At 43.6% G+C, this 144179-nt stretch overlaps 1 protein-coding gene across 1 annotated transcript; it reads right to left on the bottom strand.

Moving 5' to 3' along the window:
* Window positions 1-1946: 1946 nt before the first annotated feature.
* On the bottom strand, window positions 1947-107878 carry COL4A4 (collagen type IV alpha 4 chain). Its single transcript, XM_090284782.1, has 48 exons — window positions 107680-107878; window positions 97771-97940; window positions 94672-94714; window positions 86158-86235; window positions 73430-73564; window positions 72466-72510; window positions 71714-71830; window positions 68459-68527; window positions 65903-65938; window positions 64404-64466; window positions 64123-64158; window positions 63869-63910; window positions 61957-62037; window positions 61089-61142; window positions 60776-60835; window positions 59884-59928; window positions 59504-59557; window positions 58649-58718; window positions 57984-58088; window positions 55487-55651; window positions 52925-53014; window positions 51789-51952; window positions 50516-50588; window positions 49414-49520; window positions 47231-47414; window positions 45773-45841; window positions 43936-44043; window positions 43266-43484; window positions 40977-41138; window positions 39709-39879; window positions 39017-39160; window positions 36962-37069; window positions 35934-36115; window positions 35037-35100; window positions 32408-32482; window positions 28893-29000; window positions 28207-28314; window positions 22200-22271; window positions 20989-21117; window positions 20781-20894; window positions 19437-19592; window positions 17277-17384; window positions 16202-16210; window positions 14565-14690; window positions 8099-8215; window positions 5802-5990; window positions 4087-4373; window positions 1947-3664 (listed from the first exon to the last, which is right to left on the bottom strand). The coding sequence occupies exons 2-48, from the start codon at window positions 97824-97826 to the stop codon at window positions 3401-3403; spliced, it is 5061 nt and encodes a 1686-aa protein (XP_090140908.1). The 5' UTR covers window positions 97827-97940; window positions 107680-107878; the 3' UTR covers window positions 1947-3400.
* Window positions 107879-144179: the final 36301 nt, after the last annotated feature.

Below are 144179 nucleotides of genomic sequence, written 5' to 3' on the forward strand. Positions count from 1 at the left end.
TTTATTGGACCCGTTTCACATTTTTCCTATAAATGGTTACATATTTAAGCACCATAAAATTCAAGCATCTTGCAAGGCCGTGGCACCCAGCCTTGGTGGTTTCGGATGCATTATGCAGAGTCTCTGGCAGATAATAACAGTGACAATTGCAGAGTGCTGATTTTTAATGTCAATTGTTTTGTTCCCTGCAGAACCTCCTGATAATGTCCCTGCAGGAAACTATGACTTTTTGGGGGTTTTTTTGGTATAGTAATTTTGAGAATTGAAATAAAATAGCATTTTCAGACAGTAAGAATCAGCCAGGTTTAAATAATTCTAATTAGTAATTTATATGCCTGTGAGAATCATAATTCTATGAAAAAAAAGTATTTTTCATATTAAATGGTTTGTTTTAAATAGACCATGTGACCCTAGTCAATGTACAATACAACGACTGCTAGGTATTAGCCATATAATCAAACTTAATTTCCAATACATGAGTAGGTGTGACATCCCATTTTATACATGAGAAAAATGGGGCTCAGGGAATTGGTGTAACTCACCCAAGGTGATGGCAAAAAGTGCCAGAGTCAGATTCAAACCTGGGTCCAACCAGTTATTCAAAGGTCTGCATTTTTCCACTGTCCTTGCAGCCATACCAAATAAAAGTAACAATGATCAAATCAGTGTGGTGAGCTAACAGAAACCAATCAAATATACTTTCCTAGACCATGCAGAACGATTTGTTTTATTATAACCTATAAGAGGCTCATAATAAAATCTCCGATAAGGTCCAATTTTAGTGCACCATCCCGCTGACTGTTTTCCTAAGCACCAATAAATAACATGTATACCATTTTTTTTAGAGGTGATCTTGTATGGGAAGCTCTTATCCCATGAGGAATACAGATTTCGGCCTGAGACCAGTCACGTCACATTTCAATAAAAAGTCTTCTCTCAGCCAAATCTCTCAAACCTTATCCCTGAAATTTCAGTTTCTGGAAAAGTAGCTCTTCTCCAGGAGGGGGGTGGGGTGGGGAATGGTTCAAGTTTATCAATTGGCTTCTTGTAAATAATTGTAAGAAGAGCTCGTGCTTGGCCACGTAGGTTGTCACATTCAAATATCTTGAAGTAAGAAATGGTTAATGCTGGTTACCATTTTGCCAATGACAAGTCCATGTGCAGAGCAAAACCTCTAAAGCCTAACAGGGCCTGTTGAGCGGTCAGTGAACAAAAGAGCTGTGTCACTGACCTGCTCAGCTCAGGGTGGGCACTGGGCTTCCAAAGGGCAGTGGAGCCTGGTCCTGCCCTGGCTGGTAATGACAGTAAGGGGCTTACATTCTAGCAAGAGAGACGAGGGAGCTTGATGAGACATGACAGGAGCCGTGGAGGGACGTGAGAGAGTGGGCAGGTCCACGTCTCTGGGGGGAATTCACATGCGCTCCTCCCCTCAACTCAATCCGTCTTTGAAAAGAAGGAGTTGGCTGGCAGGTCACCTTCGGGGCAGGTAGGGGGGTGGTGGCATGCATCACTGGTAGGAAGAGCAGGAGCTTAAATTTCAGGTGCTCAAAAATAGGTAACATGCCAGGGCATAGTTTTAAAAATCAATAAATGGGTCACATGAAGTAGGTACATCAAGAAAGTGTTTCCTCTAAAACTGTACATTTTCATTTTTACCAGAAAGTATTCTTAAAATAAATTGTCATCCAGGGACACCCCATAATAAGACTCATTTGAAGTGTGTTCTGCATTTAAGGGCACATTCCTCATCAATGTTTGGCTAGGAAAATATTTCTTATAAACAAACTTTAAATTGAGTTTTTCTCTCAATTATTTTTTAAGTGCATTGAAACTAAATACAAAAATGTGTCACTCTCTCATGAGAAATAGATTTCCTTTGCTCTAAAATGACTTTTTTTTTTTTTAATGAGAAAGGCAAGTTTCCTAAACATCTTTTTCAACAAGCCTTTTGATGTTTAGGATAAGATCACTGAGACCGTAGCAACACAAAACATATTCTTTGCTATTCAGAAAACTATTCGTTATCAATTGACATAACTTCTAAACTTTTATAGAAAATATTAATGCCAAGTGTCACACGGCTTCCTTGGTATAATACTGATAGAAAATAGAAGGATTTTTTAAAATTGGAAAAACAGGATGTTCTTGTGAAAATCAATAACGGGAATATAAAATTCAAATTGTAGGTTGTCTTTGTTTTATTTAAAGGTAGTGCCATGTCTTTCTGATAGTGTGACCGTGACTTAAATAAATCTTCTTACCTAAGTCTAATTAAGTTGGCCCTTAATTTTCTCCCAAGTGCATAATGATAGCTCTGTCACCTCCACATATGAGATGCTATTATTATGCATAGGAGACAGCGTGTCCACTGTGGGCTATGAGCCAGCTCCACAGGGGCTGCTGGGGAGGGCGAGGTGCTTTGTATGAGCTGCGTGCCACCTGAGGGAGCCCCATGTGGCTCCAGTCCCATTAGCACGCACACATGGAGGACAAGCTGGACCCTGACTGGGGAAAAGCTGTCTGTTTGGAAGTTCACTGCAATGGGAAGTCAATTTTAGTGAATCACTGCCTTAATATTCATTAATAGCTTCTAGGCTCTTAGTCCCACATTGAATATATTTTTTCCATAATTGCTACTTTTCAAAAGGGTTGCCAGAGTAGGCGTTTCTAGTCTCTGAAAGACGCAGAAGAAAACATAATGTTTTACGTTCATCCGTAATGTGTTTATGCTAATGTCGCATCTCTGGATACAGCAACCGTGGTCCTTTCTGGCACAATGATTCATTCTGCTTTGAAATGAACTGTTAACGCTGGCTGTGAGGATTTCTTTTTTTTTTTTTTTTTTTAATTCTCCTTGGGTCATGGTTTTACAATTATTTAAAGTGCATGGAGAAATAGATTACAGAGGAAATCATTTTGAAATGTTGGAAATCTCTACTTTCCAGTTTCATTTGTTGGCCTATATATATTTTTTTTTCCTGTAAAATCCATCTGGAAGCCCCCCTGCGTTTCAGAGTAATTGACTTCAATTGTTTGACGTGCTATTAACCAATGAGTGGAGTTTCCAGTAATGTAATTTGTAATCTGGCCTTTATCATCTATTTGCCTTCCTGTGCATTAGCATTTTTTATATAAAGCCAGCTCTTCTACCCTACTCCATAAAATAAGTATATCTGGGTCTGATCTAGGTGGGTGGGTCCCACCATATCCATATTTGTAGCATTTGCTTAATCTGTCCAGAACAGAGGAGGGAAGTACAGTACTGCAGGGAATGACAACGGGCCAGCACAGACCACTAACGCGGAGTCCAAAATGAGCACCATTACATCTCCCAGCACAGCCTGGGACGACGGAGTCCCCTGGGAAGTTTCTCGTGGCGTCACGGCGAGTCCCAGGTTCTCTAGCTAACCTTCACGCAGACCTGGCACCTGCTGATCTTCTGGCGCTGGGCCTGACTTTCTTTCAAGGTGTCTGGTGACGGTGCCTCGGAAAATTGCAAGTGTGGTTTGACCGTCGTCAGCCAGAAGCTGTACTTGTTTGCAAAAAAGTGGCACGTTCCCTGCCGGCCTTGGCATTCCAGGAATGGAGCTGCTCTGAAGTCTTCCAGGCAGCTGCCAGGCGACATGAGAGACTGCCCTCCTCCTTGGTCCCCAGCTCCCGTGTGCTACCAGGACAACAAGACAGAATGAGGGCTCAGACACACGCAGGCCACCCCACACCCAATCAGTGACAAGCCGAGGTCTGGACCTGACTCTATGGTTCTTCCTGAAATTATTCCAGGAAGACCAAACTAGATCTGCTGAGGAAAGGAGAACTAGAGACAAGTTGGCTGTGCACACAAAATTACACCGATCTCACCAGATGGCTCAGTCAATCCCATTTTCTAAACTCTACACCAGTAGAATAAAAACACTCATTGACAATGAGAAAAAAGAATGGTTCTGCATGTCAACGGACTAGGGTTCACGTTGGCCTTTATGGCTTCATGTCCTACTGCGGTCCACGGGCACGGAGTCCACAGAATTACTGTCCAGACAGAAAGGACAACAGAGGGGTTGACCAGGCGGCAGGAGCATGGGGACTCACCATCAGGAAGGAGTACCCGATCCAGAGGCTCCGCCAGGCCCGCGGACACGGTGGGATGGACTGGTCCTGACTGTGTAGTGCCACCGCCTGAGCAGGGGCCTCGCACACGGCACAGCGGCTGATGTAGGGGCGGATGTCCTCCTCTGACAGCGGCATCATGGGCAGGGGCGCGGCGCTGGCCAACCAGTAGGACCTGTCGTTTCTCCGGGCGTAGTGGCACACCTGGTGTATGTTGCAGTATGCAAAGGGCAGTGTGCTAAATATGGGAAGGCAAGACCCTGCCAGGCCTTGGGAAGGAAGAAGAGACAATGTGGTGTCTGAGCAGCTTGCCCTGGTGTGCCCGGCGACCTTCCCACGTGTGCCATTGGCAGACACACGGTCTGGCCAAAGTCGACTTCTGCGATAGTGAAAGTGGGGGATGGGCCTGACCATTTCTGTCACTTCCCGGGCCAGCCCTCATGTCCTCATCTGCTCATCACTGAGGAGGCGGAGCAGTGAGCACACCTCCCCCTCTTCCCAGAGCTCCTGGCCTGGCCTGATCGGGAAGCTGGAGGAGCAAACAGGCAATGAAAATACGCATGTCAAGTGCTGGGAAGGAGAAGTGCGGGGCCCCGGGACCCAGGGGAACGACAACCAGAAGAAGTGGTTGGAAGCTAGGACCTGAAATACAAAAAACATTGACCAGGTCTGGAGATGGTGAAAACTTCAAAGAAGATGCAGAGTAAAGAGGGTCAGGGGTAATAAGGGAGAACGGAGCTCAAGGAACTCAGAGATGTCCCGTGGCGAAGGTCTGTGCGTCTGTCTCAAGGGTGTCCAAAGGTCAGTCAGACAGAGGATGCGGACTTTGTCTGCTTTGTGAAGGGGCTTGGTTTTATCCCAAGAGCTCCGCAGAGCTTCATGATGTGCAAACTGCGGCCAGAACAGGGCAGAGACATGAGGTTGCTGGTACCGAGGCCCAGCGGGAAAGAGATTGATGGCAGAATGGAAAGAAGAGGAGGAGACACCATCAAATGTGACCTGTTAGTTCCTCTCCCCAGGCTCCTCTGATGGGAAGGCCATGGAGAGCCCAAGGGAGAAGTGGAGGACATGTCAGGAGCTGCCACCTGCAGGCCTGGACCCTTTGACCAGTGAGGGGTCATGGCCCAGTGAAAGCAGTGACCGAACTCACCCCACTGTCAACCATCCCTGCTGGCATCTCCCTCCTGGGCCCGCCTCCCAGCCTTCATCATCTGGGAAAGGCAGTGTTTGCCAGCACCCAGGACCTTGAACTCTTGGCTTGAAATCAGTCTCACAAATCTGCTCTTGAAAACTGACAAGCAGGACCCAGGATGACTCTCAAAATCAAGATCTATCCTTTAAAATCAAATTGGAGTAGGGTAGGGGGTTGGTGCTGGTGAATGCCACCTTCAGGGAGCTGTCAACACACCATTTACACAGAAGCAATTCACATTTGTAAGATTGCATTTCATATCAGACTTACATCTCACTCACTGACAAGCATTTTTTAAAAACTAGTAAGTGGCCAGATAATAATAACGGCAGCCAGACTGAGCCTCTTGGCACCTCGCAGATCACAGTTTTAATGGAATTCAATGAGAATTAGCATGGTGTAAAAAGGAAAAGCTATAGAAGAGGAAGGATCATTTAAGAGGGTATGAGTACATGAAATTAACCCATAGGCAGTGGACTCAGGCAACCACGTGCTCTCTACGTACCAAGATCTTGATTGTGAGCTCTCTCCTGTCCTTCCAGGTATAGCAGACTGTAGCCCGTCCAGAGCCTGGGCATGCCCGCCGGGCAGGTGGGCTCTCCATCTGTCTGACTGTGGAGAACCAGGAGGAAGCCGCTGAGGTATCCAGGGCCGAACCCCTTGGGCCCAGGATCCCCAGTGGGCCCAGGAGGGCCTGGAGGAATAAAGGAAAAACATGAAGGCTGCTTAGGGGGTTCAGTTTCACAAACATTTCTGATCACCCCCGTTCCGGTGCCCTGCTAGGCGCTCAGGAACAGAGAGAGGCGTACCGGCACGGCCCACTGCAGCAACGCAGCTGTGGCCCCCCCAGCTGTGGGCCACACCGACCGCTCACTCAGCAAGCGTTTGTTTGTTCCAAGCCACATCCAGGCGGTTGGCCGATATCAGCATAAAAACAAAACGCCCCCGTCCTCCTGGAGCTTATATTCTCCTTGAAGAAATGACTCACGATAAGCATAGAAAAAAGGTAGAGTGTGAAATGTGTTAGGAAGTGATAAGTGATGAGAAGGAAGAACTAGAACAGGGTAATGGCACACGCCACGTGTGCTCTTCCAGCCAGCTCGGACTGTGTCTGTCTGTCTGTCTCAAAAGGTGATGCTCAGAGTTGGCCTTTCTGGTTCCCTCCCCTCCACTCCCCGCTACTCCCCCCCCCACCAACTCCATCCACACCCTCTTCCTTTAGGGTGTCTCTTTGCTTTCTTTCTCCTAAGCTCCAAGGGCCCTTCTTTTGCCCTGTATCTTGTTTCCTGGCTCACTTCCTCCACTGCTCTCTTCTTCTACCTCTGATTTCCTAAATAAACTTTCGCTTGTATTTGGAAAAAAGAAACAACGGGTCTTTCTTGCAGCCACGAACCTGTCCCACGGTTCTTGCATATTCCTTGTCAGTTCCATTCTAAGAAGGGCAAGAGCTGGGGATCTCTTCTTTTAAAAGTGGGGGAGGTGGCCCTGGCCTGGTGGCTCAGGTGGTTGGAGTATGGTCTTGTATACCAAAAGGTTACAGGTTCGATTCCCAGTCAAGGTACATAACTAGGTTGTGGGTTTGATTCCCATTTGGGGCACATACAGGAGGCAACAGATCAGTGTTTTTCGCATTGATGTTTCTCTCTCTCTCTCAAATCAATAAATCTATCCTCAAGCGAGGATTAAAAGAAAAAGAAAAACAAAAGAGGGAGGAGGCAGAGAAAAGCCCTAGTTCTAGAATTCGTGTTGGCAGGCAGGAGATATTCAGGTCTGCAGAATGAGAGCGGGGCCTGTCTCATTTGCCCACTCCACCCCCCACTCAGCGACTGACCCACTGAAGAAGCCTACGGTGGTTTCTAACTGCCAAGAGCAAAGGGTGACATTTGACTTTAAAACGAAAAGTTATGTGTGTGTTCTTTTTAACTTGTTTCTGCAAGACCAGCAGTCTTTCCCCGTCTGTACTGCACACCAGCGGTTACAAAGTAGTAGCAGGTGGTCTAAATCCGGCCTGCTCTTGGATTACATCGGGCCTGTCAGGATTTCACAGGTCGAGATCTTGGACTTGAAAAGCAGAGTGTAGGGAGCACAGGACGCACGTTTCTTCATGGCCAGCGCACGCAGAGGCTGAGCAGCGGCATCACACTGGACTCCTTGTGGTTGCTGACCGTGCCCAGCCCCCCCACCCCTTCTCATTACTAGCCTGGCATTGCCAGGCAGTCTTGCAACATGAGACTTGGCCTGGGGTATTTAGGGCCCTGGTGCCTACCATACATTCTGGCACATTACATGTCAGATTTCTGTTCTGAAAGGTCTTATCTCTCCCCTCACACAATGCCCACTCCCAAACGGTTTTCTTAAGAAAGAGCCTTGCATGCTGTGTAACTTTATTTATGGCTGCCCAATAAGATGAAGTGAATTCCAAAAACCCGAGGCCAAAGGAATCGGCCGGTTGTAGAGGGTGCTACCCGCTCCACCATCCCCAAGATTGTCCACAGAGCCTCGCAGCCGCGATCACACAGCAGATGCCAGGCTTACCTTGGAAAGGCGGACAGCTGAGATGGCTGCGCCTCTCGTGATAATGTATAGAGGTTTGGGGAAATGCCAAACTGGACACAGGGCGAGTATCAGAGCGTGGGCAATACTGCCTGTTTTGTTCCCGCCTCCATCCCCCTAACACCTGGCGCGTTGGTATCTAAGGCAAATGCTTTGAACAGGATCAGCGTGGAAAGCCGCCTGAGCGGCCGGAGACCTTGTACACAGATCTGCTTGTCAGAGAAAAGGGGAGACACTGGAATTCTTTACCTGGTGCTCCAGGGCAGCCGGCATCTCCCACATCACCTTTGTGTCCCGGGGGCCCAGGGAGTCCTGGGAGGCCATCCTCGCCCCTCCTGCCATCCAGCCCAGGCTCTCCTTTGCACCCTGCACAGAAGTCCGTGATGACAATGGTGAGGACGACATGACCCCACTGGCCGATAGCATTCGCTGGGTGTGCCCCGTGTTCCACCTGAGCTTCCCAGCTGGTTTTACCTCCCAGGTACGTGACATTGGGATCATACTGTCTCCACTTGTCCCCAGGGTAATGGATGCTCTGAGAGGCTCAGCAACTTGCTAGTTAAGGCCAACGAGCCAATGCGGGGCAGAACCAGCATTGGAAGCCAGACCAAGGAGGTGTTGGGAGGTTTTCACGTGGTCTTGATATTCCTGTATATCTGACCTTTTTTTTTTTTTTTTACATTGAACGTGTATGGCTTTTATCATAAAATATTATCCTTAATAATGATTTTTGGAAGCCTAAATGAATGAACGAAATTTAATAGGATTCAGTTAGGGGTCACGTTAAATTTGGAGCAAGATAAAAGAAGCAATTTTTTAAAATAGTTTTGTTTTTGTTTTCAGTGTTTATAAGTCCCATGACAATCCCTTCACGTGGATGCTCTAGGCCAGTCTTCACAACAGCCTTATGACTAGGTACTCTCATATGCCAGACCACCAGTGGGGAGATGCAGGCTCAGAAAGGCCATGGAGCCACTCACGGGTGGACAGGAAATGGGCGCAGGTAGGCTGAGTCCAGAGGCTATGCCATCAGCCACCTGCCATTCTTGGCAACAAGGCTCGGAGCTCAGGTGCACTCCTTGGAGAACATAGCTGGGGGACCTGGCAGGAGCCACAAAGGTACCTAAGGGGTTCTTTGAAGTGTTTGCTTACTTTTGGCCTGGACGCCCGTTCACTGCCACAATCTCCTTTGGTCAGAGTAGCAGATTTGGTCCTTGCCTGTGAAGGCGTTTACTGCCAACTGCCCTAATTACCTGAATCACTAACCCTCTCGAGGGTTAGTTATTAATCTCTCTTCTTTCCCTCTCCCTTTTCCTCCCCCTCTCTCCTTCTCTGCCACAAATTAGCCTAAATCGACCTCATCAACTCAAAGAGAGCTCACTTAAGCAACTTTCACTATTGCACCCTTGGACTTGACTTTCAAGGGCCTTAGGAGCCCCCGGAAAGTGGAGAGCAGGGGACTGCGCTACTCCGGTGACCACGTGGGCATGTCACTTGCCTTTCCTCTTACAGCCCTCCGAAATGCACGCCCCCCCCAAACCTTGCTGCTTTTAAAGTGTGTTTCCATAGCGCTGCCCTAAAGCATCCCACACAAACCTCTTACTTCTGCCCCCACAGTAGCCGGTCCCTGCGCGCCACCCCCTCTGCTGGTGACCTACATTCCGAGTGGCGCCCGCAGCGTTCCTGGCCTTTGGGGAAGCTCTCATCATGCTTTCTCACTCCTGAGTTACAAACGGACTTTCTGGGAATGAGATGCAGTGCCTGCTCTGCGTTCCGTACGGTACGCGGCTGTCATCAGTGAGCAAGGAAGGAAGCCTCCCCTCCCCCCCACCTGGGTGAGGGATGCCTGCTCCGTTCCAGGGACCTCCTCTCTCTGGATGGCGCTGCTGTACGTGAGCTGGCATAGCTCCTTGCACCGGCCCCAAAGAGCATCCCTGACATTTGGGGGACTCCCACACTCCACAGTGAGCGCAGAGCATTCTTTTCTCTCTCCCACCCGACGAGATGATTCCAACAGTGGCCACGGTGCATTTCCGGAAAGGGCTGCCTGCGGGCTAACAAGCCAGTGACCGGGCTCATCGGGGGAGAGACAGCAGATGTGCCTCCAATGGTGGTGACAGGAGCTGAGGTCACTGTCGATCTGGGAAAGGAGTTCTCTCCCAGATGTCACAGTGTAGGCTTTGTTCCCTTTAGGGAAGACGGAAAAACGGCTGCGGGTGACATTCCCAGAGACAGGGAGGAAGGCTTTTGCTAACCGGAATTGTATGCCCAGAGCTTTCCACGACACGGACTGGCTCTCTCCCTGGAACTTCTTTTAAAGAATAAAACGATACATCTGAGAGCCCTCCAATGTTCGATGGATTACCTCTGCTGAGAGAGTCACGTGTGGACTTGAAGTTAAACACGCCTCAGCGGGATGTGAGTACAGGTACAGACTAATTAACATTCAAACCAAAATGGAAACCGCCTTTGGGTTCATTGCTGGGAGCCTCACCCTTTGAGGGCCACCCGAGAAGAAGTCGTAGATCAAAGAGACATGTGAAGAGAAAAGTGTTCAACTTTCCATGGCGGGGGCCTCCTAACAGACACAGGAGATACTTGGTGTGGCTGTTACCACGCCTGCTGGGGGCAGGAAAGAGCCAGAAGATTTTTCTCTGTGGCTCTCAGCTGCGGCATGTGGTCATGTGCCGGCTTTCATCAGCTTAGCAATCAGAAAGGTTCTGCAGGGGAAACGGGAGGAAACCACAGTGTCATTTTAAGTGGAGGTGGGACTTCCTAGTGGCAGCTGATCCTTCACAACCAACCTTGGGGGTGGTATATGCTACCTCTCACCCTGGCAGATGACCCAGGTCAGTCAGGGCTGGGCCATTTAGGCCCTCAGAATAGACTGGTCAGTTTTGAGCAGCTGGACAGTGTGACCGATGTCTCCAGGGTGGCCAGTGGGAAGAGACAGGAAGAAGGGACCAAAGAAAAGAGGGGTCCCTTCTAACAGGAGCCAGGGGACACATATCAGAAAAGAGAGGGCCCAGAAGAAAGCGTGGTTTGTGAGTGGTACACAGTCGGGCAGAGGCGCTCCAGGGGAGAGGCCCGCAGAGCAGGGCGGCCCTCGCCGTCACCCGCGCTTCCCAGGACGTGCTGCACACCTTTTCTAACATAACAGTCCCACTCGGTGGCACAACTGTGGCCTTGAGGTGTTCCCACTGCCCTGCCCGCAGGCAGGGTCTGTGGCATCAATAGGAGAAGCCACAGGAAGCCAGAGGAGGCCCTTCTGTGGCCACCTGCAGCTGGATGAGCCCATCCGAGCCAGGTCGGGAGCAATCAGAGGTGACATGTGATCACACCTGGGCCCACAGAGACTTCCGGCCCTCTTTCAGAGTTCACTATGAAAAGAGACTCTCACTGTGCCCAAAATAACTACTGAGTTAGTGTATAGCATGTGCCCTTTGACGTTTCTCAGTTACTTTCTTTGGTTCTTTTCCAAAGCCACCTCAACAGGTGAACCCACCCACCTCTCTGGTCCCAACTGATGTTGGCGTGAAGCAATGGGTCTTGACCTTGGCTGCCAGCTACAGCCATTTGGGGACACTTCTTAAAACACTGGTACTTGGGCTCTGCTTCTGTAACAGGGTGTAGAGCGGGGGTGTCCCCAAGAATATTCCCCACAAATCTTGGTTGGGGGAAGGGGGGTAAATGATACCACTTTAAGATACTTTTCATAACAATGGCAAGTTGATAGCCCTGTCCTTCCTGAAGGGAAGCAGACTGCTGCCCCTGGGAAAGGGTGTATAGTGACTCAGGACCTAGCCAGGGGAGGCAGAGGGCCCTGCGTCACTGAGAGCCCTTGCCCTGACTAAAGACGGTGGCCGAAAGAAGGTGAAAGATACGGGAGAACTGGGAAAAGGAGCTCATTGCAGGAGGGGCCGGATATGAGGCCACTTGGGAGCTGTGGGTCAGCACTTAAAATAAGGGAGCACAGCCTTGAGGAGGGCCATGGGGAAGGAGCGATGGAGCAGGGGGATGCGGCCATGAGGACTGAGAGGGAGCAGCAGGCAGCTGTGCCATCTGGAGTCAGGATCCCGCCATACGGCCTGCTGCAGTAAAGTTCAAGGGGACCGTGCCACGCGGTCCGTAGTGAGGACGGCAGCCCTTTGGGCTGAGGGAAGGGAGTGAGGAGAGAGCGGATGGAGCCATGCGGGGACCTGGCGAAGCTGATGCAGCCGCGGGGACCCGACGAAGTTGATGGAGCTCCGGGGACCCGGCGAAGCTGTTGGAGCCACGCGGGGACCTGCCGAACCCAGCACAGATGCGTGGGAGATGCCTGGAATGCTGACTTCTGCTTCTCAGAAGCCACTCCCCTGGGACCTGGGCCTCCCGTGACTCCACCATGACCCAGTGCAGCACGCACACGTTTCCCTGAACCACTGCATGGAGGCTGAGATCAACGCGCCCCAGACCCCGAAGGAGAGCGCCGCCGCCGGAGGCTGGAGACTCCGAAAGCCACAGGCGGGCCTTCCAGAGGGACTGGAGGACTATTTGCGCGGCTGGCTTAGGGACAGATAAGGGTACAGGGAATTTCTGGGCGTGTTTCTGGCTTATGGCCTGGTGGAGAGCAGGGGAAGTGCTGGGTCTCCTGGGAGAACGGGGCTCCGGGCGGCAGTGCTCCCAGCGCCCCCACCCTGAGGTTAGAACCCTGTTGAGAAACCCGTTTCCTTCAACACTAATTGTTGGGTCAGGCATCGAGGCGCCACGTGGACAGACCCCAGTGTGCTCAGTTACACCTCTCACCACATCGTACTGGTCTGGGATGAGGCCCGAGCACCAGCAGTTTTCCAAGCCCCTCTAGGTGACCTTAACCCACGGCTAGGATTCAGCCACGAGGGAAGTCGTCACTCTCAGCTGACTTGACAACATCCCTATAATGGAGCTAGCATTCCTCAACCTCGAGTGTACAGTGTATACCGAAGTCTGGGGATCTTGTTCAAATGCGGGTTCCGACTCGGTAGATCTGGGGCGTGACCTTGTCTTGAGCACCGAGGACGGAGCTGGCTCTTTGTCCCCAGGTCATTAGGCTGTCCTGCCCCCATCTGTGCTCCTGCGGCTTCCTGTTGGGCAGTCCTGGCTCCTCTAAGCCCAATCGTCCCTTAAGGCTCTGCTCTGCTGCCAGCTCCTGCTGGGGTCTCAGTGGTCCCTGCGGTCCCTGCTCCTGTCTCATTCTCCTTAATGCCCTTTACTTGAAACTCCTTTAACACCCAAATTGTCATCTGCCGTTGCTTAGCACCCCTCTGTCCTGCTGGCCATTTCTGCCATGAGGCTGGAGACCCCGGAGGGGAAACAAAAAACACCCACATTGGTAGGGCCCACACCTAGTTCATACTTTATGACGAAGAGAGGGAATCTGGAAGTATTTACTGAACTGAATTTGCAGAACCCCATTGCAGGCTTACAGCTTCTGCTTCCAAGTTATCTTTTTAACAGTGTAGGGAGGCAGCTCTCAATACTGCAAATATCTACACTACAAGGCAGCTGGGTTTTAAAACCAGGTTGAGTGATGAGTCAGTCACCCTGCCTCACTGGGAGCCAAAGCAAAGAGGAGTTAGGCCAATTCCCTGGGCTCGTGGGCTGTAACAGAAAGTTGCCGCAATGGACACCCCATTAACTTGGTGCATGAACAGAGGCAGTGCAGCTAGTACCGACGGCAGCCCCCACACTGCTCTGAGGAGGGCCCCGGAGCTGTCTGGACGCCACCCACGAACTACTCACACTCCAGCCAAGCGGACATCTCTGGGGCCCTTCGCTACGCAGGTTCGCGGAAACATGGGAACAGCAGGCAGTGCAGAATTCCTACTTCCAATTCCTTTCTCCCTAAACCGAAAGGAGCTACAACCACAGGTGGGGCGGTGGTAAAATGAGAATGGGAATGGCCTGGTGCCTCTTAGGAAAGTTTGCACACTGGTTACTTAGAATCAGGGGCACTGCTAACTGGTATGAAAAGATCAGCGACCACCGGACGACCAGCCTGGGACCCATCAATCACTTTGTGAATCACCCAATGCAGCAGGGATCGGAGGACAGAAAATAAACAACTTGGGGGACACTTTTTAAAGGAAATGATCCTTCTTAAAGTATTTTTAAAGGAAAGGATCCTTTAAACAAGGATCCCTTTTTAAGTATTTAAACTTAAATAAGGATGCTGCTACCCTGACCAGGATTGAGCAGTGCTCAAATTGATTAGGTGAACAGTGCAGTTATTGCCATAACAGAGTGACCTGCCCTTGACCCCCCTTGCCCTCCTCCAAGGATTCACCCCGTTCTCCCTTCCCATAGCCTGTGTCTGCTCCAGAGAGCCCCAGTTCCGTTGTTTTTCATTCAGCATCAAGTCGACGGCTGTTAATGACTATGAATAAAGCATCTACTTGGTTGTGCTAAAAGGTTTCAAGACCTCATGTCTGAAAGCTGCCCAAGTATAAAAGATTTCAGTAGAATTTCAACATAAAAGTGGCAGGGACAAGTAGAGTAGATCCAATTAACACTGGATTAAACCTGTGGATAAGTGTAAAACAAAGGTACAAGGGGAAGAACATTTTTATAACCGCATCCACACTAGTTATTTAGGCTCAAAAAAAAAAAAAAAACCCTACATAGCAAAAGACTGAGGTTTTCATGTCAGCAATATGTATAGGACACAAATAATGAGCAATCAGTGTCAGGCTCGTACCTGGTCCTGGAGGGCCTCTCGTTCCGGGGAGCCCCATGGGTCCTTCTGGTCCTCGTGGGCCTGGTACCCCAGGAAGGCCCGGGATTCGGGGGCAGGCTTCCAAATCTGCAGGTGGCCCTGGTTCCCCTAAAATCGGAATCATCATTGGTGTCATGGATTCAAATGCTTACAAACAAGTTCCTTCCCCCATCTCAAGTTGGACGGGCTTCTGGCCCTACACTTAAATGTTGTCAAGAATGGTCCACAGCCCCATATAAGGCGCGGGAAGGTGGGGGACTGCTCATGTCAGTGCATGGAAACCTTCCAGAGAGCATTTTGTTGAATAAATGACTGAGCGAGTGAGTGAATGGGATCTCAAAGAAAGCAAAAGAGAAGTATGAAATAGCTTCGAAGGTTGGTAGGGTCAGCAATGATGTGGTGACTTTCACAGGATTTCTGACCTTGGGGCCACATTTTCCTGGGGACGCAGCCACAGGTGGTGTTGGGCGAGGTACTGGTGGGTTCTTAATGCTCAGCTTAGTGTGTATTTAACTCATTACTCTACATGGCAGCCAGTTGGCGGGGGGTGGGGGAGGGGAGCGCTCCATAGTGTCTGTTACTCAGAGAGAGAGAATTTCAGGGTTGGTAGAGCCACTAAAGCATGGCTTTTCACCTCGAGTGCATGCTGAAATTATCCAGGGCAGTTACAAAAAAATTCCTGCATCCAGCCACAGAAATACTGGTTGAACTGGAATAAAACATGGCCTGGCAGCGCCCAGCTGGGGAGCTTTGCAAAACTTCGGTGCTGGGACCCATCTAGGCTTATTAAGTAGGGATTTCTGGGTGGGGCCTGGCATCAATAACTTCTCCCCGGAGGATTCCAGCACAAGCCGGGACTGAGAAGCGCCAGGGTGAAGCTGCAGTTCTGACTTAGAGCACATCGGAATCATCTGGCCCCCTGGTAGGTGTCCAGACACTGGAGCCAGCAGGCCTGGGGCGGGACCCACTTCTGCGCAGCTAATGTGTTCCCGGTGAGGCCGATGGGGCCCATCGGGGGATCGCATTGTGAGAATCCCTGCTCTACAGGTTCGAAATGTTTTTCTTCTTTGGCTACATTCACATCTGTAAGGCGTTTTTTTTCTAAAGCTTCATTCAGTCGCCCTGCGAGCCATCCACAAGGAAGAAGAAATAATCACCAAACAATAATGATAACAGCAACATGTATTAAAAGCTTCCTCACGTATCAGGCCCTGTGCTGAGTGCTTTACAGTTAAGTGCTCGCAGCCAGCCTGTGTGTTTGCACTGCTGTTACTAGCATGTCAGAGGAAAGAACTGAGGCCCAGGCGAATGAGTGCTCTATCTAAGCTAACACATGGCAGAGTCTAGATTGGAATCCAGGGTGTTCTGGCTCCAGACTTGTCTTCTTAACTGCCACAGCATATTGCACTAGGAACCGGGCCTTGACGCCCTGCCATGAGGCTCAGCACCAAGAGTCTAATATGGGGTTACTATATCTGGAACAGGGAAGCAATGGTATTAAGACCAAATACAATAAAAATGTAGTAAAGTTTAATTCACAAATGCAGGGGGAAAAGGGAAGTATAGAAATGACTGAAAGCCAGATTTAGAGGCAATTACTCATTCATAGCAATGCTTACCTCTGGAACCTGGAGAGATCCAAAGGCCAGGAATGAGGCCACGCAACGATTTTCATACGGTGGGAAAAGATTTTAAATTGTGAATTAGTACAAACATGAAATAGATTGTCTGAGAACATAAACAATAATTTGGGAACAGCATCTTACTGACATGAGGAGTCTATTCAGTGCCACCAGCAAGAACAGCTCTGCTTTATTGATGTAGTTTTCATAGCTAGAAAATCCTGAAACAAAACTCTCGTGTGCAATATAAAACTCTAGTTTATTTTTCAGGGCAAATATGCCCTAATTTAATGTATGTAGAAATTCTGTCCCTTTGAAAGCTTCTGAAAATGCCATATTAATTGGCCAAGTTTTATAGGTTATACAAAGAAAGGAAGTGAGATACGAATCAGAGTGTAAACACGCTGTCATGGTGGATGATGATCCGCCATAAAGCGGTGCAGTTTATTTATTCTTTGGACGAGAGCGCTAATTTGGGAGATTGCAGAATATTGTGAACCGACACCACATTACCATAATATTGATTTAGGATCTTGAAGGATATTACTTCTGCCCAATCTCAAATACACATGTGTGTTTGCCCTTTCAACTGTTTCTTGGCTCATTTTGACATTATGATGAAAACGTGTCGTCTGCGAGGTTTAAATTAAATAGCCTTTCAACTTCATAGGAATTAATGTACTTTCCAGAAAACGTTAAATAAAACATCTCGTGAAATCAATGGGAATTCCAGGACAGGAACTGAATATACAATCTTCACTTATCAATAATCAAAGCAGTCTTTGCCTCTTGTGTGAGGAAACAGATTTATTCATCTTCGAAACAGTATCTGTAAAATCAACTCCTAATGTTCGAACTTGCTGTTTTAAAAACAGTCTTAGTTTACCAAACAGATGACTTTATAGTGTGGCCTGAAGTAAAATAACCATTATATCAAAAGGACTGAACTCATAAGAATGTGTGGTAATTTCAGAAGAATTCCTTTCTGAAAGATAACTGTCACAGTTAAGTGTTCACACAAAGGGCCATGTGTGGGCTGATGGGTGGAAATGGCTCAGCATGGGAAGCTCACCTGGAGGCCCAGGGGGCCCTTGTCTCCCTGGAGGGCCAGGTGAGCCCTTTTCTCCAGGTGACCCAGGAAGTCCGTGTGGCCCCTGCGGCCCCGGGAATCCCATTGGTCCTAAAAGGAACATATGAAAAATGAGCGCAGTGGAATGGAGCAATGCAAGGGCAGCAACAGTTTGGTGGACTGGATTGGGAAAGTTTCCACCAACAAAATGCAGGGCAAGCTGGCCTCGGGGTCGAGAGGAGTCTCACTTTTTTCTGTAAAGCTGAGAACTGCCTTTGTCTGAAGGAAATGCCAGAATCCATCAAAGAGACTCACGAGAATGGTTCCATGATCAAGACAAAACTTACTTAGAACACAAAGCCCTCTAATCCTGAACTTCCACTGGGGACAGTCACAGGACACCGGGTGAAGGTAAAATGAGGGAAGGTGCTTTGTTTCCTGGTGAAACAGGCTCCCAGACCTGAGTTTTCCCCACTCTCTTTCTCACTCTCAGTTTCCGCTGCACCAGCTCAAATCAAGCTCACCTCCTCCGGGAAGTCCTCCTGGAATCTCAGCCCAAGTCTGCTTGCTTTTTGATAACCTCTCACAGAAGGTGTCCCTTTATTCAGGTCTCTGATCGCAGTTTATAGTGATGGATATTTTAGTGTGAATTTCTGTGCGCCCTCCCAATGAAACTCTACACTTAATAAAAGTAGTGACTCTGCTTAAGTTTGCTCCTTACTATATTCCTATAAGTGCCTAATAAGTATTTGTGAAAACAAATCAAATATTTCCCACTCTGAGAATCTAAAAAGGTAAACTGAGGAAACTCCCTCATCCTTCTCACAGTTAAGCCCTCTTTGGCCCTTCTTCCCACTGGAATGAGAGGTTAGAAGTATGATAAGATGTTCCACCAATATTTCTAACTCTGTATATCCTTTCATAGGTCACTGTTACTTACACACATGCTAGATATCCCCAATCTGGAAGTTTATTTCAAGGTGGGGGGCAGTGTTCATGCTCTAGAGGAACAACTGGGGAGGAGGCATGTCTTAGTCGGGAAATGAACAAGGCTGTAGGGCCAGCCCCTCTTCCTGCCTCTTGGAGGCTAGAGTGATAGCATGTCTGTTCCATTCTGGGGTTCAATGATCCAAAGCCCACATAACTGCAGATACAAGCCATGTTCTCCAACATTGATTTTCTGGTTAACAGTAGGAGGGGTGTTGTGTACTGCTGTACAGGTTTGTACACTGCCCAATTCCAGGGGTGCCATCTCGTTGTAGGCAGGACAACCTTGGGGGAATTTTGATCTCCCCCCTGCCCCGATCTTTTGCCTTATCTCACATTTGGTTCAGAAGCAAGGCCGGGTACCAGTTATGGGACTCCTACAAGGTTCAGCACTTACTTCTCTGGTATAGAGCTTCCTTATTTATGACATAAGGAATTAAAAATGGTTAATCATTCTTGATTATCTTTCCAACAACAAAAAAAGTTCTATACACCTAGTAATTCTCTGAAATCCTGGTGACTAAAATGCCTCCAAATATTAGCAGCTAGGTAAAAATTGATTAAACATTGTAATCCCAATGGAGACTTATTTGTGTCTATAAAAGTGCAAAGTCAGCGGTCCAATACAGAAGCCACTAACCACAGGTGTCTACTGAACACCTGAAATTGGCAAGTCCAAGTTCAATTTTGCTGTAAGTATAAAAGACACACCAGACTTCAAAGGCGGGAAGAAAAAGTATCTTATTTGGTACAACCAGCCCTGATTGCTTCATTGATAATTTATATTGATTACATGTTAAATTAATATTTGAACATATTATGTTAAATGAAAAAAGTATGAACATTAATTTCACTTTTCTTTTTTACTTTTTAAAACGTGTCTACTTCATCTTTTCATTACACATGTAGCTGGCATTATATTTCTATTGTTCAGTTTGGTCTAGGAGATTATCAAGTATTTTTTTAGGAGGCTAAAGATGAACTTGTGTTTTTCCTCTTCCTTGTCCAATGTTTACCCAAACTTTAGGACTCCCTGGGAAGGCAGAACATTTGGGAAATGTAGCCACTGACTCCACAGAAAATAAGAACTCATTCATGGTGGTCCAGGGCCCCAGTCCCTTAAGGGCAAGATAACAAGTCTTCACATACGACTTATGGAACAACATGCATCCGTACCTTTCCGGCCAACTTCTCCATCACATCCTGGGAAGCCTTTGCGTCCCGGGGGGCCTGCTGGGCCCGGCGGCCCCGGACGCCCCGGCAGGCCACAGTCACCTGGGTCCCCTGGCACGAGCTCAACACTCCCAGGGCACCCTGGAGGTCCCGGAGGTCCTGACCATGGGGAGGAGGCAAAAAGATCCTTTCAGTCAAAGACAGATGCGTGTGCTGAGAGCTTCTCAAGGAAAGTAATTGAAGGGTTTGCAGGCGAGGGAACTAGGAGAACAGGAGAATCAATAGTATCAGAAGTGAACCAGACAGTAGGTCTCATGGAGCCTGAGGAATGGTGTCAACAGTTGGTCAGTGGCTGTTACACAAAGGAAACTAGCGAAGCTTCCCTTCCTAAAGAGCCAGTCCTTGTGGACGCGTCACTTTATGACTTCTGGTCGCATTGCCGTCCCACTGCTTTAATAGGACAGAAGATACATAGGTAGATAGAGAGATCGTAGATAGACAGATAGACAGATGGGTAAATGGATGACAGGCTTTCGAGAAATTTTGGCGCGTGTGAAAGAAATGTTCACTCCCTTGAACATCGTCCTATTTGAAAACAAGTGTCTACGTATAGAAGTTGAGCTCAAATTTTATTCTGCTAACACTGCACTCGTTTAAGCACTTCCTTTTGGCAGTAAAATAGAATTCTATAATATTGTAATCCCACCTCTACTGAACTGTTAAGCATTTAAAGATGGCGGGTTTGTGTCTCTCTGTGGGTCAGGCGGAAGATGACTACCTGCATTTAGCAAAACACTGCACTGAGCCATGCTCTTGCCCCAATTCCCCGCCCAGCTCTGGCCCAACCCTGTTTGGTTAAACTGCCCTGCGAGACTCTGTCCCTGGGAAGTGACGTGAGGAATGCAACGTACTGTTAACAGCACAGGAAGAGACTCTGCTTCCGTGTTTATGCCAGGCCTGGGTTCTGTCACTCTGGGCCAGCGGCAGAGGCTTATGGGGCAGGTGCTAGAGACCCACCCACCTGTAGGATGGGATTCCTTCCCACCAGCCATGGTGACCCCACATGCTCAGCCTCCCGCTGGCCATGGGAAATGCTTGCTCTGAGTGGGAGCCTGTACCCACAGAGAGGTGGTCTGCTAGGGTTGAAACAGAAGAGGGAGGGGCCTGAGCTCCGCTCCTAGGTATGGTCCTGCCCGCCCACCACTGCCCACATGCCCACCATTCCCACTGCCCCAATAATGGGCTGCTGAAGTGCTTCTCTTCTGCCATTGTCTGGCCCTACCTCCCTACAGAGCTGGCAGCCTCTAAGGAAGGGCACTGCCAACCTTGGCCAGGATCATCCCATACCTTGTGGACCATCAGGGCCAGGAGGTCCTTGATCTCCAGGTGGACCCGGGTAAGGAATGTCAGCCTTGGGAATTCTTCCTATGGCACCTGCAGGCCCAGGTGGTCCGGGTCTCCCTGAGGATGGACACGTTCAGATGTGAGCCTCGTTCCAATGGGAAGGTTTTGATTTCATCACTGAGAGAGAGAGGCAAAGCATTCTGCTTCTTACCTGGGGGGCCCGGGGGGCCTTTTTCTCCAAAGAGGCCTGGAGGAGAAACCCCTGGTCTCCCGGGGTCTCCGGTCTCTCCTTTCGGCCCAGGCATTCCCATTGGACCAGGTGGGCCCATTTCATCCAAACCTTAATGTAGAAGACAGCATTATCATTGTAGCTTCTCCTTGTTTGATCCTGAGGCAGGGGGCTGACCCAGAAGCAGCTTGTTCTGCTGAGACCGGCTTCAGCTTCAACGGTGACCCAAAGGCTGGGCCAACATTTACTATCTGAAGATCCATCACGCGGGTCACCATAGGCTTGATTGACTTTATAATTATTTTCCAGGTTAAAAACAACTTAGTGACAATACCAACCCTCTCACCTCTACAATGGAAAGCGTGAAAACAAATGAGCTCCAACCACATGCAATTATGAATAAACTGCTTTGAAACTGCACGTCAGTAGGATTACTGTAGAGTTTCACAGTGAAAAGGCAGAGCATCATTGGTTTCTTGGAGGAGACACACATTTCATCAGACTGTTTAGAACAGCCACTAAATGAATCCCACGTGGCCTAAATTTGACTTCTTGACCCTCTACGCTGTATAAAGATGCATCAGACTCAAATCTAGAAGCATGACAATTCAATCCTTTTCCTGCAGTCCCTCAGATCTGGGTTTGCTTCCAGCTGCCATGTCTGATTCTGAGCTATTTTTCTGCAGAGGCAATGCAACACATTTGCAATATATTAAAATAGCAGAACCAGCTAACGTGCAACTGTCTATGATTATCTATTTGTTATGTCAAAAATAACAGCAAATTTTTTTCAGGTAATTTGTGTTAGCAGCAGGTTTTTTGAGGAATGCTAAAAATACTAATTAGAATGCACGTGGTTGTCCTTGGCATTACTATGCTGAAAACAAATAAAAATCCCAACTATTAATTTGTTCTTCATATTAACATTGGGAAATCGAGCTCTACCTAAGCAGTTGCTCAGGGTATTTTTAGTAGAGCGGTCACCCTAAGCAACAGCACAAAGCATCGTTAACCCACCATGTCGGGTATTCCCAAGTGTCCTTTTTATGGAAGTCATCTTTAGCATTCCCATACTGCATCTCTAAGCAAAGTCAGTTTGCTTAGTTTCACAACTGAAATCGTGTGAAGTGAGGAAATACCTACCAGAGATGCACTGATTGCGGGTAAGTCTCTCACGGGGGGGTTCCTCTTACCTGACACTCCTTTGGCTCCTTTCTGACCCTTTAAGCCGTGCAAACCGTTCAGGCCGGGTAGCCCGGAAGGACCTGCAACACATCACAGGCCTGTGAACCCCCAGGAAAAGACCAGCCCTTGGACTTCACTGGTCACAACTCACAGGCACATCTCAGAGGAGAGGGACAGGTTCTCCCGGTGGGAACCATGAGATCGTCCCATCTGTGCGTCATTACCAGGGCTGAGTCCACACCAGTGGTTACTACGTCACACATTCATTGGATGGACATTTCCTGCCGAGACCACTTATCACATCCACGTCTTTCATCTGAAAGAACTGCTGTGGGTTTGTGACCATTTCGGGAACATCTTTGTCTCTGGGATTCCTGGATCATGGTGTGTGTAGTGCCCTCCAATTTTACTATAATAAAATCACCTTAAATGAGGAAATCACTTGGATGGGAGCAAATCCCGGCCTCCCTTTTTCCAGGTTCAGGAACTTTTCACTCCACCATGGCCTTCAGATTCTAACTTCTGCAGGACCTGGTCAGGCGGATGTAGTAAGACAATAAGGGCAGGTGGGGCCTGTGGCATACTGAGGAGTCCACGCCCTACCTAATTTGTTTTTAAGCACTGTGCTACACATAAAAAAAAAAGTCCTGAAGGTCAAATTTGGCTGCAACTCTTTCTTTGCAACCCCTTCTTTCAAAGAGAATTGTTCTGAGGCCTCTTTTCAGAAACTAAATTTATTTCATGATGATCACTGTAAACTTCCTTCTCTGTAGTTAGATGTGATGCCATCAATGCCTTCATCTTCTTCCAGAATCTTCTGTCAGACATCAGTACAGTTCCCTAAGGAGACCCACCTGATTTTACTTAAGTTGTCACTGAACACTGGGCGCCTCTACATCTACAGATTTATCAATTCACAGGGGTGGGCAACAGTTGGTTTATCGTTGTAAGTATGCAAAACACAAAGTTTATCCTTGTACTAGTGTTTATTACTTATTGTATTATTTCCCATACAAGCAACTGTAAACCCATCTTTGCCCACCCCTGTATAGATATATATGTATATATTTCTATTATAATAGCATATCCTGTTATAATATACAAATGTATAGATTTAGAGGGAGAGAGTAGAGGGAAGAAGAGGAGGGAGAGAGGAGGAAATAAGATGACTGATACACAGTGAACATTCCCCCGGTGCTGAGTGCTCTGTCATGAGCCTCACACACATCGCGCCTCACTGATTAACCCGGGGAAGAATCTTCTCCTCGGCCCCTGGCCACGCCTGGTAACCTTCCTCTTTCGTTCATGGTTCTTCCAACCAGCGGCTGTTCATTCTTACCCAAGGCTCTAAGCCCCTCGGGGCACAGCCAGCCATTCATCCAGCGTAGGGCCCTGGGATAACAACAGCCTCCGCTTACACGACTAACACACAGGAAGTGCCTGTCCCTCCATCATGACAGCCACTTAGGCCCCCTCGATGCCCGGATGGCCTGCTCATGCTGTACAACAGCCATGTCTTTGGGGAAATGGCTTTTTTTAGGTAAATGAGTTGAGTGCAAGATCGGATCTTAGGAACCTTCTGATGTCCCTACTTGACCTATCTCCTGGCACACAGTAGGTGGTCAGTAAGTGGTGAATGAGGGAATGAGTGAACGAACGCGTGACTGAGAGAATGTGGAACGTGAAGGAGTGGAGAGAAAGCTGTAAAAAATGTGGACGGCAACTCCTATTCCACGTCACATCTTTCTGTGATAGAGTTGTGACAAGATTTGGGGAAGTTAGAGGTATCCGTTTGAATATAAATAATACAAGGGCTCATTATTATCTGTTCATTCAAGCAAGTCCTCTGTGGACTTATTAGAAGATGGAAATTAGTTGATTCCATTTTATTTATTATCAGTACTTGAAACAGACAGTTACTCTATTCTTAAAATCTAAACTTTAGATTGGTGCAAATAAGCCATATTCTCTAGCACCAAAAAAAAAAAAAAAAAAATGGGGGGGTGGGGGAAATGCACCCTTACTTTCCCTAAAGATCTTATTTCCTACACTTCATAACAGTTCTGTTTTAGTTTATTTTCCAATCCTCTTTTCTATTTATGAGCCAATGTTCCAAGTTTGCACCAAAAGAACACACAGACCTTCCCCATCTGCCAAATCTGGATGTTTACTGACTGCAATCTATCTGAAATGATAATAAATTTTAAGACGACTTTTCTATTTCAATGTGTTCTGATCTCCAGCCTCAGCCACCAAGATTGATGGCCTGAGGGGGCTGGCTGGGGGTGGAGGGCCTGAGCTTCTGCCAACTCTCCATTGTCCCAGCAACACGTCCGGATCCGGGCCTGTCACTGTCCCAGCCCCTGCCATGGGTGGACTGGCCGCCCCTTCTCTGACCCAATGTTATCTTTCTAAATTGAATGCAGCTACATCTGGGCAGGGTTTTAAGGGCAATTTTTCCTTTCAACAGAAAGCCTTCTATCGACCCCATCTCTACATCAAAAGTTGTTCATGCATAAAATATACACAGTGACGACGAGAGGCTAGCAAAGCCCAGTTCTTAGTAATGAGGAGTTCCAGTCACCTCTGTGGACGCCTTCCTGCTCACAATCATCATTTCAAGCGGCATCGCACGGCACTCACAGGCTGGGCTCCCCTCCAGCCGGAGCGTCCAGCCTCCGCTCCAGCCACAATCGTAATCCTAGCTTCCAAGTGGGCCAGTCAGGTGACTGTGTGACAGTCTCTGCTCTAAGGGTTCTCCTGTCCTAAAGTCTGAAAACACACTATCCCCACAGGCTTTTCACACAGCCTTCCATTTTGAACAATGGGACCAATTTGTCCCTGTTCATTGGGGACTTTTCAGTTCCAGCAGGGAAGTTCCACGTCCTCAGATGCCCCCTCGGTCCCAGGCAAACCCGGACAGCTGGTCACCTTGACATGAAAGCTGATGGGAAAGACAGACCTACGTGACCATCAATAGCGGTTGCGCAAAGTTGAAAACTTATCAAAACAGATTCTGAAATACGATTCAATATTCTTTTAATTCAGAAAACACATGAGTATCTGCTAAAGGAATGCGCAAGAGCATAAGGCATGGCCTCCTACCCCAGGGAGCTGCAGCCCCCAGAGTATTTAGTAACAGGCTCTGAATGAGGCGCTGAGGACCTGGAGAGAAAGAATCCCTTACTGGACAGAACAAACAGGTGATTACCTCATGACTGGTCAGTGCTCTGGGGGCCAGGGGCAGGGGCGGGGGCAACACTCGGCTGTAAATTCGAGGGAAAATGTTTCCGTGATTTTCACAGTCTAGGATGCATGGTATTTCTTGGCTGATAAAAGACATTCCAAGGTATTTTATTTCTCTTTCTTTATTTTTTTTATTTATTGACTTAAGAGAGAGAAACATAAAGCTGCTGTTCCATCTAATTGTGCATTTGCTGGCTGACTCTTGCAGGTGCCCTGACTGGGGATCGAACATGTAACCCGGGTGCCCAGGGATGACATGCCAAACAACTGAGCTACCCGGCAAGGACCCAAGCTTTCTTGCTTATGAAATACTTCACTTGCCACCGACCAAAATAACTCAAGCCACATTATTTAGTCATTGCCACGCTACAGGGCGGTCTTTCGGTCCCCAATATTCTAATCCTATATAACGTCCAACTAGGAATTGGGTGTCTTCCTTGTAGAGGGCACATGCACTTGGAAATTAAAACCTAGGAATCAAGCCACTTTTAGCATATGTTTAAGTTAAAGTTTCTATCTCACTGAACACAAGCGTGACTCAGAATCCATATGGCCGGCTCGAGCAGGGCAAACAACTTGGAGCTCAGCAGCTGGTTTGTTCAAACCAGAAAATCAGGCCCCTTGACTTATTTAGCACATACTTCAAATATTTAGTTTCTCAGTTCAAAGTGTTTCTGCTGGAGTCTGGTTCATTTTTATACCAGCAGGATACAATGCAACAACGGATTTATATGGTCGGCATTTTAATTTTTAGGACCCAATTTCAGTTTCCTTTCTTTTCAAGATGGGACTTTTCACAGTGACACATCGCCACCGCGTGGTCATGGGCACACTGACGCGTCCATCGGTAAACGGGTGTGAATACTGGGGTGGAGATATTCATTTCCTTACTTTCTTTTCTTAACAAACTTATTATTTCCAAGCACAAAATTATGCTATGGTTGGAGATTACCTTTCCAGTAATTTTGTTATTTGATCCATTTATTAGCTTTTAGGTTTTTAACTAACATATCATACTGACGTTATGTAATAAACTCAAGGGAAGAAGGAATCAACCAGAGTCCGTTGAGCCTTGTCGTTTTAGTCAGACGTGGGTGTATACTGTTATGGCACGAACGGGCTTGAAAATCCTTGCTATTTTACTGAACTAGGATGATAGGAAGAAGTGGAAATGCAGTAGGAGTGGCTAATCATGGAAAATGTATTCTTTCGGTTTTTTAGCAAATTCATCTTCCAGACACTCAAAAAAAAAAAAGTCGAAGACTACCCCAACCAGGGCTGTAGAACGTGACCAACCCAGGAGAGGGCCACAAAAACCAGAGAAACCCTCACAAGGACATGTTATAATGTTGTTAACCTTACATTTCTCACACATCACTGAATCTTTGCTTTATTAAAATGACCAAAAAAAGGGGGAGGGGAGAAAAGCAATACCACAATATCTTGTCTTGTGATGATAACTTTCCCCCTCAAGTCATTTGGTGGCACAGACATTCCTGTGTACCAACCTTTTAAAATAAAAACTTCTCTCTCTGCAGAATTGCCCCGGGTCACATGCCATCGGGCCACTTGCAAGGAAAGCGCGATTACTTGAAAGCTCTCTGATGACTGAAGAGGTGAGTGTGGAAAAAAAGACGTTTACATTTTCAAAACAATGTCAGCTCAAAGGTAAGGGTTCCCTACTCTCCCAAGGGGAGGTACTTTTCAATTTGATCGCAATTCAGTGCATGTGCGAGTCCCTAAGCAGAGGCAAGTGGGAGGAAGAGGGGAGACGGAAAGAGCGGGGTTTGGTTCCAGAAACCTACCCAGTAGCCTTGAACCTTCAACTGCTGATTGATTGAGGTGAAGACCCTCATCTTCATAGCTACTAGCTCAGTTGTTCATTCTTCGATGTGTTCATTTCTTCACTTATTAAAAATACAAGTAACCGACCAATGGACTTATTGGGTATCTACCGAGTGACAAGGATGTCAGAATCATCCTTGCTTTAAAAAGAATCACGTTCTACTCAGGGAAAAAGACCTTTGAACGAACAAGTGTCATACAATATAAGTGTTACCCTCGAGGTACATACAGAGAACCCATGGAAACAATCTTGTTCTAAAGTGAAGGAAATGAACCAAAGAGGAATAAGTTCCATAGATGAACGGAGGAGGATATGGACATTGTATAATTATATTACACTATGTTATATGAACCACACCTATATTATAACATATCTACTATATTTTTAAAGGCCAAGACATGCAACCAGGAAAAGATGTTTCTTTATGAAATGAAGTTAATGAATACTAGTTCTTCCATAGCATCTTATTTTTGTCTCTCCCTTCTACTTAGCACAACTGGTAAATACATATTTATTTATACATATAGATTTAATGTGTCTCTCCTACTACACTGTGAACTCCATGGAGCAGGAACCATGTCTATTTCCTTCAAAATTGTGTCCTAGTGTCTAGAATCCAGGACAGAATAGGAGCTTGATGAGCTGCCTAGGGAATGAATAAATGGCCCTGGACCTTAGGGAAAACACTGGGGGAAATGCCCTCGGAAAAGGAGACGGGAACAGCATCATTCTGGCACAGGGCAGGTCAGGAGACAAGGGGAACACTGCCTAAAGCCCTGGGTAAGAAAGAACAGGAAGGCGCTTATGACATCATGGGGAAGAGCCGTGACCCAGACCAGGGTCCCTCAGGTGCTGGAAAGGCTCTATGGGTTTGTCCTCATGGGCCTGGATCTTTCTGATGGGTCAGGCTTCCTCTGACTTACCTTTTATTCCTGGAAGACCCGGCAGCCCTGGGTCCCCAATGAGGCCTCTTGGGCCAGGATCCCCCGTTTCTCCTGGATGTCCCATGGGCCCAGGCATCCCCGGATTACCTGAGGATGACAGGGAGGTTTTGCACACGCCCAGATGATACATGAGCTACATTAACTGGGAAGGTCCTCTTTGCTTGTAATGTATGAGGCACTTAAACCAGGAACCGCTGTGTTATTTTTCTTCGTAGACCTCCTAACTCGAGGGAGAAAAATACACTTAAGCTCAGAAGGAGAAAATACACTTTGGAGTGATTCAAGTTGCCAATTACAACTTTCAACTCTCACTTTATTCTGAATTGTCAAGAAGAAGAGCCATTCAAATGTATATGTAATATTTACCTGAAGTCCAAAGGAGAAAAGACACCCCGCATCCTGAACTGTAGGTAAATTAGGAAGGGGTGGAAAGGACCTTCTATCTGTCCCACCATCCCTCTGTGCCTGGCACCCTGCTAGGCCCTCCACAGGTGTTGACTTAGTTTACTCCCCAGGCAACCCAGTAAGATAGGGCCAGCTCCCCCTGACAGGTAAAGAATAGGTAAGTTTAGGTAGCTTCTCCAACGTTCCAGGTCTGGGAGATGGCAGATACCACAAGAGATAGGTAAGTGCCTGGGAAGATTCCAGGCTTCCTTTCAAAGTACCTGGACACCCTGGCAGTCCGGGGGAGCCGGGCAGTCCTGGCCTTCCTGGTGGTCCTCTGGGCCCTTCGACACCAGGCAAGCCCTTCTCTCCGGGAGCTCCAAAGTGCCCTGGACGAAGAAGGATCAAAAAGCTGAGTCATTGCAGATTGCTCTTCAAGGCTGTGAATCTATGAAACCTGCAGCTTCAGCCCTTGCTGGTCTTTTCTAGACTTTTTTTTATATTAACAATTTGTCTATTGAAAAAAACAACAGTAAGGAAAAACTAAAAACAAAACACCTATAATCCCACCACTTTCCACAATTCTTACATGGATGCAAAGTGTAAATAATACCCACAATTTTATATTCTGATTTTTTAAATTAGCATTGAGTCATAAGTAATTTTCCAAGCTTGTCATCATTTTTCTAACTATTGTTTTTAAATGACTGATAGCTTGCTGTGTTCAGCTAAATTAAATTAATTAATTCAATTTTTTCCTACTATTGACTGTTTAAGGTTTTTTTCTCTTTGCTATTTTGCATAATGATTTTTATACATCTTTAATACTTTTTTCTATGATTAAATGATTTCCTTAGGAAAATTCCTAGGAGTAGAATTTCTAGGTAACATAGTATGATGTTTTAGGTCTTTTTATTCATTTAAAAATGCTGAGGTATTTAAAAGAAAACCACAGCTATCATGGAATTCCATTCCTAAATACTTCAGGAGGTATGTCAGAAAAACAGTATTTTCTTACAGGGCCAAAATAACATGCTCACAGCCAAGAAAATTAGTAGCAATCCTTAATATCATCTAATACTCATTCCCTACTCGAATTCCCCCCGTTTCCCCTTAATGGCCTTCACAGTTGGTTTGTCCACACTGGGTTCCATTCCAGAAGCACACACGGCATCAGGCAGGGACAGCCCTTCAGTTAAGAAAACGACTCCAGTCCCTTTCTCAGGACACTGCCTTGCTGAAAGGAAAGTTCAGTTGTCCCCTAGTCCTCCAGCTCAGACCAGTGAGCACGGGGTTCCTGGTGGAGGTGGCCACGTGGTTTGGATTAAGTGCTGCACCAGCTCACACCACCGCCTGAGACCGCCCGCAGCTTGTTCCCGCATCCAAGAGCAGGGCATGTGCCCACTGAGGCCTTTTTAGGCGGTTGGTTTGCTTCTCGCTAATAAGGATGAAAGGATATTCCAGACTTACATTAAATTACACTGCTTGGATCACTAGCGAAGATGACTATGTCCCCGTGTGTTTATCTGCAATGTGTGACTTCAATACAATTCATGTTTATGGCACACTGACAGTGTGCTAAAAATACCTGGCTGCATCCCAAAATAAAATATACAGCTCTGTATTGACAAACCTATCGGGGGCATAGTTATTATTTATTGCAACCTATTATACATGAAACAAGACGACATTAGTCTACACCTGCTCCCTGACCAAGAGCCTCTCCGTGTGTTATCTGATTGACCCTGAAAACATCCATGCAGTAAAGCTAAGGCAGCATTACTCGCACCCCCAAACGAAAAGACTGCGGCCTTGGAAGGCGGGCCCTTCCCGTCTCAGCTGCCGCAGGAACAGAGCTTCTGAGTTCACGGGACACGTTTCTCTCTGAGCTGAAGGGGGCGGCGGAGCTGGGCCCAGTACCGTCGCACGTAATCCCAAGGCCACGCTGTGACCTCTCATTAGCCTCATGCAAATTTGATACAGCTCTTGCCAGTCAATAGAAATCACATATTTCGTTAACTCTGAGCGGGTGGATCACATAAGATGTAATTTTTACATTTTAAGCTCCAGCTCCAGCATAAGGGAAAGGGAACACTTTCAATGGCGCTAACCACAAGAGACCAGGGAAGTTAGGCCCAGGCCCAGTTTCTTGAAAAAGGTAGCCTCGGTGTAAAATAACTGAGATTTATCGTTTTTTAATTAAATAATTAGGTAATAACAAAGGGTGCCATTTTGCAATACTTTCAGCTTATAAGTTTGTACTATCTTCACATAAAAATACCAATACATGTAGAAAAACCTCTTAATGTTTTCTGACCAGTGAGGATGACAATGACATTTTACATTCGTGTAGCAATTTTTAGTTTTCCAATTGCTCCTGAGGAATTTCAGTGGACCCTCTGAACGAGCCTGCCACGTGCACCGGGCCAGTTTACAGCGGAGGAAACTGAGCTCCGAGGTGCGAAGCAACTTGCCAAAGCCACGTGCACCGTAATAATGAAGCTGACTTTGTACCACTGATTTCCCTTTCTGAGACGTCCCCCTCTGGCACTTGTCATGAACCCCCATAATGCTAACCTCAAAACTATCTTCCCCTCCAAAGGCACACTTCAGCTATACATTTCTGTTAAAATATTAAATTATCTACGGATATTTGACCATGTCAGAGGTAAAAGACCCATATGAAAGAGAGTGGGAAATGCAGCCACTGTGACAGCTTGTTTTTCTGTTAGACTTCCCTTTGGGCAATCATGTGATGTCAAAACAAAGAAATAAAATTTCCCACAATCGTTCTGCTCAGATGTTCTTTCCGTTCTACGGAATGAAACATGACTATTGCCAGAGAGAGCTTCAAAATAATGCACAGAACTATTAATGGGGGGTGCTTTAATTTATAAGGGACCCATCAAAATACAAACCTGGTTTCTAACCCATCCGCTATCGGCAAAATGACGTTGGGCCTAAGTTATTTACCAGTCACCTACGGATGGACGTTGTTCTTTGCATGCAATGGAGAGCCTTGTGGATGCACCTTTGTGCACCTGATTGTCGCCTTAAGGTAAATTTCTACAAATAGAACGCCTGAGGGGAAGAGTCGGCATCTTTTGCCAGCTGTGGGTCATGCACTGTAGCCGCCACGGCCACCTCGACCGGAGCGCAAGAACCCACGGCTGAGTCACAATACATTCTGAGCAATTACACGTCAACTGTTAGCGATAAACAAGGCACAGCTTTGAAGAAATTAGACTTGTCATTGGTGACGAGGTTTTACGTTGGTTCGGTTTGGTTTTCGGTAAGTTAGGTGTTTCGTAAATGAGCTATTCAGTGATACCAACAACGGCACGTGTCCCTGGCATTCCCGCATGCTCTTCTAAGCAGGGAAGAAAGGGCTGGAATGAAGACCAGCCGCTGTACTCAGCGTGAGTGGTTATTGCTAATGTGGCATCTTTAATTATAGAGACTGCAAACTGGTTCAAGTTTTAATTGTTTCAACAGCATCTTCTACTGTGTCGAAATCTGGGCATGCCCGGGGCATATACTGTCATGTCAACGTCATCCATCAGGGGGGCCGTGACAGAATAAAGACTGTGAATCCCTGGTGTGTAACCCGGGGGTCCTTGTCAGCCAGGACTGCCATGTCGTGTTTATACATAATCCTCTGATATGTATCTTAATGGCAAAGCGGGGAGAAAACACTGACATAATCATTGCAGACGCAGAGGACAAAGTAATCGTTCTCTTCTTCAAACCGAACGTATTCGTTTTTTGTTTTAGTAAGAAAAATGCGTAGCTGTACCTGGACACCCGGGACTACCAGGCTCACCCTTTGGACCAGGTGGCCCGAGCTGACGGGCAGGGTCGCCTTTGTTTCCTGTAAGTGACAAAACGCACACAACGTTACGTAGGAGAATTTAATTTTGTCTCATATGAGTGACTTAATAACTTTCATAAATTTATCTTTATAATTTGTCTTTATAGTCTATCTTCAGATATTCTGCGGGAGGATTCTTTTTTTTAATGCTTTAATTTCCCACATAAGGACAAATGGAAACACAGATGCAAGATGTATGTAAACACACACAATTTTATCATTGATAACAATCATAGGAAACTATAAATCTTAAAGAAGTTTAAACTTTTAAATTCCCTAAAATAGTTTCAAATTTAGGCATCAGTTTAAGAGATTCCCTGGCGTGGAGTAACTCTATCCTTATGTTGTGTTTTTGAAACAAAAACAGGTTGTTTTAGCCGCTGCAGCCACATGTCAAGCCCTCTGCAAGGAAGCTCAACTTAGTGTTCTTGCGAAAACAAAACCGCAAAGTCACACTTCACTGATGCTTTCACAGGAAGTGGCACATTCAAAGGCCGTTGTAGGCAATGACACCTATGGCCCAGGCTGCTGCCAAGCGCTTCCGGACCCAAGGCCTTACGTCAGTAGTGGGAGCCCGTTATAAATGGAGGGCTCAAAACGGGGTGGCCAGGAAGGGTTGCAAGGGACGAAGAGAGCTAATCAGGCATGTTCGCTAACACCTGCCCACCAGCACTGCTTTCTCACAGGTCCCACCTACCCCCTGTACCGGGTTCCCTTCCATCTGACCCTCCTCCAGTTGTCGCTGATTATTTGAGGAGCAGGAATTTGCCAGTCCCTGGTCAGCCAATCTCCCCTTGAGAAGTTGTAATACAAAGTGAGAATTGGCGGTCACTGGCTATTGACGCAGAAAGCCAAGGAAAAAAGAACATTATCACAGCGCCCTAATGTGGAGCATGTTGGAATGCAATTCAAACGTACTCAGGAAGGATACTAAGTAGAGGGTGATGAAACCCGCTGGCAGGTAAGCAAAAAGAGGCTGTGGGGAATGGCAGAGGACTCGCAAGAGAGCCCCATGGGTTCTGTTAACCAGCATGACTGTCTGGCAGAACTGTGTCTCCTCTCTGCGGGCCTCATAGGGTATCTTTTACTCTATGTATCTGGAGTGCATTTCAGTTCCTTGCAAAATGCTGCCTGATAGAAGCACAAAGGAAATAAGGAGCAGGTTTGTACTTTGAGAGACGCAAAGGGACTAGAGTAAATTTATAGGGAAGTAGAAGAGGAGTGAGTTCTGAGTCCGAAAGCTATAAAATGTCTAAAGTCAGATATGAAAATTTCCCTCTTTGTAACCATTTCTGAAGAAGAAGAGATCTATATTATTCTTTCTGAATAATTGTGTGCATGGTTTATTTTTATTACATATTTTCTTACAATTATATCATATTATTGATGTAGTTTCTGTCAAAGGGTAAAGCATGTATCATTGGTAATAAGGGAGAAGATTTTTAGGTGGTTCATTAGTTAGTAGTTTACACTTTAAAGGTTTTTTTAACTGCATTAAAATAAAATATAACTGCATATCAAACCTGTGAATTCACAGAGAGTGGGGCTAAAAAGGTGAATCATTTTAGAGCAGATTTAAAAATATTAGACCAATGGTATAGAAAAAATATTAACCCAACGGTATAGAAAAATAGTAAAAGTATTAAAGTAAAAGTATTAAAGGTTTCATGCAAACATTGCAATTTAAGATAGACTGATTTCTCTTTATGTGCTTGTGTATGTGAGTAAAGAGTTAATGAAATCTCTCTCTAAGAACATTTCTGACATTGGGTCACCTTTCTGTTTCTGTTCCCCAGAAACATCATAAAAGTAGAATATAGGTTGTGTTCCAAGGCACAAGGTAAACAGGCCTATAGCCTGTTTGTAAATAAAGTTTTATTGGCACTTAGCCACACCCCTTTGTGTAATGTCTATGGCTGCTTTCTTTCATGGACAATCGAGCTGTTGTGACGGAGACCACAAACTAAAAATATTTATAATTTGTTCCTTCAAAGAAAGCATACTTGCTGACCCTTGAATTACATTAAAAAGTAACCCAACTGTACATTGCATGTGGCCCAGGGAGTCTTAAGTGAATTATTAACTAACACCCGGTGGGAAGTCCTGGCTTTGGCCTTTGTGGGCTGTGACTCTTACACCCGGGACCCTAAACACCACCCCTGCCGAGTCCTTAGAGATTCTGGCCTCTGTGGGGCACAGGGCTTCTCAGCCACGGTCGACAGTGAGCGCCCGTGAGGACCCAATCTCACGGCACCTGAGCTGTCACTTAGGGAGCTGCAGTCACTCCAGGGACGGCTGCAAGGACTCCCCCTGAGGGGCACAGCCTGATGTGCCCTACAGGCTTGCTGTTGACTGCCTGGTACTCTTGGATCTGAATGACAAATGCGGGTGACTTGGGTCTGAGTGTGTGACTACCTAGAAGAGCCTAAAAAGAACCCCTGGGTGTTGCAGTTTGATTAGGGTTTGCTTTTCATGCAAAAGGTGCTCCCACACGATGTTACAAACACCCAGGATTATGGGATCGATGGCCGGCTGCTGTATTTCCAAACCATACCTTTAGGTCCTCTCGTCCCATCAATTCCGGAAGCTCCAGGGAGCCCTGGAGAGCCTGGCTCCCCCTGAGAGTTTAATGAAACAGAAGGAGAACCTTAATTGGGTTTCACATACCAGTGACACAGGCATGACATAATCCAGGGCCAATTTTCCATAACCAATTTGGTGTTTATAACTCGCAGTGGTAAAGAGACTTAGAATTGCGTCGCAAGCACACCACTCCACGTGTCTAGTTTTTAGAAGTGGATGGAACTTCAGAACTGGAGGCATCCGTCCCAACGGGCAGCGTTCAGGTCTCCGTACTTGACAGTAACTGCATCACGTGACTTGAATTTTAAGTTTTAAATAAACAAGTTCATACTGACTAAAATATTATTAGACATCATGTCATGCCAAAAACTTTAAAAGTCTATTTTATTCCGAGAGATGGGTGGCAAGCTACATTATACATTTTCTAGACGTGGTGGTGCAGGCAATGCCACCTAGTGTACCTCCTGGCTTCTCAGGGGCTCTTTTACTCGTAACTGGAAGGACTGAGTCAGTGTGTTTACAGCAGAAGCTGTGATATCTGATATTGGATATGGAGGCTTAGAAACCAGAATCTGGGTCATTGTTCAGTGACCCTTTATTCTAGTACATCAGCAATGATGAAGCAAGTCCCACGGAGCTCATGGAGTAAGTGCCTAGGTCATCTCTGTCATAGGAACCAGGCCTGGTTGGAGATTATAGTTACATCGTGGCCTTCCGGAAGTCTCTCCATCCTTCCCGCAGCCAACCCCTTAATCCTAACAGCCAAGGAGGGGGCAATGACATCCACTGGCAAATTATGACTCCCCCTCAGCGGCCTGAGAGTACAAGGTTTCGTTATTTCTTCTCCCCCCAGAGAGCAGCCACTTACCTGTTCGCCTGGAAATCCCGGAAAGCCAGTGATCCCTCTCAGCCCGGGGGAGCCTGGAGGGCCCGGGAGGCCAGGGCGTCCTGGCTGCCCGGTTTCACCTGGCTCTCCTCGGTGGAATCCGGGTGGCCCGTGTCTTCCCGGCTCTCCTCTTCTCCCCGGCATCCCAGGGTTGCCTTTATCGCCTGGGAAGGGTTGGAAGGATTAGAAACCAATTGGAGCAATTCTTGGACCAGGCTGAGGACCGTGGTCCTACTTTCAGGAGACGAAGCCAAAGGGATTGGGAATCCTAATTCCTTCTCTAAACTACATGGCAACAGTTTCTGGCTTCAGTGGCCTGACTAGGAAAGAGGCTGCCCATGAACAGCCTCGGGGGTGTCCTGGGAAGGAGCCACTGTGCAGCATCATTGGCGCCATCACGCTCATTTTACAAATGAAGAACTTACCCAGCAAACGTAAAATGTTGGGCCCCTAACAATGAACTGGCTCTGGACGGAGCCAAGACAAGAACTCAGGTCTCATGAGAATAAGTCTGAACTTGGGCAAGAGGACACCAGAGTGGAGGTCAAGTCCTTGCTGTGTGCTGTCCCTGAGGTGGCAGCACAGGCCAGGAGAGCTTGTTAGAAAGGCAGGGTCGGCCCGGCCCTGCTAACTCAAACCACGCTGAGTGAAAATGACTGGGACCCTCTTTGTGCAATTCGGTTTAATACCAGCCACCCAAAACAGGGTACTTCAGATCTGGAACAGTAATTTGTATGTATCTCGGGACTGATCCTACTTTGAAATATCCAAATCTATAAATACACATGAACTTCGGCTAAGTTCTAGTATGGGAAAGCAAAAACAAACAAACAAACAAAAAAACCCAACAATAACAAACTACCGTAAGTTCATTGGCGTATATTTATATCTAAAAAAGCACCTGTCCTGGTCTCAGTGTTACGGGAAAAGTTGCCTGATACACATGCTTGTTGGAATGATCTTCAGAGAAGTTAATGTATCTGATATGGTTAAAAAACGTAAGCGTTTACCTTCTTCTCCTGGGGGTCCGTCATCTCCAGGAGGTCCAGGTTTCCCGGTTTCCCCCTTTCTGGAAATTATAGTCATTGCTCCTTCCTCTCCTGGGGATCCTGTCTCTCCTTTAAATATTAATTATTCAAGAGCAAAACACGTGAGCCTTCTGTTATCATTTCACGTCCAGTTTGCAACCCCCCATTAATCTACTAAACTGCGTTTAGGTTGGGGGACTGCACAGCAGCAACATTGTCGGTCAGCTTGCTAAAGGGGGGGCCGTGCCTTTTACACACCCCTCCCAACCTGTCCACGAACAGGGTCTGGGGTACCGTGAACGCTCAGTGAACGCTCAGTGAACGTTTGCTGAATTCAGCCAAACTGGTCTTAGTCTCAAGTGAAAAAAGACAGGCTTGAAAAGCTCCGGGTCTAAAATATGTCTTTTTTATCCTGCAAAATTGTCATTGCCTGTCTTGTATTTTCTAGTTCCCTCTCTTCCCCTTCCCAGCCACCCTCTATTATTTTGCTTCCATTGAAGAAACAGACGCATATCTCAATGTGGGTCTCCACACAGAGAATTCCAGAAAGTAGGAAGGTGAGCGATATAGCGGCCTGCTTTTCAGAAACACTGTCCAGCTGTAGAGTGTGTTGGGGCGGGCTCCTATCAGCTTGTTGAGAGCCAATTATTAACCATTCAAGAATTTTGGAAGGTTTAAATCAGCCATTCTTGGAGTATTTATGCCGTGGTGAAAGTATTGATACCAAAGTATTCACGCCACAGTGGGAGTATTCGTGCCATGGTGGGAGTATTCATGACATGGCTATCAGGGCATTTCTTTTAAACTTTATTTTGGAGAACTAATTTGTCAATACATCACTGGCATTCACCTAATATTTTACTTTTTTTTAGTGGGATCATTGTTTACTGGCTTAATATCAATAGCACAGCAAACATCACTTATCTCAGCTAGCAGAGACTGATTCCTTGATTCCTTGATTCTACATAAGTAATTTATAGGCTAGTAAAGCAAAACAATAGCAGAATCAATCACCTGAGAAGTAAAAGCCATTTGAATTAACTATGAGGCTATTTGCCCAAAGGGCTTTAGGGTTTTTCCCTTGTTTCTAAAACTGACAACGATTTGTTCTCAGCAGAAACAAAGAGTTACCTTCAGTCACTACAGACTCATGGCCACGTGGTAAAAGTAACTATTTAGCATAGATGACGATATTTAAACAAGTGATCTCAACATGTGTATGCTTTATACTAATAAAAGCTTTATTTTTTACTTTTCAGTTACAGTCGACGCTCAATTGTTTATTTTATTTTACTGAAAACTCTGACTTTAAATGAAGCCTGAGGAGACTCATCTCAGGGCCCCACGAAAGTGACCTTATTCTGTTTCCGAGGTTGGCACACCGCAGCGCGGGGCCCGAGCCCGCCGGCTGCCAGTCTGTGTGCCACTCGTGAGCCGTGATTGCTTTTCACACTTTCAAATCGTTGGGAGAAAAACTCAGGACAGGAATAGTATTTTATGACATGCGAAAATTAAACGAAGTTCAAATTTCCGTCTCCATAAATAAAATGTTTTACATGTTGTCTCTGGCAGCTTTCGTGCCGCAACGGCCAAGCCAAAGAGTTGCAACGGAGACCGTACTTCCTGCAAAGTCTAACATATTTATATCTGGCTCTCTAAAAAAAAAATAAAAAGCTAATTCTTTTTTTCGTAAAAGAATTGAAACAGAATTCAGGAGCCAAGAGCCCTGCCTGCACCCCTTTTCTAAAAGGTGAGAGTGTTCTCTGACTTCCAATAGCTATAAAATCAAAGCACTCGTTAACTTTCTTCTATTAAAAGAGCAATTTCTTTATCATAGTTTTATATAATAAGATTGAGAGGGAAGAAAAATGAATTTTGTTGAAAATTCTAAAACCAATACCACGGAACCAAAAGGCGGAGGAGGAATCCCAGCTGCCGGGGAGCCCCACTTGTATCCTTCAGAGGCCGTATTTATGGGTTCTGCTCAAACCCTGGGAGCAGCCGCTGCTGCGTCGCTGTGCGGTTAACCGCATTTACCTTTGGCGCCTCTCGCTCCCTGGTCTCCTCCGGGGCCGGCCCAGCCCTTCTCTCCGACCTCCCCCTTTCTGCCACGGGGTCCCTCGGGGCCAGGCCTTCCGCTCTCTCCAGGAAAACCTGGCAGCCCCGGCAGCCCCTGGGGTCCTGGACAGAAGAAAGCATGAATTTTTAGGAAATGTTCTCAAGGCCAGTACCGTCCTTAGATCTGCAGTCCTGTTCCCACCTGACTCTGAGTCGGTATTGACGGTGAGCAGTCACGGTCAGTCACATACCGTGTCAGAGCTGGGCTCTCTCACCCTGCAGATCTCAAGTGCAGGCCCTTGTGTTTCTCAGTCCTGATTCCATAATGGTTTTAGAGAACTGGGTGTGAGGGAGGGAGCTAGTGAAAGGGGGAGGGGGCCCATCCAACATAGGAGCACATTAACCCTGACACTATAGTTTACTGGTTCTACCAAGTTCATTGACCAGAAGTGCTTGTGACTTCTGTGGCCCTAACACCCCACCTACCAAAACATTCTGCTGCTGGGAATATTAGTACAGAGGACAAGAAGGGGGGGAATGTCACCAAGGGAAGGACAAAGTCAGGTTCATTGAACAGAACACTCTATAGTGTGGTCAGACCTAACAGGCCTCACTTGGCAGTGGATTTCAAGTTTATAAAAGGAGGAAAATAATTGAAAAGTGCTACCCACCCTTGGGGCCTGGAAGACCAGGTAGTCCGTCGTCCCCGTAAGGGCCTGGGATTCCCGGAGGTCCTCTGGGTCCATCTGGCCCTGGCCTTCCTGGGGCTCCTGGGAGACCCTTCATTCCAGCTGGCCCAGGAGGCCCCACATCCCCTCGCTGTCCTTTCCAGCCCGGGGCACCTAAGGCAAAGCACAGTGACAGCAAGGTAGGGAGACTGAAAAGTGGCTTCACACACAGGCAGGAAAAACGTAGTCATGGTGGCTTAAATTGTGCACCTACGGCCAATGAAACAAAAGTGAAACAATATTTATAAGCTAAGCTAAGACTAGCAATGCTCCATCATTCCACAAATATACTTTTTCTGGCTGCTATAAAATGAAGGGCAGAAATATTTCAAATATTTATTACTTGAATCAATATTTCCCAATAAGGATACATGAATATTATAGAGTTTTGATGGGAAATGGATAGGGGTAAAAACGAGAACATTATTTGTGTTTACTCTGAGCAGGAGTTGGGTGCAGACACTAAAGAAAACTTCCCAGATCCTTCTGGAAGCTACAGCCAACTGAGTTTTGGTCAGAATGTTAACTGTGATGAGAGAATTACAGAACTCAGAGCAACATCATCTAACATTATTGGTGCTAGGAATAAAGTTATAGTGGCAGGTTTTGCCCCAATCTTGTGTTGACCCTACGACGGGGCATATTCCTACATTTGGATCAGAGCAATAGCATTTATGTAACAGGTGACAATCTGTATGGTCAGAGGAAGATCACATTGGAAATAGCCCCCTAGAGCCTTGTGTTGAGCATCACTCTTTCACGGGTCTCTTCAAGTTCCTGCACGTCTTGATGGCTATGCCAAGGATCCAAGGTCCTGACTGCTCTTTACCTGGGGTATTTCTCAAGGTCATGTTTGCAGTGAGCAACCTTGACAGGTCATATAGCACCTCCCCTGGTCGAGGAAGTAGGTTGTCTTATAGACTACTGAAAACTAGTGGCTTTCCAGGCTCAGAGCTCCTCTCAGGTGTGTGTGGCATGTATCTAGCCCCTCTTACGTTGTCCCTGAGAGATTTGGGTGGCATGGGGACATGACATAAACTGACAAGAAGATCATGCTACTTTCTGTGCAGTGAATGACGACGTTCTTCATCTCCGACCCTGCAGTCTTGCTTCTTCCGGCATCAGTGAAGGAGCAACAAGCAAGCTCATTCATGCGTAAGTCAGGTAAAGCCCCAGACCCTTCACAGTTCCTGCCCCCTGCTGACACTTACCTGGGCTGCCTGGAGCCCCAGGGAGTCCTGGTTGCCCTGGTAACCCGGGAGCGCCTCTTTCACAGGAATGGCCAGGGAGACCTGGGATACCTGGAAACCCCATACTCCCCTCTCTGCCTTTAGGACCTTTGAGACCTGGGATTCCGGGCACGCCTGCTGGCCCTGAAATGATACAATTCACCTGTGACACTCATAGCACAAAACAATGCAGATGGCCTACCACAGAGTGCAGGCGTGTCAATACAGGAAGTCAGCATTTTGATCCTAGCTCGGTGCTCCAGTGAGTTAGGTCTCTGAATGGGAAAACCATGCATTGCTAAGAATTATTTGAAAAGGTTATGTAGACAGTAAAGAAGTGGTTTATGCAGAATGAAAAACCATGCAGTTCTTCCTGATTTTAATTAATCTCTAACAACATAGCAGCAGGCTTCACAGCAAATCTCCACAGCACTTATAAAGCCAATTTGTCCTGTATGAATTTGCATTTCTATCTATCGGATAGTCTCATTCATAATCTTCAGAAAGAAAAATACCCCCCCCCAATAATTCCCCATTCCAACCAAAATAAATCTATTTTATTTTTCCGTATTTTCTTTATAATTTTTTGGTTCATATGTTCACATTTTAAAATAGTAATCACAGTGCACAGTCAATTGTTAGGTTATTTGACATTGCATATTAATCTGCAAATGTTTTCCATTTTGTTGTAATATTTACAAATATAATTTTAACTGCTAATGCTAATAGCTGAATAGTATTTCTTCTTCTGAGTGTGTACGTGTGTGTGTGTTACTTAACTGTCTTTATTGTGACTGATGCTACAGATGACCTCTGAGCAACTCAGGTTTGAACTGTATGGGTCAACTTATATGTAGATTTTTTCCCATAAATACTGTAAATGTATTTTCTCTTCCTTATGATTTTCTTAATAGCGTTTTCTTTTCTCTGACTTACTTTTATTGTAAGAATACAGTCTATAATATAAATATAACATGCAAACTGTGTTGATTGACTGTTTATGCTATCAGTGAGGCTTACATTCAAGAGTAGGTTATTGTAGTAAGTGTAGGAGAGTCAAAGTTTACATGTAGGGTTTTGACTGCCAAGTTTGTGTGTGGGGAGTGGGGTTCAGTGTCTCTAAACCCCAGCGTTGTTCAAGAGTCAACTGTTCAAGTGTGTTTTATAACCTTCAACTCCTGTAGAACACTGCCCTGACATATCTTTTCACAAGTCTGATAGTGAGATTATCAGACCAAAATTATTTTCATTGACCCACATAATGTGCTGTGACTTGCCAATTTATTGGATTTTTGGATGTGAATATTTTGCCTTACAAACTACCAGGTAAGCTCCCCGAGGACAGAGAATGTGGCTAACAGCCCTGCCCTCCCACTTGCCCCGTATGATTGTACTATCATGGGTCCCTAATAAACACTGGTGCATTCACTGTTAGAAAGGAAACAGCAGTGTTTGTTCAAGTCTGGTCTGGGGTGCACTCTTGGTCGCTAACACCCTAAAGGCCGAGGCTCATACTCCACTGTTGGGCCTCACCCAATTCTGATGTAATGAAACAGAATTCCTGAGACTGGAACCCAGAAGAGACGATTCTAACAACCTCATTCCACCCTCAACCCAGGGTTACTTTTAAGTTCATTTAAATCTGAAAACCTCTGCTGGGGATCCTGCAGAATCCTTAGAGATTTCAGAAGAGGATGTGAATCCCTGCCAGGGCCATCTTCCCACCCCGAGTTCCTTCCCCGCTGCCCTCCTGCTGCCCCTGCTGGAACGGAGGAAGCCCTGTCACCTTGTCACCTGTCCAAATCACACAGCTCCTCTGCCAGGGCTCAGCTGGTGCCTAGCTCTCCCAGGGAGCGTTCCGTGAACTCCAGCGCACATGGCCCTACCCCCCTGAGCTGCTCCTCCTCTTCCTCGTCCAGTCTGTCCTGTCCTTCACCCTGGCAACGGCAATGGGTTGGCTACACAGTCCTTGCTCCTTGGTGCTAACACACTGTCCTGCGTCCGGAGCAGGCAGACCGACATCCAGGAGCTGCCGAACCAAACTGATGTGCCTGAGGCACCGTAAGCTGCTCTGGATTTGCAAACAGCCAATAAAATGCAAAGGCAAGACGGGTTGTTTGAAATGTAACCAGTGCCCACATAGGAGGGAAGATGCTTATGGGACATTTTTATGTTCTGGATTTCTAAATCAAGACACTGTAAACACCTTTCAACGACCTGTTCCAGGACTGGGCTGGCTTTGTAGACACAGGGACAGCAGAACCCTCATACCTGCAGGCCCGGGACGTCCTGGGTCACCCCTGAGTCCTTTCAACCCTGGCATTCCCGAAGGACCTCTCTTTCCTGGGGGTCCTGGGTGGCCATAAACGGGGTCTCCAGGGATTCCTTTCTGACCATTCTTTCCAGGTAAACCAGGGAGGCCCGGGGGCCCAGCAGGAGAGGACCCCTTATCACCTTCAAAACCTGGATCTCCCATGTCACCACGAGCACCTATTGAAGAAAAATTGTTTCCATCATTAAACGTAGAAATATAGAACTTATGCACATATAGGACTACTGCTTTGATAAAAACACATTTTTTAAAAAAATACAAAGGTACTTCCTTAACAGGTATTGTTGTTGCCACCTTTTGCAGGGAAATAAATCGCAACTTTGTATTTCCTAAACGCCCATGACATCTCCCTAATCGCTTGCATTCTCTGGCAAATAGCCTGTCTGGACTGAGCAGTTTTTATACCACAATAGACCAACAATGGCCTATAACTCATGCCTCACGGGAAAAAGGCCCCTAGAACTCACAAAATTACCCTAATCCAGTGAAGAGCTTAACGTAGCAACAAACACTATTCCCCTGCATCTGGGGATCTCTGGGCCATCACCTTACTGAGACCATCCAGTGTCTGACATATGTGACATTCCTGATGAAAAGCACTTTCCTTACCAGGGGGACCAGGTATTTTCGATATTCCTGGTTTGCCAGGCCGACCTTTCTTCCCATCAAAACCCCTCATCCCAGGAGCACCCGGAGGACCTGGAAATCCCTTTGGACCTAAACAGCGACAATGAAACACAGACTCAATAAGACACAAATCAGGTGAGAACAAAATAAGAGGATTTTAAAAAATCGATCTTAAGTCTGCTTCAGAGTATTTCTACTTGACGGTAGTGAAGATGTGGCCCAGCCTGGGTTGTATAACTCTTTTATGAGTGCCCTGCTCCAAATAAGTGTGCCATGGGCAGCAGCCGTGTTCGGGCGCTTTCTCGGAAGCTGCGCTGTGAAGGACTCTTCCTGAGAGCCTTTGGGATGAGCGCCACCATTCAGTTCAATTTCTCACTACCTTCTCGTGCTGGGTCTCAAGCACAGATAGGGGAGCACAGCCTGTCCTTGTGGGAGGACAGAAGTGGCGGCCATTGTGTGGCTGGACGAGAAGACACCACAGAAAAGGCCAAAATCTAGTCCCTGCTTCTTATTGCACTTTCTCCTTAAAGGAAATATAGGTCAAAAGTCCCTATAGGGTTTTTTTTTTTTTTTAAAGCTTCTGTGATTTGCTACTAGGATATAACTCAGCTGAAATAACAGACAAATCATCAAACCATGAACTTCAAGTTTGAGTGTTCACTTCCCTGGAGGTGAAAGCTGCTGAAAGTAAACATGAACTGTTTTTATGCATCTATGACAAGGTATCAGTAAATGTGACAAGAGGCATTCGATCAGTCAACCAGCACTGATGGAGAATTATACGTCCACACCCTGGCCCTTGCCTCGCGCTGGCTGGAGTGTAGTCCCCACGCTTTGATTTGGTGCTTGGTCCTGTGACTTGCTTTGGCCAATAGGACATTAACAACCATGAGGCAATGAGAGGAGTGACCTAGCCCATAAAGCCGGGCCGCCCTCATGCATTTCTGCAATCATATGAGAAGCTCATGCTGGTCCCACTGTGACCTGATGTTGCAGACCTGAACCTGAACTCGAGCCCAGAAGCAAGTCTACAGACGCCATCTTAGAGCAGCTGAACCCTAACCAACCTGCGGACCCTTAACAGAGGAAATAAATATTCGTTGTTGGAGCCCACCGAGATTTTGAGGTTGTTTCGCAGCATTATTGCGACAAATGCTATTGTCTGTAGAGGGCACCAGAGTGCCATTCATCATTCGACCTTGAAGTTCTTCCTTGTATAGGACAGAAGGGTCACCTTTAGTAGTTATGCAAGGGCTCAATGGATCAATTTAAGGGAACTCTGAACAAATAAAAGAAAACTGGGCCAAATTCTTTATATAAAGTTGACATCTAAATTTAGCTATAAGGAAAACGATGCAAATGAAGCAGTTTCATGGAAGCGAAAGCCGGGATGTGGGGATGTGGGCATTTTTCAGATTGTTTCTGGTCAGAGGTTTGGGTCTGTCGTAAAGCAGAATTGAGACAAATTTATAATCAGGAAGCCAATGATCATTTTTTATTCTTGGGACACAGGACAAGAAAGCAGATAACAATTTTTATACTCTCAAAGGGCAGATGTTTTAACTTGTATATAATCAAATCAAGGTAAATTTTGTTGCAGAGATATGAAAAGCCCACTTGGAGTGCCCAAACCAGGAGACTAGAGTACAGACCCAATGCGAATGACTACAAATGCTGTTTTCCCATAGTCCCTCAAGTCCTTTTATTAATTTTAGAAATACCTGAATATCTGCCTGTGGGTTTGCTTTTGGTTTATCTACTTCGCCAGGCTTTTTAATTCTGGGGACTGTGTAAGACAGTAAATTCTCATCGATCATACCTGGAGGTCCATCAATACCAGGAGGGCCGGGCTTCCCAGGATAGCTGACATTACAAGAAATTGTATCACCTGGAATAATAATTTTAAAAGGTAGCATTCATATAGTTGATAGTCCAATGCACTGTGAATCTCAATGACAACTTGATCAATATATTTTTCATAGAGTACATGTAGAATGCAAAGGAAAACACTCAAAAATATCATAGATCACTTGAACTACTTTTGTTTCAAGTTTCTGGAAAATCTGTCCTAAAATCTGAACTTCGATTCTCAGAGCTGTTATAAACATAAGGGGACTAAGAAACACATTAATTCCGTTTTAACAACACAGAATAAATATTGGATTGATAGGCCCGTGGGCGTGGAGTACCACGGAATCAGACGCTTTGGTAAATCATGAAATAGCAGCAAGCAGCTGTGCTGAGTTCAGGCCATTTGACTCCTAGTTTGGACGTGGGAGAATTATTCAGATAAAGTGACAGAGCCGGGTAGTAAACACAGCTACCATTTCCTGAAGGTCAGCCAGGGATCAGGTGCCTCCAATAGCAGGTCTTGTTTTTCTAACGACTGTGCAGTGTGGTTATTATCCTCTCCCATTTTAACCAGGGAGGAAAATAAGGCTCCAAGCTTGTTCCCCTGAGATCCCTTCTCCTGTAAAATGGGACGTTCCTCTTTTATCCCAGAAATACTGTCTCATAATGTATTATGCCATAGGCTCTTAAACCAAAAACATGAGATGAGTAAAAATAACATTAGATTTTGGTGGGTCCCAGTCCATGATTTTAAACGTTATTGAATTCCAAGGTATTTGCTTCTCTAAGTTGTCCAATCAAGAACCAAACATGCCGTTCTCTCTTGAAATTTCACAGTTAACAATGTAGACCCAGGTATATGTGCCTATTACAAACAAAAAATCTTAAATATATCTTTTTCCAATATTTTAAAAAGTTTACAGCTAGAATACTGCAGATCATTTTATTGTTCTAAATTCATAAAACTGTCAAATGTATTTAAAATTCCTTCTTTTTTCCTCCCAAGCATGCTTACAAATGGGTTGTCAGGGACAATGTAATGTGTTTTTAAATGAAACTCTAGCGTTTTTTATTAGAATACACTGCCTTATCTCAAAAGATTGTAAAAATAGTTATTTTGAATACGGGTACACATGTAATTTTAATACGGTTCGATGGTATTACTCGAGACTGAGAAATAAATAAAAGACAACTTTGGTGTGCCAAATGAAGCAACAAGGACGTCTTATCATTTTAAGAATTTGTTTTAAATAGTGATTGTGTTGTAATGCTTCTATTTGTTTGATGACGTCCAAGGTCCAAACAGCAGCTGGATGAAATTTTATTCAGCGGTCCTGCCACAGCTCTAATAACAGGGCCCAGAAGAGCACACACTTGAGTTTCCATGACTTCTCTTGACAGACTGCCACATAAAACAATCGGTTACCTTTCTGACCCTTCGGGCCATCAGGGCCCCTCTCACCCGGGCGACCTGGGGCTCCTGGTTGCCCCCTTTCTCCCGGCGGACCAGGAAATCCCAGTCCTGGAGGCCCTCTAGGTCCTTCTCTGCCCGGGGGGCCTGGCCGTCCAGGAAACCCTCGATCACCAGGGGCCGCGTCTTCATGATCCCCCTGGAAATATTTGTATCATGAGTCAGTTAGCAATCTTGCAAAGTCCAGGAACTCAGAGTAGTCATTGCCACATGCTAACGAAACACATGCAGAAAGCTCATAACTGCAAGAGACAGGGACTCAACAGCAAATGTAATTTAAAATGATTAACTTAGATTCTTCTATTTTACACACGTATTTACATATAGATGTGATCGGGGTGGGTGTCTTATGCCTCAAACACACAAAAGTTATGTGGCTCTGACATCTTAAAAACACGATAAGGAATTTTATGTAGATCCATTCTTTCTTATTAAGCATAATAAAATACAGAAATGAGTAAATTAATGGTGATAGGGGCTTGCAAATTGAATAAGTTCTTATGCACTTGAAATCGTTTTTCTGCACTCTTAGGAGACGACACAGTGATAGTCTCCATCACCCTCCACCTCTGTGGACAAAGGACTAACAAATCCCTGCTCCTCCTGCATAAGAATTTGACCTTCAGCTAACTGTCTAGTTCTGTTTCTCTAGAAACTATAAAAATCACATGTCAACTCCATTACTGGCAGCCTTACTTAAGGTAAAATCAAAGCCAGGCAGCAAAATTTGCATCTGGTCTGGAAGGACGGGAAAGACCTGTGTGGAGCCCTGGTTGGAGCTTCCTAGAGTGATGGCTCCTCCAACGGCCAGGTTCCTTGTAGGGTCCCCACCAGCTCTGCTGGGGAGACAACAGCCCTTACAAGGAAGGAGGCTTTCAGGTCAGGGCTGCTCACACATCTGCCACAGGCGGATCTCATCTCCTTCATCCCAGCTCAGTGCCCAGCTGCCAGGACTCTCACTCTCGAGGGACGCACTACTGGCAAGTGGCGAGTCTTGTAGTCTATCCTTCTGAATAGCCTGGTCCCAAATGTGACATAAAATAGTGATGTGAGTCTCAGTTGTTTCAATGACTCTAGGAAGACCACCACCAATTTGATCTGGTCAACGTGCTTTGCTTTACGCAATTAGGCTAGTGAACATGAAGACAATTGCCACTCAGTGACATTGGTTCTAAGTAGTTTCTCGGGGAAGAACGAATTACATGGGGACTATCAAGTCTAGAACAGAGACCAACATTCACATACGTGAAGTCAGCTGAACGACTAGAAAGCTAAAAGCATTATGTAACCTGACTTCTAAACTTCTGTCTCTTATTCAAATGTGTTCTCTCAGAATGAGCTCCTATAAAACCAGAACATGGCTCCCTCCTGTTACAACACAGCCTGGTGGAAGGAGCCCATGCTTTGGAATAAGGCCGACTTGAGTTTTCACTCCTGGTTAGCCTACTTGATAGACGGATGACATTGAGTAACTTCACTGTAAAACTGGAGCGATAATTGCTCTTCGGAAGACTGCTATTAGGAGTAAACATCTAGCTAACTTCCTGTGCGGTGCCAAGCATTCAAAAATAGCTCATATACCCAAGATACTTTAAATTCCTACGCACTGAAACATGTCTCACAGTCTTTCCTTATGACCTTCATTACCTACACAAGGTCTCCACCTAAAACATGCTTGAAACTGCAGAAATGTCATTTATTAAAGGATTTTCCATCAGCCAACGCATCAATGTAGTGGATTGGCACTCATTCATCCTTTTTTGCTCGCTACTTCCCTCTTCTGCTTCTTCACTGGGAAACAGAACTCAAGATAATTATCGGGACCTGTGCTCTAGTCTCCACCCTACAGAGTCAACTGAATGGACCTCTAATTAGTGGGGGCTTCAGAGATACAAGGGAAGAAACCACCACAAGAATGATACAAAGACTGGAGGCAGGAAGTCTTGCTGTGACTGAACTGCCACTCAAGATTTTAGGCCATCTGCAATTCTGCCATACCTTTTACAATAACCATCTTTTGGTGACAGCGAAGCAAAGGTGGCTCTGATTTCCAGCTTGTGAACACTTTACTGAGGTAGAGCAGACACTCTGTGCCCATGTAAGAAAGTGAAATTCTATAGCAGAGGAAGTATACATACTGGGGGTCCCGGATCCCCTTTTGCTCCAGGATGTCCATCCCAACCATGTTGTCCATCCTGCCCTGGGAATCCCGGGGGCCCCTCAGGACCTCTCTCTCCTTTGTGCCCTGAGAACAAAAGCCAACAAAGATACTCAAGCTCTTATCAGAAGTGGGGGAAGTAGAAGAAGACGGGACTAAAGATTAAGGCATGACCTTGACTCTGTGTGAGCTGGTAGAGATTCCTCTGAATGTACCCATGGACTAAGTCACACAAAGGCACCTGTGCAGAAGTCAGAGGGGAGGATGACAATCGCCAGACCCACTGAATCTTCTACTTGGGAAGCGCTCCTCTTCCCATTCGGACAGGGAGGTTCTGTGTGGAGATGCCAATCCCAGTAGCATCTTCCCCCACGGGGGGGATGTCAAACACGGCCCTCCATCTCCTGGCCACAGTGAACAGGGATTGATTCGTGGTTGGGCACTTGCCCGAGGCCAGTCCAATCCTTCTGGAAACTTGCTTCTCACTGGAGCTGAGAAAGCAGAGCTCTCTTTTATGTCAGGTTGGAAGAACTTGGAGCTACCTGGGGCATAGACCCACAGGCCAGGGAAAGCTAACCGTGGGGGGAAAGTGCCCATGGCACAATGAAATACACAAGATGCAGGGGCAGCCCCCTGTGTGGTTGTCCATCACAAACCCTGCATCTAACCCTTCACATTTTGTGTAACGAGCCAATAAATTACTTTTTTTCTTTAAACTACTCCACTCTGGATTTCTGTCCCTTATGACCAAAATATTCTTGATTAGTACAGGATCCTATAATGCAGTGAATAAATACCAGGCAAGTCAAAGGTGGGCTTGTTTCAAACCCAGGTTCACAGCAATCAAGATTTGAAAATGTCACTAAAGGAGCATGTATGTTTTCATATAAGAGACAGGGGATTTGAGGCTCAACATTCACAAGACTCAGTGAAAGACAGAGAGTATTTTTTTAAGAAATCTCAATAACAACCCTAAGTCTTGTTATAGAATTGACCTGTGATCCCTGGGGAAATGACTGCAAGAAGATGGTTCATATATCATCCATAGATAGGATGGCAGTTAAATGATTAGCAAGGCTCACCTTTAATTCTTGCTACAACTGTGTCTCCCTTTTCTCCTTTGTAGCCAGGTGGTCCCGGGGCACCAGGTTTTCCCTTGGTGAAAAAAAATAGCAGCAGATCAGTTTAATTGTGATGGGTCAATGGTTGTTCACATTCTTGTATATCTGATCTCTCTTCTCTTTCCTTCTAATCACCTGTTCTAGATTCTCGTTTGGCACACCTGGTCTTACTCTCGTCCTTGCCTTCCGAGGTGGGCCTTGCCTTACAAAATCGAGGCTCCTGAATTGCATGTAAAAGCTGGGGGATCTGAATAATGTCTGTACCTGAGTTAATAGAAATTTATCAGTATCAATTTCCTGGTTTTGACAACACACCAGGGTTATGTAAGATACCATCGGGGGGAGCCGGGGGAAGGGTACGTGGGAGTTCTCTGAATGACTGTGTGAGCTCTTGTAAGTAAAAAATATTTCAAAATAAAAACTTAGAGTTAGAAAAAACTTTTAAAACTATCTTGGGCTCTGTAATGCAGAATTGAAAGGAGAGGGTTAGGCTAACCATAGCAGTTGCCACTACAGCTGAAGGTTGAGGTTTAAAGATGAGTTTGTGATTGAAGAGGCTGATACTGATGGACAGACTATCAAATGAAAACTATACACCTAGCGTTTGACCCAATAAGTCTCCAGAAGGAGAATACCAGTAGCATGCCTCATAAATACCCTGGAAGAAGGGATACACCCTGGGAGTCTGAGCACTTTATCAGTGAGCACACTGGCAACTTACAATGCATTACAAATTATTTGAATGTTCTGTAGATGTAGAATTTTAATTACTCAGCTTCAACACCACCCCACCCCTGCCTTCAAGCCCCATGCTTAGCAACCACTTCTTTGAATTGATCTTGTCCCACTCTGCCCCTCACTCTCTCCACGGGATGGTGATGGCCTTTATTGCCACGTGCCATACTGTATATTTATTCATCAATATGTCCTCCTAACAGAGTGGCGGACCCCAGACGGCAGAGACTTTGTTCTGGTCCCCGCTGTAGTCCCAACACCTGCAAGAGCACCTAGACCATAGCAGCTGCTCAATAAATATGATCCAGTGGATGGATAGATGAATGGATGAGTGAAAGAATGAATGAATGGATGGATGAATACAAATGATTTGGGACAGTAACATATTTACAGGTTCAAAACATCAAATATATATCACAATATAAATTAGGAACAGGTCCAACTGAATTTGATCTCTATCTCTTAACTAGAAAGATTGTTACTGATAAGAATTACTCACTGGTGGCCCTGGAGGTCCTTCAGCACCAGGAGGGCCTGGGTGACCTTTTTCTCCAAGCCACCCAGGGAGTCCCAAGTCTCCCTTACTGCCCTGCCTCCCAGGAGGTCCTGGGGGGCCGGGTGAGCCCATGGGGCCAGGCTTGCAAGCACAGAGCCCCGCATGTCCTAGACAGAGGATAAAAGGCAGCTTTGTCATATCTCTTAAATAAAACCCCAATAAAGGCTTTATTATACGAAATCAATAGTGAAAATAAAAATGAAAAGGGTCTCATGTGCACAGTTCTCACAGCAGACAACAGATGAAGTGTGATGTGGGGCAGGGGTACCACACGGGGGTTACCTAGGCGTGGTCTATGCAGGATGGATATATTGTTTGTATACAAATTGGGTATTCTGAGTCTTAAAAAACCCATTCTGCCAAATTCTAGGGAAAAACATCTGATGTCCAATTCTACTTTAAAAACTTTAAAAATAAAAAAGCTTCTTATTTTCAAAAGTTTAAAAGTCTCTTATTTGGTTCTTACTCAGAAGATCTGTTCATTGGTTCCTGCTAAAATATCAACAACAAAAATTTGTTTAGAGCATCAACCCTGAACAGTTAAGGAAACAATGTAATATGTGAAGAGGGATTATTCACGACATTGGACATTACGACTGATAACTCATTACAATGCATTTTCTAATCATCAGGACTTTTCATATTAAAAATGCATCTTTAAGACAGTCACACTCCTCAGCTCTCACACCCACCTGATTCAGTGGGTCAAAAGGCCACCAAACAATTTAGGGTAGAGAAATAGCACCACAGACATTGTGCGAGTCTGGGAAAGAAGACCCACTGAGAGAAACTGAAATAGAAAGATCAATACTGTACTCTCCCTGCTTCTTTGAGGGAATCAAGAGGATCTTGTGAAAAAGTTACCCCTTTGAGGCAAATGTCATGGCAGGGAAGTTTCTCCTTTATACGCTAAGATATGAGAATTTGACTTTTGGCAAGATCCAATCCCATGATGAAGGGGAGCACTCATCGGGATAATTAAGGTGAGTGACAAATCTACATGAAATGCCACATTGTACGTGTCATAACCCGGCAGGTGTTACCTTCTTCTAGAAATTCTACCTTTGATGCAGACTTGCCTTTTTCTCCTTTGGAGCCTCTTCTTCCCGGATGGCCCATTTTGCCCTTTGCTCCTTGTGGTCCAGGGTGCCCAACACTACAATATACAACTTTATGGTGGAAAAGGGGATGGGCAGAGAGAATCACACAATGTTTTGTGAATGTCTCCTACAAAATAAGTAGAGGCGTCTCTTGCACTTACATCTTCTCAGCCCCATTTTTTCTTCCATTCCTCGATTCCTTCTCTCCCATATAAGAATACACACTATGACTGTCACATTATGCCTCTGCTACCATAACCTTTGGTAAAGCCAACCTGGTCTCAGCCCTTATTAGTGGGTTGCAGAGCAAGGTGATGGGCCACAAAACAAGCAAACATGCCAAAATAAAGCAAATCAACAAAAAACTAAGAGAGTCTCACAAAGGTCTTTTTCCCCTTCAATTATCAGTGATTACCTAATGAAGAAAGCATGAAGCGAAGCTTGTAAAAGCAAAAGTTCAGAGTATCAAAGGTAGAATGCCAATAATAAGTTCCTTGATCTGCCCACATTCCAGTAAAATAACACATAGCAAAAGAATATTATAAAAAGGCGTAAAACTCAAAACAAAGGAAATAATGGCCAATAATATAAAAAGACTTTGCAGACTCGTACAAAGCTGAATTCTAAGCAGACAGAAAGGAAAGGAAAAGGGAAAAAAGAGCACAATTTATATCAGAAATCCCTCCCAAAGCTTAGGAATTGGAACTGCTGAAGTAGAATGACAAGGAGTGTCCCCCACCCCACCCCCCGCCGCAAAACCGATGACTTGTTAAAGAAACAGTCGAATATAAGACCCCCTTCTCAAAAGTTGCAGCAGGATCAAACAACCACCTTCCCAAACTGGAGGAAACACTGCAGCAGGAAGAAAACTTGCAAAGAAATTATATAATTTAAAAAGCAGGCGAAGAAAGGCATTTTATCCCTGAAACAGGAATGAATAGGCTGCTGCCAAAGGAAACGTCAGAAGAGAACAACAGCAACAACAAAATCCTTGGAAATCAGGAAGAAACATATCATTGGAGAAATTTTAAAATTCAGGAGGAGAATTGGAAAACAAAGTTGAGAAAAGAGTCCAGAAAGTGTTACGGAACAATAAAAAAGTAAAGAAAAATAAGCTAAAGATTTTAAAAAGAGGCTTGTAGGATGGACTTTCCAACAAGTCTGCAGAGTCTAGAAAGAGAAAATGGGGCGAGGAGAAGAGAGGGGAGCAGCTTCAAAGAAATACTTCAGAACATTTTTTTCAGAAATGAAGGATTTGTGTTGGATTGAAACTGCCCACTGAGTGTCTGCAAATAAATGCAAATGTACCCACACAGAAAGTCAAATCACTGTGAAATTTAAGAACACCAAAAACAAAGAAAAACTCATAAACTTTCAAGGAAAACATTTCAAACAAACGATCAAGTATCTAAATGTTTTTGAACTTTTCAGTAACAGCACAGGAAGCAATGAAAATGCTTTCAAAAATCTGAAGGAAAATATTTCCAACCTAGAATTTCATACTCAGCCAAACTCATGATCAAATTCTACAGTAGGCTAATGTCGTTTTCAGACAGATAAAATCCCTCAGATTTATGCTTTTTCTCAGGAAGTACAATGAGAGAGTAAACCATTGAAAGAAATATATAAGTTGTAGGAAAGAGAGAGGGGGAGAGGAAGAGGGAGAGAGAGACCCAGGATAGTGGCGAAGGGAGATCTCAAGACAGTATCTCACCAGCAGATTAAAAATGCAGCTGGACCTAATTTAAACAGGCCATAAGCTCTGGGAGAGATTCATTCAAAGAGATAACACTGATAGAATATTTAATACATTATAATGTACTATTGGGAGATTTATGTGTTAATAATTCTAGATGAGTGGAGGCTGAATTAGCAAACACACAAAGAAAACGAGACAATTGTTAACAAAACGTTGTGCTGGAAAAGTTATGATACATGCCTGAACTGGGGATTAGCATTTCATAACTATTCATTACAAACGCTGAATATTTAACTGACATTATCATACTAACTATATTTTCCGGTGCATACGTGTGTGGCTGGGAGGGAGGGGAAAGAGAGCTAAATTCATCTTGTATGGTGGGAAGTCAAAAGGTAATGTTCGAACTGAAAAATTAAGAAATAACAGTACAGGTATGTTGAATGGCAGCACAGAGATGAACAACAAAAGATCCGGGAGGACCAGGAAACGGTCGCCTAGGGTGACAGGTGATCAAAACTGGCTTTTGTAGAACAGTTTGACTCCTGAGCCGGGTCCACGTGTAGCTCTGAGAAAAACTTAAGCTACATTTAGAAATAAAAATTGTATTCATTTATAAAATTCTAACGTCACACTTAAATTTGCCACCAAATATTTTCAGATGCTTTCGTTGACGTGATAGTCCACTGTCAGTTTACTTTTTGTAGCGTTAATCATGCTAACTTGTCTCAGGCGATAGGAAATAATTTTTTTCAATATTTAGAAGGTCACAGTTTCTGAACGACACTACAAATCTCAAACTCAACGTAAATGTTAATGAATGCGAGCGAGGAGCACTTTACCATCGGGTCCTGGAGGTCCCTGAAGTCCTGGTGGGCCGGGCCACCCGGGTGGGCCTGGGCTCCCTGGTGTCCCTGGCGCGTAATCAGGTCTCCCGGGAATCCCAGTGGCCCCCGGAACCCCAGGATGCCCGGGAAACCCTGGAGGTCCGGGGCGTCCCATTATGCCTACGAGAGAACCCAACAGTGAAAACCACATAGACTCTCAGATTAAACTTTTCTGTAGGAGAAATCAAATCAATATAGTCTTCCTTGGGCTGTGGAATTTTTTAAAGGGAAAAAAAATGTAATTAAAAAGTTAACTGACTATCCCAGCCATCCAAATGCCTCACCACCCCCCCTATGAAACAAGCATACAAGGGGAACCAAACAGGATTGGGGAATCAGATTTTATTTCCTTTTCCCCATTCTTTAAGATTATTGAGAAAAAATTAGGCATTATTTAATTAAAATTATTTTTTTCAATCTTTTCATCTTGATAATTTCATAAAAATAATATCAATAAGCATATAGGGCATAAAATACCATGGTAACTGAGGTTGGTAGGGAAACATAGAGGTGCTGGATTTGAACCTGGCCTCTCGCTCCGGCCCCAGGTACAGTATTCCCTCGCTTATCATGGGTATTACATTCTAGGGCCCCACAACGCCCCCCCTCCCCCGCGATAGGTGAAAATCTGAGAAGTAGGAACCTTACATTTATTTTAGTATTTATATATATTTTAAGGCTTTATAAACCCTTCCCACACACTTTTAAACCGTCCCCAGTCCCTTATAACCTTTCCCACTCCCTCATTAACCTTTCCCACACTTTTATAAACACTACTTATGTTCTTAAACATATTCTACACTCTTAAACCTACGTCATTTTAACAACGTACGTACACAGTACCGCACAATGCCGAAATATAGCGAAAAATCGCGATAAATAATTAAATATCATATTTCTTAAAATCCCACAATACAGTGAGGCCTCGATAAGTGAACCGCAATGTAGAGAGGGACTGCTGTATTTAACTTCTTTAATCCTACATGCCTATCCTAGAGGCCTGTTGTGAGAATTAAATAAAATAACCTACATAAGCTACTTAGTGCTCTCTCTGGCAATAGCACGAGCTCACCGAATGATTAGATTTTCAGTGTGTTCAGAGGATGCCAAAGTGAGTAATACAGCAAAAGCTAAATCCTGCTTCGCCTTGAAGTTCTACTCACCTCTCTGGTGGCCTTGGCTTAAGGGCAGCTGGAAGCCTTGCATGACAGTTACCACTTCTCCTAGCTGTGTATGTCTTCCTAAGCATGCCTGGTTCTAGAATCTCTTTGTGGAAAACTGTCGTTTTCAAAGATGGCCACATTGTAACTCTTGTCCCTCATGTTCTATAGAACCTTGACATTCTCCTATCAAGAGGTGGAGGGTGCCCCTCCCTTTGAGTGTGGCAGACATCTGGGATTGTTTGGACTCATGGATCACAGTGGGAGAGACACAATGGTTTCCAAAACTTGATTATGCCATGTGATTCGGTTTCTGCCGTGTGAGCTGAAACGCTTGGGACTGGAGCCCAGGTCCACTATAGAAGCAATTTTACTGCTCCAAAGCCGCCATGTTGGAAGGAAGCCCAAATGAAGTACAGAGCCCCCACAGAGAGGCCCTGAGACTACATCACAGATACAGGAGGGAGAGGCCTGGCCAGACCTCACATTCCATTTCCTGTCTGCAATCAACCTTTGATCTAGAATGACTAAGCTTAGGCCTTCCTAAATTCTTGAACCCTGGAATGAGTGAAAGGTAATATAATAACTGCTGTTACTTTGAGCCATTAGGTTTGGATAATATATCCATCAATATAAAACTGAAACCCTGCCAGTAATCAGTAGTATAGCATGCTAGTTAAACAGTGGCTTTCATTACTGTGTGCATATGTGCTGGGGCTTTACACATGTTTCCACACCGTATCTTTACTCCTCAAACAATCCTGCAAAGTTTGTACCTTATAGGTCAGTCATGGAAAATTTAGACCAAATATGACTATAATAATAGCACTTTCGACAATTAGATGTCCAAAGGGAGAGCCCTCCAAGAGGATGGGAGGACCAGAAGAAACACTCTAACCCTGGCAGCGATTTCCAGATCTTGTCTGCAAGCGATGCTCCTGTGGGAAGCCTGTTATGCGAACATGTTCCTCACCAGGCCCCTGAGATCCTGACAGAATTTCTGAGGTGCAGCCCAGAAACCTGGATTTCTTCCAAGTAAGTGGTGAACTGGTTGGAGATCAGTGGTTCTTAACCCTGGCTGTGCATTAGAAATACGAGGCATTTTTATCATAACAGATGCCTGGGTCCCTCCACCAGTGTCCAACATTCTTGGTTTGGGGCAGACACAGCCTCAGTGTTTCTGAAACACTCGCACGGGGATTGCCGTCTCAGCTGGAGCTGAGAACCTCTGGTGCGGATGAGGATGTAGCAGACCTGGTTTATAAACACCACGGGACTCCTAGGACTCCTACCTGGACAGGCTTCCCCTGGTGGACCCACGGGACCGGGCGGACCAGGGGGTCCAACAGCCCCCCTTTCTCCATGGCGGCCAGGGAGCCCTGGGTCTCCTGGAGCACCTGCCAAAAATAATGACACTTGTGAACATAAATAAACATATGCCTGCGTTATAGAACCCACACGCAATCGCTTTCTGTGAGGCTTGCTGAAGTACAACCAGGAGACTGTTCTTCAGTTGCCCTCCAATTTTTAAATCTTAGATCTTAGATCTGAGCCCTTCGTTGGCCACGGCTCCGCGGATGCATACACTTGGCGTGGCGCTGTCCGGCACTCATTTAGGCCGCTCTTGTCTCGGAGGCGCCTTCTTGGTCGGTCTTTGCCAAACGGTTTTACACATATTTTTACAGCTAAAAAACCCTACTTTCTGAAAGGGGACATAATAAAAGACCCAGCATGCAGTTTACACACTAAAATAAAATGCGATGTCTTACACCGACAGAGATGAACCAAGGTGCACACACCTCTACCTGCCCTTATATAATTACATCTTCACGTTAATGTTCCTGTGGTTAACCTGCCTAAGGTGCTAACTATGGAAACACTGGGCCAAAGTCTTCTGTCAGGGCCACTCAAAACCCACTTCCAAGTCATTAATGAGGGAACTGAATGAAACACAAACCTTTGAATGGAGGAGGTGGAGTGGTCAAAATCCCTGGCGGTCCTGGGGGCCCGCGGTCTCCAGGATCCCCCTGAAATCATTCATTCATTGGCTTTTCTTAGAAATATTAATACTTTTCTCATGCTGTCTAGCACTAAATAAATATTAGAAGGACAAGAGTACATTCGCATAAGAAATAAAGGCTATAGGCTGACTAGAGAAATGAAAAGTCCCTAGAATTCTAGGAAAAACAAAAACTTTCCACCTATAAGTAGTAATAAATAACAAACTGGCCAACTTCCCTCAAAAGAACAAAATGTTTTTAACTTCAATAAAGTTATTCCATACTCATAAGTAGATAACTCTGAATCTATGAAGCTTTTGTAAACATTACCATAAGCATTAATGTCTAACGTGACACTGTAGGATAAATACTTTATTCCCCTACAAAATCTGAATCTACATTTTATTTTAGCAGCAAATATGGTCCCCCTTCACTGAGTCCCCTTAATGCTACCATGGCTTGTCCTGGGCAAGTGCTGAATGTGAGGTCACAGAGCTCGCAAAGGAAAGAAAAAAATCAGTGGTGGTAAAAGCAAAGAGGTCTCCTCGTTCCCTCTGTGTTTAATCATCATGCTATATGATCCCCATGGAATTCTTCAAACTTTCATTATTATTCACCTTCAAAGGGATCATTGCTTGAAGATAAAATGTAATCATCACAACATGCAATAAAATAATATATACAAAATTAACTCTGTCTCTTTCAAAAGTTACATTTTGAATCATTCTTTGAAATATTTTAAAAAATATATTAGATAACATAAGGGATGTAGAACTTTATCAGGTGATACTCAAACAGGTTCACTTTTTTACCTTCGGCCCAGGAAATCCAAATGGCCCAGGGTTTCCAAACAGTCCTTGTTCCCCCTATAAGTAACCAGAAACATGCTTTTTATTTAAAAATGTAATTGTGTGACAGATTATTTCATTATCATTTAACATTTAATGTGAACAACACACACTCATGGAGGTTCTGTGCAAAATCTTAACATCTTACCACTGCTTTGGGGTTGCAGGAGTTTGGGGCTTTAGTTTTTGCACCCGCAGCTAAATCATGTAATTCGTAAAGTGAACGTGTCTCCCTTTCCAATTACTGCGTGCGTGTTTGCACGCACTGGTACAATTTTTGAATGACGCTCAGTTGCATTTACTAACAAAAATGTATTTATCATCTCTATGTGGTGGACATTTACCTTTAATCCTGGAAAACCTGGAGATCCATGGGAGCCAGGCTCACCCTAATAAATTCACAAAAATCAACACCAACAGAATTAAATTAAAATGCATGCACCAGTTCAAGGAATCATATTACACATTATGAAATTGCTCCATGGGCATTTAATCTTATTTGCAAAGGTAGTTGAATAAAAGGAAATAAATATAAAGTAGATTCCATTTCTTTATAACATTTACTATTTTAATAGGTCTTTAGCCTTTTTTTTTTTATGTATGTCTTCACCCATGCTTTAAATTAAGAACATATTTTTGTTGTTGTTACTCTTCCATTTTATTTTAGTATATTTAACTTGAATGCTTGTACTGGGCTAAATAGCTTTGAAATCCTTGCAATGTAATTCCCTAGACAGTAGGAGTTGCTCCATGCATTATCAGCAAAACTAATTACTGTGGACGCCAATGCTGTCCCATTCAGTACTAAATCTAGAGCCAAATAAACTCAATGCCCATGCCTGCTGGGGTCTGGCCTCCACAGTCACTCTGTGAGTGGGGATCACGTTAGTGACATGGGTGGTGATGTCTGAGGCCTGATTCTGTGCTTCTTTGCTAGCTCCTGCCGCCACAACTATCTTCCTTCATCAAATAGGCTTCAGTGAACGATTCCAAGCTACTATTGCAGACACTAAGCCAGGCAGGAAACGCCACAATCCTTCTATCTTCTGCTTGCCTGTTTCATCTAAATGATGTCCATGGACGGGGTGTCTGGGACTTGTTGTCAAAAATATACTGTTCCCATTGGAGATAATCCCCTGTCTAATCTGTCATGAATATCAATCTAGGTTCGTAAAAACGTGAGACAGACATGCCTCCAAACTCACTGGAGTTAAGGATGGCATGAATGGTCCTTACCCGAGGGCCTGGGAAGCCAGGAATGCCCTTTTCTCCCTTTTCCCCGATACCAGGTTCTCCCTTGAAAAGATGACAACATTTACAGGGGTTCAGACAACAATATTTCAGCCAAAAACAAAATGAGAAATAAAAATTATTGCCATCAAGGTAAAGAAAGCAATGCTTTAGAATAGATGCCCTATAGGATTATGATAAAATAATGAAAAACTCTAGTAACACATATTAACATTGAAATCAACGACGACATAGAATCTTTTTACAAAATTTATGATAACACATCATACAAATTAAAAGGGCTATGTCGATAAATTACCTTGGGTCCTGGAGGTCCTGGGGGTCCCATCATTCCTGGCATTCCTTTTACGCCCTAAAAGTCATTAAAAGTATAAATCTGGCTTGTTCTTATTATTTAACATATTGAATTCCATGTCTTTCAGAAATTGCCTCTCAAAACATCCATTTTACTAATTTTTTAAAATAAGAGATTACTCTTCAACTGTCACTGATTAAGATCCAAGTGCACTTATGAGCCTGATGCCATTCAGGCCAGTTCTGTGTGAGAAGTGTTAACGCCACGAGGTCGTGGGCACAGGTGGGGAATGACCCCGGAGCCAGGACCACAGATGCAAGCTGGGAATGCAGCCACTAAGAGGAATGTCTCATTTTGAGCAAATCGGTGAAATTTAATCCAGTGACTGCAAACCGTCCACAGAACCTGCATGTGGCATCCCTGACGCCAGCTCTAGAGGCTGACCGTGGAGTTGATCTTTGCCAAGAGTTAGTTACGTTCTATGCATCAGTTCTAGGCAACAGTTCCCCTTTCAATTATCAAACCAAGCCCAGAGGGAACATCTAAAGGACAGCTGGACTTCCAGGGGTCTTTTCAGCCCACCTGTCAAAGATAATATTAACAGGCACCACATGCTGAAGGACAGGTCACATTTTCACAGATCAAGCTAGGTCTGCGTAAACCTGAAAACAATGGTAACCTTTTCAAGCCTCATTCTGAACTCTGCACAGTGGGACTAATAATAGTAGCAACGTGTTAAGGTTGCTTTGGGATGAACGCAGTGATACGTGTAGGTGCTCAGTGCGTGGCTGGCTCAGGGACGTGTTCAGGCAACATCGGCTCTCACTGCTGTATTGTACTTCACCAAAGCAACACAGAGACTGGGAATTACCTTTTCTCCTTTATAGAGACTGTAATCAGGTGGCTGTACCAGTAGGGTAGGCCCAGGAGAACCTTGTTGGCCAACCTCGCCCTTTAAAAGAAATCAGGATAATAGGAATTTCATATTACCTTTATTTTGAAATAAAACTTAAAACAAGGAAAACTTCCATACATATATTGTACTGTAATGCTTATAATTACATGTGCAATGGATTTAAAATTAAAATCATGGCAGATAAATGATATAATTTTGAATATTTATTGTTTTATATAAGTAATAGACACTTATTGTTAAAAATAAATTTAAAAACTAGATGTGCTCCACAATCCTACCATCCGGAGATAATCTCCACCAAAACTTTGGTATAGTTCTTTGTGGTGTGTGTGTGTTATGTGTATGTGTACACTTACACACACACATGAGTACATGTTAAACATGCATGCATGTGCACAAATACATGTGCATGCATGTATGTGTGATCAAATGATATGTTTAACACAATTTAAAATACATAATCATAATGATAGTATAGAAACTATATAAACATAATTTAATATACACAATATAGCTATTTATTTAAAATGGGGTGGACAAACAGGTTCTTGAACACCTGAGAGCTCTGCATAAAAACTTTAAACTTACGCATTTATTCATCTGAAAACCCAAAAGAATTAAATTAGCCTATCTTGGATCATGTGAATGGCCACCTCATTGCCAGATATTTGCACCTTGTTTTGTGACCTGAGTGCTTCTGATTAGCTGGTGCTGAGGTCACGGAACGGGCTACCCTTGCCTCACTCCGCAAGGTGGCGTTTCTCAAACATATTTGACAAACATATTCCCAGGCATCCACGACTTCCCAAGTTTGAAAAATTCTGTGTTAGTATATTTTCTCTAAGTTCGTGGTTCTCAAGGTGGTGGGGAGAGGCAAGTGAACCTCCCCTCCCCCAAGGACCTCTGGCAAGACCTTGTTGCATTTTGGGTTCTCACAGTGGCGGGGGAAGGGATGCTACTGGCACCCAGGGGTGCTGCTGAACACCCCACATCGCACAGCACAGTCCCTCACAGCAACGAAATATCAGTACCATCAGCAGTGAGAAATCCTACTCCAAGCGTGTATTGGATACACACTTCTTTGTCATTGTAGTTTTTACAGAAGCAAGCTGATACTTTTGTAACTTGTACTTTCTGCTCAACCTTATATCATGGGTCCTTCCCCCATCAGGAAGTCTTCCAATATATTTCTGGCAATGTGTCATTCTGTTCGACGGCTGTGCCGTAACTTACCCAACCACACTGGGATTCCAGGAGAGAGGGGAAGGGGTCTGTCTTGCTAAGTCCCCACACCCAGAACCAGCGCTAGCCTGGCAGAGGAGATGCCACAGTTTTTGAACTATTTGCCCACGGTTGTTGAAAGGGCCATTCACCAGCTGTTACACATTCAGATGTTTTCAGGAGGGGCAGCCATTCTGAAACACTTTTGACTGGTCCCTGCTAAGGTTCGCGCTTCAGTGGCAGGGACTGTCGATGTGAGAGAGGGACGGAGCAGGGACTGTGTGTTGCTAAATGCTTTGGTTCCAGTAATATATGTTTTTATTAATGTGGGCAATTTGGGATGTTGATGAAATTATAAAGTTAAGATAAACAAGGAATTAAACAAAACTGCTACTCCAGATATATTATCAAAAATGTTCAATCTTTTTTGGCTAGGATGAAGGGCATCATATAAATTAACTTGAATTTAGTGTTTAAGTTTGTCAGAACTGTCATTTTACAGTCAAGCGTAATGGTACCATAATAATTCAGCAGAGAAGATATTCTCAGCCATAAAACCAGGCAGCGATAGATAATGAACTGCCTCGTGACCCCGGCAGCATATACATTTTAACACTTGACCCTCCAAGCAAAAGAGGATTCTTACCGGGTCTCCCATCTGCCCCTTTACTCCCACGCCAGGATTACCCTGGAAAAAAAGAATTAAGTTAATCTAACTGCTTTTGGATATTAAAGAAATAATTATATGCAAGATTTCTGGTTCAGCTCTTGCTTGAAATTTATTTCATCAAATACTTTGGGAAGTCTAGTGAGAGGGCAAACATCATCGCGACAAACATCAGTGGTCATTACCTCACGGTACCTGGGCTGGATTTGTGTATTTTACCCACGGCTGCCTACCTTCATGCCTGGACTCCCAGGACGGCCCAGAGGTCCCTAAATCAACGGCAAAAAACACACACACACACACACAAATAACATATCAGGCACAGAAACCAGAATGTGTCTTTGTTGGTTGTCCCAGGTTCCTCTTCAGGAAACCTTTAATTTTAAAACGCCCATGATGGACTCAGGTGACGCTCTCTCAGAGAACCCACCTATGCCTGACCCAAGATGTAAATTTTGCTTTTCTTGCTTTATTTAAATGTTAGACCTGGGTTTTTAGAGGGACATGTACTTACCGGTAACCCCGGCTCTCCTGGGTACCCCATGGGGCCTGCCGGTCCTCTAGCACCTCTTGGTCCCTAAACATAAGACAATTCAGTGCATTTGTTACCCAAAACCATAATCAGTGTTCACAGCAAGAGCTGCATGTAATGCCAGCTGGATATAAATATCCAAAGAAATCACAGTCCTGGCATAGCTGCCCCCGGGAGCAGCCTCACAGCAGCTCTGCCACGGCTGTCGGCCCAGCACTACACACGTGGCCAGAGCACCCTGGCAGGTGTGACAGACGCCCACGTTTAGTTTACATCAAGCACCAGAGATCAATTGACTGACTCACAAATAGGTTTTGTAATAGCGACAGTAGAAAACAAAGAAACTGGTCACTAGCTACTCTTAAATTCCATATGTGTTATAACTGTGTTATTCAACAGGACGCTTCTTAAATAGTAATATTAATTGCATTAATTAATATGAAAATATGAATGTACTCCTACTCTTTAATATATTTTTAAGCATGCCCTGATGATCAGAACGATGTGAATAGAAGTGCTGCCCCCAGTTCAAGACCAAGATGGTTCAGCCATGAACGATTTTCTGTGACATCTAAGTTGTGGTGTAATTATACACAGGTTCGCAAGGACAGGTCACAGCTGTGGAGGGAGGCTCTCTGTTCTGCTACTGACCCTGCCCAGGTCAAAGGATTTGTCAGTGTGCAGTGAAATTGCTCTTGCCAGCAGGATTAATGCATATTTAACAGTGACATCAAGGTATCTCATTGATTAGGTAGAATTGAGCTTCAGGAGGAGTAAGGAAGCCAACTTGTCTATGACCAGAAGTTACCAAGCAAAATTATAGACTAACCACGGGGAGGCAAAAGTGATCGGAGTTTTAATCTTGTAAACATCAATAAATTAGAAAGACTAATCTAGTCACTGAGTTACACATTTCAGGGAGAGGAAACTGGGGCAAAATATTAAGTATAATACACAAGGACGGATTCAGCAGGCAAAATCATTTCTGCTTGACATGCAGGGTGAAGGAAAGGGTAGTTTACAGTTGTGAGTACGGGAAGCACAGAGGTTATTCTCCTATTATTATTTATTAATCAGTTAGTGTATTACGTTTCCATGCAAACAACTGTAAACCTACTTTTCCCATCCTGTGTATTAGTTTCCAGGCAGACTTCTCTTCCTACATATGAAGTGACTGTGCGTCCCTGCACACCACCAAAGGACCCCTAGGAGACGGAAGAGGAAGGTCCCCAGAGGCGTGCTGAGATTCCCGCAGGGCCTCGTGGTCATGTGACCCCTGCAGCCATATTGACTTTCCTGCTTGACTTAATAATGCTCTGCTGTCACCAGCTTAATGCTGTTAATTTTGAACAAGGGACCTACGCTTTCATTTTGCACAGGGTGGACCCTACAAAGGCTGTACTGCTCCTGCTGGGATACAGACCAGGGGGGACAGTAGGCGATTTGGGATCAAGCGGAAGTGCATGCCTGTTCAGACTTACCGGTAAGCCCGGAGGTCCTGGGTCCCCTCTGTCACCCTGCAATAATGACACATTGCTTTAGAAGACCAGCACCATTTCCTAAAACGCACGCAATGTGAGAGTAGGAACACACATGGGGATTGTGTAGACTAGTGTGCAGTCTGTCCAATCTTCCAGTGTTGAAGAGACAACTGCGGAGAGCTCTGGGGGAGGGGACTTGGAGACCCCATTTCTCATCAGCTGAAACAGAGGAAGATGCTAAAGTCGTGAGCACGTGGAATCTAGGCGAGATTTCATCTTTCAGTTTACAGTATTCTAAATCCTCAACCCAATGGTCCCGTTTCATCACAGTTTAATTGTCTCGGGCCTACACTTGCCAGACCCTGCCTCCCTTCATAGACAGCCTGCTCCGTTTGTCATCCTGGATGTAGGTGTAGAGGGGGTTGTGTGGGAACTCTCCCAGCTGACTCTCTGCAGACCTACTGCTGTGACTCTGCCCTGAGGCTCCACCTACTTGAAAGGGTCAAAGGGTAAACATTCTCTTGAATACAGGCTCTCTTTCTAAAACGTAAAATATGACATATTATAAAATATGCACTAGGTAGAAGATTGCTTCACTATTTTTAAGTGTACAGTTCTGAGGCATTCAGTGCATTCACACTCTTGTACAACATCACCATCATCCATCTCCAGAGCTTTCCCATCTCCCCCAAGGTAAACTGCACCCCTTAAGAACTAACTCCCCATTCCCCTCCCCCAGCCCCTGGCAAACACCATTCACCTCTCTGTCTTTATGAATCTGAGTACTCTAGAACCCTCATGTAAATGGAGTCACATCCTTTGCCCTTCTGTGACTGGCTAATTTCACTTAGCACCATGACCTTAGGGTTCAGCCATGTCGTACCACGTGCCAGAATTCCCTTCTCTTGAAGGACCAAGTAAAATTCCATTGCGTGTATAAACTGCTTTCTGCTCAGCCCCGCACACCTTGGCGGACACTCGGGTTGCTTCCACCTTTTGGCTGTTGTGACTAGTGCTGCTATGAACTGGGGTATACAGATACCTGTCTTTGGCGTCTCTGCCTTCATTTCTTTTGGACATATACCAGAAGTGGAATTGCTGGATTATAGATTAATTATATGTTTAATTTTTTGAAGAATTGCCATATCTTCTTCCATAGCAGCTACACCATACACACTCTCACCAGCAATGCACAAGGGTTCCAATTTCTCCACAGAATTGCCAACACTTTTTTTTTCCACTTTTTAATAATAACCATCCAAATGTGTGTGAAGTGGAGATAGACTCTCAAGACCATGGTTTCTCCAAGGTTTTTAATACTCTGTTTCCCCGTAAAATGATGGGTTCTCTACATCTATCTTCCCTTCTACTTCACCTGTTCTCTCTTGAACAATTACAAAAAACACTCCCCATAACTAATGTTGTACAGCAAATTAGTTTATAATACACTGTAATATAAATTATTATAACAGATCATCAGCACTGAGAAGACAGGACAGATATTCTTTTAATTTTCTTTTATAAAGAAGGAAAAGAAGGCTCAGAGAGGTTAAGGGGCTAAAGTCACAGTAGTAGGTAAGGGTCATGTCACTCTTTCTAGTACACCTTGCTCATTCCTAGAATGGCCCTACTTTTGATGCTGTTTATTAATATATCATTAAAGCCATAAATAAAAGCCTAGTTTTTACTGTTTAACAAGTATAAACAGGCATAGTAGCCACAAATAAGTACTGTGAGCTCACCAAAGGGACCGCCACTCAGGTGTGCCCACTCCAGCTGGCATGGAAATCAGGGTCTATCTAGTAGAATTGATCTGGAACGAGTCTTATCTAATTGTTATAGAATATTCTACCCGACGACAAATGACCACATCTTGAAAATGTACCGTAGCTCTCCTCTTGACTTATTACCTTTCTGTTTAACCACGGATACTCGTATTACAGAGATGAGGTGTCTTTCAAAGGCGTCTTTCTAAATGTTTGCATATCATTCTCTGCTAGAAACACGAGAGCACTTAATTTACCAAGGACGGTGCTATAAAGTTTCCAGAATTTACAAATTCAATAGTGATGACTTCTATTATACTGGGATGCAAGTATTCATATTACATTTTAATTACAAATAAAAAGGTGCTTCTCAACTGGAGAAAGAATCCCCCTCACCCCCCAGGGGACGTTTGGTAACGTCTGGAGATATTGTGTGGGTGGGGGTTGCTACTGGCGTCTAGCGGGTAGTGGGCGGAGACACTGTTTAACATCCTGCAATTCACAGGTCAGCCCTCCGGTAAATGACTCGCTGGCCCCAATGTCAACAGAGCTAAGGTTGAGAAACCCTGAAATAAGTGTATCATTGCAAGTCTGCAGAAACAGTTGCGAGGTTCCGTAATGTTAACACCAGTACAGCGCCCCCCCCCCCCCCCCCAGAGGGTCAGGGTGATGACAAAAACCAGTGTGCTCAGGGACCTTTTGAAGGAATCCTCAGTCCATCTGTTTCCTACGTGGGTTTACCTATGTTGGGAAAAAATTACCTTACACCCGCCATGACCATGATGCTCACCTGAATACCTTTAATGGCACGGAAAATGAACACAGAATTTCCTTTTTCTCCACTTGCCCCAGGAAGGCCCTGAAAATAAAATATCCACTTACGAGACAGGAAAAGCATATTACTATTTCAGCATTTTATTTTCTATGTGAAATATTACTCACCAATAAAATTACCATGATGGTCATGTTTCACTGGTGGAGATAGGTTTATTCTCTGCATTATCATTATCACCCTGAGGCTCTCATATAGAGTTATTCAAAATTCAGTTACAATATATAAAGAAATTTCTAACAACAGAGTATCTACTAATATATTTATAAGTATATGAGATACACCCCTGTAGGTTATATATAATAAATAATATATTATATACTAATATGTTCATAGTTATGCATTATTTAGCAAAAAAATTGCATTTTCCTTCACAACATAATATATATGTATTATTCTTACAAGTAGATAATTTTGCAGTTATCAATTAATAATACGCTGTAGAAACAGTTGTTTAAAAATGGAGTTAGCCATTTCACTATTTGTATTTAAACAGGGCCTGTGCATCCTTCATAAGACTATCCTTTAAAAATCAGCATGTTCCTTTTGTAAGTTTTTTGTATGTAGCAGCAAATTTATTTAGGTTTCTTTTTAAGTGAATGAAATACCTCAGTATATCCTTTCTTCCTCTAATTTTTCCCACTTGACATATTAACATATCTTAACTGGGTTGCCACATAAAAATATTTAACCATTTTCATGTATCAAGTTCCTACAAAGGACATGCAGATGTCAAAGTCAATCTCTCTTAGAAGAGTGCCTGACGTGGCTACCATGGGACATGTGAACTGCAAGGCCCAGCAACAGCTTCCTTGAGACATCAGATCGCCTACATGGCCAGCCCTTGCTTCGCACAGTTCCCATGTGCATGGATTTCAGTCCCACAGTTTAGTTAAATAGCGCCAGTCCTCCAACTAAAGGCTCAAATGTCAGTTGCCACTGCGCATTAACTGAGTGGCTGCATAGGGTACAAACTTCACTGCTATCTCATGGGGCCACACATCCCTTGTAAGGAAGGGATGCGGATCATGATCACTGACTGATCACATTACTCCTTTCAAAGCCTTCAACTGGTCCCTGCACAGATGTACTTTGCACACACACACACACACACACACACACAGCCAAGTGTATAGTTGTGCTAACCCTTATTTCATGGTTATAAACCCAATGACATGTCATAAGAACAAATCACTGAAAGAGGGAATTAGCCAACAAAGATGTAAATGAAATGAAGAAATAAAATACGGTAACGTAGGAAGGGACACTCAAACAGAACATAAAGGGAGCAACAGAAGAAATGACTGAGCGGGGACACTGCTGTCACTGGAGCCAGAACTAGTGAAGACAAACTTGGAAGTGGCTGTGACAAAAAGGATGAAGATGAGCCAGGGGACTGACACAGACAAAAGGATATTTGTAGAGAAACTCTAAGAAATATTTCACAACACTGGAAGCTCATCCAAACTTAGAAAAGAATATGATGATTCACCAAAGCATAGAAAACACACTTCTCATTATAAGTTATGCGGCAAGAATGCCAGCACTGTTCAAACTACATTTGGTAAGATTTTACAAAGAGCCATCACTTTAATTCTCAATGAGTCTAATGTTTTAAGTTACAAGGTACTAAACACAGTTGTTTTTAAGTTTCACTACATACTTGTAACTAAAAATAGTCATTTTTAAGGCTTTAACAGCAAATTTTAAAGGACATGGAGGGGTGCTATTTCTTCCGTTGTGCATTAAGCTTGCTCTGTGTGTCTTCGGCTTACAAGATTATTGTTGCGGTCTCCCACTACAGTGCGCAGTGAGGGCTGCCCCCATGTGCTTAAAAGAAAAGAGAGCTGCTTTGTCAAGAGACCATTATGGCAAACGTCAGTCCTGTGGTCCGTGCTCCACGCTGTTCTCTTGAATGTGGATAGACACACAGTAGAAGGAGGTGTGACCCACGCGGAAGCTCTAGGAAACATGGACTTATAGGACTGCACCTGAGCCTGGCTGCGTTTGGAAACAAAATGTAGATCAGGAGCTGAACACTGAGAGCCAGTCGTTGTTCTACTTGACAGCCCAAGAAAGACGGGAGTGCGGAAATTCGTTTTGAGTTCTGTGTTCTGATCAATTCCACTAGGGTCTGGAGCAAAAGGAAAACTCGTGGGAAAACAGGATGACTCCGATGGGGAAGATGAGAAAATTTTTTAGAGGGAAACTTGAGAAATTATATTTAATGAGGGAAGTGGAAGGGCTGGGAAATAGTCACAGAAAATCAGTTTCGAAAGGTCAGATCATTTCCAATCTTTACATGAGAACAAGAAAAAGAAAAAGGGAATGTGAAAGGTAGAGGAAATGGTACTTCTTGGTGAAGTTATGTTTAAATAAAAGTCTATAATTTTGAAGAAATAAGTTCCTAAGCGCAGTAAAGTGTTCTCAGGTGGTAGATACTGTCAACTGTCTCTGGACATCCATTCCAATCCCCTTCCATGTAGCTACCGCATTACGGGGACTAGAAAGTGAAAAACTACCATTTCCCAGACCTCTCTGCGGCTGGCTGTGAATTAGGTTCCACCTAGGAGAGGCACTGAGGAGACTTGGAGGGCAGAGTGTGGAAGACACCCTGTTTCTGGTACTGTAGACAATGCCAAGCAGACAGGCAGAAACTTGCGTGTTTGAGGGGGTCCCAACGTGGGGAGGAGAGGCTGCGGTGATGGTGCCGGAGCATCCTCCTGAGTTCTGACTATCTCAGCTAAGTGTTAATTAACATCAGCAGTCCCATGGTGGCCCCTGAGTTGCACTCCTCCGACCATTAAAACAGTGCCAAATTCCCCACGTTAAATCCCTTTCTGTTTGAAATACCTAGAGGGGTTTACGAGTCTGCAGGGAACCCCGAATGATCAACAACATAAGCTTTGCTAACTGGCCTCCCCGACTCCTATTACAGCAGCCAGGAGCATCTTCATGGAACACAACAGGGTCATCTCAGTTCCTTCCTCAAAACCCTCCACAGCTTTCATATGGATTGAAAAAAAACCCAGCCTCCGTCCTCAGTGTATAAGACCCAAGTGTTCTAGGTCCTGCCTCCTCTCTGTCCTCATCCTCCAGCCACCCTGCTCCGGCACAATTGTATTAACCCCGTTTCCTGAACACATGGACCCTGTTGCCATGGGAGTGCTTTTCACTTAAGAGTCCCATTAGGATGAGCTATGGGTGCCTTACGGGGGGGCCTTTGGGGCCAGGAGCTCCTCTTTCTCCTGGAAACCCTGGATCACCTCTTGAGCCATTGTAGCCGTTCAGGCCAGGTTTGCCTCTGGATCCGGGAGGCCCTGGGTGCCCCTAGAGGAAACGAAATGATAAGTGAAGCATTTTTCTTTGCAAGAATACTCTTAACACAGAGCTTATGCAATATGGGTACCCACATTATGGCAATGCTGACCGCCACGCTTGCTTTGTGAAACTTCCTTCCCATCCGCAAGTGCTACATAACATGGCGAAAATCAACAAATACATTTCAACGCACCTCCAATTTAAACACATTCAGTTTGGAGTATTCCGAGAGATTCTGGAGGAAACCTTTGTTTAAATCCTTAGAAAGATGAATGAATAGGAAAGCCCCCCAAATACCTCTTCCTTCTTTCATTTGGTTTTCGTATTAGAAATGAGAATCTTAAAGCCACTTCCAAAGTAAGGACTTACCAGCCAGTGAAAACTTCCATTATGAGTATACATCAGTTTCCAGAACATCATACCTGACAGGTATATCTAGCTCATATTTTGCAATGTTTTTCTCTAACCTATTTGAAAACTTTGCGTATTTGAGGAAAGTGTCTCAATATTGGAGTTATTCTATAACATTGAAATGCAAGCAGTCTTTTATTCACTGAGATGAGAAAATAAAGAATATATATATAGGTTTTGAGGAGCATTTCTCCCTTCTTTAAAAAGAGTGGGGAAAATTTAGGGATACTTACAGGTATACCATCCAAACCTGGAAATCCAGGAACACCAGTTGGACCCTAAAGTTCCAGACAACAAAACAAAGTTATAAAAGTTACTAACTTATTAGAATAGCAAGTTGATATACTTGAAAACATAAATAATTAATGCTTGTATTAAAAAAAAAAACCCTTATCGGTCATTGTTACCTATTTTTACATGAGCTTAAATGCCAACATTTAAGAATCAACCTTCTGAATTTTTTTTTTTTTTTTTTTTTTTTTTTTGGCACTAAGAAAGCCAACGTGGCAGTATCAATTCAAAGAATATGTTCAACACCCTGTAAGCTGGAAATTCAACTTCTTAGAATCTATCTATCCCAGAGAAGTAAATTCTTAAGCATAATGTATAAGATTGTTTTCTCACACTTCTCTACACGAAGTTAGGATAGGGTCTCAAATACTCATCAGCAAGGAAGAAGCTATAGTTTTATTCACTCTATGGCATATTATACAGAATTTTTAGAGGAAAAAGTTCAGTCTACACAAATTGATATGGAATGATCTTTAAGCCACATGCTTGAGGGAGGTAGGAAGGAAGGATGGAAGGAAGAATCAAAGAAAGAAAGAAAAAAAAAACAAAGAAAGGATGAAAGAAAGAACCAAAGAAAGAATGAGAGGAAGGAAGGAAGGAAGGAAGGAAGGAAGGAAGGAAGAAAAAGGCCCAGCATGATACATATAATATTTAGGATTTTTAAGAAACCATGAAACAGTACAACTCCCCTTGGGCACAATCATACACTTAAGTGCATCGAAAAGACCTGGAAAGACATGCTCCTCTGGAAAGGGGTTAGGGAAGGAGGACTGATTACGGAAGAGGATTTTAGATTTAATCTATTATAAGGTGCAAGTAGGTACTACTTGTGATTATCTTTAAAATTGGCATAGTAGTGCTGGTGCGTGAGGTCAGTAGGCATCTCCCCCTTAAGAAGAGGTTTACCTTGTCTCCTTTATCACCTGCTGCTCCAGGAGGGCCACTGTCCCCTCTCATCCCTTTCTCTCCTGGAATCCCAATGGGTCCCGGAGGTCCCAGAGGTCCAATAGGACCCTGGGGCCCTGGAGGTCCTGGTTGCCCCTAAGAAGGAAGATTAAAAACAGAGGTCGGCTGGTTCTTAAGTACTGTCTTCTAACACAAATATACGGTCACTGGGGCTTACAGAAGACTGAAAAACCAGAGGCTGGGCAAACTGTAATACAGAAACACAAATGATCAACCCATCACAGAAATACAAAGCAGTGACATTGCCTTTTTCAACCTGAATTTAAGCGGTACGATACATTTGAATTATCGTACATATACACAGTTATCTATAAACTGATAATAGTTCTCTTACTATTTTCATTCTGTCTTGTGCTGTTTGGTGAAGCCATGATGTTTCAAAAACAAAAAACAAAAAACCTTCAGTGTAATTACTGTAATGTTAGTGACAGACGCTAGGGGGCGTAGGGGGTCGGTGACGGCCAGATAATTATTTACTTCAAATGGCTAATGATTCGTCTGCTCTTTTAGGAGGGAACATTCCTTTCTGTGGCTGCTCTTATTTCATTTCTCACTCATTAGTGTGAAGCAGGCTCTCTGTATCACATTATGTTCACGCACTGCGACTTCCCTTGAGTGAAAAGGCCGCCTCTTCCTTTAGGGGTAGAAGTTTCATGAGCTCCGTTTGCTCTGAGCCCACCGTGGAAGCATCGTTGGGACAAAGATGAGAAACTCCCCGCTGCCTGGGGTGGACTGACGCACCGAATTAATGTGCCATTTTCCTGTCCCTCAGAAGCAGCGGCAAGTCTCCAGGCTCCTTCCATCCTGGGAGAAGCAAGTCTGGCCTCCCAGGAGCCCCCTCCCTCGGCCCCCCAGACACTGCTCCCTTCTCTGTCCCAGGCTCCCTCACCATCATCATCATTGTCGTCATCATCATAGCTAGTATTTATTACATATCCATAAAAATACTAAAAGCTTAGAATGTTCAAGGAAGTTTAAATGTATAAATGTGTGTTACAATAAAAGACAACAGTATAGAATATAATGACATGGGTACAAACCTTTGGGGAGCATTTTGAGGGCAAATGAATTTACTCCAGATGGTGACAAATTCTCAACTGCCGTCTGACAGTAAGAATATACAATAACTTCAGCTGACCTTTCCTACGCATGTTAATTAATCTTACTTAATTAACGTAAGTTACAAGTTCCCATTTTTGCCAATATAAGGCTCAGGAAAATAACTGATTTTTTTTATTAAGTTTAGAAATTACCTTTTTATCTTCCATGTAATTTATACAAAAACTCCTCAGTTCTCTTTTATGAATGCTGTATTATTTAGAACAACAAAACGCATGTTTGAACATAAATGGGTACGAGAGAGAGACAACCAATGAATTGGCTATCCATCTCCCCCCACTGTGTTTCATTTTAGACATGCAAGGCCAAATCCAGTGAGCGAATGAAGAAGAAAAAACGAGAGGAACGTTTAACACAGTGTAAGAATTATATAAATCTATTCAGCATAGCAATGTGTCCCGATCAGAGAAAGCACCAGCTAAAACACTCACACAGGGAAATAAATCAAGGGTGGTTGTGGCATTATTATATTCTTTGTCCCCATCGCCTCTCTCCTCCCGGTCCCTGGTCTGTCACGCTGACTTCCTTGCCATTTCTGAGCAAGCTCTGTTCCTTCACAGACTTTAATCCTACCCAAGAAGTGTCCATCCACCCACCCCTCAAGTCACCTCTCAATGCCCCCCATGGGAAGACTTCCCAAACTCCTGCCCCCACACACACCCTTCAGAACTGGGTGCTTCTCCAAGATGCCTCTATAATAACACTTCTCACCTGTTTCTGTGAGCGTCTCCATCCTCCCAGCCCCACACCCACCAGACCATGAGCTCCCAGAGGGCAGAGGCTCGGTGCCCAAGGTCAAGATGGTAGGAAAGGCAGAGAACGGGAAATACTTAATAAACTAATACAGTCAGACCCCCACCTCAAGGGAAGTCTGGGTAACAGGAAAAGGAATTGCTCTCTCTTATTTCTGAACGTCCATTCCCACAGCTCCAGCTGATAGTAATTTTGCAAGCCTGCAATGATGATGATGATGATGATGAGGGTCCCGCCCCAGAGTGAGAAGTTCACCAGCCCCACCCTGAGCCCTGGCCCTGAATGCAGGTGTGCTGGTGTCTTTTTTTGTGGAAATAGAACAGAGGCGTTGGATGCCTTCATTTCAATTGTGTTAAACACCAAATACAGCCTCTACTTTGCAATTGGAAAAACTACCGTAAAACACTAAATGCCTACATTTCAAAGGCTGTTGAAAAACGACATTGCTTGTTTCATATTTAGTGTTTGTTTTTTTCATATTAACAGGTATTTTATTAAGGGATAAAACAATTTAAAGAAATACATTAAACCTTGTACAACAGTATTAAATCTGTCAGAAAGCTGCTCATGAAAACGTCCCAAGTACCAATCTTCAAAATAGTCATTGTTAGTTCGCCCAATTTGGGTAAATCACTTATCCACAACAATGTAGACCCTAATTCCATTTCATTAAATTACCTCATATAAAAGAGGGGGTCAGTAAAAAAACAAAACAAAAGAAACTATGGTTATGGGTAGATATTTGAGCTTCCTTATTTATTGGGCTATAGGAGAATTAACTTCAGAATAAACAGGCATAAGTAATAGGCCTGTAACACATATATCTGTAACAAGAGAATCATTAAATAATAACAAAAATAATTATCTCTTAAAACATCTGTTTTTAAAGAAATACTCTACTCCTAACCAGGCACCCTCCACCCCCAAACAATAATGTGATATACAATAAATTGCTACATTGCATTCAATCCAACAACAGAAATGCCCTGTGGAATGACAGGTGGAATGACAGGCTTTTATACATGGTGTCCTGATTTTTTTTTTTTTCTGCTCCTGCATGTGCAGAATTACCTCTGTGCTTTATAACTTTCAGTGACAGTAAAATCAGAAAATGAATTCGCTGCAACCAGAAATAACAATATAAAACTTCAGCATGCCATGGGAAGCCACCAGGTCATCTTCCTTTCTACTCAAAAACCAGGCTGACTCTGTGTCCTCAGACCAGTAAGTGCACCTCCCCACTGCGGCTGCAGCTGCGCCAGGCTCCCGGGCCAGCTGTGCAAACAAAGAACAAAGGCCTCCGGTGGACAGAGCATTCCTTTAGGATTCTGTCCCTGTGAATCGGCTACATCAGACGCGTCTCTTGAGTGGGACAGCGACCGAATAATTTTTATTTCACAGCTTGGAAGAAGTGACCAACAACTATGAGAACATGTGCATTTTTAAAACCACAACCTTCCATTGGACTTTTTTGGCCCGCCACTGATCTGCTTGTCCCTGGGGACCACGTGCTGCACCCAAGCAAGGAAGCTCGGGCTCAGAGAGGCGAAGCCAGGGCTCGACGCCACCTGGCTACCATCTGGGGGTGCACAGATCCGAGTCCATTTCCTCCGACTTCAAAGCTGCTGCTTCTCCTTTCACCCCGGGCCTTATAACCTCGCTGTCCTACACACGCCGGCATCCGCCCTGAAACAACGAACACCTCAGCAGACTGGCCACTCTTTGTCCAGCCCTGTCCTGCGCCTGCTACTTCAATAGCGCCTCGGGGGGATGTCTTAGGGCAGCGGTTCTCCACCTTCCTAACGCCGTGGCCCTTTAGTACAGTTCCTCATGTTGTGGGGACCCCCAACCAGAAAATTATTTTCGTTGCTACTTCATAACTGTAATTCTGCTACTGTTATGAATCGTCGTGTAAATATCTGATATGCAGGATGCATTTTCATTGTTACAAATGGAACATAATTAAAGCATAGGGATGAATCACAAAAACGATATGTAATTATATATGTATTTTCCGATGATCTTAGGCGACCCCTGTGAAAGGGTCGTTCGACCCCAAAGGGGTCGCGACCCACAGGTTGAGAACCGCTGTCTTAGAGGAAGCTGCTTGAGGTCAGAGATTCACGTCCGTTATTTCTCGAACCTCGGCCACAGCCTTGCACAGAATAGATCCTACACATACACTAGTGGAATACTGAATAAATTAAGACTTTTTAAAAATACATTTCTTTACTGTTGCTCTATTACAGTTGTTCCCATTTTTTCCCCGTTGCGCTCCCCTGCCCTGCCTTTAAGACTTTTATATTTAAAATTAACAGAGAAGCATTCAGCGGTACCCTTCCTGCTTCTTTTAATGCTTGGTTGTAATGCAAAATACGGCCACGAGGTGGCAGGATAACATCACTTAAACCCTCGAAAGGACTCCCGCGCGCAGATTTTTCTGCGGGGCCTCCCCCATTCCAGGGGGAACAGCTGGCGACCGGGGGCGGGGGTGGGGGGGAAGGGGGTGTCTTATAAAAAGAACGAAAGGTGATACTCCAGATGAGACAGTGTGAGGAGACTCAACTGTGGTGGCAGATGTTTTCCTTGTACCTGACGTCCCCTCTCCTGTTAATAAGGGAACCGACGGGGGAGTTTAGCCTGGAGTGGCCTTGACTCGGGGTTTTCAGGGGTGTTCTGAAGGCGCCGCGGCGGGAAGAACGCCACGCAGCACCTGAGACATGGCCCTGCCGCTGAGCAATAAGGTCGCCCTCGCACCAAGTGAAACAGCGCTTTTCCCATTTTTTTTAAATGGCACCACATCGGCCCAACGTTGGCCACCGGCTGTGGGGACCGAAGGAGGCAGTGTTGAGGGGTCTGGGTAGGCTCCCCAGGAGCCAGGCTCTGCTGGCTGTCCCTGCTTCCTCCTGGCTCTGCTCTCCCTCGGGTGTCCCGGCCCCGCACCCCGTCTTTGTGTTTTTCTCCTCCCTCCGTTGTCTGTGCTGCTGTGCTGTTCCCCTCGCCCCGGGAACGGGGTCCCCCCTCCCCACCCCGGCCTCTTCTCACTTCCTCTGGTGCAGACTCGTCCATTTCCAGGGGCAATCGCATCCACCTCTGCATCATCACTGCATTTCTCGTCCCAGCCCGGACCTCTCTTTCCGAGTCCTGCTCTTTTGTCCAGTTGATCTCAAGTTCCATAAATCCACATCTGGACTCGGGGATTCATGACCATGCCCCCAATGTGCTCGTCAGCCTTACAGCCCTGGGCACACAGCTGCTCACTCCTCGCCCACCGGTAACTGTCCCACACAGGGTCACCCTCTCCTTCCTGTCAATTCCTGACACCCACCCGCTTCCCCCCACCTCCACGCTCACCCGCTGGCTAAGCCACCACGACCTTTCACCTGCAGCAGACGCCTAACAAGTTTTCCCTAATATTGTCCCCCCAGAATGATCTCACAACATGAATTCAACCCGCTGCCACCCCTTTTCAAATCTTTCAAAGCCTTCCCCATCATTCAGGATAACCCGGATCTACTTTTCCAGCTGCAGCTCATGCCTCTTGCTCCCTCACCTCCTCTGATCAAACCTTTGTAACCATCTTGTGGTCCCTCAAACGTGCCAGCCTGTGTCCTTCCCACTCCAGGGACCAAGTAGAGGCTGTTCTCTCTGCCCGAACACTTGTAGTGAGTTGAATGGTGGTCGCAAAACTATGTCCACACCCTGACCCCCAGAACCTGAGGATATTACTTTACATGCAAAAGATGCGGTCATGTTAAGGATCCCGAGAAGACGCGTTTGTCCTGGTTGACCCCGGTGGGCCCAGAATGCCATCGTGTGAATCTCAGTATGAAGGACGCAGATGAAGATTTGATACAGACACACAGAGGGGAGGGTGGGATAAAGACTCAGGCAGAGACTAGAGTGATGTGGCCGCAAGCTAAGGAACGCTGGCAGCCACCAGAAGCTAGCAGAGGCAAGGACGTGACTCTCCCCTCTTGCCTGTGGAAGGAGTACAGCAATACCCTTGATGTGGGATTCCGGCCCTCTACATCTTGTGAGTAAATACATTTCTGCTGTTTTATGCCATCAAGTATGTGGCAATTTGTTAAGACAGCCTTAGGAACTAACAGAACGTGTTTCTTCCAGGCTATTGCTAGGTGACTTCTGATGCCACCATGTCCAAGCTGAGGTGTTAACCTATAGCTCCCTCGCCCCATCCCTCCCCACACATGCTCCTGTGCAAAACCAAGTTAGGGCACCAAATTATGCACTACCACCCGCACCCCGCCTTCCCCGGAGAGAGCAAGGATCTTTGTCCTGGCATTCCTCAGGCACTCAGAAGTAACAGGTGGAGGGTGACTGCCTCTCCTGCTGGGCTCTGAGGTCCAGGCCACAGACACTTTCTTTTTTGCCAGCAAGGCCTCACAGCTCCCCTGATGCCTGCAGAATGCTCAGTGGCTACTTGCTGAATGAATGGAACAATGACTGGCTATTTGCTGAATTAATTGCAGATAAGATTGTAGGACAGAGGAGTGAAAAAAGTTAGCACCTTGGAGACACAGCTGTTTCCCTGTGGATTTCTTAGCAACTTATTGAACATGGAATCTGAAAGGAAAACTATATTTGTCTTTCCTAAAAACTTTGTAATTCAACTTTTGAACTCATTTAGGCAGATGTTTTCCTTGCACTAGAGGGTGTTCTCGGCGTCACAAACATGGCTTCCCATTTTCCTACGTGGAAGACACCCTGCTGTGATGTGCACCTGTGTGTAGTCTTTATTTCTGAGCAACAAGGCTGCCTCCACTTTGATAATGACCTTGAATCTCTCGAGTTCAGCGCAGTCCCTCATTTGCTGAGCTGTGTGCTGGCCTGGCCCCAGTTCACTCTGGGTCACAGAGCTCAGCCGTTGTTGCTATGGAGTTGAACTCCATGTGAGGAGACCAAAGGCTCAGCTGCAAATTGTCACCGGCAACTTAATGAGATGACTGCCGGGGGCAGGTACGTTCTCCAAAGTCTACCTTCAGACCCAGAATGCAACTGGCGTCCCTGGGGGGGAGGTTCCATACCTGTGGCCAGTTTGGAAAACAATGCGTTCCATAGCATAGAAGGCAAATATAAGCTTGTTTCCTTGCTTTCGTTCCCAAACACAAATGTTAGATTTAGAGAGAGGGAGTCGTCAGCATACTGAAAGCCATGTTGGATGGTTGGAGTTATTCTTCCATTCATAGCTCTCAGACGCTGCTGCTACCACCATGATCATTAGTAAGCCAAACAGCGTAAGGTGATAAGTATGTCTCCTCCCCCGACCTCCCCGACCCCCACATCTGCTCAGAAATACTTCCTCAGGCACCTGCAAAAAAAAAATCCTGTAACTGAAGATTTATACTCTTAGCTTTTTCAAGTTTGTCATTCTTCAAAAATCAAGGTTAAGGCTCCTGTCAGGGGAAACATTTTAACAAGCTAAGCCAAAGTCGTAAACTGGCAGCTGAATTCTACTGGGACGTTTGTTTAATTGCTGGGCAGTTATTTATTTATTTATTATTATTTTTTTTTTTTTAATTTTGATGACTTCACATAACAAATCAATTGTACACCTCCCTACGGTCCCCAAGGTCATCTGCCACACCCTCAGGTGACTTGCTGTCATCTGATGACACCTGGGTCTGTCACCTTGGGCAGCAGTGGGGTAAGATTAGTTCTTGCAGAAGAGAGACAGGGCAAGAAAAAGAAGAAAGCGGAATACATAAACTAAGAGGTTGCTGACAGACCAAACCTGCCAGCTTCTCAGTTGTCATTGGGACCCGCTCACATCATAACGTGACACAATTGACTTATGTGAGCTTTTGGACATAAGAATAACTGCTCTTTTATTCAACAGTATTAGAATCTGGCTGGGTGAGTGATACAGAGACTGAGTTCTAGAACTTTGTGTTCGAATCATTTAATATGAAAATGTTAACCAAAATTCAAATTTCCAAAGTAAATTCCAGTTTTATCATGAGGTGCAGGCTCTTAGAAGTGTAAGGAACAAGTGATTGAGATTGCAGAAAAAATATTTGTACATTTTTTAGTGATTTAAAATTCCCAAAGAAATAGCTAGTTCGTTAATGTGTGATTTTGGTTTTCACACCAAAAATAACTAAGACAGGTATTGAGGTTTAAGCCATTTGACCTCCTTGTATATAAAACTGCTAAATTATAAAGTTGTGTTGATTTAACAGTTGTGATACTTTTTTGAATGGAAAGAGTATAAATTTTTTTTTCTAAAAAAAAACTATAGACAGTGTCTTTATTATCACCCTAGTCACTAAAGCAGAACTTATCAAAAGTCCCATCCTAGTCCATAAAGACATAATTTTCCCTGCAGGGAGATGACCATCAAAACCATGGAAGTTTCTTCTCTTGAAACTGATAATAATAATTTTTTTCCCCAATGCCACCTCATCACATCCTTAAAGAGGGATGCTCGCGGCATTTGGGTGAATGTCATGACAGTCACAGAGTATTTGGGAAGCCAGGTACGCAGCTGCCATGTATGAAAAGCTATGCTCTCTATCCTAGAACCATGGCTGTTAGAGCCGGACAGACAGGACCAACCCTCTGGCACAAAGGGTTAAGTCTCAGTCTGGAGCTCAGGGTCCAGGTTTTCCCAGGATGCTACTGAACCCTTAGAAGGTCCAAGTGCAGCCACGGTCATGTTTGTTGCCACTGCTCCAAGTGCTTAGTACTGGCCCTACCTGAAATTCACAAGGGGATTTGAACTGTGTGCAACGACATGTTTAATAGATTTAAATGCTGGGGTGAGAAGACTGAGAGATACTCCCCGCTAATTCCATTCCCCTTCTCTGGCCACCTGCAGCCTGGCCACCAGCAGGGCATCCCAAATCCCGTCTGGGCTGGCGCCTGAATTTTACTGTATTGATTTATGTACGTTAACTTCTGCAATCATTTCAAAGAAGTACCAACAAATGACCGCCAGCTCTCAAAGGGGAGAAGCCAAAGCAGGCAACTTATATTTCTACGGTGTCCACTACGAGACGAGCCAGGAGCCAGCATAAACATTCAACATGTGTCCACATGACCACCTTTATGAAGCATGTGCTTACAGTCTAATTGAGAGAGTCAGACACATCCATACGCAAACTCAAACAGAGCTACAGTCGGGGCCCGGGAAGTGCCACAGAAGGAAACCAGGTTCCCACCCAGGAACACCCGCACTGTCTGGAATGGCAGGAGGTTTGTGGGGGTGGCATCTCCCCTGAGCTCCTTTGGGGAGGGCAGAAAAGATAGACGCAGACCGGAAGTGGAAAGGCTCTCCAAAAAGGGCTGGAGAAGTGGGAATATTTAGATCATGTTCAAGGGAGAGTGAGGCCCCCACAGATGCAGCTGGAGAGGGTCCAAGGGGAAGTCATAGTGATTATTGATGGAAACACATATTGAAGCTAGATTGTGGGCCTCCAGCCGTACATTGGTGACCCTGAACTTCATCCTGTTGGCACTGAGGGAGCTGTCCTTGGACTCGTCCCAACTCCGTGTCAAACTCTAGCTTCAGTGTCCAGTTAAAACCCTAGCCTCATTCATTCCAGGGAGTGGGGCAGCCTGGCTTCCCAACAATTGCTTCCGACACAGCAGTTTTGATTTAGGGCTTGAACAAACTGCTCACTCAGGCATTAAGCCATGGGATAGAACATCATTTCTTTCTCAGGAATGAATCCCCGGCTGTGCTATGAATGGGCTGTGCTGCCTCAAACAGCTGCTCAGATTTCCTGAATTCATTACAGTCCTAGTTTTATAGTCCACCTTGGGCTGTCAATGCGGTTCCAGAGATGGCATATGAGTTGGCAGGCTGCTGAGAACTTGGGAGTGCCCGCCTCCCAAAACCCTCCAGGTTTGCATGAGCCACGCTTCCAGATCCCCAGCTGGAAAAGGTCGGCGGGAACTTGCATCCTTCCCAGGGGACCCATCTGTCTCAGGAAGGGCAGAATGCAATGGGTGTTCCGCACATGGCAATCCCTGACCACCCAGAATCAGGGACGCAGACAGCAGAGTGCAGGTCCTCCCCGTGAGGAATCCTAACCCATGAGCTGATGACTCTCTTATAGGACACAAAGTGTACCCTCTACATATGCAATTACTCGTGATTGTTGAACAGCCCAAGGGAACATAGAAGAAAGTATGTGTAGTATAAATATGAAAAAATCAAGGCTTAGGTGATGACTAAAACCAATGTTTGAACCTTTGCACGATCATCCTCTCATTGATCCTGGGGCAAACACTGGGTGGCACCCACGGGGTGGACACCAGATACCCGGGTGTGCTTCCTGCTTCTCCCACATACTAGCAAATTATTTAAAACTCTTGTAATTCCATTCTGTGTATTGACAGATGGAAATAATAATTATAGTGGCTTCACAAGCTGTTGTAGGATTGGGGCAGCGTTCTTCAACCTTGGCACTATTGGGAGTTGGGGACAGGTACATCTTTGGTGTGGGGACTGCCCTGTGCATGGTAGGATGCTGAGCAGCATCACTGGCCTCTACCCACTAGAACCAGTAACACCCTCCTCCACCCACATGTGACAACCAACAAATGTCTCTAGACATCATCAAACGTCCCCACGAAAGCAACTCCTAGACTCATTTAAGTTGGAGGACCACACCAAGGTGGCCTTTCCTAAGCGACACTTCCGCTTTGTTGTGTGGTGCCATCATACCCTTTCTGCCACAGAACTGATCAATCCATATTTCTTGGGTCTCGGGTTCAAAGAGTTTCAAATTGAGATGCACTGATTTCTTTTCTTTTTCATTTATACAATCTTAACATGTTTATATTAACAACCTAACACAAAAGCCAGGCTTTTTTTTCCTGAATAATGTGCATACTCACATGGAAAGGGCTAAAGCATCTTAGATCGCTAGATTTTAGCATCCATACTTTTAGAAAAGTCAGACTGTTTGACATAAAATGATATTAGACTCAAGTATGCAACACAATGATTTAATATTTGTATATGTTGCAAAATGATCATCACAATAAGTCTAGTTAACTACCGTCACCACACATAACTATCAATATTTTTCTTATGAGGAGAGCGTTTAAAATCTACTTCTTTAGCAACTTTCAAATGCAGAATATAGTGTTAATAACTATAGTCACCATGCTGGACATCCTAGCTCCAGGATTTAATTTTATAACTGAAGCTGCGTACCTTTTGTTTTTAAATTGTATCATGAAGCACAAATTTCCAATTATAAATACAGTCAGGAGGATATAAAGTACAGCAAAGAGAATAGAGCCAATAATATTATAATGACGATATATGGTGCCAGATGGGTACTAGACACTCCTCTGGGTGATCACTTTGTAAGTTATATAAATGTCTGACCACTGCTGTACACCTGAAACTCATACAATATTGTATGCCAACTGTAATGGAAAATAAAAATTATAAAATATAAAGTGGCTTGAAAAAGTTCAAAATGAATTGTGATCACTAAAGGTTTTGAACTACTGAAGAAGAAACAAAGCAGCTTAGAAGAAGGAGACTTGCCTCAAGCCCAATAAGGTAGCCACTCCCATGTTGCACACCTACTATGTGAAGATAAACAGATGCTGTGGGAGAAATATATCCTCCCTTCTCTTGGGAAGGTAATGTTTTGCGTCCCTACTGACTGATCTTTACCAAATTCTGCTCTTAGAGCGTCATGCCTTGACCCATGGAGTTGATTAGGACATTTCTCAACAGAACCATTGCTCTGGCTCAAACATAGTCAAGCTTCTAAAACATACTCCTTTCCTATAAGATTGTGGGAGTATTTTTAATCAAAATAATTATTTGATCTACTGCTCCAGCAGCAATGAGTGGCCTACCAGCTGCTGCTGTCGCATTATAGAAGAGAGTTTCAAAAATGTTCAAGAGATCCGATATATAGGAACCAAGAGTCTTCTTGTGCATTAAAAGACAGAAGTCTAGTGCGGTCATCAAAAGCACTGCTCTGGATGGACTTGAGCGAGCCCCTACGTGGTTCTGTGCCTTAGGGTTCTGCACCAGAAAGTCAGTGTGCTAAGACACTGACAGAGTCGCCGTGTTGTGAGGAGGCAGGGAGCACACAGGACAGTACCTGGCACATCCGAACTAATGAGACATGCAGCTATTGCTTTGATTATAGATCAATAGTTCATAGCATTTCGGTAGGTGTTATCCAGAAAAAGAGTCATGTGGTCCAATATATGGAAACACTAGTTAAAACAAAGTTAAATAGGCTTTTACAAAACTCCCTGTGGTACTTCTTAGAGACTTTAAAGTGCAGATATGCAACTTGAATATCAAGATGGCGGCCCAATAGGTCTCATTTAACACGTGGACCCTTTCTGGATCTGGCAGTTCACAAAACTGGTGTATAAAACACGGGGTGAGCCACTGCTTCCCAGACTGTCTGCTGCGCCTGACACATGGTCTAATGTCATTGGGACTGCTTATCAGAATGTATAGAACTTTGATATAGAAGATGTAAACATTGCTGACTACCAGAACATACTAAGAATCTCAAACTACTTAATGTCAAATACTCCCCGTGGCTCAAAAATCCAGTATACCGCCCACATTGTTTTTTGTTTTCTGTTTTTGTTTTTATCACGATGAGAACAGTTAATATGAGATCGACCCTCTCCACAAATGCTTAAGGGAACAACACATTCCTCGTGACTACAGGCAGAATGGTGTGCCGTGGAGCTCCAGGGGTTACTCCTCTGGCTTAACTGAAAGTTCATCCCCCCTCCCCCCCGGCACCCCTGTTGGTGTTGGGATCACTTACCCGAGACCCCTTCTCAGGAAAGCAGTGGCAGACAGAGCAGTCTCTTCCTCCACAAGGACCCGTGAACTTCTTTCCGCTCTGGAAAGTGAAGAATCCGACTCAGTAAACGGGAATCCATCCCTCAGCTGGGTCCAGGACACCGACATCCCACCAAGCACTCTTGGTTTGCCTCACTCATGAGAACCCCACAGTATATTTTACCTTTGCAGTCACGAAGGAAAGAAACTACTATTGATATACAGCAATCCCTCACTTATCATAGGTATTATGTTCTAGACCCCCCGCGATAGGTGAAAATCTGCGAAGTAGGAACTACATTTATTTTAGTATTTACTGTACAGAACCGCAAAATCCCACGATATAGCAAAAAATCCACGATAAATAATTAAATATAATATTTCAAAAAATCGCGTGATACTGTGAGACCGCGGTAAGTGAACCACAATATAGAGAGGGACTCCTGGATAAGAAGGCAAAGAATTCACCTCGTGGCTTGATAATGAAGAGGGTTGATGATTTTGTGAGCAGAAGTGTGTGTGAGCAGGATAAACTACATAAGCTAGGGTTTTTAAAAGGCTCTTTCTGAAGCCACTATGCCCTCACCAGAATCTTCTGCATTTCTGTCTCCTGGTGAGATTCATTTACTAAACTGAACACTCTTAGAGTGTAAACTATGTAGTTAGGAAAACCATAAGTGCACATGGTATCTAATTTAAATTATAAATTTTGTTGCTTTTTATTTTCAGGACCCTCTTGCTTTACCTCCAAGGAGCGTGTTTTCCTCATCGAGTCCCTCTTATGTCAACACTCTGGAAACAGGCTTGCATTTTGGGTTAAAATTATTCTTCTTACAATTTTTGCTAATACTCCAAGATGGGTCCTCTAATGTATCTCTCAATCAGGAAGCTTCTGACTTTAAATAACTTCAGCCTTTTTCCCACTTTTAGCTAATTTTTCTTTGACACGCTCTTTATTTTCTTTCTAAATTTAATCTTTACTCTATTTTTTCCATAACCCTTTAGTCCCCTCCCCCTCCCCCCAGCAATCACCACACTGTTGTCCACGTTCATGATCCTTTTTCCCTTTTGCTCAATCCCTACACCCCATAACCACCTCCCCTCCCCACCCCACTAGCTGTCATCTGCTCTCCATCTATGAGTCTGTCTCTTGTTTTGCTTGTTAGTTCAGTTTGTTCATTAGATTCCACAGATGAGTAAAATCATATGGTATTTACCTTTCTCTGGCTGGCTTTTTTCACTTAGCATAATGTTCTCCAGGTCCATCTGTACTGTCGCAAAGGGTAAAATTTTCTCCTTTTTTATGGCCGAGTAGTATTCTGTTGTGTAAATGTCCCACAGTTGTTTTATCCACTCATCTTCTGATGGACACTTGGGCCGCGGCCATATCTTGGTGATTGTAACTAACGCTGCCATGAACATAGCAGGGCTTGTGTTCTTTCAAATTAGTGTTTTGGGTTCCTTTGGATATATTCCCAGAAGTGGGATCACTGGGTTGAAAGGCAGCTTGATTTTTAATTTTTTGAGTTATTTCCACGCTGTTTTCCACAGGGGCCACAGCAATCTGCATTCCCACCAACAGTGCAAAAGGGTTTCCCTTTCTCCACGTCCTCACCAGCACTTGTTTGTCGGTTCTTCGCTGGTAGCCACTCAGATGGGTGTGAAATGGTATCTCATTGTGGTTTTAATTTGCATTTCTCTGATGATTAGTGACATGAACATCTTTTCATAGGTCTATTGGCCATCTGTGTATCCTCTTTGCAGCAGTGTCTATTCAGGTCCTTTGCCCATTTTTAAAATTGGCTTGTTTGTTTTTTTGTTGTTGTTGAGTTTAGTAAGTACTTTATAAATTTTGGATATTAACCCCTTATTAGATGTATCAGCAAATATGTTATCCCATTCTGTAGGCTGACTCTTTATTTTATCAACGGTTTCCTTTGCTGTGCAAAAACTTTTTATTTTTGATGTAGTCCCATTTGTTTATTTTTTCTTTTGTTTCCCTTGCCTGGGAAGATATATCTGATAAAAAAAAAATTGCTCTGAGCTATGTCTGAGATTTTATTGCCTGTGTTTTCTTCAAGGATTTTTATGGTTTCAGGTCTGACAGTTGAGTCTTTAATCTATTTTAAATTTATTTATTGTTTTGGAACTTGCCTTTTTAAGTATATTTTATTGATTATGCTATTAGTTGTCCCAGTTTTTCCCCCTTTTCCCCCCTCCACCTGGTACCGTCCTTCCCTCCAGCAATCCTCCCCCTGCCTTAGTTCATGGCCATGGGTCATGAGTGTAAATTCTTAACATCCTCCTGTCTATTTTGTTCCTACCAATTATGCTTCTTAATCCCTGCACTATTTCCCCCATCCTTTCCCTTCCCCATCCGAGGTGATAATCCTCCAAATGATCCCCACACCTATGATTCTGTTCCTGTTCTGGTTGTTGCTTAGTTTGTTTGGCTGGTTTTTTTTAGATTCAGTTGTTGATAGTTGTGAGTTCGTTGCCTTTTTAATGTTCACCGTTTTGACTTCTTTTTTTAAAATAAGTCCCTCTAACATTTCCTGTAATGATGGCTTGGTGGTAATAAACTCCTTTAGCTTCACCTTGTCTGGGAAGTACTTTATCTACCATTGCATTCTAAATGATGGCTTTGCTGGATAGAGCAATCTTGGTTGCAGGTTCTTGCTTTTCATCACTTTGAATACTTCTTGCCAGTCCCTTCTTGTCTGCAAAGTTTCTTTTGAGAAATCAGCTGATAGTCTTAGGGGAAACTCATTTGTAGGTAACTCTCTGCTTTTCTCTTGCTGCTTTGAAGATTCTCTTTATCTTTAACCTTTGGCATTTTAATTATGTGTCTTGGTGTGGTCCTCTTTGGGTCCAACTTGTTTGGGACTCTCTGTGCTTCCTGGACTTTTATGTTTATTTCCTTTGCCAAATTAGGGAAGTTTTCTTCCATTGTTTTTTCAAATAAGTTTTTAATTTTTTGCTTTTCCTCCTCTCCTTCTGGCAGCCTTATGATTCATATGTTGGCATGTTTGGAGCTGCCCCAGAGTCTTCTTATACTGCCCTTGTTTTTTTTTGAATTTTTATTTCTTCTTTCTGTTCTTGTTGAATGTTTAATTCTTCCTTTTGTTTCAAATCATTGATTTAAACCCTTGCTTCCTTCTCTTCACTGTTGATTCCCTGTGAATTTTTCTTTATTTCACTTAGTCTAACCTTCATTTCTTCTTTTTTGTTTTTGCCATATTCAATCATTTCTCTGAGCATCCTGGCCATCAGGATGCTCAGAGAAATGCATCTTAGAGGTTGGCTATCCCCATTTCATTTAGTTGTTTTTCTGGGGTTTTGTTTTGTTCTTTCATTTGGGCCATATTTCTTTGTCTTTTCAATTTGGTAGCCTCCCTGTGTTTGTTTCTGTCTATTAAGTAGAGCTGCTTTTACTCCCTGCCTTAGTAGTGTGGCCTATTGTAGAAAAAAGCACCTGTTAATTTTGTTAATTGCCTTAGGTATGTGCCAGGGTGGGAAAACCCACTTCACTGATTTGTTTTTTTGTGTGGGGAAGAAGGAAGGACGCAAAGAGAGGACAATGCCACTGTCTGGCTTCTGGAAGTTTGCCTGAAACACCCCATTTCCAGACACTTCACCTCCTTCCTGTATGTGACTGGTGCCTTTCCCGCTAGTGCCCTAATGGTGAAATCCAGAGTGGCTGGGTTAGCACATTCTAAGTCCATGCGGATCTTTTAAGTGGTGAATATCTGGCAGTTTCGTCCACCATCCCAACCCCCACTGGTTTTTATAGCCAGGGGTAATGGGGATTTATCTTCCTGATTCTAGAACCCTGGGCTGTGTAGTCTGGCCTGGGGCTGGGGTTGCTCACTACCAAGGTATCCCTCCCACTTTTTATCCACCATATACAAATGTGGGACTGTCTGTTTGCCACTGCTACCTCCTCTCCATGCCACACTGTGTCTCTGTCCATCTCTGCTACTCTGCCCCTCCTACCCATCTGGATGAATATCTTCTTGTTGATTTTCTGCCTGGCAAATCCGTCCATTGAAGTCAAGGAGCGATAAGATCCCCAACTATGACTGTATTTATGTTGATCTTTCTCTCTTTTTATGTCCATCAAGATTTACTTTGCATATTTAGGTGCTCCTTTGTTGAGTGTGTAAATGTTTACTGGGGTGATATCTTCTTGTGGGATTGTTCCTTTTATCATTATGTAGTGTCCTTCTTTGTCTCTTACTATAGCCTTGGTGTTAAATCTATTTTGTCAGATTTAAGCACTGCTACCCCAGCTTTTTTTCTTTTCCATTGGTATGAAATATCTTTTTCCATCCCTTTACTTTTAGTCTGTGTGCATCTTTCGGACTGAGATGGATCTCTTGGAAACAGCATATATATGGGTCTTGTTTTCTTATCCATTCAGCTACCCTATGTCTTTTGATTAAAGCATTTAAACCTTTTAAATTCAGGGTGATTATTGATTGATATGTATGTAGTGCCATTTTATTGTTAGACTGTTTTCTTCTGTTTTGTTTTCTTCCTCTTTTTCTTTTTCTTCTTCTTAAAGCAAGCCCTTTAACATTTGTTGCAATATTGGATTGCTGTTAACAAACTCCTTTAGCTTTTTGTTGTCTGGGAAGCTCCTTATTTCTCTTTCCATTTTAAATGATAGCTTCACTGGGTAAAGTAACCTTGGTTGTAGGTCCTAGCTTTTCCTCACTTTGAATATTTCAGGTCACTCCCTTCTGGACCAAAATGTTTCTGTTGAGTAATCAGATGCCAGTCCAATTGGCGCTCCCTTGTAAGTAATTAGCTGCTTTTCTCTTGCAGCTTTTAGGAGTCTCTCCTTGTCTTTAAGCCTTGTCATTTTAATTATGATGTGTCTTTGTGTAGGCCACTTTGGGTCCTACTTGTTTGGGACTCTGATCTTCCTGGACTTGTGTGACTTTTTCCTTCACCAGATTAGGGAAGTTTTCAGTCATTATTTCTTCGAATAGGTTCTCATTTCCTTGCTCCCTCTCTTCTCCTTCTGGTATTCCCATGATATGGATGTTATTATGTTTCATGTTGTCCAAAATGTTTCTTAAGCTCCCCTCACTTTTTAAAATTCTTTTTTCTTTTTGCTGATATACCTAAATGTTTTTTTCTACCTTGTCTTCAAAAACACTGATTTTATCCTCTGCCTCATCTAACTTACTATTTATTCCTTCCAGTGTATTATTTATCTCAGATATTGCATTCTTTATTTTTGACTGATCCTTTTTTATGATTCTATGTCTTTTTACATGCTGTTGAGTATCCTTATAATTGTTACTTTAAACTCTCTATCTGATAAATTGCTTGCCTCCATTTCATTTAGTTCTTCTGGAGAATTTTCTGGTTCTTTCACTTGGGGTCTGTAAACTTTAGCCTCTAGAACAATGACTTGCAGCCTTTCTCATCTCATGGCACGCATACACTAATTACTAAAATTCTGCAGCACACCAAAAAATTGTTATATTTTTTGCCAATATGACAAACAAAATAGGTATATTTTTGATTCATTCATACCAGATGGCTATTCTTGTGTTGGCTGTTGTCATTTTTTAAAATTTGACAATCTAAGGAAAACGAGGTCAGGGTCACTGACTAAAGAGTCAGGTATTGCATGTTTTAAAAATTCTTGCGACACACTAGCGTGCCTCTTGAGGTACACCAGTGTACCGTGGCACATAGGTTGAAAATCATTGCTTTATTAGACAGACGAGTGTATAATGCAAAAACATAAAACAATTAAGCCAATGTTTTAGTTCAGATGGAAGTTTTATATATATGTGTATATGTATATACATATACATATATGTATATATTCATACCTATGCAGGTACATAGATATGTATGTAAATATATGAATATATGTATATATGAATATACACATATAAAATATATATATATATATATATGTATATGTATATATGAGGGAGAAAGGTCTATCCAGCATCTTTTATTCCTTTTCAGGAAAAATATGCTCAGAAACAAGTCAAAAGAAAATATCTTTACATTAAGCATTAATAAAAAGACATCTTTATAAACAACACTCTTAATGTGTCATTGAAAGTATATAAGAATTTAAACCTTGACAAGAGCTAAGCAATTAGATAATTTAACTTAAAAAAATGTAGTTGAAATTTTGGTAATATATGCCTTTTTAGCTTTTAGTAAAATTGTTGTCTTGATGCAGAAACAGTAAGTTCAACAGCCTAATTAAGTAAAAAAAATTAAATTAAATAAATACCCCGGGCCAGGTCAGGACAGCATGAAAGCGCTTACAATAACCAGTCTGAACATTTGGGTTCACTTAAGGTTGGGGTTGGGTTCATTGCTATGTGTTCAGTGAAATATCAAAATAACCATGAAAAAAGAGGGTCAGTTGATTAGATGGCTTGATAATAAAGGCAAGTTTGTTATTTTATTGTGTTTTTTTTTTCTTAATTGTGCCAAACATCACTGAGATGTTGGTAGCAAAATTACATTTCAGAGAGAAATCAGTTTAAAATAGATCATCAGATTCTAATAAAGAGACAGAAATAATTGCATATAAAGCTTTGACTTGGACCAATAAAAGAAAAAAAAAAAAAAACAAGAGGTGATTTGAGTCTCTACAAAACCCTTCTACATTAAACATATCACAATAAACATCATTTTAAAAGAAGGAGAGATTTATAGAAGAAACTGCACCTCCAAAACTGATCATAGAAACCCATTAAAAGAAGGTAAAGACTATATCTCAGACAAGTCAGTATTCAAAGTATAAACCATATTCACTGGGAACACATTGATAGTCTCTAACACCAATGTTACTCTTCTTCAAAGAGAAAAAAGGAAAAGTCACTATTTTATCACAGATATTTTTAAACATGTATTTATTGCATAGAAAGTTCAAAAAAATAAGTTATTCCATGTGTACCTCTATTTCCTTTTTGAGTAATAAATAACATAAGCATGTTAAGAAGTCAAAGAGTGCAAAAGAGTATAATGGGAAAAGACATTTTCTCTTCCATCTTAGCCTCCCTATCCTTCACCTAGAAGTAATCAATCTCTCCAAATTAGCGTCTGAGCATTTATGAATATGTTCACATAATCATCATGTGTATACACACACGCACATACAAACACTTTTTCGGAGGTTTTGGTCTTGTTTTATTTTTACCCAAATGGTATATTTCCTTGGATCTTGCTCATAGTGATACAGTTGGTGATCCATCAGACAAAGTACTACAACTTGTATAATTAGTCCTTACTCCTGGACATTTAGCTGTCTCCCTTCCTGAGCGGTATCCTGAAACTAGTATTTTTGTGCATTTATCTTTATGCATACATCAGTATAAATATGTATGATCAATTCCAAAAAGAGAAATTCTTGTGTCAACAGGTATGTGAACTTAACACTCTGAAGGATAAACTGCCTCCCATAGACATTGCAGCAAAGTCTATCTTTACCTTTAAAACCCAACGATGGTATAGCCACTCACTGTGTGAGCTCTAGAATCTCTGCACACACGGGTAGGTAGGAGAATCCAGGACAGGACAATCTTTAGTTTAGGAACCAAATTCACTCATATAGAACATAAGAAACAAAGACAGTAAAACTTAGGACTCTCTAAACTTTCATAATTAAAAAGAAAGAATAATACAAGAATAAACTTAGAAGTATCACATAAGAAAAATAGAAAAAGCCCACACATGTATATTTCAACATGTTTCCATTTATTGTTTCAGGTGATGTTCTCAATGCATGTGAACTAAGCTGAACAAGTCTTAAGATCCTTACTTCAATCAGGAGAAAACTGAGTCTTGGATAAATTGAGATTAATTATTGTCAGAGCTGAGAACCAAGGCATCTCATTTCTGAACACATACACCTTCTACTCCTGACTGGTAAGAAAAGAACAAAAACTTTCTATTGGATTTGCTTTGGAAAGACCTATGGTAACTATTATAGCATCAGAGGAATTGGATTGGGTGGATCCAAGCTGGAGAGGATGGACAGACAGAAATGTGTTCACTAGAGTGATTTAAATCAGTCCAGTTATCTCAAGATCAACCTGAACTTCAGGCAGCCCATAGAATTTCCCAGAGGTATCTGAGGCTGGGTTTTAATAACTTAGATTCTCAGATCTTATTACAGAATATTCTAGGCTTATCTTTCTCCAGAGTTAATCTTATACTTCTTGATTTAATCTTAGAGTGGACCAGTTGCTCCCAGCCCTCTCCAAAAGAATTTTAAGAAAGGTTATATTATAAAATAAAGAAGTCTCCAATAGCATTTAGAGGCAGTCTGGTAAGCAGTCTTGACTGTAAAATATAAAAGAAACCTTAGAACTCATCTAGTCCAACCCTTCATTTTACAGATGAGAAAACTGAATCCCAGAGAGTGACCTGTTTAAAAGTGTAACAAAACAATGCATTCAATAAAGTGAATTTTCAACATGCAATCAGAGCCAATTACTATACTTACCCCATATTCATGTTGTATAGAAAAGACAATAAGTATAAGTGACCTACGAAAAAGCAAAAATCGCAGATGAATTTAAACTGTCCATGTCTGTGCAAACCAACCCAAAAAGAAAATGCATGAAGGAATTAATCCCAGAAAGCTTCTCTTTGTGTCTAATGGGCTGCTGTCACCAGCTCATTATCATCAGTGACAAGATAAATGTTGTCCTCTCTCTGGCTGTCTTCATTACCTGCCCCCTTATTAATCAGTCAGGAAGTGCTCACGGCCTTGCAGTGAGGTCCTCATTGTGCTGCGTGCCGTGGGGACACTGAAGGGGTGGATAGATGAGTGAAGGAAGATGACTCAGAATGAACACTGGAGAGGAAAGGAGGCGGCTTTGCTCAGGGACAGTCCAAGGACAGTGTAGGCTGAATGACATTAAGTAAAGCCAGCTGAAAGGAGGGAAGAGGGGATAAAACCTAAGTGGACTGGGGATGGTTTGGAAGACCATGGAAATAAACGGGCTCGCTAGGGAGAGTGAGGTAGGTAGTTCAGGGTCTTATAATTTGAGGCAGAAATCCAATGGGAGTAACATCATTATTATAAACACATTTTAGCAGAGGATAGATGGACCAAAAGAGACCACTCTTAACCCCAGCATGAAAGTATTATGGGGTGTGGCCTTCGGAGGTACTTAGGTCAAGAGGGTGCAGTCCTCATGAATGGGATGAGTGCCCTTATAAAAGGGACCCCAGAGAGCTCTCCCGTCTTCTTTCCACCATGGGAAGATACAATGAGAAGTCAGTAGGCTGCAGCCTGGAAGAGGGCCCTCCCAAGAAACAACCACGCTGACTCCCTGACCCTGGGCTTCCAGCCTCCAGACACATGTGGGAAATAAATTCCTGTTGCTTAAAAGCCACACAGTCTGGAGTGTTTGCCGCAACAGCCAGAACTGACTGCCGGGACCACTAACCATTCACATGCATTTGCTTCGGTCTTCTCTTTGCCCAAGAGCTTCCCTTTGCCCAAGAGCTTCCGTATCTGCCCTTAAAACAACTGTGATGGACTTGGGAATTCCAGTTATCTCATCCCCCAGGGTGGGAGGACAACCAAGTCCCCAGCCTGGGCTGGGGTTTCTCTGCCAGCCTTGTCCTTCGTTCTGCCCAGTCCTCTGCAACCTCATGTCCTCAGGAGCCTTCCTTCTCCGCCCTGCGCTCCTTCCGCCCGGAGTTGCTGGTAAACACTACAGACCGCCACGGAGCTCTGCCCCGGGGAGTCTCGGGGCCGGCCAGCCCACACTCCCCGGTGGATTTATGACAACTCCTCAAAAGGCCAGGTAGGCCAATTTTAAGCCTATACCTCGTTCATAAAACTTGGGCACACCTTCCCACAGCAGGGACAGCCCAGCCTCCAGCTTATTGACCCTTGCTTCTCCATCTTCTTCTAGGCTTAAAATTGACCTTCCCTTGTTTGGATTTCATACTCATCAATAACCTGGTTTTCCATGTAACTGCCTCTAGGAAGGAAATGCACTGTTCATGCTGACATAGGTATTTCAGTCTGCATGGTTAAAATTATACATCTTATTATAAAATAATAAACTGGTTGGTTTATAATGAAAAAAAAAAAAAGGCCAGGTTGGCATTTCACTGAAGCAAGGAAGTAAATTAAGAGAATAAAAAAAGGAAAGCGGTGTTAAACTCTGTGATAAACCGTTTTGAGTCAAGTTAAAGTATTTACAACTATTGTTTGTTAAGTGGGTCCTTAGCACTTCAGACATTTGTAAATAAAGATCGGTTATACGTCCTAGCAGAGTGGGCCTCCATGGGTTGGCTCTTGTTAAAACTGTAGGCGGAGCACTTTTTCCCGCATTTTATCCCACGAAGACAGACTCAGAAACGTTGAATACCGGGCTCAAAAGGTGTCAGGCAGAGTGGCACCGAATGCGGAGGGGGTGGCCCAGGTCAGGCCTGAACCCCATTACTGTTCCGCCCCACTCTCTCCTTCCTCCTCTTGCTGCTGCTTAATGTTTTAAAATAATGGTTTCTTTAAGGAACCATTCAAAATTAAGATTGCTTTGCAGTTGCCCCCGCACCCTCTCCAAATGAGCACTTTGGATAAGTATAATCTCCTCTCCACCACCCTCTCCTCCTTCACTGTCCATAACACATGTTCATCAGCTCAACACTTTTCAGATTTTTCACTATTTAACATTTCTCTGCCTTAACGCCCAACGTCTTTTTTCGTCACGTGTAACAATATCATATTTGCTTCCTACTGTTGCGGTAACACGTTCCCACAAACTCAGAGGCTTAACACAACACACATTGATGGTCTTATGGTTGTGGAGGTCAGACGTCCAAAATGGGTCCCCTTGGTGAAAACCCAGGGGTGGGCAGAGCTGTGTTCCTTCTGGAGGCACCAGGGAGGAATCTGTTCCCCTGCCCTGTCCAGGTTCTAGAGGCCACCCGCATTCCTTGGCTCCTGTGCCCGTCTACCTCCAAAGCCAGCAGCAGTGACAGGTCAAGCCTACCTCTGACCTCCTCCTCCCTCATCATGTCCCCTCTCTGACCGTCATTCTTCTGCCTCCTTCTTTTACTTCTAAGGACCCTTGTGTTTATCCTGGGGCCATTCTGATGATCCAGGATAATCTCCCCATGGAAAGGTGAGTTGATTAGCATTCGAAATTCCATGGGCAACTGTAAGTGACCCTTGCCATGAAACAGAACATATTCACAGGGATTAGGATGTGGACATCTTTGAGGTCATTATCCTGCCTACTACTCTCTTGAAGTGCGTTGTCCTTACTCTACTAGTTATGGGGACTCTGTGGCTCTGAACATATAGGACGGTTTTTGCTATTTAAACCTAGTGTGTCAGAGCAAGAATCTGCAGCTTTTAAATGAGCATCTTCCCATTAGGTAAGATTATGTGGGTGCAATTCAGGGACAGTAGCAAGGATTTATGTTTAATACTAAAAATGAGTTGCAAAATGGCAGGCACAATCCATCGATTTCTAGAACTGTTTGGCTTTTTGTCCCACGAAGGGTTCGTAGAATCCATGCCTACAGAACCAACGCCGAGGAGACGTTATTGAGGACACATACTGAGGACACTCACCAGGGGTTGGCGGCCCAGGGCTTGGCGCGCCTGAAAGAACGCCTTGCTGACTCCATGCGCAGGGCTGAGCACACAGCCCGTCCGGGTCCTTCGGGACAGTCCTGCCAGTCGCCTCTGCTCCTCCAGACAGCTCCCTTCTGAAGTGAGGCTCTATGTCCCGGATTGGAAGTCTGCCCACGGTAAACACAAATCCATCTCTTAAAACACAGTATGGATTGCGATGTTCAAAATAATCACTTTCATTATTCACAGTGAGTGATGAAAATGTTTTCTGAAAGAAAACTTCAATTTTTTTTGACCTAATCTTTCCTTAGTGGTGGTTATACTGAATCAATATCAATGTTTATTCTTAGAAATAAAAATATTCTCAGCCCTGGCTCGTATGGCTTAGCGGACTGAGCACCGGCCTGCAAACCAAAGGGTCGCTGGTTCGATTCCCAGTCAGGGCACATGACTAAGTTGCATGTCAGGTCCCCAGTTGGGGGCGTGAGTGAGAGGCAACCGCACAGTGCTGTTTCTCTCCCTCTCCTTCTCTCTGCATTCCCCTCTAAAAATAAATAAAATCCAAAAAAGAAAAAAATTCTCAAATTCTTTATATGTCAAATATATTTTTGAGAAGTAAAAAGATGTACCTATATGTACATATATACATAAAATGCTTGCATAAAAATAATTGCTTCATTTCTCAGTGGAATCTTCTTCTATTTAATCTTTTTTCCTGAAAATCCAAATAAAATTCACTCAAGTGCTCTTTTTTACTTTTTGAAACTAGGAAAGGAACCCTCTAGTTTAGAAATACATATTTTGCACACATGCAGCAAATATATATATAATATTTTATGAAAAATGATACGACTACTGTGGAAACATTTTGGTAGCTCCTCAGTAAGTTAAATAAAGTTACCATCTGATCCAGCAATTCCGCTGCTAAGTATATAACTGAGAGAATTGACAATATATGTTCACACATAAACCTGTACATAAATATTCATAGCAGCATTATTCATAATACTGTGACTGGATAAGCAAAATGTGCTATGTCCATGCAAAGCATTTGACCATAAAATGCAATGAAGTACTGATACATGCTACAATATACATGAACCTTGAAAATATTATGCTAAGTGAAAGTGTATGATTCAATGCATGTAAAATATCCAAAATAGGCAAATATGTAGAGACAGAAAATAGATTACTAATTATCAGAGGTTTGCAAAGGGGATAATTGGAAGGTCCACGGTTTCTTTGGGGGTCATAGAAATGTTCCTGAATTAAGGGTGATGGTTGCACAACATTATGAATATACTAAAAACCACTGAATTATAAACTTTAAAAAATCAAAATGGTGAATTTTGTTTTGTGAACTTTATCCCAATTAAAAAAAAAAAAGGAAAACTATTTTAACTCGAGGAACTCTGTACTTTGATAAAAGATCTTTTTGGCTCACAGGATTGAAATGTCTCATCTTAAAAACTTTGGCTTCTCTGAACATCAGGACCTATGAGGGTTGGGCAGAGAAGAAAACAGAGTGTGCTGACTATTATAAGCTATTTTTAAATTTCTGGATAAAAATCTGAATAAACTAACTCAATGCTGTATTTATGGGAGACTAGTTTTCTAAGTAAGTGGTAGAACAACATTCCATGATACTGTTTCAAAATCAATAGAAACAGAATCATTTTGAGTGCCTAGATCTTTCCCCATTCTTAAATCATTAAAAAAAAAAATCTTTTTAAGGTTCATTCTAGAAGCCAGTCTCAATAAAACAAATAATTGTTTTGGAAAGAATACAGAAATTGGTTTGAATCATTTAAAATGTATTAGATATTTTAAACAAGTAGGAAACAATAAAAAAAATTAAAGAAAACCAGAGATATTTGCGTTTTAAGCTCAAAACAGAGATATGATGCAATTATTACCTATGCGTAATTGTGTTAAAGGGAGCACAAAGGGGGACTTCATTAAAATACATGGTCACCTTTCAGAGTAAGACTGCCTTCTCATGAATTACGGTCCTAACACCTAGGAGTTTATTAGTAGTACATTTTAATTGAATTGTTGGATGGCTGGATAGATGGGTAGCTGGATGGGTAGACCAATCTGCAGAGATCTGACTGGTCTCCCCATTAGTCAGTGGGACTGTCCACTGTGAAGGGACGCTGACTAACAATGAACAGATGCAGCTATACAGGGGGCTCCCCGTGCATTCCCATCACCAGGCACTTGTTATATCAGCTTCATGGACATAGGGGTTTCCTCGTTTTTTATTCACAGATCTATCCCCAGTGCCATAATAACGCCTGAATAGAGTAAGTGCTCAATTTGTATCTGTTGGGTGAACAAGCATGTGGAACATACTTTGCAACCTGCAGAATGTGAATCAAGCAGGTTTCACAGGAAGGGGAGGTGAGGCTGACTTTGAGTTCATGTGAGGGAGTGGAGGCAGGGAGACGGAGAGGAACCATCACAGCTCTGGGGGCAGTGAGGGCAAAACGACATTTATTGATTACATGTAGGACGCTTTGCTGGGTGTCACTCACATCAAATCACTTAGTTCCCACCACAGCTTAGCAAGGAAAGTATTGTTTCCATTGTACAGGAGAGACAAGCCAGAATCATTTAAGTAATTGGTGCAAAGTAGCAGAACCAATAAACGGCCGAACGGACTCTCAATTCGTAGCCTTTCTGCCACGTGACGCCCAGCGCAGCAGCCTTCAGACTCCGCTGTGCTCGTCCTCCCATAAGAATTTTGAAAAGCTTACGCACACCACCTCTTCTTCTTCTTTTTTTTTTTAGTTCATATCTAAAAACTTTCATCTTCTCTTTAAATAGTTCCCAAGAGTATAATTCTGAATAAATAAGTAAATAAAATCCTTTTTTTTTTTAAGTCCCTGAACAATACAAAGGGCTTTGCCATGAACACGTACGCAAACAGCAGCTCTCAATGACTGTCCATCCGGGAAGCTTGTGCACAAGGTGTGTGCCTTTCAAAGGGGTTCCCGTAAGACTGTCAGCTGACTTCTCAGAAGACACTTTGCAGGAAAGAAGGGACTCGCAAGGGGTATTCAAGGTGATGAAAAGCAACGACCTACAACCAAGATTACTCTATCCAGCAAAGCTATCATTTGGAATGGAAGGACAGATGAAGTGCTTCCCAGACGAGGTAAAGCTAAAGGAATTCATCATCCCCAGGCCCTTATTATATGAAATGTTAAAGGCACTCATTTTAGAAAAAAGGCAAAACTATGAACATTAAAATGACAATAAACTCACAACTATCAACAAATGAATCTAAAAAACAAAAACAAACTAAGCAAACTACCAGAACAGGAGCAGAATCATAAGTGTGGAAATCTTGGAGGGTTATCAGGGAAGGGGAAAGGAAAAAATGGGCAAAATGATGCAGGGATTAAGAAGAATGATTGGTAGGAACAAAATAAGAAGGGGAATGTTAAGAAGAGTACAGGAAAGGGAGAGGCCAAAGAACTTACATGCACAACCCATGCACATGAACTAAGGGGAAGGGATTGCTGGAGGGAAGGGGATACCAGGCAGAGCAGGGCCAAGGGGGGGAAATTGGGACAACTGTAACAACATAATCAAAAATATATACTTAAAAAAAGTTGTTTTCAAGAAAGAAAATGCAAAAAGATAGACAGAGGGTCTCATGAGAGGATGAAAAACTAGCTCATTCCTGAGAGCTATTCCTGGTGCAGTCTTAGAGTCAGTTCCTGTTATTTGAGCAAACTGACCTGTGCAGATGGTCCAAAGGCCGTGATTTATCAGGGAGCTCACTGGACAGCCCCAACACAGGGAAGATGAACATAAGTGTCCTGAGCCTTTGACGTCCCCTCACTCACCAACCCAAGTAAGGTACACAGGCGCTTTCCCAGGGTGTATTTACACTAGTGATTTCCAGCATATATAATCAGTAAATATCACTGTTATCTTCTTCCAGCTCCCTGGAGTCATTTTTTTTTTTTTCTTTACTCCTTATGAAAATCCTTGATCCCAATTCCACTGGGACTCCTTCTGAATCTCTGCCCAATGTTTTCCAAATGCTAGGTCTGGGAACAAGATCTGAGATCTTCCAAATCACAGTCTCTACCGGGAGGGAATTTGTTTTCTCTGCAACTCAATCTTGAAAAGAAGTACACTCTGCTGGGGTTCTCATTGATTGGGAAATGGGGGTGGACAATGGCCAAGACTGGAGGACCAGACACACCACAGACTGAGCATCAGATCTTTCAGTCACAAAGGCTAGCAGAAGTATAATGTCTTCTCTTTCCTCCAGGAACATTAAGTTTTTGCATTCCTTCTACTAATAATGTTTTGTGTTCTTTCAGAGAAATAGCATTCTATTAGCTCAGTGACGACATGTTCTTCCCTTTTAACCTTCTGACACTGAACTATCTGAAGACTCTCTAAGGCTAATTTTTTTTTAATGGTTTGAACACCTACTTGTATATACCTTTATCTTTCCAAAATAGAATTCCTAAAGGCTCCTAGTTTGCAAAGAGGTAAGCAAAGGGCCTTAAAGTGTAGGAAAAATGCTCCCAGATATAGAATGGCATGGCCCGTCTACCTCAGAGACTGACATCCGTCAAGGTTTCCACTCTCCTTGTTAAGAGGTCACCTGGCCTTCCCCCAGCATACAAGCTGGTTGCTTGGTTTTGCTCTTTCTAAAATCTAATTTCTTCCTGTTGACTCTATCTGAAGCATTTCAAAGACTTCAGGTTAATTTGAGCTTTTTAGCAAAATCGGTCTACTTCATCTAACAGCACGAGGTTTTTGAAGCAGGTCATAAATACATGGCTCGAGCTTCAGCGTCTCTAAGAAGCAACAGGGAAAAACCTGAGAACTACTCAAGTAAGTTCTTGAGAATGACTCTGAGTTCCAACTTGACTAGAATGTTGCTGGATGATGGCCAAGTCCGCCCCCACTTCTCCTTCCCTCCTGGTTCAATTGAATTGTTTGAGAGTGCCGCGGTGTCCTCGGTTGACTTTGGAGTTGAGTTTGCTAGCCTAGGGCCAGCTGGATCACATCTTAGCTAATCCACCATTCTGTCAATATTGGCTTTTCTTATCATTTTGTCCTTTGCAGTCTCTTCCCAATAGCAACAGAAAAATTGACATCATGATAACGTTACCTTATGGGAATGACATAGCAGTGATAAGTGTCCCAAAAATATACAACAAACTTTCAAAACTGGATGAGCCCTTTACCTCCAACTTAAGAATGACATTCTTGACTCAGAATGCCTCACATCTCTTGCCAAAAACACTAATCTCCCAGGTTTCTCTTCATCTGTGGTTTTCCTCTCTGAGCAGGGCTAGAGTGACTATCTGAAGTCTCTGGGCCTTTCAGACCTCTGGAAACTGCTTTTGGGGTGAACTCTGGTAGTAATCCCCCCAGACAAGGCCCAGTCCCCACACAATGTGAGGTCAGCATTTATTTGCCTTACGTGACTTCTGCTTTCCTCTCTAGAGACTGGCTGCCTTCCTCTCCTGGTGCCTTGAGCTCCCATGGTTACAGATGAAAGCAGGGCTCTAGGGTTAGAAAGACTTGTGATAAGATCTTGATCACTTAGCAGTGTATCCTTGAGCAAGTTCATAAATTCTCTGAGCTCTTGGTTTCTCAGTATGTAAAATCAATACCTGAGAGAATTGCATGAGTCCAGTCCTCATGTAATTCTATTGCCTAGCACAGTGCTTGTCATGTGGGGGCAGCTCAATAAATGTTTGTTTCCTCCCTTTCTAATTCATCATAGAGGCAAAAAGAGCTCCCCAATTTTTTAAACAATTTTTTAAAGATTTTACTTATTTATTATTACAGAGAGGGAAAGGGAGGGAGAAGGAGAGGGAGAGAAACATCAATAGGTTGCCTGTCACATGCCCCCAACAGAGGACCTGGCCCACAACCCAGGCGTGTGCCCTGAGTGGGAAATGAAGCAGTGACCTTTGGGTTCATAGGCCAGGGGCTCACTCTACCGAACCACACCAGCCAGGGCTGATCTTTGACTTAGATCTGAAAATACAAGTAACTGCACCAGAGAGACTACAGGGGAGGTCCCTGAAGTGTAGGGAACAGCAAATACAAAGACATGCATGAAGCGGAGAAGTATGGGGTGACACACAAACATCTTTTACAAGTTGATTTTTGGACCACCCTATTCTATGAAGTATAAAAAATACCTGTAAAGGCAAAGAAAAGCTCCAGCAAGCTTTAAAAATAAGCAAGTATGTGATGGGCATTACTAACTCTCACCAAATATTTCCAGCTCTTTCCAGGCACATAATAGATTTCATTTCCCCACCATTTACAAAAATGATGCGTGGTCACATGGCTGCTTTAGCCAATGACTTGTGAGCGGAAGTAGTGTGCGTCACATCCACATGGAAGCTTTTAGGGTGGTGTTTGATTTACCACATTCTCTTCCCCTTCAGAGGTGATCAAGAGAACACGTGAGTGGGAATTTCCAGGAGGTCCCTGAGAGGCTATAATAAGCATCCCACTTTCCCACCTCCCTACGTCCCTGTGGTAAGTATGTAGTGTGAATGCAGGGGAATAAAGTCTTGTTACTGTAAGACTCTGAAATTTGAGGATTGTTTGTAACTGCCCCCAAAGTAATCTAACCTTTCTGATACAATGTGCAATTTTAAGTAGACTCTGACAATAGCACAGAAGATGGATTTCACAGGGGGGATTACTGCCATCCACAAATGAGCAGTGCAGGTACCAAGGCAGGGCTGTGAGCTTAGAAAAGAAAGCAGTGAAAGAATGCAGAGACCTGACGGCAAGAACTGACATGCGTTGATAATGATTGAGGTTCCAAACGAACCTAAGAGTCTAGAGGTGTTGAAAAGAGAAGGTTCTTGAAAGAAGAGGAATGATTAAGTGGGGAGATGAAGTAAAACAAGATTAATTTAAAAATTAGCTAAGATTAAATTTAACCTTTAAACGATTTGAAGAAGAAGCTACAGGCAACCTGGCAAAGTGCAACTCGTCAAAAGCAGAAGTATATCCCTATACAACAAAGGCTCTAGAAAGATCATGAACTTTGGAAGAGAACAGACCTGGGTGTGGATCCTCAGTGAATTTGTCAAGTCATCCAACTTTATTCATTCATCAAATAGTAAACAATTTCATTCATTCATTCAGTCACAGAACACCAGCAATGTCCCCGCCCTAACAGGGCCTTCATTCAAATATAAGAAACCAACTCCACATGTTTCAGCCCTGTACAGAAAATAGACACCATATCGCGATGATAAAAAGGGGACAAAAACAATAATCTAGGGCTTTTCAAAGGCAATGACAACTGCATTTTTTTTTTTTTTCAAAAGCCTTATCTGGAACCAAAGTCAAAAGTAGAGATCTGTATCCTTTGAATGTACAAAAAGAACTGACCCCACTTCCCTTTCTTTATCACATTTAAAGAACCAGCTGTGAAAAATCTAATCTCTTGACCCCAAGACTTATATAAAAATCAATAATCCTGACTAGCATCATCTCTTGAGCATACCAAATACGATACGAAAGGAGGGTGCATGTATGAGGTGGGAAGGTGAGGAATGGCTGGATAAATGTGGCTTTGAGGCAAGCCACTTCTCAAAGTTGCATGAGCTGATGAGTCATCTGGAGATCTTGGTGAAGATACACTCTGTTTCTGTGGGTCTTGGGTGGGACCTAAGAGTCTGCATTTCTAACCAACTCCCCGGAAATGCCAAGAAGCAAGTTCTAGATGCCTTGATAGCTCATTGACCTCAGGGGAGCGAAGGCGGTGTGCTTGGCCCTCTACTATGGAGCTGAGAAGAGCATCTCTGTCTTATACCACCATTTCTCACCCACTTTATTTTCCTTCATGCAACCGGAGAATCAAATCCTACTACTGATTATTTTGTGAAGACCCTGGACAAAGGGCTTCCCCTGGACCACTGCATTCAATGACTACATACAACTCCTTGAGATGGGTACCATGATTATGCCCACTGTGCAGAGGAGAAGACCCCAGCCCAGGGAGGTCAGGTCACATCATTAAGTATGGAAAGGATTCAAAATCCAGAGGCTACTGCTGAGACTAAGGTCTTAATCACAGGCTTCCTTCTCACTGTATTTACATCACAAGTTTCTCTCCTGCTCTGTTGTGGCATCAAAAGGGACTTGCAGTTAACTGCTCCTCCCATTCCCAAGGTGATAAAATGACTTGGTTTCAGGGACAAGCCTTAAGGTCCAAATTGAGAAGTGTTCTGGAATTCAACAAAAAGAAGGAGCATTTAACACTAACTTTGAGGGGTTTTCTCCCCAGGAAGTAATGTCATTTCATGCAAGATTCATATGCCACTTAGAATTCTTGGACGCAGTCATTTCCTCAGCACAGCAGCTGACGTCCCATCTAAGCAGGAGAAGCTTCCGTAAGAGCCTCTCTGTCAACAGGAAGATGCTGCTCCATACCACCCTGCAATGTCTGTAGCCTGAGCACACACAAGTCCTATTAAAGAGTTTAATGTATTTGTAATAAATATACAGTCTAAATGAACATAATAATATTTCATTTTATTTATTTTATTTATAATAATACAACACATCTTAGTAAATATTTAATAATAAAAGTCCTAAGAAGAGACCCTGATTCAATGCAGCTGACTTAACTGAACTATGTTTGTAAAACAGTGGCTCCCACACTTGGTTGTACAGGGGAATCTCCAGGGAGCTTTAAAACAAACTGTTATCTGTGTCCTACCGCTGGGCAGGCTGGTGTAATTGGCTGGGGATGAACTAGGGATCAGGATTTTTAGAGGATCCCTAGGATCCTAAAAAGGGTGGGGAGTGTCTTCATTCACGCACTGTCAGGCTTCTGCCCACCTACATAGGTCTAATACACTGACGGACCCCATTCTAATCACAAGCAAGCACTTTTCCTCAACCAGTGACCAAACGACGTATTTCACACTTGGTGTTGGATGACCAACTACTGCCGGTGCCAGCAGCGCTGCTCCCAAGCAGGAGTTCTTGACCTGGAGGGGAATTCAGGTGGTCTGTGAACGTGGATGGGAGCAAAAGGTACACCCCCAGCTTCCCTCACTTTCCCGGAAGTTCAGCATCGCCTTCAGTTACGAACACAGGCAACAAACCACAGCAGTCCTGGCAGCTCCTGAGAGTCTGCAGCCTAGTACTTTCATGTCACATTTCAGTTTTGCAGTCGTCACTACTCTGAGATTCCAGTTATTTTAATAGATCTGTTGGTAGATCTAGGTATTTAATGCAATATCCATGATGCACTTATATCACGCCTTGAACACTTTGGTAATTGTATTCCAGTAAAACTAATTCTGACTTAATTGTATTTTATAGCATTATTCTGAGAAGGGTTTATATGCATCCCCCGAGTCAACGTGGTCAGCTGGCACGAGAAAGGGCACTAGCCTTTCTTTGAAGAAGGCGCTCTAGCAAGCCAGGTAACTGAACTGTTGCATCCAAAGCGGCCACCACGAAGGGCACTCGCGGGAGGGAGACACCCAGGACAAAGTTGGCTCTCGGTTTCCCCTGCATTTCCGCAGATAAGATTTAGCCTGAAAAGCCAGTTCAACGCAGCAGAGAATAGGATGGGCATTCTCTTTCCCCTCAGCTGCCTTTTGCTCTTGGCATGTTGGAGTCCCCAGACTGCCAGGCTGGTGGTAACTTGAGCCTCCAAATTAATCAAAACACCGCGCCCAGTTCAAGCCCAGGCAGACAAGCCCAGGAGCCAGACACGTTCTCCTCTAGTGACCCCTGCGCCCCAATGCCCAGCCCCGCCCGCCAGCCCCAAGCGCCCCACCTGAGATGCCCAGCTTCGTCCACCGCCCCCCACCGGCAGGTGCCCCAGGCCCTAGGTCGGTGATTGCCCAGACTGGGTCGCGGGCGCCTTACCTCTGGGGGCCGCCGGCAGCACCAGGAGCCGCCTCATCGCCAGCCCGCGGGGCGCGCACCTCCCGGCTCTGCCGCGCCCAAATCCAGGCGCGACTCAGCTACCTCTTCACCACGCCCTCACGGTCAAGTTCTGCGGCTGCAAGTTGGAGGCGGGCTGCGGAGAGGGAAAGCAGCGAGATGGCACCGCCGGGAGCCGGAGCCAGCGGGCCCTCCAGAGTGCCGACGCCCGGCGCACCTCCCACTTAATCTGGGCACGGCCGCTGGCCACTCCCCCCGCTCCGCTCAGCTGCCTCCCTGTTGCACACCCCCAAAATTCTCCACCTCCGACCCGCAGCCCCCTTGCTCCACCTCGGCCCCAAAACCTTGAGAGCATCACTTCCTTAACCCCTAACCCTGGATCCTCGCCCACCTGCCCCGCAGGCGCGCAGCCCTTATTCGCCTCCTGGGCACGACGCCCAGGTCGGAGGGACATTGCCTGGTGAGTTGAAGGGGAGGTGGGACGAGGGCGGGACCGGAGCCACTTCTTCCCTCCCTTGGAGCCACAGTCAAAAAGCCTCGGTGGGGAGAGACGGACGGCGCGGCTGAGCCCCACAAAATCCGCCCCGGGCCGGCTGGCGAGAAGAGCTTCCAAGCCGGACTCCCCAACCCGAGCTGCGCAAGGGACCCCGCGGCCTGGGGGGCCTGCGGGTCCCGGGACACTCCGGTACTCTGAGCGAGCGGCCACCATGCGCCCCCGGACTGCGCGGAGACCGCCCGCGCTCCTGCTGCCACTCCTGCTGGTGCTTTTGGCGGCTGCGCCGGCCGCGGGCAAGGTGAGTGCGGAGCGGCGCCACTCCCACCCTGGCGCAGTCCAAGCCCCATCCGCCCGGGCGCCGTCCTGGAGACCCTGCGGGGTGGGTGTGGTGGCTGCAGGCTCCACGCAGGTCCTTAGGCCGGCAGCGTGGGGATGCGGGCAAGCGCGGATGCCTGGGGAACAGGTGGACTGCGCGGGGCTGGAGGGAGAGGCGAGGAGGAAACTTGTAGCATCGCCAAGGAGTCAGGGGTGGGAGAGAAAGGCCTCCAAAGGTGATAGATAGATAATAGCTAGCTAATAGGTAGATATAGGTGATATAGGTAGATAATCGATAAGATAGGTAGAAGCGGTTAGATAATCGCCAGGGATACCTACGTGACAACATCGGATAGGGGTACACGCGACGGCGCGACGTTGGGGAATCAGAGCAGGCAGCCTGTCCTGGCAGAGAGCGCAGAGCGCTGGGAGTAGAAACCCGAGCGAGAGTCCTGGCCCTGCCACTTCTTAGATGTCACGTCGCCCACTCTCTGACCTCTGTAGGGCTTGGTTTCCTCCCCGTCAAAACTTGTCCTCCCGGGTGCAGTCCCTATCACTGGGAAAACCGAAGGCCACCGCTGAAGTGTTGGCATCACCTTAGAAATAGAAATCACGTTGGTATAAATTAAGCTCTCTGTCACTTGCATTTTGATTAGGAATTTGAAAGATCCCCCATTCATTTAAAGACACCCCTTTATTTCTTACTCACAGCAGTTAAGGATAAATTGGGTGTCCTCAATACTGTTATGCCTCCTAGAGATGAGTTAGTTCATTTTAACTTGTGAACATAAAATTTAACTTTTCAGATTCTTCCCGTGATTTTTTACATTTAAGAATTTAATTTGGAAAATAATTACTTTGGGGTGGTAACACAGTTAAGTTTCATCTCCAAGGGTGAAAAGATGTTTTCCAAATGTCATAGCAGATTATGATTGGAAATCAATAGTCACATGCGTATGTGGAAAGTTTTTAGAACTCTTGGCTAGATGTCATCCAAGCATGTTCCATGTAAATTAATATAGTCAACAATATTGTAATAACTACATATGGTGCCAGGTGGGAACCTGAAGCATCAGGGGAAACACTTTGTAACATATATGAATGTCTAACCACTGTGCTGTATGCCTGAAACTAATATAGAACAATGTTGAATGGAAACTGTAATTGCAAAATAAATTTTAAACATAAAGAAATTAAAAAATAATTGAAATCAAGACATTGCAGATGATGCTAACAGGCCTTTGGTGGCCTCCATACCTCTGTCCATCTGTTGTCTAAACAAGGTGCCCACTCTTACCACTTCAGGTTTCTTTCTGGACATTTCCTACGCATTTATGCACATACATGGACCCCCCAAACAATATGTGTTTCTGTTTGTATTTTTCGTTTAATCTTTATTGTATCTTTTTCCATTACCATTCAATCCCCTTATATACCCTCCCCTATCTGTTTGTGTTTTTAACATAACTGACACAACTGATTTTATACTTATATATTTTTATATATTATAATAAATATCCTTTTGTAATCAACAAATCTGTTTATGTCAATATTTAAGAAAGATCTACCTCTTTTTCTTTTTTGCCCCCTTTCATGGTTTTCCATAATATAAATATACCAATGTTATTGGACCTTTCTCCGATTGATTTACCTTTAGGCTATTTAGGGTTTTACATTCTGCAGGGTTTTGTAATCCATGGAATCTCTTCATGGAGCTGGTTCTAGCCAATGCACTTTGCATGGAGTAAGAAGGCATAGCCCAGGTAGCTCACTACTTCTGGGGCTAATGGAAGAAACCCATCAAAGTCAGTGTACATCCAACAAGCAAAAATCCTAAAGAAGGCATTTCCTGTGGGAAGGTCTGGGGAAGACTACCAGAGCAGAGTTTGCACATCTTTTTAGACTCCAAAAACAGAGGAGGTATCAGGGAAGGCTGGAGAAAGAGAGGAGGAATTACATGTGTATAAAGATCTGCCTGGAAAGCGATGCTCTGTGATCCTGCAACTTCCAATTAATAGCAATTTCAATTATATTGTCATATTATTTTATGATATTTTGCATGTAAAATTTTCTGTTTTGAGTTAGGCTAAGTCCTGGTGACTTTGGCTTATAATTAATCCATTTATATTTGTCATCACTTGAAATCAGTCTTCGTTAAACACTTATAAGAATGATTATTCTCAGTGTACCTGCGGGATTACACAGACAATGTCATTAGAAACCATGAAATGTACCTTCATCATATAGAAAAAAGGAATCACAAGTTAACTGATAACTGATCAACCTGGTGCCAGCCTGGCTCCCTCCACAGAGTAACTCTGACATTAGCCAAGGCACTTGACCTCTCTGAGCCTCAGTTTTCTCAACTGTAAAATGAGGGAGTTGAAACCCCTAGTGGGGTCAGCAGGTGAGGTAATGAGTGAGGCCATGGGCTAGGGATCAGTCTTCAGGACCAACCAACTCTTGGCATTCTAGAACTCAAGCTCCGGAATGCCAGAATCTCTGCTTTCTTCAAGAGGGAAACTAAGAATCCAGTTTCCATCAGAAATCTCTCAAATTCTAGATGTTAGCAGATGAAAGTCAAAATTTTACAAAACTCAGGTTTTTTGTAAAGGCCTAAAGAACACAGGGCCAAACTTTCTAAGTGAGAGCTGAAGTTTGCCTGTGGACCATGATATTTATCATCTTGGGGCTGCACTAGTTGGAGACGTATTTTGCTCTAAGTTGCTGCAATTTTACTTTAGCATTTCTCAAACAGGGAAGATAGTAGTGGTGTGGACCCCACATTCCCTGCTCAGACAGGGTGGACCCATCCACCCGCTGCACTTTGTTCTGAAGCTCCTGAGTGAGGTCCCTTTCTGCAGTCCCGGGCTCCTTGTTTGGCAGCAACCCCAGGTTGATAGCTGTTCCCAGACCCAGCTGCTGGCCAGCTCACAAACAATAGGTCTCGGAGGGGAGCTAGAGAGCACACCTTCTCTGACACCTGGGGAAGGTGAAGTTCACGGGTTTGCGATAACCTGGTTTATCCTTCCTCTTTTTGCCCTAAGATTCAAGACAGGGCAGAAATGTGGCAAGCAAATACCAGGAGATGAAAAACAGCTGCATTGAGGGAGGATGTCTTCTCAACAGATTTCGTTTTTAAAAACTTCAGCTGAATTAGGAAAGATTTCAAACAAACCAGGAGTGATGTAACAGACACCAGTGTTTCCATCTCTGAGAGGAAGCAAGTATGAATAAGCTTTGACCTGTTTGCGCTCACAGCTTTCCCTTTACGAAAAACAATATATAAAACATTATTTAGTGCATGGCCCATTCCTTCACTCGCTGCTCTGTAGTATTACATCTGCAAACGTGTGCCTTGTACCCGTTTATGGTTGAGTTTTTCGTTTTCCTATACAGGTGGGTGAGTGTAGGGCTTGGATTTCTCACAATGTCTTAGTATTTTCTCTTTCTATAATTTCCAATATTTAATATTTTTAGTGCCACTATAAATGACATAGTTTGTAAATTTAATCGTCTACCTATTATAGATAGAACAAAGCACAGTTGAGTTTTGCATTTTGACTTTTTTATTAAAGCCGCTCTGAATAGATGAAATGCATTTAATGCTAAAATATTTCCTCCAAAATACTGTTTTAGCTCCACTACATACATTTTAATAAGCAGAACTTCAATATCATTAAGTTTAAAATCTTCAAATTGATTTCTTTTCCTATGTGTTATTCAAATGTTTATTTTTTGATATCCAAACATGTAGGGATTTTCTAGTTACCTTTTTTATTGAATTGTGGTAGAGACTTCAAAGATTTTCATGTATATCAATGAGAGCAAGAGTTTTGATCATGTTATTGAAATTATAATGTATGTGCACGTGTGTTTTTTAATATACCCTACTCAGTGGATATTTAATCTGAGAGTCTATACTTTCTGTCAAATCTTGAAAAGTCTCAGACATTTCTATATTCTCCTTTCCCAGTCTGCTCCTGGCATTAGCATGCCTCCTGGACCTTCTCATGTTTTCCTCCAGTTCTCCTAACTTCTTATATCAGATGCCTTTCATTTGCTTCTCAGGCACAGCCTGATGGTTCCTCTAGACTCCCTTGCTGCTTCTGATTGAACCCAGAAGTGTAGGGCATTAACACCTGTGGGGCAACTCTCTAACCAGTGGGAGATGGGAACCTTTGCATAAAATCCTCTTCTCTCCACAGAACGATTGTCCCAAAACGTGAGGTTTACGCAGACCCCCCTTGAGACCAATCACCAGGTGTTCTTGAGACCAAGGTGTAGCACCTCGAGCTTGGTTCAGGCACTGCTCCCCTCTACGCTGCGTTTGATGAAACAGCCTCACACCCATCTTTCAATTTTTAATTCTTTCTTCTGCTGTTTGCAGTTTTCAGTAGACATTTCAACGTACTGTAATTTTCAATAACAAAAGATAACTCTGGAACCATCTGACATGGGCCATAGCCATGCCTATTGATTACCAGTTTTTTACTTTTTAATCTCAGTTTTCTCATCCTAAAATGGAAGTAAGAGATAAACCTCAGGATTTTAGGAGAATTAATTGATTTAATATACATTACACATACTTACCATGGCATAGTAATAATTCAATAAATGCTAATGTTGTTACAGTAGTTCCAATCCCCCCCTTTCCTCCCCTCTGCCCAGTACCCCCCTTCTCTCCATCAATCCCACCCCCCTTAGTTCATGTCCATGGGTCGTGCATGTAAGTTCTTTGGCTTCACCCTTTCCTATATTATTCTTAACTTCCCCCTGTCTATTCTGTACCAACCAATTATGCTTCTTAGTCCCTGCACCATTTCCCCATTCCTTCCCCTCCCCCCTCCCAGCTGATAGCTCTCGAAATGATTCCCATACCTATGATTCTGTTCCTACTCTGGCTTGCTTAGTTGGATTTTGTTCTTATTTTTTAGATTCAGTTGTTGATAGTTGTGAGTTTGTTGTCATTTTAGTGTTCATAGTTTTAATCTCCTTTTGACATTTCATGTAATAATGGCTCAGTAATAATAAACTCCTTTAGCTCTGCCTTGTCTGGGAAGCACTTCACCTGCCCTTCCATTCCAAATGATAGCTTTGCTGGATAGAGTAATCTTGGTTGTGGGTCCTTGCTTTTCATCGCATTGAATACTGCTCGCCAGTCCCTTCCTGTCTGCAAAGTATCCTCTGAGAAATCAGCTGATAGTCCTGTAGGCATCCCCCTGTAGGCAACTCTCCGCCTCTCTCTTGCTGCCCCCAGGACTCTGTCTTTATCGTTCACTTTGGCATCTCAGTCATGATGCGTCCTGGTGTGGCCCCCTCTGCGTCCAGCTCGCCCAGGACCCTCCGTTCTTTCCAGACCTGTATGTCCATCTCCTTTGCAAAATTTGGGGAAATTTCCTCATTTTTTTCAATTCTTGCTTCCCCATTCTTTACTGGTTGACTGTTTTTTCTTCCTTATGTTCCAAATCATTGATGTGAACCCTAGTTTCCTTCTCTTCACCATTGGTTTTGTGTGGATTTTCCTTTGTTTCATTTAGCATAGCCTTCACTTCTTCTCTTACGCGTTTGCTGTACTCAAGCATATCTCTCAAGCCTATGAGCATCTTTATCACCAGTGTTTTAAATTCTGCATCTGTTAGGTTGGCTATCTCCTCACCTGTTAGGTTGGCTATCTCATCGTCACTTAGTTCTCCCACTGGAACCTTGATCCATTCCCCCTTTTGGGCCATATTTCTCTGTCTCCTCATTCTGACAGGCTCCTGTGTTTGTTTGCCTCTGTGTCTTAGGTAGAGCTGTCACTCCTGTTACATTGTAAGGGGTGGAGCCTTAGGGGTTCGTCAGTACAAGACGACCTGTTTCACCACCTTGTGGCGCTGTATGCAGTAGAGGGATCTGAGAGGGAACAATGCCACCTGCCCAGCACTCGCCCCTTTTCCAGGCACCTCTCCCACTTCTGCACCAGACTGGCACCCCTCTAGCTGCTTCCCTGGCCATCATTCCAGAGTGAGTGGGTCTGCGGATGTTCTAGGACCGTGGGGGCCCTTTAAACAAGCAGACTCTGCTGAGACTGGCAGTTTCTGCCTCCACCCCAACCTCCACTGGTCTGCACAGTCAGAAGCAATGAGGCTTGATTTTCCCCAGTCCTGGGTCCGTGAGCTGCGCAGTCTGGTGAGGAGCTGGGAACGCTCCCCAGGTGTCCCTCCTGAGGTTCTGAAACATGTGACTGCGCTTTCCGCCAGCCTGCCGCTGCTGCCACTGCTGCCACCACCACACTGCATCCTCTCCGCCCTGGCTCTGCCCCTCCCACCTGTCTGGATGAGTATTTCTTCTTTATATCTTCGTTTGCTGGACTTCCTTGCAGTTTGATTTTCTGGAACTTCTGGTTGTCCCTAGTTTTGAGGTAGTTGTATTTCTTCTTAGTTGTGGAGGAAGACGCAGGGAGTTTGTCTACGCCTCCATCTTGGCCGGAAGTCCAATGACTTTTTAAAATGTCAGTGACTATTACTAGAAGAGTCGAAATCGGTTGTTTTTTTGTTTTTGTTTTTTGTATTTTGTAGGGTTTTTCTCCCTATTTTTATGCCTCTTTAATCATTTCTTACGTATTTATCTATATTGTCTTTCTGATTCTTTTGCTGTGATCTCCAGTTCTGGGAGTTTGTCTTGTTTCTTCTGTCTATTAATTCTCACCCATGGGGAGACCATGCAAATGAGAGCATGGAGAAAATAAGCCTTCTCTGTCATCACTCAGCACCACTCCTCCACGTGGCCTCATTGCTCACAGATTGGAGCCGTCCTGCCCTGGGAGAAAAAAAATAGCAAAGTAGTTGAGTGGCTCCCGTGGAATTTTTTCCATTTGATGGACTAATTAGTAATGGTTGAGGGGGGCAGGGGGAGAGACCAAACATGTTTCCTTTCATGTTCTCTTAGTCACCCTCCTCTCCTCTCCTCCACCTGCCCCCTTCCACCAAACACACTCGACTCCTATTTGACGACATCATTGGCCAACAGCAGGACAGCCAGACTAAGGGTCTTCCTCCATAAGCGTTTCTCTTGGGCTACAGTAGTTGGGTTTGTTTTCAGGCGTGATCATTGAAAAAGCTGTGAATTAAATAAAATCTGTCTTTGTATTGCCCTTATAACTTCTGCCATGTTACCAGATCACAGTAATATCACCTGGTGTTAATGATGAGCAAGGTTAACTTTGTTAAATATTGCAGCTGATTAAAGCCCTCAGGCCTGCCAGAGTATTGTTCCAGAATCAGGGCTGTCTGCTTTGTACATGCCCTGTGGTCCTTCATCCGTGTGGATTTGACTGTGCTCGTGCTGTGGCCTTCAGCCAAAAAGCGCCCATCCACCGTGGAGTAAAAGCTTTTCCAGGATCAGTAGAAACACGTGGTTGCTCGTTTTTGTTCCATAATGTTTATATCTGGCCTCAGCCTAAACATTTTAACCGTAACAGACTTTCACTGTAAGTCACTTATTTCACCTTTGTTTTCAGTTTGAGAAAATAAGGAAGCCAGGATTATATCAACTTCTTGAGAGAATACACATTTTCCATGTCAGCCCTTCCCCCGTGGCCTCGAACAGTGACCTAACATCGCTGAGTTGTCTTCATCTCTAAGAGTCTGTTAAGAAAACCTCTTACTGCAAACTCTATGTTAATCTTACAGGATGTAGCCACTGGCTCTTGTCTTCTTGATGCGCCTGTATCAGTCTTCCCATCCCTCCTGGGTTTCCTTGTAGACCTGCAGTTAAAGCCCCTGGGCTTCAGATACATTTTCTAGCCAAAACTGAATTCAACTATAGTGAGTCTATAATTTTCCCTTTTACATGCTTTCATAAATTTATATAAATATAACTTGAGCCATAACTTTCAGCCACATATATAATTAAAAATTTTCCAGTAGCCACGTTAAAAAATAAAAATAAATGGCTAAAATTAACTTTAATAGATTTTATTTACCAAACACATCTATAATTCTATCATTTCAACATGTTACCGTTATTAAAAGCATTCATAGACATATGTTTTCAACACCTGGTGTGTGTTTTGTACTTCTTGAACATCTCCATTCAAACTAGCCACGTTCCAAGTGTCTGCTGCCACATATGGCCACCATGGAGGACAGTGCACCTCTGTGTAAATGACATCCAAATAAAAGAGGTGGGTATGGTCTCTAAGGTCACATCTCTGGATACAACACATTATTTGATATTTACCGTAAGAAATAAACATGTATCAAAACAACAACTTTAATTAAAGGCAGTAAATCATCGTGAGTTGTGCCTAAATATCTATGCAACTTTTTCTCTAAAAAATTAAGGTTGTTGGCCTTGGCTACAATGCTTCAAGCTACACAAATTATCATTCGTATATATGCAAGTATATTGCCCCATTATCAAAATATGAGCAAGTTATATACATGATGAATTGAAGAAATATCACCGAAAGAGCAAATACTTGGGATAATGGAGATAAGGAGGAAATATATTAAAAACCAACATGCCACACCTCACCTTTCTTCTTAAACTACAAAGTAGATTATCACTAGAGTTCAGCCAGCTAACAAGTTCAGTGTTACCTTGGACAAATTACTTCCAAAAAAGGTCTCTGTGTTTGTTTTTTTTTTTAATCTGAAAATGATGGTTCTGTATCTACTGGGGACGAAGTACTCAATACAATGCCTGGTACAAAGTAAGTGCCCAGTTTTATGTTCTAGCTACATGTATTTGATTATTGCTATTAAAAGCAGGCAGGAGAGAATAGGACAGAGGCTTAGGCATGGGGCTAGGCATTGGGGATTCACTGATAAACTAGACAGTCTGCACCCCTGGTCATGGTGGAGTTGGAAGTCGAGGTAGGTAGGGCAAAGAGACTACAGCCCAGTGAACAGATGTGTAACTGTGGACCGTGGTGCCTGCTGGGAAGGCATGAGAGGCGGTGATGGAGAGGGAGAGGGTCTGCCACAGCTGCAGGTGGTTAGGGAACACTACTAAGGACCCAGCTCAGAGTGAGGCCTGACTTGGAGACAGCCTTGGGAAGTGCTGAGGAATGCGGTCAGGCCAGGGCCTCTCCGTGGTGGAGAGAGGCCAGACACCTCCAATTTTAGGGCTCCTGGGTTGTCAAAGAAGAAAGCTAACAGAAGTCTTTTGTAAAAAGAGAAGAAGCTGACTTTATTTACTCACCACAAAGGGAATGTATGTATACGAGTGCTTTGCTAGAGGCGGGGTGAGGAACGCAAAGCAGGGAGCCAGGGTGCCCCAGAGGGTGTGGGGGCAGGGTGCTTGTGCTAATTGAGGACGGAAAATTAATTGCTCACTGGGTAAGCCGGAATAAGTCCACAAGACTGCATGCGCTGAGCATTGTACAACCTTAATGTTTGCACTTCTATTAATATTTTAACATAAAGAGACAAAGTGGTGTATTTACGCTCTTCAGAAGACATTAGTAATGGATGAGTAACGAATTCACACGGTGACTTGGTAATGGGCCTCCCTCTAACTGTGTGATGAAAACGTTCTTCTTTCATTCCTGCTGACACGTCTCTGTCATTCTCTCCTCAACCTCATTGAGACAGGCCCGAATTTGCCGAATGCGGCTGTGAGGCCCAGGGCAGGAAGGTGAGCCTGGGCCGGGGCCTGAGTGGGCTGTAAGCCAGGGAAGGATGAAACCCCGTTATGGACCTGCTGGAAGGAGGGGAAGCCTCCTGCATCAAAGGATCAGCCCCCGCAGCCCTGCCCCCCCGCCCAACCCCATGCTGGTTAGGAAGGCAGACTATCCCAAGGGCCCACCTCAGGTCTCGCCAGTGGGAAGCTGCAATGGCTCTGTGCTGGCCTTGGTGGCACGGGAGTGTCTCAGAAGCACTGTGGCGTGATTTCAGTTTTAAAGATTTGTTCTCTCCTTGGGAACCCAAGCTACGTAAAGGAGAAGTGGCCAAACAGGTGACAAGTCTGGTTGCTTTCCGTTTGGATTCTGTACCTTGCAAGTCTGAAAGAGAGGAAGGGAGGGGAACCAGTCTAGATCAACACAGGTGTTCAGTCTGTCCCTGTTAATTGATTCTGTGCAATTAATTTGATAATCATTTGTGTACACACAGAAGAAGGTTAAAAATCCAGTTCATGGCCCAACTTATACATACACACACATATACAGGGTGGGCAAAGCAGGGCTACAGTTGTTTGCATAAAAAATAACACAATCATTAATAAATAATAATACAAGAATAAACTGTGTTTTGCAGACTGACAGCTATAAACCTACTTTCACCCACCCCTGTCTTTAAGAAATCTTTTATATTCTCAGCATTTTAGTATTAATTATTGCAATGAATTAATGATTTTTTTAAAAAGTGTAATCCTCAGAGCTATTGAAAAATGTAACCACAAAAAATCTTTCCATTTTTCTGACTGTAGTTTTGGGGTAAGTTAGGAATTTTCCATTTTTAATCTTTAAGATCAATGTTTGTTCATTAGATTATTTCTCCAGATTGGCTTCTTACAGCACTGATCCCAGTGTTTAAAAATGAGTTCAAGTGTATTTAGAAACCTTGGGAGCTTCGCCATCATGTAGACAAACACTCAGGTCACCGGTCACTGCATTTTTGTCGCACTGGGATGTTTTGCTGTTACATGAGCTTCTCAAGAAAAAAGTTCTACAAGAGGAAAGTTGAGAAAGCCTCAGTATTTTCCCTCTCGGTCCAATGGCAAAGTATGTCTGGAAAAACCCAGGACAACAAGGCTAATTTTCATTTTTTAGTTTAACTACGGGACAGGATAATTTTATGATGTTTATTTATGTATGGCATGGAGAAAGAGGAGGAGTTCACAGGTGTTGTACAAAATTTAGAACATGTTTAAAAGTTCAAAAAAGAAGATACAAATTAAGATGGTACCTGTCGATGTTTGCTGTTAACATTCAGGTGTATTCTCTTCTAGACTTATTAATTTTAACTGTACTTTTCTTCACCTAAGAACAGACCGGTGAAAATTTTGAGTCATCCATTACTTCAAATATAATTTATAAAGGTCTACAGAGCACTTCATTGTAGGGTGGTACCATAACTTACTTAATGCCCTTATGTTGAATATTTTGGTTATTTTAAATTACTTTGAAATAATGCTACAGTGGAACTCCTTGGAGATAAATATTTACTAAAATCATATCTTAAATAATTTCATATGTAGATGATTTATCAGATGTCTGATTTTGTGCATTTCTGAGCACAGTGACAAGGTAAGAGGATTCTTGGTTTATAGATAAGGGTCTGATCCAAGGGCATTTATCAAGTTAGTAAAGGAATCGGGTTAGAATTGTGAGTTCTAGTGAGCAGGGCTTCCCAGCTCATCTAAAAGGAGTGTCAGGTGCCATTTTATTCATCATTTAAATAACTTAGCAATATTTGAGATAGGATTGCTTCTAAACAGGCTTTGGTTATCGAGCAAGAATGATTCCTGATATTATTATCATTTCACTATCAAAACATCAGTGAAATACTTTTCTGTACTTCAGTATTATTTGCTTCTGCGTTCTAGGAAGAGTTCAGCCTGTCTCTGTGCTGCTTCCCTCACTGATCCCCTGGCAGGTGGCTGTCAGGTCTCTCCGCCCCTGTGGGTCCAGCCCTTGCTGTCACCCTGGTGCTCCTGGTTCCCTACGAATGTTAATGGAATGGGACCTGCATTTTATTGAACACTAAATTTAAAATGCAATGAAGAGGTAATAGATTCTTGAATCCTTGGGCATAAGATTAAAAAGGTAAACATTATTTTTCAGATGAAATCCTGAAGACTTTATTTATTAATTCCACTAGATGCTGGGACAAAGGCAGATGAAAGCAACATAGTCCCTCCTGCTGTAATGGAATATGCCACCCAGCGAGGCGTTTCGCTAAGTACACAGACAATAAGAATGGAATTTCACTTGCTGTCACAGGGCAAACAGGAAAAAGCAAAATTTAAGGGGAGCTGAGGAGGAAGAATGAAGAACAGTAAAAATACAGAACATGTAGGCTTTAGGTTATGCAAATGTGTAAGGGTAAGGGAGTCAGAAAGTGTAAGGTTTTAGTCTCTTAAAAACAGTTGGTCTCTAAAATGCATGAGTGCAGAAAGCAGCGTGTAGAGTTGCTGATGCTACTTTTACCTTCTTCCAGCCTTTGCCCCAGCTGGAGCCCACGTCAGCATTCAGTAGGGCTCCCAGGTTTATACATGTGGGCTGGACTCTCCTTATTTTGCAGATTCCACAAACCCTTCCAAAAAAACAAAGATAAAAACTAAGAACAGTATTATATCTGAACTCTCCTCAGATAAGTTTCCTCCCAGTTGGAAGCCAGACTGTGTGCCTGCACAGATACCAGTGCTAATTGCTGTAGATACTGCTGGGGAGGGGGACTAGGAGGTGACTTATCAAACACTGCAGGTGCCCAGGGCTGTGCCCACAAAACTAGTCCGAGTTTTGTACTTTCTGTGACCTGCTCAGGCCTCTCAGAGACGGAGCACTCAGACCTCATGTGACCTGAACACGCAGCATCCCCAGACCCCAGGAGGGCTGTCATGCCGGCAAGGACATCCGCGGCACCGTGCCATCCCAGGGAGGCAGCAAATGGCAGCAGTAAGACCCCTCCTCCTGTGCGAGAAGAAAGACTCTGTTGTGACCGTTTGGGGCAAGTCACTTGTATTCCAAGACTCTCCACTTCCTCTATCATAAGATGTGGTTGCGAAAACCTCCGCCTCCCAGCTCCAGAAATAATACGGTTGAACCCATTTTACACCCAGGAAAGCCTTTTACAAATGCCAAGTCGTATCGAGACAGGAATGAGTTTCAATATCAGAGAAGCAATAGTCTAAATGTGTTTCTTATACTCATTTAATTCTCCTGTTGTTTTGTGACCTAGTACCAACTTCCTGGAATGTATTAAGGAGTTTTTGATTTTCAAAAATATTATTCAGTGCATTCTTTTCTGCTGGTATTTTCTAATAACATCCTCCCTTAGCACTGTCCCCATTAAAAAATGAACCGTTCTATTGACCTCCCGTGTGAGTAATGATGCTACAACTCATCCAATGATTTCATCACCCGTACGGTGTCTTTCCAAGCACCTCAGTGGAAATATCTGTTAATTACAGAGATAATTACCCTGGCTGGTTTGGCTCAGTGGATTGAGCGTCGGCCTGTGAGCTAAGTGTCGCTGGTTCGATCTTCCAGTCAGGGCACATCAGAGAAGGAAACTCTGACTCCAAAAAACCTCCGCTGCCTTGCGGCATACCTCTTCAGGGGAAAGGCTAAGGGAGTAAACCCCGACAGAAAATCCGGAGCCGGAGTCCCTAAGGCGGTTTGACGTTGTAGTCAACACCGGCAACTCCTGCGGCGCACCTGAAGCCAAGCTGTATTGACTCCGTCTTTCCCTTGGACCCTTCAGCTGCGAAGAGAGGGGGGGTCTGCTGCATGGGCAACAGCAGACCCTCCATATCACCCTGCCCAGGCTCTGTAGCTTCAGCTTCACTGGAGAGGACACTCCAGCGTCATCGCAAGATGTCGATTCAACACGGGAGGAGACAGATACCGTGTCACTCCCGAGTCGGACTGCACAGCCATTCTCGGCGGTGCAGATAGACTCTTAAGAAGCTACACCATCGTCTCTCGAGATGGACGGCTGCCGACGACGACGACGACAGAGATAATCCTGAGTAACATTTAATGGTAATAAGTTATTTCTTTTTTATCTTTAAAATAGAGAGTTTTTGACATGTATTTAAAAGAGAAGCCATGTGACCAGCGTTAGGACACAGCCTCCCTCGTATGTCATTAATATGCCTTTGGCTGCAAGGGTAGAAAGTGTAAAGCCATTCAGTGCCCAGTCGCCGAGCACCGTAAGTCAGTGAGCTGAGCTAAGTGAACTCTTGGAATAGCCTTTGAACAGAGGCTGGATCCTTGGGAACTTTCCAAATGAAGCTTCTGGAACTAATGATCAGACTGAGCAAAACTATTTTTTTCTATGTTGATCTTTTTTTTTTTTTTCTTAACAATAAAAGTAATATGTGCCCATTGGTAAGCATTTCAGATCTACAGATAAGTATAAAAAAGTACTGCTACTCTAAGACCCTAGGAGAGGCAGTGTTAATATTGGGTTGCATTTGTGTAAAAATGAGATCATATGTCATTTCTGGATCCTGCTTTTTTGACATTACATTGTTATTATGTCCTCAAATAATGAAATATCTTTTAAAATGCATGCATACTATTCCCTCATGTTTCTATACCATGTTTAGGTTTATTTAACCTAAATTTTTGATTATGAACAAATTTATGATGAGTTCTTGCCCATATACCTTTTTATTAGATTCCTATAGTAGCAGAATTATTAATTAGGTCAACTAGTGTAATTTTTTTTATATTACAAGTTCTACTTGTCAAGTGATAGACACAGTTTTAGTATCAATTGGCAAAGTGAAAACACAATCATGCCAAATTCTATCATGTAAATATAACTAGAGTTAACATTTTGATATATATCCTATTTTTTTTTAAAGAATTTAATCCAAAATGTGATCTGGTGTAAATATAATGTGAGCTAAGGATCTAAATTTTTAAAATGTCTCCAAATTAGCCCATTTTCCCAACATTATTTCTATAATAATCGACACATTCCCCCACCGACTTCTAGTTACCCCAGCTCTGTCCCCGAACGAACCCGAAGGGCATCTTAAATAGAACCAGAATTTTCTCGGAACGCAAGAGACGATGGTGAGATCCACAGCTAATGGCTCCAAATAAGTCTGGAGTTTACCAGTTATTCTCCTTGTTACAGACCTGGAGCGGGCCTAGCATTAGATGGTTTTAAAGACTCTCACCTTAATCAGCCCATGATTTCTCAGCGCCCCTCCAGGCTCCCCGTCAGCTATAAATCTGCAAGGAGGTAGGTCCAAAGACCCCCCCCCCTCGGCCATCACATAGGACATCTCAGTCATTTTCAATCATTCCAAGCATTTGAAGAAAATTGCCCATTTGCAATCAATGGCCAAAGAGCAACATTTTCCTCTCCCAACACCTCTCTACCCTCCTTCCTCATGCTTCTCTCATCCATTTTTATGACCTTCCATCCAGTGACATTGGGTCTAGAATCTCTTAGATGTTTTCTAGGTTTCTTGAAGGCTGATATGGCTTAAACCATGCATCTAAATTAAAACTGAATTGATTTAATTTGATATCCACTTGAGTAGTAACTTGATAAGCAGTATATTGTATTATAATCTCAGTCCATTACATAATGGCTGCTTTATAATCTCATAAAAAAGTGGAGTGCATAAAAAAAATTAAAATAATGACTTTAAGAGCCATGATTTTATAGAAGGGGAAAATATTGGGAATTTCGACCTGTGCCTATTGAAACAAAATATTAATCAGACCTCTCTTGAACCATCACACATAAGATTCAAATACTTAAGCAAGTTAACATGAATCCGGTGTGTTTCACATTTTCTGAAATAAAACCAGAAGGCTAATACCAATTAAACTGATTATCCACCCACTAATATACTATAAAAGATTTACCTGGGAATCTGTTTCAATAAAGTTCACCTTCAGAAAGCAGCAGTCAGAGAAACTTCACTGAAGCCAGGCTCCTTTTTACATGGGAGCCTGCTGTGCTTTGTCATTTGGATAAATCACCCCCGAATGGGTCTAAATAGAATGGGTTCTTTGTTGTTGTTATTATAAGCTTTCCTTGGCCTAGAGTTTTTCTGTTTATTCACTGGAAGAAGGATAGTGCTTTTTGTGTCTAAAATTGGAGTAGTAGTTCTAACTATAAGCACATTGAAGATGATCATGTTCATCACAATCAACTCAGTGAACCAAGACCTCCAAAAGGTGATTGTCAACAAGCTGTCTCCGGGGCCATCTAAAGAAATACAGATGTACACAGCTATGCATTAGAATAAAGTGAAGGGACTGCTGATTCCAGTATATTGTCTTCCTGAATTCTGAACCCACCATTTCTCATCAGTTTTAATATGAGGACTCTTCTCTAGTGTAAAACTTTTTAACAGACCCAAACTTGTTTGAGACGATAGAAAGTCAATCATTCTGTAACTCACTCCACCAGGAGCTAGCTCTGTGGCCCTAGCTAAGTTGCTGATCCTTGTTTTCCTTATCTTTAAAATGGGGACAATATGAAGCTATTGGCTTATACTCTACATGTGATGATGATTAAATATGATAATGTCTATAAATGCTTAAAACTTTTGCCTGGCATGTTAGGAGCTCAGTAAGGGTCCATGGCGGTGAACAGTGACATTTGGCAGTACTCAACCAAGGCATCATTGGGTTTACCTACTAAAACTCAGAGTCAAAAGCCTTTCAGTTTACTTTACAATCTTTTGTTGCATACTGAGAGAGTAATTGAGCTACTTACTTCTTTTTAAAAAAAACACATTTTTTAAGATTTTATTTATTTCCTTTTAGAGAGAGGGGAAGGGAAGGAGAAAGAGAGGGAGAGAAATATTAATGTGTGGTTGCTTCTCGCACACCCCCAACTGGGGGCCTGGCTTGCAACCCAGGCATGTGCCTTGGCTGGCAATTGAACCAGCAACCTTTTGGTTCTCAGGTTGGCACTCAGTCCTCTGGGCCACACCAACCAGGGCTGGGCTATTTATTTCTAAAAATGCAATTCTAATGATTTCACAAAGCATTTGTTTTAATCTTTAATTTTAATTTACCAAGAGGAATGCATGTGAATTAAATTGTTTCTAATGACATTACATTCACTGACATTGGATTTTTGAAAGATTTGACTTTGAAACATACGGGAAGTAATTTCTAAATAAATAGATTCATAAGGGTAATGCCTTTCTGAAGGAAATTGAGTGGGTCTGTTTGTTTGCTTGCCTGCCTTGCCATTTTGAAAAAAATTTCAAGTATATAGGTAAACATCCTGAATTGTTCTGGTAAAATAAAAAATAAAGCATTTGGGGCAAAAGAGCCTAGGGTAATAGTGACCAGCATAAGGACAGGATGAATCTGGAGAATTTCTGAGGAACTGAGGGCTCAGGAACCCCTGAATATTCCAACCAGAGACCAGAGCAAAGTCACAGGTAACAACAACAGGGGACCACAAATCAGTGGGCTCACTGGAAATGTATTTGACTGCAGACTTTAGGTCAAACCAAGGAGAAGATGGACTCAGACTTGGCGCTCATCAAACCTGGCCAGAAGGACTCAAAGTAAGAGAAGATAACATGGTCAGGGTCCCCAGGCAGCCAGATGGGAACCAGGCAACACCAGAAAACAGGGCAGTGGACATCTGCTCTTCGTTTCCTGAGCACTGTCCTCTGGTGACAGCATGATGATCTTGCTTGGGGAGACGATCCTCCCCTTCATCAGTCCCTTCACCAAGAAGCTGGGCACCTACCCTAAGCTGAGCCAGTCAAGGGCCCTCTCCCAGAATTTGAATCTCCAGCTGAAAGGGCAAGCAGTTTTTTCATCCTGACGGCAGGCCTGGAACTCTGTCCATTGGTTTTTGTACCTTGGTCCTCACAAGAGCCCTGAGGCTGAACTCTTCTGAGGCCTGTTTATTTAACTTTTCTTTAACTTCTGTGTGCTACCCTATGTCATTCCAACAAATTCCTCTTTTATCATTCAGTTAGCCTAAGTAATTTCTGTTGCTTGCCACCAAAGAACCCTGGCAAGGATTCAGGAATCCAGACAACAGTCTGGCCAGCAGGACCGGTGGGTCAGCAACCTTCTACCGTAGCCAAGGAGCCTCCCATTAACCTGTGAGGAGAGAGCTACCCTCAAGAGCAGTAATTCAGGCCAGCAAGCGCACATGGGTGCACTTTTGCTAGGAAACTCATCTGGCAGTGGCCCAAGATGGACTGGAATGTGAGAACAGAATCACTGATTAATCATTGTTTATTAGTAAATTATGAGGCACTTTATGCTTTATACATATCTAGCATGAGTGTCAGCCCAGGTGAAGTCAAGATTGACTCGATCAATATATTAAAAAATAAATAAAACATTAACTATTAAAAGATTATCTCTACCCAAAAGATGTAACTGGGAATAGCGACTTGGCTTAGACGTTCGTTGAGGTAACCTTGCCTGCCAGATTAGTTTCAGCCCTCAGCCTTGCTCCTCCAAGGCCCCTGAGAAGTTACGGTCCTTGTGTTTTGTACCGAGAAAGACCTGGTCAAATGCTTTGCTGTATTGCTATATTTTGGATTCGTTTCTCAGTCTATTTTCGTCGAATATGCCCTTCTACTTTGCAAGGTCTGCCTTTTCTTCTCCAGCAGCAATAATTCTTTTAACTACCCAAAATAACTTAATTTGAGCATGTTTAAAGTTCATACCCAGCATCAAGCAAACCAAATAAAACATCATAAGTATACAAAAAGTCTAATTTATTTTTTATTATGCACATTTTGGAAAAAAAGAAATCTCTCTAAACTTGTGTATGCATCCTTGACCCTTCCTTGGCATAGCTGCTTCATTGGCCTTTTGACATTAGGTTGACTTTTTTTTTTTTAGGAGTAAATTCAGTCAACCAAACTAAAAAATAAAAAGCTTCTGGCCCAGGACAAGGGTTAGTTTAGTGCTGACTAAATGGAAGATGTGTGGCTCTCGGCGATCACCCCGGGCAGTTAGGGCCGGGTGCCACCAGCCGGTACACACAGATCAGGTAAAAGCTCCCTAGGAACTCATGAGCTTTTAGCTGTCTGGGCAAAATAACAATTTTACAAGTTGTTCTTTGCTCTTGCCTATAAGGCAAAGCAGTCGTTACTGCTGATAAAACAAATCAAGGGAAACTGCAGGTTGAAGGTAATTATTCATCTACAGGGATAGAAGGGATACGTGTTTTATTTTATTCGTTATACAGTGCCCAGTTTTCCCCACCCCCACTACTATGTTGCTGTTTCAATCTTTTACGAATATTTGACCCTGTTGAGACCAGGAGGTGAGACCCTACCCCATGGCTAACTGCGATCCCCACAGAAAAAGGCCCATACTCTCTGTCAGTAGATGGGGAAGAAGTGGAAAGGAAACTGTAATTCAGAAGGAAAGCCTCAGGCCGGTAGCCCTCAAACTCTAGCCTGCAAAGCAGGCCTTCATGGAGCTTATTTTAAAACTCAGACTGCCTGGCGAAATCCTCATGGTGTGGCCTAGAAACGTCACTTGTCACAGGGTTCTAATGCAAGGGGTCCTTGGAGCTGTCTCATAGAAACACTGCTTCAGATGGAGGAACAGAGGGAATGCCTGTCTCTCCCTGGGCCTCACCCTCCGGGCCTTGACTTCCAGACCTGTGGGCCCCTGGAAGAGTTCCCAGATGCTAGGTGAGTCAGCCTCTCCTCCAGGAAGTCTGCCTGGCATTGGGTAGGGAGGGCTCCAGCAAAGTAGGAGTGGACTACACACTGTAAGCCAGAATGGTGCGCTGCATGCTAGTTCCTCTTCTGTTTCTAAGCCTTTAGTAAAGGTTTCTGAGGAAACGGGAGAAGGCAATTATTTGATGTGATTCTTACTATGTATTCAGGTCTCTACTGTGCCTCTGTTATCAGGCTGATGTGAGAACTGACATAGGTAAGGCACATGGCATAGTGAGAGGTCAAACAGTGTTCGCTCTTTTGATGGTGACGTTGGTTGATGATGATCATCCTGCAATCATGATGACAATGATGTCTCAGCTGCCCCACTAGGAATTAAGGGGAGAATTTGGTACCAACCCATCTCCCCCAAGGGCAGTGTTGTTGGTGGCATCGACGCTTCTGCTGTCCCTAGCCCAGGCTAGCCCAGGTAGCAGCTAACAGGGAGAGACCTCCAAGGGGAATATGAATTTGGTTGACTCCAATCAAAGCTACGAAGTCCAGCCATTTCTCGTGAGGAGGTTCTTCCTCTGTTGCCAACCTAGGAAGATGTTGAGGTGGGTTTTACTCAGGGGTCAAGCAGACTCCCCTACTTGTAAATTTTACTAGGACTGGTGTACTCTGGGGCACAGTGTAAACCATCTGTTTTTGAGAGGTGTTCTGTAAGAGGAAACACCCTTGTTTCAACACACAACTGAAGAATATGAAAGATTTCCTTTTTAATTCTCCTTCATAACTCAACCTGTAAGAATCATATTAATGTTACCTTATACATTCACTGTGCCACATATTTATGTGAATTATTCAGTTCAGTATTGAACAATGTGAAATATATATATGAATCTACATAACAGTGTTATGTAATGATCAGACTATTGCTTAAGGGTTAAAAAATGCAGTTAATTTAGTTTGGCACAAAAGCTAGTGTTTGGTGATCGATATAACTGTAATTCTCTAGACACAGCAGATGCATCCTAGAAAAAGCTCAAGCAAACATGTATTCAGAAAATAAACTATATTGCTAACTTATACCATCAAAAGAATGTGGAACCCATCAACAACAAAAAAAAAGTTTAAGAATCAACTATATATTTAAGCATTTGCTGTATCCTAAATGCACTTAGCAGGAAAATTAAATAATACATCAATACTAGCTATATAGATTTGAAATGAGAAGTAAATAAAGAAAATTTAGTTCTTGACAACATCCTAAAGTTAGATGCTTGTCAATGAGACAGAAAATTCTATCTGGGAAAATGAGTTTGAAGCTACTTGGAATGACTCCTCTCCTTGATTGATGGTCTCCTCACTTATCAGACATTTTCCAGATATTTTCAGTACACATAGTAGAATTGCAGGTGCATAGCAATACATTTCTTCTCTCCTCGTAATCAGGATGACATGTTATCTTTAAAAGGTCAGAGCACCTTACTCAGGATGAGAGAGTGATTGTCCATCTCCATGAGTCAGGGACCTTTCAGATACTGATTGACTGAGTGGCTGAATGGATTCTTCTGCAAACTGAGAAAATCAGAAGAAGGATGAGAGTGAGGATGAGGGGGTGATGTTGATCTCTCTGCTCTGAATCAGGTTTACCAGGGAGGAGACAGGGAATCTGGCAATGCTTTTGCCGAAATGGGCTTTGAAGGGCGTGGCCATGACAAAGGCTAAGTACCGCAGCAAAGAGCTGTGGACACTCCCGATGGGTCTGAGTGCTGCATTGCACCCATATACCCGGATGAGACTTTTTTAATGGGAACAGAGATTCTCCCCGTATCTCAAGAAATCAAGTTTTCTACGTGTATACACATTTAGCAACGAGAGAAACAGCGATCTAAATGTTGAAGCCGGTCTCGCAGATAATGGAAGTGATTTCAGGAATGTGCACATTTAGCAACCAAGTTACCTTATTGTCCTTTCAACAGCAGGAATTACCGAACCTCAGTAAAGTTTCTGCTGTCATTTCTGCCCCAGCCCACCGACCGCCTGACCCTCTACCCTGTGTGTGCTCTGTCTCATAGAGCTGCTTACTCAGCGTCCCCACCCTCACAGTTCTGCCCACTCATGTCTTCTCCTGCCAGGGTGGATCTCATCTGCATCTCCCCGTGGCTCCGGGCTTCCAGACCCAGCACCAGGCACCTAAGTCCCCACTCCAGAGAGCATCTGATTGGTCCACAGCACAATGAACTCGCCTACCTCAGTGTGATCAGCTGGGCCTGAAGCTGCGATCCATCATCAACTCTCAAACAACAACGACTATTACTGTATTTTGCCTTAATGGGGGAAACGTCTCGAAATCATTTCTTTTTAAAAATGAAAGTAAATGTTAGTTACACCAAATACTATCTGAGTGTTCTTCTCCAATGGGAAAGTATTTTAGGCCCCAAATCTAACAAGTTTCTTTAATAGAAACCCTGGTTTCTTTCTCACTAAGTTGCTAAAGGACTTTAAAAAATAAACTTCAGTATTAACATTGGAATTTTTTTAGGTACCTGAAGTTAGAAAATGATAACTATTTGGACATTCTCCCTTTTTCTCTGGGAGATTTTTTTTTTTTGTCCGATTCTGTTTATAAGCAGATATTTAACACTGACAAACGGATTCCAAACAGGCCTTTCAAAGCTCAGCAATCCATTGTGAGACACTGGCTTCTCACAAAATACTTTTACATAACCCAGGCCACCGTGAGGGATATCCGGTCAGCTATTTTTAAAGCCTTCTCCCCCACACCATCTCACGTAACAGACTTACAGCGGTTTGCTTAGAAAATTGGCACAGGTTCTGTGATTCATGAAATGAAAACCCAAACGAAGTGTTTTGAACTTGTTTAAACTGGAACCATTTTCATCTAAATGTGTTACAATACTGAAAAAAAAAAAAAGTAACTCCCTGGATCAGACACATCTATCGGTAGGCAGGATGTAATTTTTTGCATTGATACGTATGTGGTAGTAGGCATTGGGTGTTCTGTAGGAATAATTTCCTCATTCATTAACTCCATCAGTAAGTACTTACAGAACAATGACTGTGTGCTGTGTTACAGCCGGAGCAGGAGATGATATGGACGGGCCTGCCCTCACCGAGCTTCCAGTCTAGTAAGAGTTAGGCCATCGCAATGTCAAAGGATAGGTCTCCAATGTGGCGGTGCAGTGCCTGCCACAGGAGCACAGAGGGGGATCAGAAAAGGCTCCCCGAAGAAAAACCAGTGGGAAGGATGGGAGGGAAGAAGCTTCCCATAGAGAGAATAGTCCATTCTGCGCTGGGACTTCCTGTTTGAGAGCCAGACAGAAGGCCTGTGTGGCTGGGTGTAGGCAGGCAGAGGGAGGACCAGGACGTGCGGGGCTCCCATCGCACAGGGTGATGCGAAAGAGTTTGAATTTGGTCCTCAGAGGAATGGGGAGCACAGAAAGGTCTTGAGCAGGACAGGGATAGGATGAGAGGTAGGCTGCGGTGTGGGGCATGGACTGGAGGCATGAGAGCGTCCTGGCAGGTGGCAGACTGGGGGGAAGTGGGTCTGAGGCAAACAAGGATGAAGAGGGTGGAGAGAAGCAAGCAGATCTGTCCGTTTTTTAGGTCTGATCAGTATGACTCGATGCTGATGGATGGCTGGTGCTGCATCTACCCAAGTCAGCGCCAAAGGACTGCCCCCCGCTAAGGACTGTGCTGCATTCATTTTACTAACTAGTGTCAGTGAAGAGTTTGCCAGTGTTACTGTATTAATATGTATTCCTTGTATCCAGTAAGAATTAAATAACTGAGACATCCAATTGACAACCTTGTCATTGTAAGCAGTCTAAAACTCTATTCAAAACAGCATAAACAGCCCTGGTTGGGTGGCTCAGTTGGTTGGAGCACTGTCCCGTATGCCAAAACGTTGCAGGTTCAATCTCCGGTCGGGGTGCGTTCAGGAAGCCACCGATCTGTTTCTCTTTCACATAGGTGTTTCTCGCTCTCTCTCTTTCTCTCTGTTTTCTTTCCTCTCTCTCTAAAATCAATAAACATATCCTTGGGTGAGGGTTTTTAAAAATGACATAAATGATAAAGAGAATTTATTTGATCCCATAACTTAAAAAACCCAGCGGTCAGGAGTGTTTCAGCTGAAGTTGGATCTCATGTCCCAGTGATGTCACCAAAGACCTGGTTTCTTTGGTTGCTGCTCTTTGTATGATGTCTGCTTCATCCCAAGGTTGCTTCCCATTGTGGTCTCAACAATCTGCATTTATGTTTGTGTTATGTCTGTCATGAAAAGAAACTGTCTCCACCAGTTCTTCCCCCCAAAATCAGAAAGTTTCATTTTTGAGGAATCCTCAGGAAAAATTTTTGGAGTCCCATGCTTTAAAGCAATCACAGTGGCCAGGGAAAAGGATGCTTTTCTACCAAGAGGAAGGAAGAAGGATGTCGAATGCAGAGAAATAAAAGTAAATATCCAGTATGTTCAGCAAATTTCCTTTTGCATCTTAACTGCAGTCACTGTTGTAAATGAGTTAAAATATTTACCAAACAAGGAGATTTTGAGATGAATTCTCCCCATTAAATCAAAGGCACAGCAGGTCCCTCTAGAGCTGGGGGCAGACTCAGGAGCCTGGTACTTCTCCCTGGCTCCAGCCTGGCCCACCTGCCCTGTGACTCTCACTTCCTCCGCTGGCTCTACAGACACACCTTGAATCTCGACTTTAATAGATCCTGAAACTCTTTCAAAACATGGACATACAATAACGCTTCTTACAGTTGTCTGTATTCATTCCTGAATAAAAAAATTGAAATACTGTTGCAGTATTCTTATATTATCTAGAAACATACATAGTTTTATTATTTCAGAGCCAAATGTTTAATAGATGAGGACTGTGTATTCTTTGTAATAAGGCTAAGATGGGTAATTACTAATTAATAACAAAATGTAATGTGTGCTAATGAAAGAAAACGGGCAAAATTCTGAAAAATTGAAAAAAAAACATAGTTTCACTACTTAAAGGCAATATTACTAATGTTTTTAGTACTTTTCTCTAGCATTTTTAATATGTATAGGATTTTTAAAAATCTAGATTGTGTATTCAACTCTATGGCTTTTTTCTCTTATAAAAATAATATTTATATGGTCTTGTAAGCATTTTTTTAACAGTCAAGATTTCTCAACTACTTTCTTAGTGGACATTGAGGACATTTTAAATGGTTTATTACTGTAAACAAGGCTGCTATCATCATGTTTGCATATGACATTCTGCTTCAGATTTAGGATTATATTCTCTGTATCAATTCCCAGAAATGGAATTCCTGTGTCAAAGGATGTGAAAATTTAAGATTCTGGATATATACAAAAGACCCATTTTTCAATTCAGATTTTAAGCAAAAAAAAAAAAAGCGGGGGGGGGTTGGTTCAGAAACAAGGAAATATAATCAGCTTTATAAAAGTGTTTGAACACAGTCCACCAAATCGCTCTGCATCGGCAGTACAAAAATGTTGAATGGCTCCATCCAAGAAGCATTTATGGACACCCCTGGTGGCCGGGCCGTATCAAGGATTCAGAGCCAAAGGCACCGGGGCTGCTACAGATCACGCTGACTCGGCAGAACTGTTATCAGATTTCAGGGTCAGCCAGTAACTCATCTCGGAGACAGACGTGCCTAAAATTTTACCCCGTTGCCTTCAACTTCAAGAAATTTCCGTGTAATTCTGATGAAAACCCATTGTGAAATCTCACATAGCTTTTAACAGAAACCACTTTCTTATTTTAGTCCTTGCCAAGGCTAAAAGTAAAGGCTTTTTTTTTTTTCATAATTAATTTCTGGAACACTCATGGTGGCAAGAACTTAAAATATTACCAGTGTTTTTATAAAGTGCAAGACCTTGGAATAAATTGGATAATTTACTTGATAAGGGCAGTGCCTTATCAGGCTAATGAGAGTCATGGAGAGTTTAGGAAAAAAAGAAAAAGAAACAGTGAATGAAACAATTAAATTTACATTTTCTTAAATCTCTCTATGAATGTATAACAGTCAATTTCTTCATTCTTCAAAACACACCATTTAAAAAAAATTAGTCTGCTTTAAATTCAAGTATTCATTTTAGTCTCTCAGGTTATAGACATGGTTTTAGCACAGAGTATAAAAGTTAAATTACATCTTATCATTCAGATACGAAATGCAGTTAGAAAACAGATGGTTAATTAATCCCAAACCAGTGTTACCCCAGGTGCTGAAACCCTCCCCCTCCTTGAACAGCTTGTCTGAATGTATGGTAGTTATAGGATTGCGGCCAGGTTTACTTGGTCACCACCCTGAAGGGTGCAGGTACCGTAGGTGGAGCGATCCTGAAGCTCAAGGCGACCTGGCAGGGAGGGAGCCAGGACGGAGACCTGACCTCATCTGTTCCCCTCCTCCCTCCGTCTCTAGCCAGCAGCCTGACATCCTAGGAAGCCCTTGCTTGTGAGCCGCTGGCTGTGGGGTTCACACTCAGCCTCCCAGGACAAGGAGCGGGTCTGGAGGGAGGACTGGGCGTTAGCTGCCACCGCTGTAGGTCACGTTCTTCACAAAATAAAGGACGCTAGTATAGTGAGCAGTTGACGCAAAAAGTTCCTTAAAAATTTGCAAATACAGGAAGTTAATCAGAGGAGGAAAATTAACTTAAAACATAGAAAGAAGTGAGTGCCAAAAAGATAGAAAAACTGTAAATTCAGAAATAGCGAGGTCTTTTGAAAATAGAAAGAAGATTATTAGCTCATTTAATTGAAGAAAAATAGCAAAAAAATCACTGCTACATGAAATGAGAATGTGAAAATAATGGCACATATGGGTGAAAGTAGAAATATTCTGCACACTGAATGCTAATAAATTTGAAAATGTAGATAAATTGAAATAATTATCAATTAGAATGTATATTATCAAAATGAAGAGCTAGAATAAACCAATAATCTGGGAAGATATAAGAAAGGTCTTTAATAATTACCTGTAAGGAAACTCATTCCCCCAAGGTTGTCACAAGTGAATTTTTCTCCATCTCAAGAAGAGTTCATCTTCAGGCTATTAAACAGTTCCAGTGCAGAGAGAAAATGAATAGATGCCCTACCTTTTGTTTCCTTTTTTGTTATTTTACAAATTATTATAAATCAATTCCAAATTTGAGCATGTAAGTGTCCTGATGAAGTCCTGAATATAACATTGGCAAAATAAAATAAAATAATGAGATAAAAATACAGCGTATTTTGGAAAATAAAACAGCAAAGTAGTATTCTAGAAATGCAAAATTGTTCAATACTTTTATATAAAAATTGACCCTGTTTGTACATCAAGAGAGGAAGACATAAGCTTATCCTTAGAGATAACAGAAAGAATTTGAAAAACTGCCAGTCATTTCTCACAACACACACACACACAAACTTGGAAAAGTAGAACTAGAGGGATAATTGTAATAGCTAATCCTTCCTGAGCCACCTACTATGTGCTGGGACGGTGGTAAACATTCCATACGTGTGCGTTAGAATGCTCCATACTCTCACGAGAGAGGTTACAATTATTATTCCATTTTACTGATGAGGAAATGGCAGGAGGTGAAGTCATGGTTAAGGGTCCTGAGGTTTGTCAAGGGGTGCAGCTGAGATGGTAGCCCAGCAGGGTGGCTCTGGAGCTCTGGGTGTGACCATCCAATATGCTGCCTTTCCCGGGTCCTCCCTTAACTGTGGAAATCATAGTTATGCCCATGTGAAGAATAGTCAGAATGCCAGCTCTCGTGGAAATAGCCTCTCTTTGACTCTAAACCTGAGTATTAGTGAGGCCCAGCTTGTCGGCCTGCTGATCGAAGGACTGTTGCTTTTTTCCCTTGGTCAGAATAGATTTAATTCAGTTCTTTGCTATCTATGTGGGTCGTCTGCTGTAAGTGATAGTGGGAGTCGTTATCTTCATTTTGTGACCATTCATGCCATTGAAACTAAAGTCTGGAGCTGAGATGTGTGTTTCCTGTATCAACGGTTCATCAGGCAAACTGGCAAACTTGGATTTGTGAATGGGCGTCAGAGTCTGATTGGAAGTAGGTTCTTAACCTCAAACGTTGATGTTTCAAAAAGTTATCACGACGCTTGCCTAAAAATTCAAAGATAGTGTATCATTTTTAAGAACATAAACTATTGTTAATAAACTGCTAAACTATTTTTCAAGTGAACCAAGTGAAATCAAATAGTTGTTACAAATATTTACGTTATTCAAATGAAGCACATGAGATACAGACTATAAACATTATTTTTGAGACAAATAATTATTCACCCATTTGTTTTAAAAAAATATTCATTTAACAAACACTTCAGATCAGTACTAGTGCTGGAGAGATGAAAATGAATGAGAAAAAAAGAATCCCTCACCTCAAGGAATTTCCACCATAGTAATAGAACAGTTTCCACACTACGCGTGAAGTTCCCGTAGTGAAGTCAATTACTAAAAGACGGGGAGAAGAGTCCCTAGCAGTCTGGCTGGAAGGTCCTGGCTCTTATAAGGAAGAGGAGGGAGGGGGAGAAAATAGTCTATATTTATGAAATCCTCTTCCTCTTTTGTTTTCAATTTAAAAGCATTTCAATTTTATATTGAAGGCAATGAAAGGTTTTAGCAGGGAATCAACATAGATTTACATTTCAGAAACAATCTGAAGGCAATAGGAAGGGTGGCAGAAAAGGGAATTGAATGTCTAGAAACCGTAGGAACTGGGATGGCCCCAGAATCAAGGTGTCAGTAACTTTCTACCCCACCCCGTCCTATCATGCCATCTTTGCAGGCTGGCCCGCAGTGGCCTGTGATTTGGGAAAAAGGAGTTCCCCTTCTGAAAATTTACGAATGTTCACAGAAGATCCAAAATAGCACTCACAACACTTGGAAATAGGAGCATTAAACTAAGGGGCTACTTAAATATTTTCCATGTATATAAAACTTCTTTCTGCTTGTTGGTTGTCTCTACAGGGGAGAGGGTCAGATGTTTTTGCACTTACCTAAGGACAGAATAGAGAGAAATGAATTAAGGAATGAAAAATTCAAGTTAGGCACAAAGAAGCACATTGCCAGTAAATGAAGGCTGATAAGCATGGCAGTGGGGCATCTCAAAATAAACATCAGAAAAATTCCACGTTCCTTTGGAGGATTTACCTAGGTAATTGCAAACTCGGGAGTTTTATAGCAGAGTTAGTCACCAATTTCCTGGTCTATCCCTCAGTCTCCACCCCCACCTCCCCAGCTGGGTTGTTTCTATCACTGACACCACTTGGAAATGTGTGCCTCTGGAAATCCTAGCCCCTGGCACACCATCATTCTAGAAAAGAAGTACTTCAGAGATTGAAAAATAACCAGGTAATCAATGCCCTGTTGTAGTTCATTTTGGCACAGCCTGCAACTGTGACTGGATCAGAACAGATCTAAGGGATTTATCTCTAATCTGAGGCATTCCAAAGAGATTGAGTTGGAACTTCCCTGAAGTCCCTGAAGCACTCAGCTGGAGAAAGGACTCGGGGTCAGGCTTAATTCCCTGCTTCAGTGTTCCTGCGTTGTTGCCCGCAGCCCAGGACTACAACCCGCCAGGACCCATGGCCTCAGAATCGCATGGGGGCGCTTCTTGAATATACAAATTCCTGGGCTCGGCCCAGACTTTCCGAATCAGGATGAGGACTGGTTGCAGGGAACAGAAGTTCAGAAGGGTTTTTGCTTTCACTATGTGCCCTGGCTAATCCTTGTGCACATAAAAACGTGGGAAAACTAGAAGGATGGGTCATGCCTTCCATAATTTTTTAAGAGAATAGAAAGGTCGAGGCAAGTGCTTATCTTAATATCTTACGATAATTCATAACTTATATTGCTTGTTTACTCGCAGCCTTGAAGGTACCATATTCTGTAGGCACTAGCATAGTTTGACCTTGCCATAAAATGCCAGAAGTAGAAGGAAACATACAGATGGCCTTGACCAACGTAAGGAAGCTGAGGGGCAGAGGACTGGAGCCTTTTCCAAGAGCACAAAGCTGAATATTGGCAGAGCCCCACTGTGGGCTGAGCCCTATCTGCCACTCTGCCATCTTAAGGCATTTGTTTTTGTGATCTGGATTCACCGAAAAAGAAAGCACAGCAACAGATTTTATATCTGTGTGTGTGTGTGTGTGTGTGTGTGTGTGTGTAGTTCCAAGCAAGGACTTCCTTTTTTCTCTAAACTAAAGCTACTTTCCATTAGAACTTGACATTCAAGCATTTGCATAGTTCCCCCTGGGTGCCAGCAGCCCAAGGCACCTTACGTTTCTGCTGCATCATTTCAAATAGTGTTGGTCCCACAGAAGGTTTCAAGGCTTGTTTGATCTCTTCCTGATTCTTATCTCTCTTCTATATCCTTAGCTCCTTTGAGACTGGGCCACAATAGGTTTTTGTTTTTTTGTTTTTTTTTTTCTTAGTTCCAAATATAGCGATGACATGGCAGTTTAAAGAATGCAGGTCGATTCAATCTTGTCCAATTTCAGAAAATAAGGACGATGGTGGTGTTTCTAGTATATGCTGGAGCTAGAACTCAAAGCTGCTCAGATTCACCAGACCATCTACAGCAGACTCTTCAGCAGCGTAAGAGAAGAAACCCTTTTCCCCTACTCTCTTAGATTCTCTCCCTGAGGCTTGCAAATTAAGCTGACAAAAGACATATTAATGGAAGAAAAGTATACAACTTTTATTTGATGTGCAGGGAGGGCTTCAAAGAAAATAAATTGGGGGGAGTTATACCTATACTGTTTTAACCAAGGGCATTAAATTGTGGCAAAGTGACCAGACAGAGAAGAGGGGGGTTCCCAGGCTTCTGGGAGCGGCAAATAGACAGGGGAAACTTCATGGTAGGGAAGGGTTATTTGTTAAGTTTTGTTTATGCAGACTCACCTCGGTGCTGTCTCTGTCTCTGGTGACAAGGGTGGTTCTCTTTCTGGCACAGAAGAGGACAGAAGGCCTCCACAGGTGGAATTTATACCTGCTTTTAGGCAGATGCGGAGGGCAGAGAATGCTGCCCGTATCTCTTTGTTCTCAGTTGCCCTCAGTTCAAAATAATTTTTATGCCAAAGTGGTATATTTTGAGGTAGCCAGCTCAGCAGCACCGATAGAACTAAAATATGTGGGACCTAGACTGAGTTCTAGGAAGCTACACACACAGGCCTCTCAGTTCTCTGTTCTTTGTACTCGGAAACTCGCCTCTGTAATCAGTTACATGATCTTAGTTCACGATAAAGATTATGGCTTTAGTGTTCAGCTACCATTGTCAAATCCCTGTTTATTTTTATTTGGTTTTATTTTGCATTTTTCCCTAAAATTTTATTATGAGTTTTGAAACGGTCCAAGAATTTGAAAAAAAAAAAAGATTTCTTAAATTTAGGTTATAAATTATATTTTTCACATTTAATTTTAATTTAAAAATCATGAAGTGTTTTGGGTATTTTTTAAAAATAGTTTTGCTTGGACAAATACATTTATTTTAATTAGATTAAGATGTTACCTTGATTCATCTCTGCCCATTCGTCTAGAGCCAATCACCTCCAAGAAGAAAGAATCAAGAAAACAGAAGTTAAAAAATATCTGTGTAAAAGAGTAAAGAAATATTTTCTGTGGAAAAACAATTTCTCTACTTACAAGATCATGAATAGTTTTAGGGCATAAAAGTTTTCCACTGAGGAGGAAAATTATTTCTCCTGTTAGTAAAATTTTAACAGCAGTTTAATAGGAGCAACCTAGTTAACTGGGATCCAAAAACAAAATTCAAAAGAAGAAAAAAGAAAGACAACCCAAACTTATTAGGGTTGGAAAGCAAATTTGTCACCTCCCAGACTCACATTGTACGTGGGATTTATCTTCTCAGTCAATGGTTTTAGTCAAAGTCGAAAGGCACAAAAAGGACAGTGGAACCAGGGTATTAGTTTCCAGCTGACCTTGATTTCAATAGCCTATGCAATCCAAGGTGCGGGGGCGTGTGTTTAAAGAAACAAATAGTTCATTCTAAAAACTGAGAAATACCTGATGTTACTACAGATCGCAGTCGAAAACAATTGTGAAACAGAAAGGATGCTGAATGGAATGAGAGATTTAAAACCATCTATGGGACTCAGGCATTCCAATTGTACGTATTTCTCCATTTGAAATTAATGACTCCTGTCTATTGGAAACAGATAACCGGAGTCATTTCGTCCTAGGTACCCCGTGATCCCAAATGAAGCATTGGTCTGGTTTGCCATTCCTTGTTTTGACAGATTCTTCAGACACCACGATGTGATGGATTATTAACTAAAGTACTGAAAGGAAACTATAGTACACTTTACATACCAACCTTTAACCATTAACCCGAACGCTGGTAGAAAAAAAGGACTTCAAGATTTGCCAGTGCATTAAGCCCTATTTAGCAGTTTGATTTCAAGGTTGGTTAGCAGCATGAAAACCCAGGTGCAGAATTCCTTTCCAGAATTGTTTTATTACTATGTCCTGGTAAATAAGATGTCCTGGAGCCTGATGTGTCCAGGGCGCCGTAACTCTGCGGGTGTCAACACCAGGGCATCACGAGTTCTGGCTGACCTGCAGTACCTAGCTCACCTGTGTTCCGACAGCTTGTCTGCGTTTTCCTTGTGGTCATTCCCATGTATTCTTTTTTTTTTATGCTTCATTGTCCTTCCTATCAAATGTTACCATTTTTACTGTAGGTATCTCTTGGAGCCCTAACTTCTATAACCGTGGCTGTCTCTCTTTGGCACCCAAAGCGTGTTCTCTGTGTTGGACTGATGAGGCTGGTATTTAAAAAATAATAAATTTTAAATGACCCATGGACAGGGACAATGGGGTAATGGAATGGGGACGGATGGTGGGAGAAGGGGTGGGTGCGGTGGGGGGGGGGAAGCAATGGGGGAAAAAGTGGGAACAACTGTAATAGAAAAATAACAATAAATTTAAAAAACTAATAATAAATTTTTTAAAAAGCCATATACCACAGGAGCCAGGTCTATTTTTATGTTCTAGTTTACTTGGTTTTCAGCAACAATAGCCCGTAAATATTTACCACATATGAGGCACATTCCCCTAGATTATCAGCCCCTTGAGTGTCGGAGGTTTGCTGCTGAATCTCCAGCACCCACACCAGAGCCAGGCAAATGGTAAGAGCTTAATAAATATTCATTGACCCACATTCAGTCTTAAATAGAACCTGGAATGCAGTAGTAAAAAAAAAATCATAAGGTCCTTGGCAGTATGGAGCTTACATTCTTCATGAGAAGAGCAATTTACAGCAGGAATATCATTGGGTGACATCTTGGTAGCATGTAGTAGATCTAGGCTACCTGAAATCAAGTCCAAGTTCCATTATTACTACCTGGATGACCTTGGCCGAATTACTTAATCACTTTGTGCCTCGTGTTTTTGTTTGTTTGTTTGTTTTACTTGTAATATATTGTAAGGATTAAGTGAGTTAATAGAAATAGCATAATTAGAACAATACCTGCCATGTGGATGTTCAGTTCATCTAAGCTATTACTTTAGGTCCCACCTGGTACTACCCTCATTGCCATCTTCCCTTCTCTTGCTTGTCTCTTCTCTCTCCGTCTTTACTTCTCACTCACTTCTTTTTTTTCTGTGTTTACTCTCCCCGCTTCTCCTTTACTATATTCCTGCTAGGGAGTCTCACGAATGCTATTTAATCCACCACCCATGAAGGGGTCCATGCAAATGATAGCTCAAAAATACAGATATTTTGAGTTTTTAGAGACAGGCTGGCAGAATTCCTTCTTTGTATTTTCCTTATGAATGCCTCTTTCTTAGCTTAATCCTGTTACCCAATAATTGCCTAGCTGGACACAGGACCAAGAATCCAGGGATTTTCAAATTTTATCCCCAGACTTGCTTCAACTGCATTTGATCTAAGTTATTTAGAATCAGCGTCCTTATTTAATCAGGGAAATGTTTAATGAAGGAACCTCAAATATTCCCTCACTGTATGTCTGAGTCCTCAGAACAAAAACCTGTGATGTCAAGCACGGTTGGGAATGTGCGAAGTAAGCCAGTTTTTAATATTCCCAGTACACTTGGCTGGTCGTATGCAGGGTCCACGGTGCATGGAGTGACGGAAGAGCAGTGATGAAAAACTAGATTCATTTGTCTCCTTGGGTCGCCTTTTAAAACATACATGAAAAGCATGGAAACGCTCAGTTATATGAGGCCTGTCCGGGAGGTATCCAGCCACGTAATATAAAAACTAGAGATGTTTATCAAAGAAGACACAAGAAACATTGTACCTAGGACAATGATGTCTCAGTTCCTCTCAAAGTAGGCACCTTGGGACCTCACACAGTTCTCCCAGTTGCCATCAGCTGCCCTGTCGTATTTCCTTGAATTTCATCGATGGTCTGAAATCTCTTCTCTTTCAAAGGTGATTTTAGTTTTGGGAAAAGCCAGAAGTCACAGGTAACCAAATCTGGGCTGTCGTGTGGCTGAACCATCTGGGTGATTTGATGTTTCACCAAAAAACTCTGCATGAGACGTGACACATGAGTGGGCACGATGTTGTGATGAAGCTGCCTGTCACCAGGTGCCCATAGATGTGACCCTCTGAATTACCCAAATAGTTCCCCCAGAGGAACGTTCAAGCTTCACACAAAATTTGATGCAGTTCATTGCTCTACTCGCTCAGTCATTTTGAATGTGACGGCCACACAGTACACATGCTCACTCAGTGGCCTCTACTGCCCTCACTGACTAGTACAGTGAAGTCATCACTGTTCACAGGTGCACATTCCAGTCCATTTTCCTTGGCTGACAGATTACATTCAATGCCACGCAAACCATTCTTGTTATATTAACAATGGCTGGATTTTTCCAGCCAGATCTCGTATTTCAAATAAGAAATAGAAGTTTTTAGGCAGAAATGTAGATTTGGTTGCTGTAAAAAAAATTGTATAATATTTTCATACATTATCTTGAAATTTAGAGGACTAATATATTTTATTTCATAGTTTCAAACAACCTTATCCATATATTAAAGCTAAAACCTAATTAAAAAATCTTATTGTTCCAGTCTGTTAGCCTCTGCAGTAGCACGGCATTATAGTGCTCCCCTCTAACATGAGAGAATTTGTTTTCAGTGCCTTAGGAGGTACAATGTTTCTATATAACCCAGAGCCACAAAATGGATCCTTTATATTAGAAATGACTTTTATAGTCATATAATCCCAGAGATATGTACCTTTTCTTGAGAATATTATTTATAGCTGAAAAATTGGCAATTAAAAGTAAAAATAACATGGAAGCAAATAAATTACTTCAAAAATATGTATCAGTGATAGTACTGCCCCGTCTCATAATGACTGAAACTCAGGCACATCTACAATGAAACACAACACATTTTTTCTTGAAATTTTATTAGATTCAAAATGCCCTCTTAAGAGTTTCAGGAGCTTTAAATATTATTAAGATACAGTCTCCACTTTCAAGGAACTTGCCTTTGATTGAATAGAACTAAGACAAGGGTCCATGTAACTAAATAAAATAGCAAGATGCCAATTTTCATAAGAGAAGTGTCTTGGCGAGTCAACTCGTATATCTTGGGAGATCAGGAGCAGCTCAGCTGGGTTCAGGGCGGATGTTCTCACCTTGAGCTCTCCGTGGAAATTGTGTGGACAGCTTTACAAAGTACAGATGACTTATTGAGTTCAGCCTCCAGGCCCTCTCATTCCATTGGTGTGTAGCTAGGACTTCCGAGGGTTTTAAGAGTCCCCAGGTAACGCTCCTGTGCAATCCATTAGAGTTTGGTTCTGAAGGAGGAGTAAGGTTTTGGTAGACCTGGTTGAGGACGAGGAAGAGAACCAACAAGGCAGCAAACGTGAGTGATTGAGAGAATAGGACGAGGAGAAGCAGTTGACTAGGTTCTCCTACCCAAAGTGTGCCCTGTGGGACTCGCACTGTGGGTTTCACCTGGGCACTTGTTAGAAATGCAGGCTCTTGGGCCCCAGCCAAGACCGACTGAATCACAATCTGCGTTGTAACAAGTTCCCCACCCCTCAGTCATTTGTACGCACATGGAGATTCGACAAGCTCAGGCTCGACCACAGGGTACAATAATGATGACAATCACTGACACTTACGCACCAGTGTGCAATCTTCACTATCAGCGCAGCTAAGCCTCATACCAACTCATAAGGAAGTATTGTTTATCATCACTCGGTTTTCCCAAAGAAGAAACTGAAGCTCCGGAAGTTTGGGTAGTTTGCTCCACTAGAGAGTAGTGGAGCAGGGATTCAAACCCCAAACTCCTAACTCCAAAGCTCTTACACCACATTTTGTCACCACCTCTGTGGCTTGAAGAGGG

Source organism: Furipterus horrens, unplaced genomic scaffold, assembly GCF_987537825.1.
Source record: "Furipterus horrens unplaced genomic scaffold, mFurHor1.1.pri manual_scaffold_1, whole genome shotgun sequence".
In the NCBI taxonomy this organism is placed as follows: Eukaryota; Metazoa; Chordata; class Mammalia; order Chiroptera; family Furipteridae; genus Furipterus; species Furipterus horrens.

Coding starts and splice junctions, on each gene's coding strand:
- COL4A4 (XM_090284782.1), bottom strand. CDS start 97,826: ATGGAGTCAGCAAGGCGTTCTTTCAGGCGCGCCAAGCCCTGGGCCGCC. Junction 72,511..73,429: donor CAGGTGATAAAGGAGACAAG/GTAAACCTCTTC, acceptor CTGGAACTTTAG/GGTCCAACTGGTGTTCCTGG. Junction 5,991..8,098: donor CGGCTGCCCTGGAGCACCAG/GTAAAGAATTCC, acceptor TTATTCCTCCAG/GCCCTCCTGGGCCCACTGGG.